Source organism: Nicotiana tabacum, chromosome 5 (genome assembly GCF_000715075.1).
Source record: "Nicotiana tabacum cultivar K326 chromosome 5, ASM71507v2, whole genome shotgun sequence".
Classification (NCBI taxonomy): Eukaryota; Viridiplantae; Streptophyta; class Magnoliopsida; order Solanales; family Solanaceae; genus Nicotiana; species Nicotiana tabacum.
This window is the reverse complement of record NC_134084.1, coordinates 94055144-94199322: the sequence shown is the minus strand read 5'-3', so window position 1 is coordinate 94199322 and position 144179 is coordinate 94055144. Positions and strand designations below refer to the sequence as shown.

The following is a 144179-nucleotide window of genomic DNA, read 5'->3' as shown; positions in this document are numbered from 1 at the left end:
TGATCCTACTGTACGGTAAATGTACCACTCTAATGTCTAGGGGCATAGCATCGAAGATTGTCGTGCTTTGAAAAGGGAAATAGAAAGAATGATTCAAGAAGGGATAATTGTGGTCAAGGACAGTGACAAGGGGTATGTGAATCCTCTTGGGAACTTGCTGACTGAAGTTAATGATATTGAAATTGGTAATGGTCTTGATAATATTGATAAGGAACTGAAGTTAATGATATTGAAGTTGGTAATGGTCTTGATTATATTGATATGGAACTCAGTGGCTAAGATGTCGAGCTTGGTAATTGGAAAGACGCTCCTTCCTTGGCTAGTCGGGGATGAGTCTTGGTGGTTTATTTTGTTGTCATTTCTGTTGTCCGGGTTATTTCAGGCTTGTAATCCGGATTGTCTTGTGACTCAAACCCTTCTATCCTTTTATTTTGCCTAGTTCCTTTAGTCGCAGTAAACCATTTAGTGTTATCTAGGTTTGTTCCACGGTTGTAACCTAGTTCATTTTGCTTGTTTTGTTGTTCAAACCCTTTCACCATCTGTCTAATGCAATTTTGCTGTTTTATGTTATTTCTAGTCACTTTTTTTTGTTTGGTTTTCTTTTTCTTTTATAGTTCTTTTCATGCTGGCTCTAGTGACATGACAGGCACATATAATTCTAGGCCTGGTCTTAAAAGTTAATTTAATCATGAAGCAATGAAATAATTTTGAAGATGATAGGGACATTTGAGGGAAATAAGTACATATTTGGACATTTTGAGATCATTTAAAGCCCGAACTGTGTGAAACTGGGGCAGATAATTTGGAAAGTTAATGGGATGAGAAGAATTCGTTAAAAAATAGTGCATCCCAGACAATTTGAAGCGAGCAGTTTTGAGTTCAAGTGCACCTCAATTTATAAGATAAAGTCAAGAAAGTTTTCTCCGAATTGACGGAGGATATCCATCGTGAAGAAGAAATCACCCGACGAGGGTTCTGTACTTGACAAGGCACTAAAAAAAATGGAAGGCATATCAGTGATATCAATGCCGAAGCTGTAAAAGAAATGTTGTGCATGATCTTCCTTTTTCATTCTCAAGTTACATGTGTTGTACTTGGCATTTTCAGAGATTGGGAGACCCTCTTTCATCTACCCAAACACTTTATACCATTCGGTACCCTTTTGAGCATGTGCTAATTTTCTTGACCTCCAGTCTTTTGAAATCAAATCAAAGTCATTAAAAGAAAAGGAAAAAATTCATGTCCCCATAGGTTTGTTTTAGAAAGTTCATTCTAAATAAAAGTCAAAAGGGGAAAAAATCAAAAAAGAAAATAGGAAAAGAAGAAAAAGAAAAAGAAAAAAAAAGAAAAAAGAAGAAGAATAGCAACGAAAAGAAAGCATCCCTTTGAACTACGTTCGACTTGATTCTTGTCACCACAAGATACGTAGGCAGCCTTACGATTCGGTTGCACAAAATAAAATATTTTATAATCCCACGAAATCGAGTATGGGGCAGTCTTTCTTAGAAATTTCATCTCTAAAAGAAAAAATAAAAAGAGAGAATCAAATTCCCTTGTTTTAGAAATTGGGGCAAAGTTTTTATAATAGATTCCAAAAGTTGTAGATAAATTAACCCTGTTGTCTTAGTTATTTTGAACCTTTATGATATCCCTTTTTTCTAACCCTGTCCAAAAGCCACATTACAGTTCAAAAGACCTCCCAGATAATCTTTGCGAGTGTCGAGTCATACATGCCAGGAGCATATGATATTTCTATCGTGGTTAATGCCTTGTCATCTGCTGAATTAGAGGAAAGAAGAAGAAGAAAAGAAAAATGAGAGTCTTATCGGTGAAAACCTTCACAGGCACCATAAGGCGATGGTAAGTTGAGAGAAAGAAGGAAATGAGAGAGGCTTGATGGTGAAAATCCTTCGGGTACTACAAGTCGAATAAGGACCATGAATTAGATAGGATAATTGGAGCATTGAACCTAGTTTCATGAATCAGAGGTACAACAAGAGTTGAACATTAGACTTGCTTGACAGATTAGGCCATTTAATCCAAAAGCCCATGTCATGGTCATTAGAGTTGGTATCCACATCTGATATTTCTACTTTGTAATTTTCTTGTTAGGTATCATCTCTTTCCATTGTCCCTTACTATGTTCCCTTTGTTTTGTTTACTCCTTCTTCTTGAGTCCGTTTGGTCCGAACAAGTTAGACATGACTTCAAAATTTGCTACCAACCGTCCAATTGCACAAAATAAAATCTAGCTAGCACATCAAAGCGGCATAAGTTAGGAAAGAACAATATGTGCACTGAGTGAGTGGCAATTGATGTGCTTTGGGATTCATGTGAAATACAAAGGTTCGGTATATGTCAATTCATGAGCACAATGCAACAAATAGAGGGTGTTGGGTTTGAACGGATCAGAGGTAGTTTTTGTGATAGGGGTGACAGAGAAAGTGGTTAGTCAATAAACAAGCAAAGTCTTTCGAGTTGAAATCAAAGTTATCGCGGGAAATGAAGGAGCAATCGCCCTCAAAGTCAAGGCCTCAAACCAACTACCATGTTTGAACTCACAAGTTTTCTTTGTTTGAAACAGGGACGAAGACTATGTCCAAATCAAGGCTTGGAAACTTGAATTTTTCAATTGCCATGCCCACATTTTGTCAGCACAAAGGCTGTTTGAGGAGGTTTTACTTGCTAGGCATTCTCCTAGTTAAGAAGGTTTTTACCTCCTACACATTTTCCCTAGTCGAGAAGAATCGTGCCTCCTAGGCATTCTCCCTAGTCAGAAGAGTTTTAGCTTTCCTTAAGTTCAAGGCCCTCCTGGATAATGGAATTTAAGTTCAAGTGTTCAGGACCCTCCTAGATAATGGGATGCAGTTTTAAGTTATCAGGACCCTCCTGGATAATGGGATGCCGTTTTAAGATATCAGGACCCTCCTGGATAATGGAATTTAGTTTTAAGTTTTTAGGACCCTCATAGATAATGAGATTTAGCATAAGTTTTACCTTTAGGAAATAGAATTTAGCTTTCAAGTTTTCACTCTTAAGATGAAATTTAATTTTAGTTTTCAGGGCCCTCCTGGATAATAGGATTTAGCTTTTAAATTCTTAGAGCTCTTTTGGATAACAAGATTCAATTAACACTCACAGATGTTCCCGGTACCAAACTGGGGCAGAATTTGTTTTTTATTTTGTCCGTTTTGTTGTAATGACAGGCGCCCACCTGAAGAACGAGGAAAGTCATTTCAAGTCTTTGGCAGGCACCCACCTGGAGAATGAGGGAATTCATACCAGTTTTAAATCAAAAGCAGGCGCCCACCTGAAGAATGGGGGAATTTATTTCAAGTTTAAGTTGCAGGCGCCCACCTAGAGAACAAGGGAATTTATTTCAAATTTTAAATTGGCATCAGGCGCCCACCTGGAGAACAAAGGAATTCATTTCAAGTTTAAGTTGCAGGCGCCCACCTGGAGAACAAGGGAATTTATTTTAAATTTTAAGTTGCAGATGGCCATCTAGAGAACAAGGGAATTTATTTCAAATTTTAAGTCAGCATCAGCGCCCACCTGGAGAATAAGGGAATTCATTTCAAGTTTAAGTTGTAGGCGCCCACCGGAGAACAAGGGAATTTATTTCAAATTTAAGTCAGCATCAGGCGCTCACATGGAGAACAAGGGAATTTATTTCAAATTTTAAGTCGGCATCAGCGCCCACCTGGAGAACAAGGGAATTTATTTCATATTTTAAGTCAGCATCAGGCGCTCACCTGGAGAATAAGAGAATTCATTTCAAGTTTAAGTTGCAGGCGCCCACCTGGAGAACAAGAAAATTTATTTCAAATTTTAAGTCAGCTTCAGGCACCCACCTGGAGAACAAGGGAATTTATTTCAAATTTTAAGTCGGCATCATACGCCCACCTGGAGAACAAGGGAATTTATTTCAAGTTTAAGTTTCAGGCACCCACCTGGAGAATAAGGGAATTCATTTTAAGTTTAATTTGCAGGCACCCACCTGGAGAACAAAGAAATTCATTTCAAGTTTAAGTTGCAGAAGCCCACCTGGAGAATAAAGGAATTTATTTCAAATTTTAAGTCAACATCAGGCGCCCACCTGGAGAACAAAGGAATTTATTTCAAATTTTAAGTCGACATCAGGCGCCCACCTGGAGAACAAGGGAATTTATTTCAAGTTTAAGTTGCAGGCGCCCACCTGGAGAACAAGGGAATTTATTTCAAATTTTAAGTTACAGACGTCCACCTGGAGAACAAGGGAATTCCTTCGAGTTTTAAGTCACTTGCAGGCACCCACCTGGAGAACAGGGAAATTCATTTCTAGTTTTAAATCATTAGCAGGCGCCCCGCCTGGAGAAGGAGGGAAGTCATTTCAGAATTTAATTCAGAGTCATTTTAAGTTTCATGTCAGTGACAAGCGCCTACCTGGAGAATGAGGGAATTTATTTCATGTTTCTAGTCAGTAGCAGGCACCCACCTGGAGAATGGGGGAAGTCATTTCAGAATTAAGTTTCAAACTGGAGGTAGCATGAGTTGCCTAAAGAATAAGGTTTTTACCTCGAGGCATGAGGGTTTGAGATGACCAAAGAAGAAGTCTCAATCCAAGAAAAAAGAAAGAAAAAAAAAGGGAAGTGAATCCAAATGTAGAAGCAGATAAAAGATGTGAGCTACTCAAGACATGGCTGAAGTCACGACCACTGCATGTCCGGTCTTGATCCGAAGAAGTCGTGGAAGAATTAAGTAACACCTGCAGCTAACAAGTATCAAGGTTCAGATCAGAGTCCGCATGAAGAACCAACCAAGACTCAAGATCAAGCTTCAGAAGACTCATAGAGAGGAATCTTGTAACGCGTAACTGATAGGCTTAGTTAGTCTTTTTAATCTTGATTCTTGATGTAATGACAAGACCACGGACTGGAACCTCGATGGAACGAAACCTCAATCGGCTCTCCACCTCGGTATACTCCATCACTGTTCCTACTTCTGAACTACATATGACCTAATTCTTTTATAGCCAAGGATATGTAGGCAGCTCGGATACTAGGGATCAATCACATTCTCCTTTATTTTAGCTTTTGGTCTCTCTTAATAAGGGTCGGGTCAAAAAACATGTCTCGTCATTCTTTGTCTGAAAACTCTTCGCGATTCCAGTCAAAGAGGGGCAGTTGTAGACATGTAATTTTTGACCCTCCCCAAGATTTTACACATTTTTAGCGTAAAATATTTAGTTTAGGTTTAGTATCACTATTCTAAATAGTTTTGACTCTTTTACTTTATTTTATCACAAAAATGATAATTACAAAAATATTTTCTTTTATTTAGCTAATTAATATTTTATCTAGTTACTTTTAATTTATCTACCTTACATAAAATTCAAAAATACAAAAATAGTTCCACTTTATTTTCAGGAATATTATTTTAATTTTACAATGATTTTTCCATTTTTATCTTTTAGTATGATATTTGAAAAATACCAAAAAAATAGGTTTGTTTTAACAGTTAATTTTATTTTAATAGTTATTTTACTTAAGTAGGATTATTAGTAAATAATGTAGTATTTTTAGTCTTGTTTTAAAAGAAAGAGTATGAAATTTGAGGCTAATATTGTTTGGTCTTAATTGAAGAGGTCCAAAGAGATGGCCCAATTTTAAAGCCCAAACCCTAAGACCCACTTCCCCTTCTTCTTATACACCTTAACACACATTTTCAAGACCTAGACATTAAAAAAAACCTAGACTATACACAAAAAAAGCTTCAGCCGTTTTTCAGAATTTTAAACCCTAGGACCCCTTCTTCTTCTTCCTTAAGACTTAACCCTAGATAATCTCCCAAAGAAGAACCAAGCCGCACCCTCGCAGCTATCCGCCAAGGTCTCCGGGAAGATTCACATTTCTGTCAAGTTGTCGTTGTTTAAGTTTTCCGGTGTTGCATTTTCAGATTTCATTTGGCAAAAATATACCTAAGGTTCGTTCCTAAACTTATTCTGGATTAATATAAATTTTGATGTTTTGTGCATGTATATGTGAATGAATTAAGTTCTGTTTATATCACATACTAAAATTGTTGTTTAATGTAGGCTGTTGCATTGGTTAATTAAGAAGAATTTAGGTTTAAGTTGATTATAAACATAAATGGTTTGTTTTGACAATTTCGTCTGTAATTAGAAGTTAATAATGAATTGGGGTCAGGTTGATAAAACTAGAAAAGGTTTTTGTCGAGGAAGTTGATTTGGAGTTTTTTTTAAAAATAAAAAAAAATGGGGCTCGAGAGCATTTTCCATTATTTTACTTATGTTGTTGTCTAATTGTGTCGATAGAATGTATGTTTAGGCCCTCCACATCTAGATGTACATTTCATGTGACCTGACTTCTTTCCAATAATGTTAAACAAAATAAACATGTCATGAATTGCAGGTGCATTTAATATAGTGTGTTTTATGATGTGTTTTCCAAAACGACAAGTGTACGACAATCGTGACTTGTTCCAGAAATAACTCCATAAATACTAAAAACGGTTAAAAAGTTAAAACATGCACAAATAGGTTCTAAATACGTAATGAATCATATAATTAGGCCAATTATTAATAGTTGAGCGACCGTGCTAAAACCACAAAATTCGGGAATGCCTAATACCTTTTCCCGAGTTAACAAAATTTCTTACCCAGATTTCTGTGTCCGCAGACCATAAATAAGAGTCAAACTTCCTTGATTCGGGATTTTAAATCGGTGACTTGGGATACCATAAATTATCCCTAGTGGCGACTCTGAATTTGATATAAATAATCCCATTTCGATTTTGTCACTTTAATTGGAAAACTCCCTTATACCCTTTCGCGTAGAAAAAGGAGGTGTAACAAGTTTTTGTTAGATTCCGTGGCATTCATCTATTGCAACACCTATGACTAGGCTGACCTAGAAAGGGTGCTCTATTCCAGTGGACGGAAGAGTGTGAAGTGAGCTTCCAGAAGCTTAATATAGCTTTGACTACAGCCCCAGTTTTGATATTGCCTACAGGTTCAGGGTCTTATACTGTCTATTGTGATGCCTCGAGGATTAGCCTTGGAACGGTATTGATGTAGGATGGTAGGGTGATTGCCTACGCGTCCAGACAGTTGAAGGTACATGAGAAGAATTATCTTATCCATGATCTCGAGTTAGCTAGTATTGTTCATGCATTGAAGATCTGGCATCATTATTTGTACGGTGTTCCTTGTGAGATCTATACTGATCACCAGAGTTTGCAGCATTTGTTCAAGTAGAAGGACCTTAATTTGCACCAGAGGAGATGGTTAGAGCTGCTAAAGGACTATGATATCACTATCTTGTATCACCTAGGCAAGACCAATGTGGTGGCTGATACTTTGAGTCGCTGGGCGGAGAGTCTAGGGAGTTTTGCTTATCTACCAGCAGCGAGAGGCCCTTGGCGATGGATGTTTAGGCCTTAGCCAACCAGGTTGTGAGATTGGATCTTTCCGAGCCCAGTCGGATTCTAGCTTGTATGATTTCTCAGTCTTCCTTATTTGATCGTATCAGAGAGCGTTAGTATGATGACCCTCATTTACGCGTCCTCAAGGATAAGGTCCTGCATGGCGATGCTAGAGATGTGAATATTAGTGATAATGGGGTATTGAGGATGTAGAGTCAGATATGTGTACCCAATGTTGATGGGCTTCGGGAGTCGATTCTAGAGGAGGCCCATAGTTCGCGGTATTCCATCCATTCGGGTGCTGCGAAGATGTACCAGGATTTGAGTCAGGACTATTGGTGGAGGCGAATGAAGAAAAATATAGTTGGGTTTGTAGCTCGGTGCCTCAATTGTCAGCAGGTGAAATATGAGCACCATAGACCGGGTGGGTTGCTTCAGCAGATAGAGATTCCAGAGTGGAAGTGGAAGCGGATCACCATGGACTTCGTAGTTGAACTCCTACGGACTTTGAAGAAGTTTGATGCCATTTGGGTGATTGTGGATTGGCTGACCAAGTCCACGCACTTCATTCCTGTGTGTACTACCTATTCTTTAGAGTGGTTGGTAGATATTTATATCCGGGAGATTGTTCGTCTACATGGTATTCCAATTTCCATCATTTCATACAGAGGTACTCAGTTCACATCACGGTTCTGGTGGGCCGTATAGCATGAGTTGGGTACTCGGGTGGAGTTGAGCACATCATTTCACCCCCAGATGGACGGACAGTCCAAACACACTATTCAGATTCTTGAAAATATGCTCCGTGCGTGTGTGATGGAGTTTGGAGGTTCTTCGGATCAGTACTTGCCACTGACGGAGTTTGCCTACAACAATAGTTATCAGTCCAACATTTAGATGGCACCGTATGAGGCCTTGTATGGTAGGCGGTGTAGACCCCCGATGGGTTGGTTTGAGCCGGGTGAGGCAAGATTATTGGGTAAAGACTTGGTACAGGATGCCTTAAATAAGGTTAAGGTGATTTAGGATAGACTCCGTACAGCCAAGTCTAGATAGAAGAGTTACGCAGAATGGAAGGTTCGTGATGTTTCCTATATGGTTGGAGAGCGGGTCTTGCTTCGGGTTTCGCCTATGAAGGGGGTTATGAGATTGGGAAGAAAGGAAAATTGAGTCCGAGGTTTATTGGTCCTTTTGAGATATTGCGACATGTTAGGGAGGCTGCTTATGAGCTTGCCTTACCTCCAAGCTTGGCAGGAGTTCATCCGGTATTTCATGTTTCGATGCTCAGGAAGTATCACGATGATCCGTCGTACGTGTTAGATTTCAGTTCAGTCTAGTTGGAAAAGGATCTATCTTATGTTGAGGAGCCAGTGGCGATATTGGACAGGCAGGTTCGAAAGCTGAGGTCAAAGAATGCATCAGTGAAGGTTCAGTGGCGGGGTCAGCCGGTCGAGGAGGCGACTTGGTAGACCGAGCAGGATATGTGCAGTCGTTACACTCATCTTTTCACTACTTCAGGTATGTCTCTATGCTCGTTAGTGGATGAACGAATATTTTAAGAGGGGAAAGAGGTAACGACCCGGCTGGTCATTTTAAGAATTTACACTATGATCCTCTATTAACTGCTTTTCCCATGTTTGTTTCTGCTATTTTGATTTGTCGGGATAATTCGTTGTGAGTTTCGGAGTGTTTTGGGACACTTAGTCCCTCAATGAGAGCTTAAGCTTTAGAATTTGGACCGTAGTCGGAGTAGTGTGAAGACGGTCTCGGAATGGAATTCCGTCGATTCTGTTAGCTCCATTGAGTGATTTTGGGTTTAGGGGCGTGTTCGGATTGTATTTTGGAGGTTCGTAGCTTATTTAGGCTTGAAATGCCGAAAGTTGAATTTTTAAAGTTTCCAGATCGATAGTGAGATTTTAATTTCGGGGTTGGAATCCGATTTCGAGAGTTGGAATAGCTCCGTAGGGTTGAATGTGACTTGTGTGCAAATTTTGGGGTCAATCGGATTTGGTTTGGTTGGTTTTATCATCGGGTGTAGGATTCTTGAGATTTCTAGTTCATAAGGCTTAGATTGGAGGGTGATTCGTGGTTTTAGCTTAGTTTGATGAGATTCGAGGGTTGGAATAAGTTCGTATGATGTTTTAAGATTGGTTGGCATATTTGGTTGAGGTCTCGGGGGCCTCGAGTGAGTTTCAGATGTCTAACTTATTTTCATGCATTAGAATTGATTCATTTAGCATTCATTGATATAGTTAAGTAACTTGTGAATAGATATAAGCAAATTGGTGGTGGAATCAAGGGGTAAAGCTATAGTTGAGACGTGAATTGTGTTCGTGGCATCGAGGTAAGTGTTTGGTCTAACCTTAGCTTGAGGGATTAGGAATTGTGTCCTATTTGCTATGTGTTATTTGTTGAGTACGATGTATAGGCATGGTGACGAGTATCTATACGTTGGTGTCAAGCATGCCCGTGAGTCTTATACTATGATTAATGTGACTCCATTTCATATTGTTCATGCTTTATATAGTGATTTCTATTAATGAACAAGACTTGTGAAAGTATCCTTGGTAATTGAACATTGTAGAGCATTGGCTCAAGTTGAGAATCGAGTAGTTGAATATTGTAGAGTATTGGCTCAAGTTGAGAAATTGAGTTGTGAAGTAAATGTGGAAAAGAGAAGAGGTTTATGACATTATCTCCCTTGTCGGGATGTTTTTGCTTCGATATTATTTTTCTTGCCGGGACGTTATTATTCATGATATTGCTTTCCCTTGCCGGCATATTGTTGTTGTGTTATTATTCCCTTGCCAGGATTTAATTGTAATTTTATTGATACCCTTGCCCTTATTGCTTTGTGATTGTTGTTTGGGTAAGGAAGAGTGTTAAAGCACGAAAGGTGATGCCATGCATGATATTTGTGAGAGAGTGTAAAGCACGAAGGGTGATGCCGTATATGATTTTGAGATCCCGGTGCAGCACGAACTGTTTGTAGATCCCGGTGCAGCAGCTTTTGGACCGCAGTGAAGATGCTGTCTTCAGTCCATTCAGGCGACCTGGGGTAGTCCTGCATGCGTCCGCAGGCCTTGGCATCTCCTCCTATCATTTCCTTTCTGTTTTTACTTATTCAGAGACAGATTCGTGTATTTCTATTCAAACTGTATTTGTAGTATTCATAGATGGTCCGTGACATTATGGAACCAAATTCTAGGTAGAGTTATACTTAGACTTCTACAGTTTGTATTAATTTAAATTATCACATTTCGTCTTCCGCATTACTTTGTTATTATTATTTCTGTTGTTTTGTTATGTTGTTTGGAATTGTTAAGGGATTAAAAATGAAAATGGTTAAAAATTGGAATAATTGGCTTGCCTAACTATCACTAGTAGGTGCCATCACGACTCCCGATGGTGGGAAGTCCGGGTCGTGACAAGTTGGTATCAGAGCTCTAGGTTACATAGGTTTCACAATTCACGACAAGCTTAGTAGAGTCTGAGGGATCGGTACGGAGACGTCTGTATTTATCCCCCAGAGGCTACAGAGTTAGGAAAAACTTCACATCTATTCTTTCCTGTCATGCGGTTTGGTTTCTCAATGCTAATTGAATTTCCACTCTATTCTTTCGCAGATGACGAGAACACACGCTTCCTCATCCACTGATCAGCAGCCCGAGCCCCTAGTAGCAGCTCCCACGAGGGGCAGAGGGCAAGGGCGAGGCCATGCTAGAGGCCGAGGCAGGGGCAGAGCTCAGCCCAGAGCAGCAGCACCAGTGGCAGAGCCTCAGGTTGAGTTTGATGATGAGGTTCCGGCCCAGGCAGTTCCGGTGGGCCCAGCTCAGGTCCCAGAGGGGTTCATTGCTACCCCAGTACTCCAAGATTCTCTAGTACGTCTAGTGGGCCTTATGGAGAGTGTCACCCGGGCAAGCTTACTTCCGGTAGCACCAGCCGTCTCTCAGGCCAGGGGAGGAGCATAGACTCCAACAACCCGCACTCCGAAGTAGATGGCTCCTCAGTTTCAGACTCCAGCAGCTCAACCAGTTGGAGTGGTTCAGCCGGGTGTGGTAGCTCAGACCAGTGATGGAGCAGTTATGTTTGTTGATGCCTTGTGGAGATTGGACAGGTTTACCAAGATCTTTACTACCACTTTCAGTGGTGCATCTTCTGAGGATCCCCAGGATTATTTATACAATTGTCATGAGGTTCTTTGGAACATGGGGATAGTGGAGACCAATGGAGTCTACTTTGCTGCTTTTCGCTTATCTGGATCCGCCAAAACTTGGTGGAGAGATTATTGTTTGGCTAGACCAGTTCGATCACCAGTTTCGACTTGGGAGCAGTTTTCTCAGCTATTTCTAGAGAAGTTTCTTCGTGTCACTCAGAGGGAGAACTATCGGAGGCAATTTGAGCATCTCCAGCAGGTCTTATGACTGTTACTCAGTAGAGACCAGGTTTATTGATTTGGCCTATCATGCTCTTCTTATACTTCCCACTGAGAGAGAGAGAGAGAGGAGGAGGAGGAGGATGAGGTTCATTGAGGGACTCATTTAGCCTATTCGACTTCAGATGTCTAAGGAGACGGGGAGCGAGATTTCCTTTCGGGATGTGGTCAATGTGGCCAGAAGGGTTGAGATGGTTCTATCATAGGGGGTGGTCAGGGGTCTGACAAGAGGCCTTGTCATTCGGGCAGGTTTAGTGGTGCCTCATCTGGAGGCAAAGATTCTTTTTGTGGGGGCCATCCTCCTAGGCCGTTTCATTCAGCACTTCAGGCTTCTCACAATGCTCCAGGTGGTCGTGGTTCTCATATGCAGTATTCCAATCAGTAGTCCTATAGTGCACCACCAGCTCCTATCAGTGCACCGCCGCTCCAGAGTTTTCGGGGTGGTCATTCAGGTCGTCAGGGTCAGCAGTCTCAACAGCCGAGGGCTTGTTATACTTGTGGCGATATGGAACATATTGTTAGATTTTTCCCTCAAGTATCAAGCAGCTCTCAGAATCAGGGTTCTCGTGCCATGTTTTAGTCATCGAGTGTTCCACAGCCCGCTCAGCCAGCTAAAGGTGGGGGTAGAGGTGCTAGAGGTGGAGGTAGAGGTATTAGAGGTGGAGGCCAGCTAGCAGCAGGCCATCCCAAAGATGTAGTTCAGAGTGGTGGGGACCAACCCCGATGTTATGCTCTTTCAGCCAGGCTTGAGGTTGAGGCTTCCAATGTAGTTATCACAGGTACTATTCTGGTTTGTAGTAAAGATGCTTCAGTTCTATTTGATCCAGGATCTACATACTCCTATGTGTCATCTTATTTTGCACCGTATCTGGTCATGCCTAGTGATTCTTTGAGTGCTCCTGTATATGTGTCTACACCGGTGGGTGATTCTATTGTGGTAGATCATGTCTATCGTTCATGTATAGTTGTGATCGGGGGTCTTGAGACTTGAGTAGATTTGTTACTGTTGGACATGGTTGATTTTGATGTCATATTGGGGATGGACTGGTTATCACCTTACCACGCTATCTTGGTCTGTCATGCCAAGACTGTGACCTTAGCCTTGACAGGGTTGCCTCGTTTAGAGTGGAGAGGGACTCCGGGTCATTCTACCCGTAGTGTTATCTCATATATGAAGGCTCGACGTATGGTCGAGAAGGGGTGTTTGGCCTATTTTGCATATGTTCGTGATTCTAGTGCTAAGGTTCCTTCTATGGATTCTGTGCTTGTGGTACGTGAGTTTCCTGAGATATTTCCTTTAGACCTACCGGGTATGCTACCCGACAGGGATATCGACTTCTGCATTGATTTGGCTCCGGGCACTCAGCCCATTTCTATTTCGTTGTATCGTATGGCCCCACTTGAGTTGAAAGAGTTGAAGGAGCAGTTGCAAGAATTGCTTCATAAAGGCTTTATTAGACCTAGTGTCTCGCCTTAGGGTGTGCTGATATTGTTTATTAAGAAGAAGGACGGATCAATGAGGATGTGTATAGATTACCGTCAGTTGAACAAGGTTACAATCAATAATAAGTATCCATTGCCGAGGATTGATAATTTGTTTGATCAGCTTCAGGGTGCCAAGGTATTTTCGAAGATTGACTTGAGATCTAGGTACCATCAGTTGAGGATTAGGGCATATGATGTCCCTAAGACAGCTTTCCGCATTTGGTATGGGCATTATGAGTTCTTGGTGATGTCATTTGGGTTGACAAATGCCCTAGCAACTTTTATGGATTTGATGAACTGAGTGTTCAAGCCTTACTTGGATTCGTTCATAATAGTCTTCATTGATGATATTTTGATCTAATGAGCAGCATTTGAGAGTGGTTCTTTAGACCTTGAGAGATAGTCAGTTGTATGCTAAGTTTCGAAGTGTGAGTTCTGGTTGAGTTCAGTTGCATTCTTGGGTCATGTTGTATCAGTAGAGGGTATTTAGGTGGATCCGAAGAAGATAGAGGCAGTCAAGAATTGGCCTAGACCTGAGTCAGCTATAGAGATTCGGAGTTTCTTAGATTTGGCAGGCTATTACTATCGGTTTGTGGAGGGGTTTTCATCTATTGCAGCCCCGATGACCAGGTTGACCCAGAAGGGTGCCCAGTTCAGGTGGCCAGACGAGTGTGAGGCGAGCTTTCAGAAGCTCAAGATAATTTTGACTATGGCGCCGGTGTTGGTTTTGTCCATAAGTTTAGGGCCATATATAGTTTATTATGATACATCTCGTATTGGACTTGGTGCGGTGTTAATGCAGGATGACAAGGTCATTACTTATGTTTCACGTCAATTGAAGATTTATGAGAAGAACTATCTAGTTCATAAATTTGGAGTTAGCATCCATTGTTCACGCGTTAAAGGTTTGGAGGCACTATCTGTATGGGGTGTCATGTGAGGTGTTCACGGATCATAAGACTTTGCAATACTTGTTCAAGCAGAAGGAGCTAAATTTGAGGCAGAGAAGGTGGTTGGAGCTATTGAAAGACTATGATATCACCATCTTATATCATCCGGGAAAGACCAATGTGGTGGCCGATGCTTTGAGTAGGAAGTCAGCCAGTATGGGCAGCCTTGCTTATATTCTGGTCGGTGAGAGACTGCTTGCTTTGGATGTTTAGGCTTTGGCCAATCAGTTCGTGAGGTTGGATGTTTCTGAGCCCAACTGTGTGTTATCCTGGACAGTCGCTCATTCTTCTTTATTGGAGAGTATCCGAGATCGGCAGTAAGATGATCCTCATTTGTGTGTCCTTAGGGACACGGTGCAGCATGGTGGTGCGAAGTATGTTACATTAGGAGATGATGGAGTTTTGAGGCTGCAGGGTCGAGTGTACCTAATGTGGATGGGCTTCGAGAGTTGATTTTAGAGGAGGCCCATAGCTCCCGGTACTCTATTCATCCGGGCGCCGCTAAGATGTATCAGAATTTGCAGTAACATCATTGGTGGAGGAGGATGAAGAAGGATATTGTTGCATATGTGCCATAGTGTTTGAATTGTCAGCAGGTAAAGTACGAGCATCAAAGACCTAGTGGTTTGTTCCAGAAGATTGAGATTCCTGAGTGGAGGTGGGAGCGTATCACTATGGACTTCGTTGTTGGACTCTTATGGATTCAGAGGAAGTTTGATGCAGTGTGGGTTATTGTTGATAGGCTGACCAAGTCAGCACATTTCATTCATGTGGTAGTCTTATATTCTTCCGATAGGTGTCACACCTTCTTTTTTGCTACATCCGAAAAGGGTATAAGGGAGTTTTTTCAATTTAAGTGACAATCGAAATGGGATTATTTATATTAAAATCAGAGTCGCCATTTGGGAAAATTTATAGTGTCCCAAGTCACCGATTTAAATCCCGAATCAAGGAAAGATTGACTCTGTTTTACAGTCAGCGAACACAGAAATCTGGGTAAGGAATTCTGTTAACCCGAGAGAAGGTGTTAGGCATTCTCGGGTTCCGTGGTTCTAGCACGGTCGCTTAAACTATTAAAATTGGCCTATTATCTGATTTACTACATATTTTAAACCTATTGTGCATTTTTAACTTTATAACTGCTTTTAATTATTTTAAACCGTTTTTAGGAAGATTCAACGTTATTTAAAACATGCTTTGAACCACGCCATATGAAATGCATCCACGGTTTGCGACACGTTCTATTTAACGTTGTTAAGAATTAAAATTGGGTCACATGAAATGTACACCCAAACTTAGTAGTTAAAAGAAAATCAGTTTAAAGTATGCGCCTAAATCAACTACGAAAGTTCAAATTATTAACAAAGTTTGCGAGGGCCATGGAAAATTCAATGATGGCACACCCCGATTTTAAAGAGTTAGTATTAATTATATGAGGGCCATGAACTTAGGAGTTTTATTTGACATGGCACGCCTCAAATTATTCTATAAGATTTCTTGATCTAATCTTTGAGGGCCATAAATTATAGCTTGCTTAATATGGCACGCCTCAACCTACAAGGCACTTAATGAAATCTAAGGGACATAATATAGCTAACAAAGAAATTACGGGCAAGTGTTGGGAATCTGGGCTGAACTTAGCCCAAGAGAATGAGCGGGTAAGAGCAGCCCAAACGAATTGGTCATTTCCTCAACTGGGACAGCATGGAGCCCAGCTCCCAGACTTTCAAGAAAGTCCATGCAAATCGTGTTACACATATTAACTACAGGTTTAAAGAAATTGGAGCTGAGTGAAAATTTCCAGTTGAACTTTTGCCAAAATCCTTTTATTATCGAATGAAGAAACAGTTAATAAACCCAGAAATATTGTATGTTATTGAACCCTGAATCGAGTCCACAACGGGGTGATACCACACAACCATGGGCTGACTGCTTTGGGGCCTGCGTCAGGCCCAACACCCTTAGAAGAAAAAACTCTTCAATTATAAGCCTATTGAACCACAAGCATTTAACACATGGTCATCTAAATCATGTAATCTACCTCTAATGAAGACAATAAGAGCATGATTCTCCTTTTCTTAAAAAAAATCGTTAAGCTCACATATGCAAACTACCAACTGCATACTAACTATGAACTAATCACACACTATTCTGACTCTAGATAACAATGAATTCCAACCAAAGATTCTCATTCAAACCCATGTATATGACTTAACAGTTCAAACAAAATCCCAAGCACCATGCTTATTTCCACAGTCTTAAACAGATAAAAAATTATTTAATCCAACTTAACCCTATGTTGTAGTAGATCCAACAGTCTTACATATAAATACAACACTTCAATAGATTTACAAACCAACATGCTGAATTTAAACACCTATCCAAACTTACAAACCAGATTTAAGCTAATAACATAAATAAACAAGTAAACACATGAAGAGGAACTAAACTACTACAGGATTGAATGAGTTTAAGAACATAAGAATGGCATTTGATAAACAAATATGCCATAGATTTCCAACTTAATCACACATCTGCAAATCCTCTCATTTCACATGTCAACGAGGTCTATTAAGTACCTTGGTTACAGCAACAAAACAACAAGAAAATGAGCCTGAGATTAGGAGGAGAGCAGCAGCATTATATCAGCAACAAACAGCACAACCCACAATCAGCTTTTACACCATTTTGAACCCAGATGAACACAGTTCTTTCGAGTTTTCAAAAATTTTGACTAACAGTGGAAATCAAAGAGCAAAAAACCAGCAAGTTTCTACCACAAAATGCAAGTAATTTTTAGTATTTTCAGAGGCTAGAAGTCTCAGTCGTTTCTAAGTTTTTTAGTATGTGTCATCTCTACTTCTAAATGAAAAGAAATAACCTTATCTAGAAGGTCCTTGGGCAGCAGAACCGATTTCCCTATTTTATCAATTCACCTTTCCCCCAATTTTTAATTTTCACTTTTAACCCTGAATTTTAGAACCAATTACTGAAACTACCCAATCCCCTCTTTCCTGGAAGCTTTCCAATCAGTTTTTAAAAGATTTCCTTAAATAAATTCCCCCAAATACCCTTTAGTCCCCTGTTATTTACTTCAAGCAAATAAGACCCTGAACCAAGCTGCCCAAATGCCTTTGGGCCCCCTGCCCCACCGAACTTCAAGCAGCTATCTGGGCTTCTTGCATTTAGCAAGCCCAAGTTCAAATTTAAACAAATGAATTCCCAAGTAAAAATAAGAAAAACAAAATAATCTAATTCTGGACTTTAGTAACATGAAATCTCTTTAACGAAGCAAACTAAGAATAATAAAAGAAGTAGAAAGAAAAGGGGAAATTAACATATATTAACAAAGAAATTAACCTAAACTTTATCAACTAAACATGACTCGATCCTAATCATGCAACAGAAACAATTTAAAAACAGAAAATGAGAAAGAGAAAGAAGGATCAGAAGAAGAAGACGAGGACTGGAATAAAACAAAAATGAAAACGAAAAAATGACGAAAATACCAAGCATAGGCAGACGAAAAATGGGCTTGAACAAACCTCCAACACTTTCTATTTTGAGCCAAAATTGACATTAGTCACGTGTTCTCGTTGAGAATAGACGAACAATACCAGTTTCAACCCTTAATCGTTCATTGAAACTTGAAAAGTTTAGGAGATTTTCTTTTTCTTCTGCTTTTCTTTTAGATCCGAAATTGGTCCGATTTGGTGAAGATTTGAGGAGATATGGTGGTAGATTGGGAATCAGGTGTGGGTGGTGGTTGTGTGGTAAAGGTTTAGGGTTAATTGGAGGCCAGTCGCCAGTGGAAAATGGCGGAGGTTTTGAGGGCGGCGGGCTAGGGTTAGAGGTCTGAGAGATAGGGAGATGAAGTGAAGAGTGTACTAGGTTTTTTGAAGGTATTCTGACACTTTTATTTAATATGGGGGAAGTGTTCACGGTCGTTGGATGAGATGAAACGGAAGGTCAGGATTGGCTTAAAAGCCTTGAACTTAAAACGATGTAGTTTTGTTCCCATACTACGTCGTTTCAAGTTGTCTAAATGACTGAATGGTTGGACCGGGTTAGGGGCGTGGTTTGGGCCGGATCTTGAACAGGTCTGGGGGGAATTACTTGGGTTGTGCCGAATTGGCCCAAAATCACAGCCTTTTCTGATTATCTTTTCTTTTCTTTTCAATTTCCAATTTTCCTTCCCCTTTCAAATTAGTTTAATCCTAAATTAACTCTTAAACTAAATTAACTTACAAAATTAAGCTAACAATCCATCATAATAATTATAAAAATTAATTAACTCCTAAATTAAAAGAAGAACTACAAATTTAAAATTTAAAAGGTTAAAAATGCAAAGTAAGCCATTTTTGTGATTTTTTATTTTTATAAAACAACTTATTTACTAATTAACCAAAAATGTAAAAATAAACCCCAAATGCCATGGAAAGTATTTTTGTATTTTTTTGTGATTTAAATAAAATAAACGTGCACAGACAAATGCAAACAATTAACAAGATTCAATGGAAAATCTATAAAAATTGCAAATAATGGGAAAATATTATATTTTTAGAGTTTATGGGAGTAATTCCTATAGGGCAAAAATCACGTGCTCACAGCTGCCCCTCTTTGCTCGGAAACACGAAGAGTTTTCGTGCAAAGATAAAGTGAGCGGATATGAGCGATTTTTGCCCATTTGAATACTCTGTGGGAAGCACTTTTTGAAATATTTGACCGCGCCCTGCTTCCGAGGTTGCCTACATATCCTTTGCTATAAAGGAATCAGGTCAGTGTAGTTTGGAAGGTTTCGGTAGCTGGGACTACCAGAAAGCTATTATTTCACTGTTGTTGCTGCTGATACTGCTTGTTGAACTCCTTATTACACCAAAACAAAATAAAGAAGCTAGACTAAACTATGATCTATGAATTACAAGAATCTTATCTATATGTTCAAACTTGATCTTGCAGTTTCTGTTGTTCTATTGACTTGTATTCCCCAGGTGAAATTCCTTTATTGCTGACTTGAGTTGTATTCTGAGGTGTTTTCCCTCTGTTTTCCAGGCAGGCACCTGATTACCAACATTTGAATTATCTTCCTTTCCCCCGAAACTTGAATTGTTTTCCCTTTGTTTTCCAGGTGGGTACCTGATTGCCGAACTCGCACTGTCTTCCTTTGAACATTGTTGCTTTCCCTTTGTTCTCCAGGTGGGCTCCTGATTGCCAACACTTACACGGTTTTTCCTCGAAACTTAAACTGCTTCCCTTTGTTCTTCAGGTGGGCTCCTGATTACCAAAACTCAAATTGATTTTCCCTTTGTTCTCCAGGTGGGCTCCTGATTACCAATACTTGAATTGCTTTTCCCTTTGTTCTCCAAGTTGGCTCCTGAATACCAACACTTAATTGTTTTTTCCTTTGTTCTTCAGGTGGGCTCTTGATTACCAACACTTTAATTACTTTTCCTTTTGTTCTCCAGGTGGGCTCCTGATTGCCAACACTTACACAGTTTTTCCTCGAAACTTGAACTGCTTCCCTTTGTTCTTCAGGTGGGCTCCTGATTACCAACACTCGAATTGTTTTTCCCGTTGTTCTCCAGGTGGGCTCCTGATTACCACCACTCAAATTTCTTTTCCCTTTGTTCTCCAGGTGGACTCCTGATTACCAATACTCGAATTGTTTTTCCATTTGTTTTCCAGGTAGGCTCCTAATTACCAACACTTGAATTGCTTTCCCTTTGTTCTCCAGGTGGACTCCTGATTACCAAAACTCCAACCGTATTCCCTTGCTCTCCAGGTGGGCGCCTGATTTCCAAAACATTAATAGCTCTTCCTCGGAACTTGCTTTGTTTTCCCTTTGTTCTCCAGGTAGGATTCTGATTGCTGAACTTGAACCACTTGCTCTTGTAACTGCTTTTCCTTTGAACTGTCTTCCCTTGTTTCTCCAGGTGGGTGCTTATTGCTTGACCCTGGACCGCTGTTTATGCTCGAAACTCATGTTGTTTTCCCTTGCTCTCTAGATGGGACAAAACAAAGAAGATTTTCTGCCCCAGTTTGGTAGCTGGGCACATCTATGAGTGTTAACTGAATTGTGTTACCCAATATTTCTAAGAATTTAAAAGCTATATCCCATTATCCTGGAGGGTCCTGAAAGTTAAAATCAAATCTTATCTTAAGAGTGACAATTTTAAGGCTAAGTTATATTTCCCTACGGTAGAACTTACGCTAAATCTTGTTATCTAATGGAGTTTTAAATCTAAGTTCCATTATTTAGGAGGGTCCTGAAAATTTCGAATTGAATCCTATCCTAAGAATGAAAACTTCAAAGCAAACTTATATTTCCTCAAGATAAAGCTTATGTTAGATCTCGTTACTCATGAATGTTTTGAATTTTAAACTAGGTTCCATTGTCCAGGAGGGTCCTGAGAACTTCAAATTAAATCCTATTATCCATGCGGGTCCTGAGAATTTACGATCGAACCTATCTGGTACATTTCTTTCTTTACGGAAGGTTTCTCTGAAACAAACGGAATTTTCTGCCCATGTTTCAATCAAAGAAAAATCTTGTCAGTTTTAAATATGGTGTTAGTTTGCGACATTCTTGTTGATGATGATCCTCTCGTTGTCGTGCCTTGCTTTGACTGGCTGCCTTGAACTGGCCAAGAACCGTTTGACTTTCTGACTGACTCTCAACCGTACAAGATTATTCCATTGTGGAGCAGTTGAGAAATATGCCTACTCAGATTTTATTGTTGTCATTGTTAATCCACTTAGATGAGCATCGTCGGGCCCTGATGAAAATTCTGAACGAAACTTACGTTCCCCACAAAATTTCAGTAAACCATCTGGAAAAGAGCACCAACAAAATATTTAAGGTGAATAGGGTTACCTTCTCTAATGATGAGTTGCATGTAGAAGGTACTAAACACAACAGAGCTCTCTATCTTATGGTAAAATGTGAAGATTCTGTGGTTACCAGGGTATTAGTTGACAATGGGTCAAGTGCAAACATCTGCCCTCTCTCTACTCTGAACAAGTTGAAAGTGGATGATGAGAGGATTCACAATAACAGCATCTGCGTTCGGGGATTTGACGGTAGAGGGAAAGATTCAGTTGGTGATATAGTGCTTGAGTTGACAATAGGACCGGTGGAATTCACCATGGAGTTCCAGGTGCTGGACGTAGCCGTCTCTTACAATTTGCTGTTAGGTCGACCTTGGATTCATGCTGCCAAAGCAGTCCCGTCCACTCTGCACCAGATGGTCAAGTTCGAATGGGATAGACAAGAGATCGTCGTGCATGGTGAAGATAACTTGTATACTCACAGCGATGCCTTTGTCCCGTTCATTGAGGTTGAAGATAACAAAGGGTCTTGGGTCTATTAAGTTTTTGAAACAGTGTTGGTAGAGAAGGTTCCAGAAGGGAAATGTGTTCCAACCCCAAAGATAACCTCTGCATCAGTCATGGTGGCCTTTGAAATGCTGAAAAATGGCTTTGTGCCCGGTAATGGTCTGGGTGCATCTCTATAGGGTATCGTACAGCCGATGTCCCTCCCTAAGAATTTGGGTACGTTTGGTCTTGGATTCAAACCTACAGCGACAGATGTGAGAAGAGTTAAAAGGTTGAAACAGAAGGCATGGGCACTTCCAAAGCCTGTTCCGCGTCTCTCTAGGTCTTTTGTCAAGCCTGGTGCCAGGAAACGCCCAGTGACGACAGTTTCAAGTTCTGTGGTTGACATTGATGAGGAGTTAATTGAAAGGTTCCAGAGGTTTTTTGATAATGTGAACATGGTGGAAGTTGGAGAAGGTTCTAGCAAAGCGGACGTGCAGTTCGTCGGGCCGAATGCAAAGCTTAACAATTGGAAGGCTACTCCTCTCCCTACCCGGAAGGAGTCTTGGTAGTTTGTTTTGTTTTCCTTTCTATTTGAGTTATTCCAGGGTTGTGACTCAGACTTTATTTTCCGCTTGTTGAAGTACAAACCTTGTTATCCTTCATTTTCAATGAAATGCAATTTCCCTTTTTTCCATCATTCCTAATAGTTTTATTTTTATTTGTCTTTTCTTCTCTGTACAGTTCTTTTTATGCTTGTCTCAATGGCATGACATGCATGAGAAATCTTCGGCCCAGTCTTAAATGTCAATTTAATTTTGAAATAATAATCCAAGAAATAGAGTGTGATAATAAATCAGAATATGATGAGGATGAGGCTTTTGAAAAGGTTAGTAAGGAACTAAGTCATTTTGAAGAAAAACCCAAGTCTAACCTGAATGATACAAAAGCAATCAATCTAGGAGACCCAGATAATGTCAGAGAAACTAAGATAAGTGTCCATCTTGAACCACAAATTAGGGAAGAAATAATTAAAGCATTGTTCGAGTATAAAGATATTTTCGCATGGTCGTACGATGACATGCCAGGCTTAAGTACCAATTTAGTGGTCCATAAATTTCCAATTAATCCAGCATTCCCTCCCGTCAAGAGAAGTTGAGAAAATTCAAAACTGACATGAGTGTGAAGATTAAAGAAGAGTTCACAAAGCATCTTGATGCAAAGGTCATTCAGGTCATGCGGTATCCCACGTGGTTAGCCAATGTTGTGCATGTGCCAAAGAATTGAAAGGTTCCAGAGATTGTTTGATGATGTGAACATGGTGAAAGTTGGAGAAGGTTCTAGCAAAGCGGACGTGCAGTTCGTCGGGCCGAATGCAAAGCTTAACAATTGGAAGGCTACTCATTTCCCTACCCGAAAGGAGTCTTGGCAGTTTGTTTTGTTTTCCTTTCTATTTGAGTTATTCCAGGGTTGTGACTAAGACTTTATTTTCCGTTTGTTGATGTACAAACCCTGTTATCCTTCATTTTCAATAAAATGAAATTTCCCTTTTTCCATCATTCCTAATAGTTTTATTTTTGTTTGTCTTTTCTTCTCTGTACAGTTCTTTTTATGCTGGTTTCAATGGCATGACATGCATGAGAAATCTTCGGCTCAGTCTTAAATGTCAATCTAATTCTGAAATAATAATCCAAGAAATAGAGTGTGATAATGAATCAGAATATGATGAGGATGAGGCCTTTGAAGAGATTAGTAAGGAACTAAGTCATTTTGAAGAAAAACCCAAGCCTAACCTGAATGATACAAAAGCAATCAATCTAGGAGACCCAGATAATGTCAGAGAAACTAAGATAAGTGTCCATCTTGAACCACAAATTAGGGAAGAAATAATTAAAGCATTGTTCGAGTATAAAGATATTTTCGCATGGTCGTACGATGACATGCCAGGCTTAAGTACCAATTTAGTGGTCCATAAATTGCCAATTAATCCAGCATTCCCTCCCATCAAGCAGAAGTTGAGAAAATTCAAAACTGACATGAGTGTGAAGATTAAAGAAGAGGTCACAAAGCATCTTGATGCAAAGGTCATTCAGGTCACGCGGTATCCCACGTGGTTAGCCGATGTTGTGCATGTGCCAAAGAAGGATGGTAAGACTAGAGTGTGTGTTGATTACCGTGATCTCAACAAGGCAAGTCCAAAGGACAACTTCCCATTGCCAAATATCCACATTTTGATTGATAATTGTGCCAAGCATGAGATTGGGTCTGTTGTGGATTGCTATGCGGGCTATCATCAAATTTTAATGAATGAGGAAGATGCGGAAAGACGGCATTAATCATGCTATGGGGGACATATTGCTACAGGGTCATGCCTTTTGGTTTGAAAAATGTTGGGGCAACTTACATGAGGGAAATGACAACCATATTCCATGACATGATACACAAGGAGATTTAGGTTTACGTGGATGATGTGATCATAAAGTCCAGGAAGCAGTCTAACCACGTCAAAGATTTGAGAAAGTTCTTCCAAAGGCTCCGCAGGTACAATCTTAAACTCAACCCTGCAAAGTGCGCATTTGGTGTTCCATCGGGGAAATTATTGGGATTCATAGTCAGTCGGCGGGGCATTGAATTGGATCCATCAAAGATCAAGGCTATCCAGGAATTACCACTGCCAAAGAACAAGACCGAGGTGATGAGTCTGTTAGGGAGGCTGAACTACATTAGCAGGTTTATTGCTCAACTCACGACAACTTTTGAGCCCGTCTTTAAGCTGCTAAAGAAGTATGTTGCAGTCAAGTGGACTAATGAGTGTCAGGAAGCATTCGATAAGATAAAGGGGTATTTGTCAAACCCACCTATGTTGGTCCCACCGGAATCAGGAAGACCTTTGATTCTTTATTTGATAATCTTGGATAACTCATTTGGTTGTGTGTTGGGTCAGCATGACATCACTAGCAGGAAAGAGCAAGCCATTTATTACCTTAACAAGAAGTTCACATCTTATGAGGTTAAGTACACTCCCCTTGAGAGGACATGTTGCGCCCTGAATTGGGTAGCACAGAAATTGAAACATTATTTGTCATCCTACACCACTTACCTCATTTCTTGCCTGGATCCTCTGAAGTATATCTTCCAGAAGTCTATGCCCACAGGAAGGCTTGCAAAGTAGAAGATCTTGCTCACAGAATTTGACATCGTATATGTGACTCGGACAGTAATGAAAGCCCAAGCTTTAGCCGATCACTTGGCCGAGAACCCGGTGGATGAAGAATATGAACCTTTGAAGACTTATTTTCCTGATGAAGAGGTAATGCACATTGATGAGGTCGAGAAGGATGAAAAGCCCGAATGGAAACTTTTCTTTGATGGGGCTACTAACACGAAAGGCATTGGGATAGGAGTTGTACTCATTTCTGAAACAGGGCATCACTACCTTATTACGGCTCAGCTCCATTTCTATTGCACTAACAACATGGCTAAGTACGAGGCATGCATTTTGGGTTTAAGGCTAGCTGTAGATATGGGAATCCAGGAAGTCTTGGTCTTGGGGGACTCGGACCTTCTGGTGCACCAGATTCAAGGAGAATGGGAGATGCGGGATTTAAAGCTTATACCGTATCAACAATATCTGCATGATCTTTGTCAACGGTTTCGATCTATAGAGTTTAGGCACATTCCAAGGATCCATAATGAGGTTGTCGATGCCTTGGCTACGTTGGCGTCAATGTTTCACCATCCGGACAAAGCTTATGTTGAACCTCTGCATATTCAAGTTCGTGATCAGCATGCCTACTACAATATGATTGAGGAGGAACTTGATGGTGAACCATGGTTCCATGACATCATGGAGTATATCAGGATGGGGTGTATCCAGTACAAGCCACAGGTGCTCAAAAGAGAACAATTCATCGTTTGGCAAGTGGATTTTTCTTCAGTGGAAGAGTTTTGTACAAAAGGACTCCAGATCTTGGGTTGTTAAGATGCATAGATGCTAGACATGCCACGGCTATCATGACCGAAGTACATTTCAGGGTTTGCGGGCCGCACATGAGTGGGTACGTTTTGGCAAAGAAGATTCTTTGAGCAGGTTATTATTGGCTCACCATGGAGCGAGATTGTAACAGTTTTGTGCGCAACTGTTATCAATGCCAAGTACACGAAGATTTGATTCATTCTCCACCATCTGAATTGCACACAATGTCCGCACCATGGCCTTTTGTTACTTGGGGTATGGACGTCATCAGACCAATTGTGCCAGCAGCATCCAATGGACACAGGTTCATTCTGGTGGCCATTGATTATTTCACTAAGTGGGTTGAAGCTAAAACTTTCAAATCTGTGACCAAGAAGGCAGTGGTCAATTTTGTGCATGCAAATATCATTTGTCGGTTCGGGATTCCAAAGGTGATCATCACAGATAACGGTGCTAATCTTAACAGTCATTTGATGAAAGAAGTGTGTCAACAGTTTAAGATTACACATCGAAACTCCACCCCGTACCGCCCCAAGGCAAATGGAGCAGTCGAGGCAGCCAACAAGAACATAAAGAAGATGCTTCAGAAAATAGTGCAAGGTTCCAGGCAATGGCATGAGAAGTTGCACTTTGCGTTGTTGGGTTATTGCACTACTGTTCGTACTTCAGTAGGTGCAACTCCTTATTTGTTGGTATATGGCATCGAAGTAGTGATACCCGCAGAAGTTGAAATTCCATCCCTTCGGATTGTTGCTGAAGCCGAAATTGATGATGATGAGTGGGTTAAAACCCGTCTAGAGCAATTAAGTTTGATTGATGAGAAAAGATTGGCAGCAGTGTGTCATGGCCAGCTATATCAAAAGAGAATGGCGAGAGCATACGACAAGAAGGTGCGTCCCCGGAAATTTGAAGTGGGTCAACAAGTATTGAAATGCATCCTTCCACATCAGGCTGAGGCAAAAGGCAAGTTCACCCCAAATTGGCAGGGGGAGTTCATTGTCACAAGAGTGTTGTCCAATGGTGCTTTATATTTAACAGTCGTAGAAGGCAAATGTGTAGATATGGCTATCAATTCTGATACAGTCAAAAGATATTATGTATGATTTCTTTGGTTTTCTAAATTGTTGTTTGTACTTGGCATATTTTGAAGATTGGAATGACAAAGGCATTTTATTCTGCTATCTAAACATTTTATCCCTTGACACCCCTTTGGGCCTTATTTATTTTCTTTTATATCCCTCTTTTGAAACCAGTAGCGAAATTCTGAAACACGAATGCAACAGGTAAGTAAAGAAGTAAAAAAGGAAAGAGAAGAGAAAAGAAAAGGAAAGAATGGAAAAGAATGAAAAGAAAGAAAAAGAGAAAAGAAAAAAGAAAAAAAAAGAAAGAAGAAAAAAGAAAGAAAAGAAAGGAAAGAAAAAGAAAAATAAAGAGAAAGAAAGGAAAGGAGAAGAGTAACAACCATAATTCCTATCACATGAACTACGTTCGACCTAATTCCTTTTAAGGATACGTAGGCATCCTCACGGTTCGGCCCCATCAAATAGAAATCCAGAAGTCCCCAAGCAAAGAAACTGGGGCAGAAAGTTGTGGTTGTTGTAAGAAATTTGATTCCAAGAGTTGTAATGTTTTTAAACCCATTCAAGTTGTTTTTAGCCTCTTCTGAAAGATGAAAACTGTGGACTACGATGTAATTGACCAACTCCGGAAGTCTCCTTCCCAAGTCTCACTTTTGTCTCTACTCATAAGCTCGAGTGAACATCAAAAAGTGCTGATAAAAACCCTTAATGAGGCATATGTTCCGGTCGAGACCATTGTTGAGCAATTGGAAAGAATGGCAGAATGATTTTTTGAAGTCAATCGGATCTCCTTTAGTCAAAATGACCTGTCTCTAGAAGGGGCTACCCACAACAAAGCTCTTTATTTAACTATTAAATATGAAGGGTACCACGTGAAAAGAGTCATGCTGGATGGCGGGTCTAGGGTTGACATCTGCCCTCTCTCAACTTTGCAAAAAATGGAAATTAGGACTGAGAGAATCAGGCCTAACAATGTTTGTGTACGTGATTTCGATGACGTCAAGAGAGACACAATAGGGGAGATTGATTTAATCTTAACTATTGGTTTTATGGATTTCGAAGTGACATTTCAGGTCTTGGACATGGACACCTCCTACAATTTTCTCCTAGGAAGGCCTTAGATCCATATGGAAGGGGTCGTACCTACTACTCTCTACCAAATGGTGAAGTTTGACCACAAAGATCAGGAAATTATGGTACATAGAGAAGATGAGCAATCAATTACCAAGACTCGTCAGTCTTATGTCTCGAGGCTAAGGAAGGTAGCGAGCACATAATCTATGAAGCTTTTGAGATTGTGGTCGCGGATCAGTGTGAGGAAGGAAGCCCGTGTCCTCAACCCTTTTTGTCAAATGCATCAATCATGGTCACTACTGAAATGATCAAGTACGGGTATAAGCCTGGAAGGGGGTCGGGATAACTTTGCAAGGTATCACGGAACCTATCACTTTAGCTGCTAGTCAGAAATTCTTCGGTGTGGGTTTCCAAGCCATAAAAGCTGATGTAACAGGGGAAAATGACCGAAAAAGTAATGGTTGGGTGTTGCCTCAACCTGTCCCACATCTCTCCAAAACATTTACCAAGCCAAGATACATAGATGAAGAAGATGAGTCCTTCACGCCCGAGGAAATTGAGGACATATGTGGAGCCATGAGGAAAATGTTGTATGAGGCTCACATGGTCCAGCCGGGAGAAGGCTCAAGAACTGCTGAGGTGCAATATATGGGGCCTGACGCCAAGCTTCAGAATTGGAAGGCTACTCCATTCCCAGTCAGGCGGGAATCCCGGTAGTCTAGTCTTGCCACCTTTTCTACATTTCGAGTTATTCTAGGGTGTAACTTGAATGTTTCTTTTAGTTTATTGTCTTTAATATTCAAATGTAAACCCTTCTATCTTCAAATTTAATGAAATGAAATCAATATTTCATCGTTTATGAATCTCTTTCTTTATTCTTTCTGATTTTTTGTTACTTTTCTTATTTCTTCTTTTCAGTTCTAATAATGCGGACTTAAATAACATAACATGCTTGCGGACTTCATGCCCAGATGTTAGCACACTGCCTAACTATGAAATAATGAATCAAGAACCAGAATATGATGAAGATGAGGCTTTTAGGAAAATAAACCGAGAATTGGAACAATTTGAGAATAAGCCTAAGCCAAACCTAAATGAAACTGAGCCAGTTAACATGGGTAGTTCAGAAGAGATTCAGGAAACCATGATAAGCATTCTCACTGATGAAAAAACTATGGATGCATTGATCCAATTTTTGTTCGAGTTTAAAGACGTGTTTGCCTGGTCCTATGATGATATGCCATGACTGAGTATTAATTTAGTGGTGCACAAATTCCAACTTACCCCGATCATCCCCCTGTCCAACAAAAGCAGAGAAAGTTCAAAACTGATATCAGTGACAAGATCAAAGAAGAGGTTACCAAACAGTTGAAAGCAGGTGTGATCCGAGTGGTTCAATACACCACATGGTTGGCTAATGTAGTCTCAGTGCCAAAGAAAGACGAGAAAACCCGAGTGTGTGTTGACTATCGGGATCTGAACAAAGCAAACCCCAAGGACACTTACCGTTACCAAACATCCACATCCTTGTTGACAACTGTGCCAAACATGAGATATAGTTGGATTGTTATGTTGGGTATCATCAGGTCTTGATGGATGAAGACGATGCAGGAAAGACAGCTTTCACCACCCTTTGGGGTACTTACTGCTACAGGGTCATGCCTTTTGGTTTGAAGAATGTTGGGGTAACTTACATGACAGTTATGACTACCATCTTTCACGACATGATGCACCAAGAAATCAAGGTGTACATGGATGATGTGATCATTAAATCAAGAACGCAAGATTACCATGTGCAGGATCTGAGAAAGTTCTTCGAGCGTCTGTATAAGTATGACTTGAATTTAAATCCAGCTAAGTGTGCATTTGGAGTACCATCTGGAAAACTTTTAGGGTTTGTAGTTAGTCGGAGGGGCATTGAGCTAGATCCAACAAAGATAAAGTCTATTCAGGATTTGCCTCCTCCGAGAACCAAGAAAGAGGTTATGAGTCTGCTAGGTAGGTTGAATTACATCAGCAGATTCATTGCTCAATTGACTTCCACATGTGATCCCATTTTTAAGTTGCTGAAAAAAGATGCGGCGATTAGATGGACAGATGAGTGTCAGGAAGCTTTCGACAAAATCAAAGAATATTTGTCGAATCCGCCAATGTTGGCTCCACTTGAGCCGGAAAGGACTTTGTTTTTGTACTTGATAGTGTTGGAGAATTCCTTTGGATGTGTTCTCGGGCAACATGATGTGACTGGGAAGAAGGAACAAGTCATATACTACTTGAGCAAGAAGTTCACTAGTTATGAAGCCAAATACACTTTGTTGGAAAGAACTTGTTGCGCCCTGACCTGGGTCAATCAAAATCTTAGGCATTACTGACCTTGGATGACCCGAGTGCTCTACACCCAAACCATTTTTTTACATTTCTGACCCTTCTACTTGAACCTCTGTATCTCCCACAGGATTACTAAACCATTCGACCAATGGAACTTTCACTGACACCTTATTTTCCACTTTACATCATGCTACCTCTGGTATGCTTTGGCCGTATTTTTCTTTGTGCAATTTGGAAGTTGGTAGTAAGCTTTAAAATCCTTTCTTACTTGCTTAAACAAGGCTGACATTGGAAAATCCTTAAAGAAATAAACCTAAAAGAAATGAAATGCAATGACTTTGAGAGTTAGGAATAAAATGAAGTCCAAAACTGGATGCTGTTTGAGAGGGAAAAAGGAAAAGAGACTTATCTATGTAGAACATTTTGGATCAATAGGGTAATGGTATGCTCGATGTTTTTGGTTCTCATGAGTGGTGAGTCTCTACAGGTGTTTTGTAGTAGTACTCTTGTGTTTTGGTGATCCGCATGGCTTGGTGGAGTTAGAGAGATTCAATTCTGATGGTCTGGTTATGTGCAAATGGATTCCAAAGAATTCTCGATGATTTCAATCACGGTTTGAGGTGTGTCGCGCCCCCTTTTTCTCGCAAAATTTTTGAAAAAAAAGAGTTGGACCCGATGAGGGTTGCCTACGTATCCCACATCCGGTGAGAATCAAACTTGCATAGTTCGGTCAATTTTGACGCAACAGAAAACACAAACTTTTGAAGTAGCTTTTTTTCTTTCTTTTTTTCAAAAATTTCGGCAGAGTTTCGGGGTATTTTGGACACCAGGTTTTTTCACAGGTGGGTAATTTCCTTTATCTCACCTCAATTTGGTTTTTCTCCATTTCTCCCTTATTCTAGAAGTCGGTCAACATGCAATTCGAGTAAAATAAATGCGCAAGTAGCAAGCAAAATGCATCAGGATGGTCTTTTGATTTCAGGTGCGTCTGTCCTAGATGGACCCAACCCCTGTGTTGAGTCCCCAAAGTCAAAATGCACATGATGCAAACAAGCATTCCTACTAGGGATCCGGCATGAGGCTATATTATACTAGGTTTGAAAATCTTTGTTTATTTGTTCTAGACCTGGCTTACCCGAGCGGACAGCTCGAGCCGGGGGGGCAGCGTACCAGGAATACAGAAGCTTCACCGGCTTTGCAACTTGTCCGAACCTCGTTCTAAAATTGGGATATGACACTAACAGAAGAGAAGTCACACGAAATGCACACTTCCTAGATGATTTAGAAGACTTAGAGAGAAAAGGGTTTCGTAACAATTTATATACAGTTCAACAATATCAAAGCGGTAAAAAAATGGCATCTAGCACATTAGGTTCAAACATGTAAAAATCGGATAATAAATAAATCCAATTATAACAGATATACTAAGCTCGAATTCTGAACCCTGAACCAAAGATTCTGGGTTTGATCCCCAGCAGAGTCGCCAGAGCTGTCACACCTCCTTTTTTGCTACACCTGAAAAGGGTATAAGGGAGTTTTTTCTAATTTAAGTGACAATTGAAACGGGATTATTTATATTAAAACCAAAGTCGTCATTTGGGATAATTTATAGTGTCTCAAGTCACCAGTTTAAATCCTGAATCGAGGAAAGATTGACTCTGTTTTACAGTCCGCGAACACAGAAATCCGGGTAAGGAATTCTGTTAACCCGAAAGAAGGTGCTAGGCATTCGCAGGTTCCGTGGTTCTAACACGGTCGCTTAAACTATTAAAATTGGCATATTATCTAATTTACTACATGTTTTAAACCTATTGTGCATTTTTAATTTTATAACCGCTTTTAATTATTTTAAACCGTTTTTAGGAAGATTCAACGTCATTTAAAACATGCTTTGAACCACGCCACATGAAATGCACCCGCGGTTCGCGACACGTTCTATTTAACATTGTTAAGAATTGAAATTGGTTCACATGAAATGTACACCCGAACTTAGTAGTTAAAAGAAAATCAATTTAAAGAATATGCCTAAAGCAACTACGAAAGTTCAAATTAATAACAAAATTTGTGGCCATGGAAAATTCAATGGATGGCACACCCCGATTTTAAAGAGTTAGTATTAATTATACGAGGGCCATGAACTTAGGGGATTTATTTGGCATGGCACGCCTCAAGTTGTTTTATAAGATTTCTTGATCTAATCTTTGAGGGCCATAAATTATAGCTTGCTTAATATGGCACGCCTCAACCTACAAGGCACTTAATGAAATATAAGGGACATAATATTTGCATGGGACGAAGTAATACATAGCTAACAAAGAAATTACGGGCAAACATTGGGAATCTGTGTTGAACTTAGCCCAAGAGAATGAGCGGGTAAGAGCAGCCCAAACGAATTGGTCATTTCCTCAACTGGGCCAGCATTGAGACCAGCTCCGAGACTTTCAAGAAAGGCCATGCAAATCGTGTTACACATATTAACTACAGGTTTAAAGAAATTGGAACTAAGTGAAAATTTCCAGTTGAACTTTTGCCAAAATCCTTTTATTATCGAATCAAGCAACAGTTAATAAACCCAGAAATGTTGTATGCTATTGAACCCTGAATCGAGTCCACAACAGGGTGATACCACACTGCCATGGGCTGACTGCTTTGGGGCCTGCGTCAGGCCCAACACCCCTAGAAGAAAAAACTCTTTAATTATAAACCTATTGAACCATAGGCATTTAACACATGGTCATCTATGTAATCTACCTCTAATGAAGACAATAAGAGCATGATTCTCCTTTTCTTAAAAAAAATCGTTAAGCTCACATATGCAAACTACCAACTGCATACTAACTATGAACTAATCACACACTATTCTGACTCTAGATAACAATGAATTCCAACCAAAGATTCTCATTCAAACCCATGTATATGACTTAACAGTTCAAACAAAATCCCAAGCACCATGCTTATTTCAACGGTCTTAAACATATAAGAAATTATTTAATCCAACTTAACCCTATGTTGCAGTAGGTCCAACAGTCTTACATGTCCGAACAACACTTCAATAGATTTACAAACCAACATGCTGAATTTAAACACCTATCCAAACTTACAAACTGGATTTAAGCTAATAACATAAATAAACAGGTAAACACATGAAGATGAACTAAACCACTACAGAATTGCATGAGTTTAAGAACATAAGAATGGCATTTGATAAACAAATATGCCATAGATTTCCAACTTAATCACACAGCTGCAAATACTTTCATTTCACATGTCAACGAGGTCTAGTAAGTACCCAGTTACAGCAACAAAACAACAATAAAATGAGCCTGAGATTAGGAGGAGAACAACAACAGTATATCAGCAACAAACAGCACAACCCATAGTCAGCTTTTACACCATTTTGAACCCAGATGAACATAGTTCTTTCGAGTTTTCAAAAATTCTGACTAATAGTGGAAATCAAAGAGCAAAAACCAGCAAGTTTCAACCACAAAATGCAAGCAATTTTTAGTTTTTTCAAAGGCTATAAGTCTCAGCCGTTTCTAAGTTTTTTAGTATGTGTCATCTCTACTTCTAAATGAAAAGAAATAACCTTATATAGAAGGTCCTAGGGCAGCAGAACTGATTTCTCTATTTTATCAATTCACCCTTCCCCCAATTTTCAATTTTCACTTTTAACCCTGAATTTTAGAACCAATTACTGAAACTACCCAATCCCCTCTTTCCTGGAAGCTACCAAATCAGTTTTTAAAAGATTTCCTTAATTAAATTCCTCCAAATATCCTTTAGTACCCTGTTATTTACTTCAAGCAAACATGACCCTAAACCAAGATGCCCAAATGCCTTTGGGCCCCCTGCCCCACCGAACTTCAAGCAGCTCTTTTGGGCTTCTTGCATTTAGCAAGCCCAAGTTCAAATTTAAACAAATGAATTCCCAAGTAAAAATAAGAAAAACAAAATAATCTAATTCTGGACTTTAGTAACATGAAATCTCTTTACCGAAGCAAACTAAGAATAATAAAAGTAGAAAGAAAAGGGGAAATTAACAGATGTTAACAAAGAAATTAACCTAAACTTTATAAACTAAACATGACTCAATCCTAATCATGCAACAAAAATAATTTAAAAATATAAAATAAGAAAGAGAAAGAAGGATCAGAAGAAGACGAGGACGAGAATAAAACAAAGACAAAAACGAAAAAAGGACGGAAATACCTAGAATAGGCAGATGGAAAATGGGCTTGAACGGACCTCCGACACTCTCGATTTTGAGCTGAAATTCACATTAGTCGCGTGTTCTCGTTGAGAATAGACGAACAATACCAGTTTCAACCCTTAATCGTTCATTGAAGCTTGAAAAGTTTGGGAGATTTTCTTTTTCTTCTGCTTTTCTTATAGATCCAAAATTGGTCCGATTTGGTGTGAATTTGAGGAGATATGGTGGTAGATTGGGAATCAGGTGTGGGTGGTGGTTGTGTGGTAAAGGTTTGGGGTTAATTGGAGGTCAGTCGCTGGTGGAAAATGGCGGAGGTTTTGAGGGCGGTGGGCTAGGGTTAGAGGTCTGAGAGATAGGGAGATGAAGTGAGGAGTGTACTAGGTTTTCTGAAGGTATTCTGACACTTTTATTTAAGATGGGGGAAGTGTTCACGGCCGTTGGATGAGATGAAACGGAAGGCTAGGATTGACTTAAAACCCCTGAACTTAAAACGACGTTGTTTTGTTCCCATACTATGTCGTTTCAAGTTGTCTAAATGACTGAATGGTTGGACCGGGTTCGGGGCATGGTTTGGGCCGGATCTTGAACAGGTCTGGGGGGAAATTACTTGGGCTGTGCCAAATTGGCCCAAAATCACAGCCTTTTTTGATTATCTTTTCTTTTCTTTTCAGTTTCCAATTTTCCTTCCCCTTTTCAAATTAATTTAAACCTAACTTAACTCTTAAACTAAGTTAACTTACACAATCAAGCTAATAATCCATCATAATAATTATAAAAATTAATTAACTCCTAAATTAAAAAGAAGAACTACAAATTTAAAATTAAAAGGTTAAAAATGCAAAGTGAGCCATTTTTGTGATTTTTCATTTAAACAACTAATTTACTAATTAACCAAAAATGTAAAAATAAACCCCAGATGCCATGCAAAGTATTTTTGTATTTTTTCATGATTTAAATAAATAAACGTGCGCAAACAAATGCAAACAATTAACAAAATCCTATGGAAAATCTACAAAAATTTCAAATAATGGGAAAACATTATTTTCTTAGAGTTTATGGGAGTAATTTCTATAGGGCAAAAATCACGTGCTCACAATAAGTTAGCTGAGATCTACATCCGGGAGATTGTTCATCTTTATGGTGTCCCCGTGTCTATCATTTCGGACCGAGGTACGCAATTTACCTCACATTTCTAGAGAGCAGTTCAGCGTGAGTTGGGCACACGGGTCAAGTTGAGTACAACATTTCATCCTCAGACGGACGAGCAGTCCGAGCGTACTATTTAGATTTTGGAGGATATACTGCGAGCTTATGTCATTGACTTTGGAGGCTCGTGGGATCAGTTCTTGCCTTTAGCGGAGTTTGCCTACAACAACAGCTACAAGTCGAGCATCCAGATGGATCCTTATGAGGCTTTATATGGTAGGCAGTGTCGGTTGGATGGTTTGAGCCGGGACATGCTCGGTTGTTGGGTACGGATCTAGTACATGATGCCTTAGACAAGGTCAGGATTATTCAGGATAGGCTTCGTATAGCTCAGTCTAGGCAAAAGAGTTATGCCGACCGTAACGTTCGTGATGTGGCATTCATGGTCGGTGAGCGGGTGTTGCTTCGGGTGTCGCCTATGAAGGGCGTGATAATATTTGGGAAGAAGGGAAAGCTTAGCCCTAGATTCATTGGCCCGTTTGAGATTCTTGATCGAGTGGGAGAGGTGGCTTACAGACTTGCGTTGCCGCCGAGTTTATCAGCCGTGCATCCAGTGTTTCATGTGTCCATACTTCGGAAGTATCACGGCAATCCATCCCACGTGTTAGATTTTGGTACTGTTCAGTTGGACAAGGACTTGTCCTATGAGGAGGATCCAGTAGCTATTTTAGATTGGTAGGTTCGTCAGTTGAGATCGAAGAGTTTCCCTTCTGTTCGTATTCAGTAGAGAGGTCAGCCTGTTGAGGCATCGACGCGGGAGTCCGAGTCCGATATGTGGAGCCGTTATCCCCATCTTTTCTCTGGCTTAGGTACTTCCTTCTTATGTCCGTTCGAGGACGAACGGTTATTTTAGAGGTAGAGAATGTGATGAGCCAAAAGATCATTACTTGTTTTACAAGTAAATTTTGTGATTCGAGGCCTTAAAAACCTCTTTCTGTCTTACCTCAATTTACATCACAGTCCGGACGCGTATCCAGAAAGCCATTATGTGAAAATCCTGTGAAAAATAATGAATTTTGCTTTTAAAATGAATTTAGGTTGACTCTGGTAAATATTTTGGGTAAACGGACCCAGACCTGTGATTTGATGCTCCCGCAGGGTCTGTAGGAAAATATGGGACTTGGGTGTATGCCCGTAATCAAATACGAGGTCTCAAGCCCGAGAAATGAATTTTTGAAGAAAATTGTTTAACTGAAAATTCTAGAGTTTTTGGAAATTTGAATGTAATTGAATTTAATGGTATCGAGCCTGTATTTTGATTTCGGGGCCGGGTACAGGTCTTATATGTGATATAAGTCGAGCCTGTAAAATTTGGTAAGAAATGGAGGTCATATGACGTGATTTGGAACCTTAGTTGTAAAATTTGAAACTTTGAAAGTTCTTGAGATTTTCTTTGATTTTGATGCTAAATTCATAGTTATTAACGTTATTTTGATGATTTGATCGTGCGAGCAAGTTTGTATGATATTTTTGGACTTGCGTGCTTGTTTGGTTTGGAGCCCCAAGGGCTCGAGTGAGTTTTGGATAGGCCACAAAGTGAAATTTGGACTTAGGAAATTGCTTGTATGTTGCATGTCTGCAGGCTTGGCAATTGTGAAGCCTGGATCGTAAATGCAAGTTCACAAATGCGAAGATTGATCGCAAGTGCAAAGATGGCCTGGGCAGGCCTTGATCGCAAATGCGACCATTTGATTGCAAATGCGAAAGGGGCCAGAGTCGCAAATGCGAATGTTTCTTCACAAATGTGAAGCTTGGTGAATTTTTCCAGTGTCGCAATTGCGACATATCCTTCGCAATTACAAGGATAGCAGGTCCCAAAGGGGTTCGCAATTGCGAACACTGGTCGCAAATGCGACATCAGTGACCAGTTAATTGGGACTTAGACGCATTTTCAGCCATTTTTCAAAGCTTCTCAAAACCTAAACACCTTTGGGCGATTTTTCAAAGACAACTACTCTTCCAAATCATTTGTAAGTCATTTATAACTCATTTCTTTCAATCTAATCCATCATTTTACACGATTTCAACTCAAAATTAAGGGGTTTCATGGGAAAATTGGGTGTTTTGGGTAGAACTTAGGTTATTCAAAATTTGGGGATTTGGACCTCGATTTGAGGTTCGATTTCAAAACAAATTATATATTTGGGTTCATGGGTGAATGGGTAATCAGGTTTTGGTTCGAACCTCGGGTTTTGACCATGTGGGCCCGGGGTCAATTTTTGACTTTTTGGGAAAATCATTGAAAAATTTATTTTCATGCATTAGAATTGATTCATTTAGCATTCATTGATATAGTTAAGTAACTTGTGGCTAGATACAAGCGAATTGGTTGTGGAAACAAGAGGTAAAGCGGTAGTTGATGCTTGAATTGTGTTCGTGGCATCGAGGTAAGTGTTTGGTCTAACCTTAGCTAAAGGGATTAGGAATTGTGTCCTATTTGCTATGTGTTAGTTGTTGAGTACGACGTATAGGCATGGTGACGAGTATCTATACGTTGGTGTCAAGCATGCCCGTGAGTCTTATACTATGGTTTATGTGACTCCGTTTCATATTGTTCATGATTTATATAGTGATTTCTATTAATGAACAAGACTTGTGAAAGTATCCTTGGTAATTGAACATTGTAGAGCATTGGCTCAAGTTGAGAATCAAGTTGTTGAATATTGTAGAGTATTAACTCAAGTTGAGAAATTGAGTTGTGAAGTAAATGTGAAAAAGAGAAGACGTTTATGACATTATCTCCCTTGCCGGGATGTTTTTGCTTCGATATTATTTCCCTTGTCGGGATGTTATTATTCATGATATTGCTTTTCCTTGCCGAGATATTGTTGTTGTGTTATTGTTTCCTTGCCAGGATTTTATTGTAATTTTATTGATACCCTTGCCCTTATTGCTTTGTGATTGTTGTTTGGGGTAAGGAAGAGTGTTAAAGCATGAAGGGTGATGTCATGCATGATATTTGTGAGAGAGTGTAAAGCACGAAGGGTGATGTCGTGTATGATTTTGAGAGTGTTAATGCACGAAGGGTGATGTCGTGCCAATATTGTGAGGTAAAAGCACGAAGGGTAATGCCGTGTCGCACGATGTACAATTTCGTGTCGATTCTATTGATTTTTATAGTGAGGACGAGAGTAAAAGCACGAAGGGTGATGCCGTGCACTTGTCTTATATTTCTGATTCTTGCTGGTAGTTGAAATTTGGTGATCCTTATATTTATCTGTTGTTCCTCTGTTATTATTTGATGCTCCCCGCAGCATGTTTCCCTCTCCCATCCTTAACTGTACATTCCTGCTTAATTTTTCTGTTGTACATGATTTAACTGCACAGGTTTATTTGGTAGTCTAGTCCTAGCCTCGTCACTACTTCACCGAGATTAGGTTAGCCACTTACCAGCACATGTGGTCGGTTGTGCTGATACTACACTCTGCACTGTGTGCAGATCCTGGTGGAGCAGCTTTTGGACCGTAGTGAGGGTGCTGTCTTCAGTCCATTCATGCGACCCGAGGTAGTTCTGCAGGCGTCTGCATGCCTTGGCGTCTCCTCCTATCATTTCCTTTATGTTTTTACTTATTCAGAGACAGATTCGTGTATTTCTATTCAGACTTTATTTGTAGTATTCATAGATGGTCCGTGACATTGTGACATCAAATTCTGGGTAGAGTTGTACTTAGACTTTCGCAGTTTGTATTAAATTTAAATTATCATATTTCGTCTTCCACACTGCTTTGTTATTATTATTTCTGTTGTTTTGTTATGTTGTTTGGAATTTTTAAGGGATTAAAAATGAAAATGGTTAAAAATTAAAATAATTGGCTTGCCTAGCTATTACTAGCAGGCGCCATAACAACTTCCGAGGGTGAGAAGTCCGGGTCGTGACATTTATACACTTAAATGAATAGAAAAGGTGATGCCAAAGGGTATTTAATTCTTCCACTTTGATTTCACTTGGTTTATCTTACCAAACAAATAGTTAGAATATATACACTCTCGTGTGATATATCAAATCTCTAAAACTTGATAAAGGAATGAGTACTTATTTGCATATTATTTCAATTGATTTTGTTTTTATTAATATGATATAATGTTTATGAAATTTTAAGTTTATTCTTTCATCTATATAATAATAAGTTTCTTCTTTTATAAATGTTGAAGGATAAAATTTAAAATTTTGATAATTTTTATTTTATTTCGTATTAAATCTTATTTTATGTACTTTGTAGTTAAAAATCTACTTCCTTTATTCATCTTAAACCACATTATTATCGATTGATGGTTACTTTATGATTGGAACTTCATCACTTTAGAACTGTATGTATTAAACTATACATGACATATTTTTATATTATATTTTTTAATACGTTAGAAAATTACAGACAATAATTTGAAAAAATAAAAAATTAAAATATTTAAAAAATATAAGAGAGAAAGAGAGAGGTGGTTGGCAAAAGTCGATAAAACTAACTATTCGATATACTATATTGAGAATAAGTGATTAAGGTTTGAAATAACTAATGAACAAAAGAATCTAATTCAATTCTTTACCAAATTCATTATATAAGTAAAATTATTTTTTCAAGTTGTATCACTCTTAAGGTATGCAAAATTTGCTTTCATAAGAAGAGCAATGACTGTAAAAAATTTAGCGAAATTAGTTATAGAAAGAGAAGCGATTGGTAAAAGTTAATTAGACTAATAATTAAGCAAACACATAAATTCAAAAGTGAAATATCGATCTTTTTCCTTTACAAACAAAAAAAATAGAATACATATATTTGGAACTCGATGTTTTTACTAATTTATATTTTGTAACGCAAATAAATCTTTTGGATATTATCTATATTTGTTCTATAATTTTTTTTATTCTCATTAGTATAGGGTACACGCGCAACGCGTGTACATATTAATTCGAATTCCCTAATATTTAAAAATAATTATTTAATCATTTCCTTAATATTTAGAACTTTAATTTCAGGTAAAATTTTGGTTAACAATTTTTGCTTATTTGAACTAGAAGTCCTATATTTTTAAAACTTCAAAATCAACATATTTCATAGTATATATTTCACATCCAATATTTATGGTTCATAATTAAGTAGAAACAATCCAATGATACACTTTCAAATTCGTATTTTGATAGTCAATGTTTGTTATTAATTAAACTAAGACACAAAAATATGTAATGAAGTTATCAATTTTTAATTCAACCAAGGATTGATAGTTAACAAACTATCAATTTGATTGATATTAGATGTCTTTCATCATTAAATATAACTCTCTCTTTTTGAGAATTTAAGTTCTCCTAATATTTAGGAGTTTTAAATTAACTAAATTTTATATATTAAATCCTTTCTTATATGTTTGTGCAAATTCTATTTTTGTTTGAATTATGTAACGTAATAATTTACAAAATATAATTATTACAAAAAAAAAAGAGAATTAGTAAAAGTAGTTATTACCTGTTGTAGGTTTGCATTTTTCTTTGTCATAGAATTATAATTAATTCTATTTTAGTAAAAATAAAAAACTAGAGAGAGACTAAGTAAAACTATAATTAAAGTCGATAAAATAGACATCTTCCATTTTTCTTATTCTTACTACTAGATTTACAACCGGTCATAGATTTAAAACCCATATTGTCTTATTAAAAATAAAAAAAAATATGGAAATATTTTTTGTGAAAAGTTATGTTTGATTCTTTTGGAGAGTGAATTTTGGGGATTTGGATGATTAAATGGTGTCGGATTTTGATAAATTTGGTATGGTTAAGCTCGTGAGTGAATGGGTTTTCGGGTTTTGTGACTTTTGTCGGATTTCGAGACGTGGCCCCAGGGGCCGGGGTTTGAGCCGATTTCGGATTTTGGGCTATAATCTCTAATTTTTCTTGTGGAACTGATTCCTTTAGCCCGTATTGATTGTATTGTACTGTTTGTGGTTAGATTCAGGACATTTGGAGGCCGACTCACGAGGCAAAGGCATTTTGGAGTAGCGTCTTGCTCGGATTGAGGTAAGTAACAATTATAGATCTAGTCCTGAGGGTATGAAACCCGGATTTTTGTGTCATGTGATTACTTTGGAGGTGACGCACATGCTAGGTGACGGGCGTGGCGTGTAGGAATTGTGACTTGGTTCGTCCCGTAAAACTGTAAAGTTGAATATCTTGTTGTTAGTTATATGCTCTCTATGTGTTATAGAAGTTTGACTGTAAATCATATTAGAAACCATGTTTAGGCTGGTAGAGGCCGCGTTACATTTTAATTGCTCGTTAAATGCTATCTATACTCAATCGCAGTTTTTACTCACATATCATATCTCAGTCTATGTTATTCTCTTGATATATCATGTTATTGTTGTTTGGGCTGATTTTTCTGATTTCTGGGAGCCCGAGAGATTGGAGAGATTAATGACTGAGTGAGACCGATGTCCTGATTGTGAGGATATTTATGGGATCGGACTGCGCGCACGCAGCATGCTTTACTGATTTATACCATGATTGACCTGATATAGCACTTGGGCTGAAGGAGCTCCTTCGGAGTTTACACACCTCCAGTGAGCGCAGGTACCTATTGAGTACAAGTGTCGAGTGCTGAGTGATCGTAGGAAATGAGTGACTGTGAGGGATGAGTGATTGTGAGGTTGGAGTGAATGGGAGGACTAGCTGTTGGTTGCCCTGAGAGGCTGTATATGATTTCATTGTTGATGGTCGCAGTTGCCCTATATCATTGTTTTGAAAAACTTCTGAAAGATGTTATATTTGTTTTTTACTTGAACTTGACTTAAAAAAATTTATTTGACTTGATTTTGCAGGATCTGGGAAGCATGTCTATTTTCCTTGTTGAGACTATTGAAAATGCATTATAATTGTGTAGCTCGTCACTATCTTTTAGTTCCTTATTTGTTTCTGTTACTTACTGAGTTGGTTGTACTCACGCTACACCAAGCACTTCATGTGCAGATCCAGGAGTTTCTCGACGCGGAGGGTGTCACACCTCCATTTTCCTACACCCCGGAAGGGAGTATATAGGAATTTTTTCCAACTTAAAGTGACAATCGAAACGGGATTATTTATTTAGTTGTTTAGAGTCGCCACTTGGGATAATTTATGGTGTCTCAAGTCACCGGTTTAAATCCCGAATCGAGGAAAAGATTGACTCTGTATTACAGCTTGCGAATACAGAAATCCGGGTAAGGAATTCTGTTAACCCGGGAGAAGGTGTTAGGCATTCCCGAGTTCCGTGGTTCTAGCACGGTCGCTCAACTGTTATAATCAGCTCGAATATCTGATTTTAAAACACTTTTGAACCTATGTGCATGTTAACTTTAAACCGCTTTTAATTATTTTAAGTAAGATTTCAACGTCGTCTAAAACATGTCTTTGGACCACGCCACATGAAATGCACCCCCAGTCCGAAACGCATTTTATTCAACATTGTTGAGATTTAGATTTGGGTCACATGAAATGCACACCCGAGTTTAGGAAGGTAATTTTAAGATTACGCGCTTAAAGCAACTACGCGTTTTTAAATTTGCGAGGGTCATGGAACATTCATTAAATGGCGTGCCTCGAATTCTAAGGATTAAACACATTAGTTACTTGAGGGTCGTGCATTTGAAATTTTGTTTGTCACGGCACACCTCGATTCCAATTTTTAAAGAGGGAATAACTAAATTGAACTATGTGAAGAGCTTCTAATCCTAATGTGAGATTTTCAAACTCAATATTAGAAATCATATGCTAGCAGAACACGACATTAAGCTGAACATATTAGAAGAGCACAGGCAGGTGATGGCCCATCAAAAGGGAGACGACCCAGATCTAATTCGGAGGCACTTTCAGATTTGGGCCTCAGAGCAAGCCCAAATATTGGAGCCTTACAGCCACTGAGCACACGACTCAGTATCGAATCCCCACATTGCGTGAATAACGCTTGGCATTACAAACGGCCCACATAAATTTAAAAGACTAACCATGGGACTAGTACACATACAAGCAAACTTTGGGAATCATCTTCTAGCTTATCAATGGACAATTATATTCCATTCAACAATGATTTGGTTTGCAAGCAGTTGAAAGTCTGATTTAAATAACTAGCAGTAGGCAACTTATTTCCAGACCTCCAAGTTAACTTAAAATAAAGACCTGAAGATTTAAAACAAATCAAACCAATCTCGCATAAGTAAAACCAAACTAACAATTTGTCATTTCCCAGTGAACTCAAACGTACATCTACATTAGAGAATCCCAGTAACTCTCAGCTAAAAACTAACCAAAGTCCTTAACAAACCAGCGTGAAATTAGCAATTACAAACGTAAAGTCTTACTAACACGAATTCGAACTTATTCAAGGCCCAGAGTCCATGATCCACCCAGTATTACAGAGCATGTTTACAGTTAAACAATTAAGGGTGAACATGATAAAAGGGAGATCAGACTACTCTACACATTCTGATGATTTCCAAAAGACATGAGTGACATTTTATGAACAAAACAGAAATACGGCTAAGCTATAAAAGTGAACAAATTTAATGCACTGCTTCAAAGTTCCATGTCCATTTCATTCATCAAATTTGGATTCACATTTTGTAGGTCTTAGAATAAGTACCTGGATATTGAAAGTAAAGAACAAAGTGAGGAGTCAGCAGCAGTACTTAGCAGAATTCAGCACCAGCAACACCAATGCAAACCAGAAAAATGGATACGAAGCAGTACAAGACAGTCTTAATCGAACAATAACTCAAAGCAACCTCAAACCAAACTTCAAACACCCAAAACTCAATTCATTTCAGCACCAGATTAATCAGAAATTCTTCAGAAGTTAAAAGTCTTCAAAATTATAGAAGAAAATGCAATGAAACAGTAATCTCTTTTTTTTTTTAGTGTTTTCAGCCCTTTGTCTTTTTCTCTCAGAACTTTTAGCTCTTGAAGTCTATGAAAGTAGTAAATTTATGCAACTTCTGTATTTTCTGGATTTCCAGCTCTCAAAAATCTCTGACTTGAGCTCTAAGTAACAATGCCTTTATAGGCAAGCTACTAGAGCAGCCTCAAAGAGTTCAAAATTGCACTTAAAACCGTCTGAAATTTTCGTTATAGCTTAGAAATCCCTTGTGTAAACCTCAGAATTTCAGAATAGCCCCCCACCCCAACTTCAAGGAAGCTTCCTAGTTCAGTTATATAAGATTCCCAAGCCTAGACTACCCAAATTACCCCTTAATGACCCTGTTATTACCTGAAGGAACCGGACAGAGCATGGGTCGATTCGACCCAATTGAATTTATTCAAGTTCGACCCAAACCAGTAAATTAAAGATCAAAGGCATAAACCTAAACCCAACCCAAGTCGAATTGATTGAAACAAAATGTTCAAAATAGAACGAGTCTGAACAACAAAAATCAAGTACTGAACTAAGATTAAAGAGATTACCAGATAAAACCAACCTAAGTACATTTTTTAAAATAACATGTATAATAGACAACCATAAGAGAACACAAAAGACCTAACGGGACAACAAAAAATAGTAGAAACGAAGAAGTAGAGGAGGAAAAGAACTAAGGAGAAGAAAAGAAACATACCCAAGAGGACCCGGACAAAAGGGCCTAAGTGACAGCCTTCAACTCATCGATTTCGGCCCAATCCGAAGTTAATCGTATGTTCTTAATATCAAGAACACACGAGTAACATCGATTTAGGCCTAAATCTTCTAAACCTCGTTGATTCTGACCTTTGGACTTTTAGGCTTGTTCATTCAAATCCAGATTCGAGGAGCTTAACCAATATTCGAGGGAAATCGACCCGGGATTTGGGAAAAGGGGGTCAGGGTGGTTCTATGGTGTGATTTTGGGGCTGATTTGATGAGTTAGGGTTTTGGTCGTCCTCTTCGATTCAAGATTCGAAGAGTTCTGATAAGATTCGAGGGAGGAGTTTTGGAGATTTGGGAAGAGGAGAAGGAGGGCAGTCTATGGAGTTAATTTGGGGTCGATTGGAGTACCGTTGCCGGCGGAGACAATTTTCGGCAGGCGGTTCTGGCGGAGGTGATGAGGGTTTGATGAAGGAGATGAGAGGGGGTAGGGGCTGTTTGGACACTTATATATCAAGATGAGGTTAGTTCTGGACCGTCAGATCAACTAACCTCGACGGTCGAGATTAAAGGATATCAAAACGACGTCGTTTCGGATGAAGGGGTGACCGGACCGGGTTGAGACGCGGGTTTGGGCCAGGTTTTGGTGCTTAACAATTGGGCATGTGGTTGGTTTTAGCCCAACAGATTTTTAAGAGCAAATTCCTTTTCTCTTTTCTTTTTCTATTATTCCTCTTTTTCTTTTTTTTCTATAATTAATTGAAATCCCAAATTAACCCCTAAATTGATCTAATCTTTAAAATTAGGCTAATTATCTACTATGATATTTACAGAAATTAATTACTCCTAAATTAAAAGAGGAAATTACTAATTTAAAGCTAAAAGGCTAAAAATGCAAAAGTAAGCCAATTTTTGTAATTTTTCCATTTTATAAAACAACTAATTTGCTAATTAATCCTAGAATATAGAGTTAAATCCTACATGCAAATGCCACGTATTTTTGTGTTTTCCATTAGTTAAAATAAAATAAATACGCACAGCCGAATGCAAACAATTAACAGAAAATGTCACAAAAATCCACAAAATTGCCAACACTGAAGAAATTATTTTGTTTTGAATTTATGGGAGTAATTCATATAGGGGGAAAATCACGTGCTTACAGCTGCCCCTCTTTGCCCGGAAACACGAAGAGTTTTCGTGCAAAGATAAGTGAGCGGATACGAGCGATTTTTGCCCGTTTGAATACTCCGTATGAAGCATTTTTGAAAGATTTGACCGCACCCTGCTTCTGAGGTTGCCTACATATCCTTGGCTAAAAAGGAATCAGGTCAGTGTAGTTCGGGAAGTTTTGGTAGCTGGGACTACCATGAAGCTGTGATTTCACTATTGCTGCTGTTGCTGCTACTGCTTACTGTATCCCCTTATTACACCAAGATAAATGAAAAGAAGCTAGACTATACTATGATCTATGCATTACAAAATCCTATTTATAACTTCAACCTTGCTCTAGTGGTTCTTGTTGCCTTGTTGACTTGTATTCTCCCGATGGAATCCCCTTGTTGTCGCTTTGAATTGTAATTTGAGATGTTTTCCGCTTCTCCAGGTGGATGCCTGACTGCCAACTACACTTTGATGATGTTTTTCCTTTCTCCGATTGGACGCTTGAATGCTGAACTTGAATGTATTCCCTGCTCTCCAGGCAGGCTCCTGATTGCTGAACTTGAAATGCATTCCCTGCTCTCCAGGCGGGCTCCTGACTTCAAAAATAGACAAAGCAAAGAATTTGAAAGCTAAAACTTGAATTGTACTCCCTTGTTCTCCAGGCGGGCTCCTGACTTCAACTTGAAATGTATCCCCTGCTCTCCAGGTGGGCTCCTGACTTCAATTTGAAACGTATTCCCTGCTCTCCAGGCGGGCTCTTGACTTCAACTTGAAACGCATTCCCTGCTCTCCAGGAAGGCTCCTGATTGCTAAACTTGAATGTATTCCCTGCTCTCCAGGCAGGCTCTTGACTTCAACTTGAAACGTATTCCCTGCTCTCCAGGCGGGTTCCTGATTGCTAAACTTGAATGTATTCCCTGCTCTCCAGGCGGGCTCCTGATTTCAAAAATAGACAAAACAGAGGATTTGAATGCTAAACTTAAATTGTACTCCCTTGTTCTCCAGGCAGGCTTCTGACTGTTGCGCTTGAAAGTATTCCCTGCTCTCCAGGCAGGCTCCTGATTTCAAAATAGACAAAGCAAAGAATTTGAAAGCTAAAACTTGAATTGTGCTCCCTTGTTCTCCAGGCGGGCTCCTGACTTCAACTTGAAATGTATCCCCTGCTCTCCAGGCGGGCTCGACTTCAATTTGAAACTTATTCCCTACTCTCCAGGCAGGCTCCTGACTTCAACTTGAAACGTATTCCCTACTCTCCAGGCGGGCTCCTGATTGCTAAACTTGAATGTATTCCCTGCTCTCCAGGCGGGCTCCTGATTTCAGAAATAGACAAAACAGAGGATTTGAAGGCTAAACTTAAATTGTACTCCCTTGTTCTCCAGGCGGGCTCCTGACTGCTGCGCTTGAAAGTATTCCGTGCTCTCCAGGCGGGCTCCTGATTTCAAAATAGACAAAACAGATAAAACAAAAAAAAATTTCTACCCCAGTTTGGTAGCTGCGCACATGGGTGAGTGTTAAACTGAATCATTCTATCAATTATTACTAAGAATTTGAAAGCTAAGTCCTATTATCCAGGGAGGTCCTGCCAACTGACAATTATAGATCTAAGCTATATCTTCTAAAGGTATTGCTTCCGCTAAGTCCTGTTATCTAAGAGGGTTTTAAACTACATCCTATTATCCAGGAAGGCCTTGAAAATCAAAATCAAATCTTGTCCTAAAATGACACTTTTATGACTGAATTATACTACCTTATGACAGGATTTTATGCTACATCTTGTGATCCAATGGAAATCTTTTAAACTAGGTCCCATTATTCAGGAGGGTCCTGAAAACTCCTAATTGAATCCTATTCTAAACATGCAGACCAACTTATATTCCTCTGGGGATACATTTGTGCTAAATTATGTGACTCATGATTGTTTTGAACTTTAAACTAGGTCTCATTTTTCAGGAGGGTCCTGAAACTTACTGTCAAACCTGTTTGATGCTTGTCTTTCCTTGCGGAGAGTTCCTCCGAAACAAATGAACTTTTCTACCCCTGTTTCAATCAAAGAACATTTTTTCAGTTTAAAATGGTGGTTAGTTGATGGCATTCGTGCTGAAGATCCTTCCACTGCATTGTTTTGTTTTCACTATCTTCCCCGTACTGGCCCTGAACCGCCTGACTTTCTGATTGACTTTCAAACCCCTGACCTTTGACGACCCAAGTGTTATATACCCATACTATTGTTTTACACCTCTAACCCCTTTATCTGAACCTTTGCATTTCCATGACATTACCAAATCATTCCCCCGATGAAATTTCCGGTGATTCCTTGTACCCCCCCTTTACATCATGTTATCCTTAGTATGCCCTGACCACGCTGTGCGTTGCAATTTTGGAAGTTGGTAGTGAACTTTGAAATTCCTTCTTATTTGCTTAAATATAACTGACATTGGGGAACGTCTTAAAGAAATAAACCCAAGAGAAATGAAATGCAATGACTTTCAGAGTTAAAGATAAAGAAATCCAAAACTGGAAGACTATGAAGAGAAAAAGAAAAGAGACTTATCTGAGTGGAACAGCTAGTACCAATGATCATGACATGCATTTTGGATTAATCAGTCCAATCTGTCCAAACAATCAACATCCAGTTGCCACACTTTGTTGACCCGTAATTCCCGCAACCTGATTTCTTCACCCAAATCCCGACCTTGTTCATCCTGCGGTGCCTTTTGAAAGGTTTTTACCAGCAGACCTCTCTCATTCGTTCATCTATCAACTCACTTTTTCCTTAAAGTGCCCGTGAGGCTTTTCACCAATAAGACTCTCTCATTTTTATTTTTTCTCTACTCACGTCGCCTTACGGTGCCCGCGAGGGTTTTCACCAATAAGTCTCTCTCATTTTTTATTTCTTTTCCCTGTTTGGAACAGAGTGTTGCCCCTGACATGAATCACCTCTACCTGCTTGACTTGGCATTTCTCGAAGACTGATCGGAAGGTCTTTCTTTGGACCATAATGTGGCTTTTAGATGGGTTTAGAAAGGAAGGGTATAAAAAGCTCAAAACAATTTGATTGGGTTCCAACTTACAACCTTCGGAATCAGATTTCTGATAACAACCACAACTTCTGCCCCAGTTTCTTGTTTGGGGACTTTTGGATTTTTACTTTGATGGGACCGAACCGTGAGGCTGCCTACATATCCTTAAAAGGAATCAGGTCGAACGTAGTTCATGACATAGGAATTACTTTGTTTGTTGTGATTTTTCTTCTCTTTTTCTTTCTCTTCTTTTCTACTTTTGTTTTTCCTTTTGTTGTTTTTTTCTTTTTTTTTTCTTTTTCTTTTCTTTTTCCTTTCATTCTTTTCTTTCTCTTTCCATTCTTTTCTTTCTCTTTTCATTCTTTCTTTTTCTTTTCTTTTTCTTTTCTCTTTTTCTCTCCTTCCTTTACTTATCTTTACGCTTGTGTTTGCGATATTTGCTATTGATTCCGAAGGAGGGGTATGAAATAAAATAAATGAGGCTCAAAGGGGTAACGAGGGATAAAGTCTTTAGATAGCAGAACAAAATGCCTTCGTCATTTCAATATTCGAGACATGCCAAATACAAACAAGTACAATCAAAGAAAGAAATCGTACATAATATCTCTTGACTGCATCAGAATTGATAGCCATTTCTACACATTTGCCTTCTACATCTGTCAAATACAATGCACCATTGGACAACACTCTAGTCACAACGAACGACCCCTGCCAATTTGGGGCGAATTTTTCTTTTGCTTCAACCTGATGAGGAAGAATGTGTTTCAATACTAACTGCCCCACTTCAAACTTCCGTGGACGCACCTTCTTGTTGTATGCTCTTGCCATTCTCTGTTGATACAACTAGCCATGACACACTGCTGCCAGTCTCTTCTCATTGATCAAACTCAATTGTTCCAAGCGGGTTTTGACCCACTCCTCATCATCGATCTCAGCCTCCGCGACAATTCGAAGGGATGGAATTTCCACTTCGGCGGGTATCATTGCTTCGTGCCATACACCAACAAATAAGGAGTTGCCCCTACTGAAGTACTGACAGTAATGTGGTAACCTAACAATGCAAACGACAGCTTTTCATGCCACTGTCTAGAACCTTCCACCATTTTCCGAAGTATTTTCTTTATGTTCTTGTTGGCCGCCTCAACTGCTCTGTTTGCCTTAGGGCGGTATGGGGTAGAATTGCGATGTGTAATCTTGAACTGCTGACATACCTCTTTCATCAGATGACTATTGAGATTAGCCCCATTGTCTGTAATGATCACCTTCGGTATCCCAAACCGGCAAATGATATTTGAATGCACAAAATCAACCACCATCTTCTTGGTTACAGACTTGAATATTTTAGCCTCTACCCACTTGGTGAAATAATCGATGGCCACCAAAATAAACATGTGCCTGTTGGACGCTGCTGGCTCGATTGGTCCAATGACATCCATTCCTCAAGCAACAAAAGGCCATGGTGCAGACATTGTATGTAATTCAGATGGTGGAGAATGAATCAAATCTCCATGCACTTGGCACTGATGACATTTACGCACGAAACTGATACAATCTTGCTCCATAGTGAGCCAATAATAACCTGCCCGGAAAATCTTCTTTTCCAGCATATACCCACTCATGTGCGGTCCAAAGACTCTAGAATGTACTTCGGTCATGATAGCCACAGCCTGTCTGGCATCTACACATCTTAATAACCCAAGATCTGGAGTTCTTTTGTACAAAACTCCTCCACTGAAGAAAAATCCACTTGCCAAGCGACGAATTATTCTCGTTTGATCACCTGTGGCTTGTACCGGATATAATCCCCTTCGGATGTATTCCTTGATATCGTGAAACCAAGGTTCGCCATCGAGCTCTTTTTCCACCACGTTACAATAAGCATGCTGATCGCGGACCTGAATATGAAACAGGTCTACATAAGCCTTATCTAGATGATGTAACATTGATGCTAGAGTAGCCAAAGCATCGACGACCTCATTGTGGATCCTCGGAATATGCTTGAACTCTATTGATTGAAATCGTTGACAAAGATCATGCAAGCATTGCCGGTACGGTATGAGTTTTAAATCCTGTGTTTCCCATTCTCTCTGAATCTGGTGTACCAGAAGGTCCGAATCACCCAAGACCAAGACTTCCTGGACACCCATGTCCACAGCCATCCTCAAACCCAAAATGCATGCCTCGTATTCTGCTAAGTTGTTAGTACAGTAGAACCGAAGTTGTGCTGTAACAGGGTAATGATGCCCTGTTTCTGAAACAAGTACCGCTCATATTCCAACGCCATTCATGTTAGCAACACCATCAAAGAAAAGCTTCTATCCTAGCCTTTCAACCTGTTCCGACTCATCAATGTGCATTACCTCTTCATCAGGGAAGTAAGTCTTCAAAGGTTCGTATTCTTCATCCATAGGATTCTCAGCCAAATGGTCGGCCAATGCTTGTGCTTTCATTGCGGTCCTAGTCACATAGATAATGTCAAATTCTGTGAGCAATATCTGCCACTTTGCGAGCCTTCCCGTGGGCATAGGCTTCTGGAAGATATACTTCAACGGATCCAATCGAGAGATGAGGTAAGTAGTGTAAGATGACAAATAATGTTTCAGCTTTTGGGCTACCCAAGTTAGGGCGCAACACGTCCTCTCAAGCTGAGTGTACTTAACCTCATAAGATGTGAACTTCTTGCTGAGATAATATATGGCCTGCTCCTTCTTGCCAGTGATGTCATGTTGTCCTAACACGCATCCAAATGAATTGTCCAAGACTGTCAAATATAAAATCAAAGGTCTCCCTGGTTCTGGCGGGACCAACACAGGTGGGTTTGACAAGTACCCCTTTATCTTATCAAATGCTTCCTGACATTCATCTGTCCACTTGACTGCAACATCTTTCTTTAACAATTTGAAGATAAGCTCACAAGTTGTCGTGAGCTGAGCAATAAACCGGCTGATGTAATTCAATCTTCCCAACAGACTCATCACCTCAGTCTTGTTCTTTGGAGGTGGCAATTCATGGATGGCTTTTGATTTTTGACGGGTCTAATTCAATACCTCCTCGGCTGACTATGAATCCCAACAACTTTCCAAACGGAACACCGAACACGTATTTTGCAGGATTGAGCTTGAGATTGTACCTGCGAAGCCTTTAGAAGAACTTTCTCAAATCTCTAACATGGTCCGACTGCTTTCTAGACTTTACAATCACATCATCCACATAAACCTCGATCTCCCTGTGTATCATGTCGTGGAATATGGTCGTTATTGCCCTCATGTAGGTTGCCCCAGCATTTTTCAAACCAAATGGCATGACCCGATAACAGTACGTTCCCCAGGGCGTGATGAATGTTATCTTTTCCGCGTCTTTTTCATCCATTAAGATTTGGTGGTAGCCCACATAACAATCCATAAAAGAACCAATCTCATGTTTGTCACAATTATCGATCAATATATGGATGTTCGGCAATGGGAAGTTATCTTTGGGACTTGCCTTGTTGAGATCTCGATAATCAACACACACCCTGGTCTTGCCATCCTTCTTTGGCACAGAAACTACATTGGCTAACCAAGTGGGATACCGAGTGACCCGAATGACCTTGGCCTCAAACTGTTTGGTGACCTCTTCCTTGATTTTCACACTCATATCAGTTTTAAATTTCCTCAGCTTCTGCTTGACAGGGGGGAATGCCGGATCGGTGGGCAATTTGTGAACCACCAAGCTAGTGCTTAGACCTGGCATGTCATTATAGGACCATGCAAAAACATCTTTATACTCAAATAGTGTTTTAATTATCTCCTCTCTGAGTTGTGGTTCAAGATGGACACTTATTTTAGTTTCCCGGACATTATCTTGGTCCCCTAAATTGATTGCTTCTGTATCACTCAGGTTAGGCTTGGATTTTTCTTCAAAATGGCTTAATTCTTTACTAATCTCTTCAAAGGCTTCATCCTCGTCATATTCCGATTCAACATCACATTCTATTTCTTGAATTACTATTTCAGAACTAGATTGGCTTTTAAGACTGGGCCGGAGATTCCGCATGCATGTCATATCATTGAGGCCAGCATAAAAAGAACTATACAAGGAAGAAAGGAAAAAAAATAAAACTATCAGGAAGAAAGGAAAAGAGAAATTGCATCTCATTGAAATTAAAGATAATGGGGTTTATACATCCAAATGGATGGAACATAGAATCTGAATTATAACCCTAGAATAATCCAGATAAATTGAAAGAAAATCAAAGCAAACTACCAAAACTCCCTCCTGGTGGGGAGAGGAGTAGCTTCCCAATTGTTAATCTTTGCACTGGGCCCAACAAATTGCATATCCGCCTTGCTAGAACCCTCTCCAGCTTCCAACACGTTCACATCGGCGAATATCCTCTCGAACCTTTCTATCAAATCTCCATCCACATCAACCACCGAACTGGGGACCGTCGTCACTGAGCGCTTTTGGGTACCAGGCTTGACAAATGATCGGGAAAGATGCGGGACTGGCTTTGGAAGGGCCCATGCTCTCTGTTTCATTTTTCTGGCTCTTCTCACGTCTGCGACTGTGGGTTGAACCCCATACCAAATGTATCCAAGTTCTTAGGAAGAGAAACCGGTTGTACAATACCTTGCAGAGATGCACAAACCCTTTCCCGGCACAAAACCATTTTTCAACATTTCAACGGCTACCATGACTGATGAATCAGATACCCTTGGAGTCGGCACGCACTTCCCTTCAGGAATTTTCTCTACCGATACCGTGTCAAAAACCTGATAAACCCACGGCCCCTTGTCGTCTTCAAACTCCATGAATGGAATAATGACATCACTGGAAACACACAAATTGTCTTCGCCATATACAACAATTTTCTGTCTATCCCATTCAAACTTAACCATTTGATGCAGAGTGGACGGGACCACTTTGGCAGCATGAATCTAGGGTCGACCTAATAATATATTGTAAGAAACAGCTACATCGAGCACCTGGAATTCCATAGTAAATTCAACTGGCCCTATTGTAAGCTCGAGCACTATATCCCCGACCGAATCTTTCCCTCCACCGTCGAATCCCCGAACGTAGATACTGTTTTTGTGAATTCTTTCATCATCCACCTTCAACTTGTTCAGAGTGGAAAGAGGGAAAATATTTGCACTGGAACCGTTGTCAACCAGTACCTGAGTAACCACGGAATCTTCACATTTCAGCGTCAGATAGAGTGCTCTATTGTGCTCGATACCCTCCACGGGCAACTCATCATCAGAACGTGGGCTTCGTTCAAGATCTTCATCAAAGCCCGACGGTGCTCGTCTGAATGGATCAATAATGACAAGAGCGAGATCCGAGCCGGTGTCTTCCTTAACTGCTCCACAATAGAATAGTCCTGTACTTTCATCTTTCTCAGAAATTCTTCTGCTTCTTCCTCGGTCACCGCTTTCTTCACTAACACTAGGTTATCCTTTGAGGTCTTAGCTTTTCTCAACTCTTCGGGGGCAAAGCATCTCCCCGATCGAGTCAAACCATGGGTCTCACACATTTCTTCTTTAACCTCTTTCCCCTTGTAAGTCATTGTCACTCGTTCATAACTCCATGGGACTACCTTGCTGTCGACTATGGGTAATTGAGTTACTGGTTTGATGATGACAGGATCTGTGCAGGCGCCCTTCACAATTACCAAAGGCTTGTTCGTCACTCCTGGCACAACCACTTTTGCTCTTTCATGTTTTCCTGCAACGTCACTTGAGGACCCCTTCTTGACCTCCACAGATGGTTCATTATTTGCCCCGTTCAACTTGATCACAGACTTCTCACTTGTTGACTTTTCAAACAGCTTTTCTTCACTAGCCTGAATCATCATGACGGTTTGCGAAGGCTTCTTAAGCTCCCCTCCCTTATGCACTATCTCAATCATATTAGTCTCATGATGGGCCAGCAACGGGTTCTGGTTGATGTTGGGTTCCTCCGGGGCTTGGACCTCAATCCGATTAGTATCAATGAGCTCTTGAATAGCTGTTTTCAATTTCCAGCATTTCTCTGTGTCGTGACCTGGGGTCCCTGAATTATACTCACAACTCACCGAGCGGACAAGATTTTTGGGAGGGGGATTCGGTAGTTTAGCCTCGATCGGATTCAACATACCCAACTGTCTCAGTCGGTGTAATAGACTAGCATATGATTCTCCCAATGGAGTGAAAGTCTTCTGCTTTTGCAACCTCTCATTCTTAAAGGCTTGATTTGGCCGAAAACTTGTTCCAGGGGGATTTTTGTAGGCTTTTGGGGGTGGATGGGCATTTTGTGGAGCTAGGTATGGACTTTGTGGAGTCGGCGCACGCTATTGTGCGTGAGCAGAAGGTTGGGTATAGGTTTGTGCGTGATGGACAGAAAAATGGGGATCTGATGGTGGGTAGTAGTATTGCGGTGGGCTATATGGAGTGTGGGGGTAAGTTTGGTGGTAGGGTCGAGGCGGGTTGTAGTAACGTGGAAGGTTATTGGAACCGACCCAAGCTCCCGACTCAATTGTCACAACGTCCTCTTTCTTCTTTTTCTCGAGTACACCTCCAGTACCATTTTGAATGGCCTGGGTGGTCGCTTTGATTGTTGAATAACTCATGATCTTGTTGGACTTGAGTCCATCCTCAACCATGCCTCCCATTTTTACAACTTCATTAAAGGACTTGCCCACTGCTGACACCAAGTGACCAAAATAAGTGGGTTCCAAAACCTGCAAGAAATAATCAACCATCTCACTTTCTTTCATCGGAGGGTCAACCCTCGCTGCTTGCTCTCTCCACCAGAATCCATATTCCCTGAAACTCTCATCGGGCTTCTTCTCAATCTTTGTTAATGATAGACGGTTTGGAATAATTTCGAGATTGTACTGAAAATGGCAGGCAAAGGCTTGGGCCAAATCGTCCCATGTGTACCACCTGTTGTGATCTTGTCTGGTATACCATTCTAATGCCGATCCACTCAAACTTTGGCTGAAATATGCCATCAACAATTCATCTCTTCCACCTGCTCCTCTCATCTTGCTACAAAATCCTCTTAAGTGTGTTACTGGGTCACCATGCCCGTCGTACAGACCAAACTTGGGCATTTTGAACCCTGCTGGTAACTGAACATCTGGGAACAGACATAAATCTTTATAGGCCACACTTACTTGACCTCCCAACCCCCTCATATCTCCGAACGATTGTTCTAAGCTTTTGACCTTTCTGATCATCTCTACATGCTCGGGATTTTTGGGTGGCTTCTCGGTCTCTGCCGGGAGATCAAGATGAGGGGTGTAAGAATATGGTTCTGGAACTTTGAAGGTGGGTTCAGGGGGATAGTACTGATTATCGTGAGTTTGGAACAGAGGTACACTGGAAGATCGATGTAATGTAGCAGGTGGGGGTGCCACAAAAATGGATATAATTGATGGGGGAGGGTATGGGACTTGTTTGGGTGGTGGAGCTTGAGAAGTATGGGAAGTGGCGCCATAGCATTGTTGGTAGAGGGGAAAGGCTGGAGATGAGTTCACAGTTGGAGGCTCCTAAGGTTGGGCCGATGGTGGGATATAAGTAGGGTTGGCAGGATAAACCGGTGGTGGATGCCCTTTTGCCCATGCTTGGTACATTTTAGCCATCTACTGCTTTAACTTATACATTTCTTCCTTCATTGCATTAACATCCAGTTCTTCCACCTCTTTTGACGGGTCAATAATACTTGTCTCCGTTTCTTGGTTGGCCATATTCAGCCTGTCTTTTGATCGGGTGTTGTATGAGTGAGTTACCAGAATTCCAATCAACTAACCACCTGCCTGGACTCAATACATCAACAACAACCTTGTTAGCGATTAGGATTTACACAGATTGGTAAGCACATTTTGAGGAATGAATGAACCTAAGCAGTTAATCGTTTCTATTATGCATTTGATCGGCTGCTTGCGTCATCCCGGTTTTTCCATTGGAAACTTCCTTCTCTTTCTTCTCTTTTTCCATTCTGGCCTTTGCTTTTCTTTGTTTTTATCCTCTCATTTCTCTCTTGTTTTGTCATTGCTTCTTCCTCTTATTTTCTCTCTTTTCTTCTTCTTTTTTCTTCTTTTCTTTTCTCTCTTGTTTTCCTCTCTTTTTTTCTTCTTCTTTCTTTTTTCTCTTTTGGTTATGGTCGAATCCTATGAAGATTGCCTATGTATCATGACCCCGCATGAATCAGACCGAGCGTAGTTCTGGAAGATAAGTACGAAAGTAAACAATAAAACAATTTTTGGGATTTTCAATTTCATGAAAACAAACGCTTTGATTACGAAGACTCAACACTAACAGACTCCGAGAAAAACTAACAGACACTGATGAAAAGATGAAATACAGACTCCAAAATAAACTATCATACTCCAACAAAAGAAAATACGGACTCAAACACAATTGACAGACACCAGCAAAAGAAAATACAAACTCAACACAACTGACGAACTCTAACAGAAAAGGAAATACATACTCAAATGAAAAATCATGAATACATCAATGCTCCTGGTGCCCGAGGGACATCATTCGGTCTCGCCGCGGTCCTATATGCAAGATTCCTTTGAAGTCGGTCAAAGTCACTCATTATCTGCTTAACGAATGTCATTACTGCCGCGAAGAAGGTAGTGTGAGTCATATCCTCACAGATTTGGCACTTCATAACGATGTAATCGGCGATGTTTCTGATTCTCTCTCTTATGACACCTTTTTCTTGTAACAAACGCCCAATCTGCTGGGCTCTGGCCCCCAAAGTTTGCTCAGCCACTTGATTTTGCTCCTAAAATTGTTGCAAATCTATTTATAATTGTGCCAATGCCGTATAACAATGTTCTCTTTCAAACTTGAAGTCTTTCGCCTGTTTGATCATTTTGTTTTCCGTGGCGATAGCCCTTTTCTTTAATCCCGCAACCTCATCATCATACTTTTCTTTCAACTGCTTAACCAGGCATGCTCGTTCATCTGCATTTTTAGCCAAGTTTTCGAGCCTTGGCTAGTTCACTTTCTGCTTTGTTCAAATCAAAACTATAGTCGCTCACTTTCTGCCTCAAGTTAGCTATGAGTTTCTCATCTTTGGCACTTCGGGCTGGGTTTTCTGCCGCTATTTTCATTTTCTGAATCTGGGCTCGAAGGGCCTCATTTTCTATGGCTAGCTTTTTCTTTTCTCCTTCGTCCACCACGGCTTGCAAGCTATTTTTAAACTGAAGGTCCCTGACTTGTTTCTCCAATTTGCTTATGGTAGCCCCATACCCGTTTTCTTTGGCCAACCAGTCCCGTTGCACTTGTGCTCCGTCAGTGAACTGTTGGACATGGGGTCTCTTTGCGGGCCTTTCGGGCTCATGTTGCACGCGAGATCTTTTACCATACCAAGCAATATAACTGGGCTCCACCTCGCCTCTGAATAGATCTCGTACTTGAGTATTAGTCCCTAAGAATCTGCACTGATGCCAAATCCGACGCACTTTTTCTTCTGGGAAGGCAGCTTTTGGCTCTAACTCAATGAACTGACGACTCAAATCTTCATCGTGTGGGATGGTCTGGTATTAGCCTAATTGACGTAGGACTCTGTGCGGAGCATAATACTGGATACTCCAAAGACCCATCAGCAGTAAAAAACACACCTCGGCCGACATATAGATCACTTCATTGATCGAGAGCCACCCGATCGTCCATTCGATCTTGTTTGCAGTCAAAGATCTCAGATGAACATGCCATGCTTCTGTACCATCCGGGAACTCATAACCCTCTACCTACTTTTCATGTTTTTCGATGCATTCAAGGCCAGTCATACCACAATTCAAGTATCCGGGACGGTGGCAAAGGTGTTCCTCCATCCATAGTTGTAACAACATATTTTACCCTTCAAAGAACTTCCCTCCTTCTCAACAATGGGTCAGTGCTCGGTAAATTTCCGCCAAGATCAACGGCACTATAGTCCCATTTGCCTTTTGCATCATAAAGTCGGCTATCCCTACAAGTCCCAGCTCTATGTTTTCGTCTTTTCTAGGGCAAACCAAAATACCCAGGAACGCCGCTATGAAAGCTAATCCTCTCCGAGGTTCCCACTTGTTTTGGTTTCCCGCGTGAGTAAGACCGGTATCTGGCATTTCAAAGCCACGGGGATTCCCGTAACGTCGATATAGAAAGTAGAAGGTACAGAATCCTTTGGCCAAATTTCCGTCTCGGATGTCACGACTGATACTTAACAAGTCCAAAAATTTATGAGGGGTTACTGTTCTTGGTGCCACCGGGTATCGACTTTTAAGATTCCCTTCGAAATCGGCATAGCCTGCTATCTCTTCCAGTGTAGGAGTTAAACTCGAAATCAGCGAAGTGAAATACATTATGCGCTAGGTCCCAGAATGGTATCAAGGCCTCAACGTCTTTTCTTGGCTTAACCTTCAAGAGCCCGATAAGACCGCCCAATGATTTTGTCACAGCCTTTCTGCTATCTTCCCCCAAATCGTGCCACCACATATGTAGCTCCAAAGGGATCTCTTTACGGACTGAGAAAGGTTCATTTTGAATTGTGCTCATCCTGCACATTTATTAAGGTGATTTTAATTAAAAGGAAACTATGACTCGTTTTGACTCAAGAAAAATGACCATCTTTTTTTTCCAAAATTTTCACACAAATATTCGGCTTTGCCAATACGGCCTTTCAGCACTTCGAAAACAAAGATTTTAAGGTTGTGTTGGCTAGCCAGCCAAAACCTTTAAAAGTGACTAAAAGTGGTTGTTCTTGCAAAAACAACCTTTCGGCGCCCTTTTAGGGACATTTGGCTATTTCTAACAAGAATGACATCACCTTAATTATTTTTAAATTAAAGTAAAATTTTTGTTCTTTTGTGTTATTTTTGCAAAAAGGAAGTTGGACCCGATGGGGGTTGCCTACGTATCTCACACCCTGTGAGAGTCAAACTGGCATAGTTCGGGAAATGTTTTTTTAAGAAAATAAACCCAACTTCTTTTTTCTTTTCCCAAAAACACCAAGATATTTTTCCTATTTTTCTTTAAAATTCACAAAATTCTCCTTTTGTTTTCAAAATTTCGGCAGAGTTTCAATATACTTTTAGGGACATTGATTTTCACCGCAGGTAATTACCTTACACTGCTGTTTTCTTTTCCCAAATTCTCTCCCTTTTATTCAAAAGCCGGTCAGCATGCAAATCCGAAGCAAATAAATGCACAATTAGCAAGTAAGATGCATCAGGATGATCTTTTTTTTTATTTCGGGTGCACCTGTCCTAGACAGACCCAACCCCTGTGTTGAGTCTCCAAAGTCAAAATGCACATGATGCAAACAAACGTTCCTACTAGGGATCTGGCATGAGGTATTGTTATACTAGGTTTAAAAACCTGGGTTTATTTGTTCTAGACCTGGCTTACCCGAGCGGACAGCTCGAGCCGAGGGGGGGCAGCGTACCGGGAATACAGAAGCTTCATCGGCTTTGCAACTTGTCCGAACCTCGTTCTAAATTTGGAATATGACTCTAACAGAAAAGAAGTCACACGAAGTGCACACTTCTTCATGATTTAGAAGACTCAGAGAGGAGGGATTTCGCAACAGTTTATATACAGTTCACGGAATATCAAAGCGGTAAAAGCAATCAATTAGCACCTTAGGCCCAAATCATGTAACAAAATCAAATAATGGATAAAGCCAATTATAAAAATTATTCTCAGCTCGAATTCTTGAACCCTGAACCAGAGATTCTGGGTTCGATCTCCAGCAGAGTCGCCAGAGCTGTCACACCTCCATTTTCCTACACCCCGGAAGGGAGTATATAGGAATTTTTTCCAACTTAAAGTGACAATCGAAACGGGATTATTTATTTAGTTATTCAGTGTCGCCACTTGGGATAATTTATGGTGTCCCAAGTCACCGTTTTAAATCCGGAATCGAGGAAAAGATTGACTCTGTATTATAGCCTGCGAACATAGAAATCCGGGTAAGAAATTCTGTTAACTTGGGAGAAGGAGTTAGGCATTCCCGAGTTCCGTGGTTCTAGCACGGTCGCTCAACTGTTATAATCGGCTCGAATATCTGATTTTAAAACACTTTTGAACCTATGTGCATTTTAACTTTAAACCGCTTTTAATTATTTTAAGGAAGATTTCAACGTTGTCTAAAACATGTCTTTGGACCACACCACATGAAATGCACCCGCAGTCCGAAACGCATTTTATTCAACGTTGTTGAGATTTGGATTTGGGTCACATGAAATGCACACCCGAGTTTAGGAAGGTAATTTTAAGATTATGCGCTTAAAGCAACTAAGCATTTTTAAATTTGCGAGGGCCATGGAACATTCATTAAATGACGCGCCTCAAATTCTAAGGATTAAACACATTAGTTAACTGAGGGTTGTGCATTTGAAATTTTGTTTGTCACGGTACACCTCGATTCCAATTTTTAAAGAGGGAATAACTAAATTGAACTATGTGAAGAGCTTCTAATCCTAATGTGAGAGTTTCAAACTCAATATTAGAAATCATATGCTAGCAGAACACGACATTAAGCTGAACATATTAGACGAGCACACGCAGGTGATGGCCCATCGAAAGGGAGACGGCCCAGATCTAATTCGGAGGCACTTTCAGATTTGGGCCTCAGAGCGAGCCCAAATTTCGGAGCCTTACAGCCACTGAGCACACAACTCAGTATCGAATCCCCACATTGCGTGAATAACGCTTGGCATTACAAACGGCCCACATAAATTCAAAAGACTAACCATGGGACCAATACACATACAAACAAACTTTGGGAATCATCTTCTAGCTTATCAATGGACAATTATATTCCATTCAACAATGATTTAGTTTGCAAGCAGTTGAAAGTCTGATTTAAATAACTAGCAGTAGGCAACTTATTTCCAGACCTCCAAGTTAACTTAAAATAAAAACCTGAAGACTTAAAACAAATCAAACTAATCTCGCATAAGTAAAACCAAACTAACAATTTGTCATTTCCCAGTGAACTCAAACGTACATCTACATTAGAGAATCCCAGTAACTCTCAGCTAAAAACTAACCAAAGTCCTTAACAAACCAGCGTGAAATTAGCAATTACAAACGTAAAGTCTTACTAACATGAATTCGAACTTATTCAAGGGCCAGAGTCCATGATCCACCCAGTATTACAGAGCATGTTTGCAGCTAAACAATTAAGGGTGAACATGATAAAGGGGAGATCAGACTACTCTACACATTCTGATGATTTTCAAAAGACATGAGTGACATTTTATGAACAAAACAGAAATACGGCTAAGCTATAAAAGTGAACAAATTTAATGCACTGCTTCAAAGTTCCCTGTCCATTTCATTCATCAAATTTGGATTCACATTCTGCAGGTCTTAGAATAAGTACCTGGATATTGAAAGCAAAGAACAAAGTGAGGAGTCAGCAGCAGTACTTAGCAGAATTCAGCACCAGCAACACCAATGCAAACCAGCAAAATGGATACGAAGCAGTACAAGACAATCTTAATCGAACAATAACCTAAAGCAACCTCAAACCAAACTTCAAACACCCAAAACTCAATTCATTTCAGCACTAGATTAATCAAAAATTCTTCAGAAGTTAAAAGTCTTCAAAATTATAGAAGAAAATGCAATGGAACAGTAATCTCTTTTTTCTTTTAGTGTTTTCAGCCCTTTGTTTTTTCTCTCAGAACTTTTAGCTCTTGAAGTCTATGAAAGTAGTAAATTTATGCAGCTTCTGTATTTTCTGGATTTCTAGCTCTCAAAAATTTCTGACTTGAGCTCTAAGTAACAATGCCTTTATAGGCAAGCTACTAGGGCAGCCTCAAAGAGTTCAAAATTGCACTTAAAACCTTCTGAAATTTTCATTTTAGCTTAGAAATCCCTAGTGTAAACCTTAGAATTTCAGAATAGGCCCCACCCCAGCTTCTAGGAAGCTTCCTAGTTCAGTTATATAAGATTCTCAAGCCTAGACTACCCAAATTACCCCTTAATGACCCTGTTATTACCTGAAGGAACCGGACAGAGCATGGGTCGATTCGACCCAATTGAATTTATTCAGGTCCGGCCCAAACCAGTAAATCAAAGATCAGAGGCATAAACCCAAACCCAACCCAAGTCGAATTGATTGAAACAAAATGTTCAAAACAGAGACGAGTCTGAACAACAGAAATCAAGTACTGGACTAAGATTAAAGATATTACCAGATAAAACTAACCTAACTAATCAAGCTAAGTGACCTCACATTTTTTAAAATAACATGCAAAATAGACAACCATAAACGAACACAAAAGACCTAACGGGACAACAAATAATAGAAGAAACGAAGAAGTAGAGGAGGAAAAGAACTGAGGAGAAGAAAAGAAACATACCCAAGAGGACTCGGACAAAAGGGCCTAAGTGACAGCCTTCAACTCATCGATTCCGGCCCAATCCGAAGTTAATCGTATGTTCTTAATATCAAGAACACACGAGTAACATCGATTTAGGCCTAAATCTTCTAAACCTCGCTGATTCTGACCTCTGGACTTTTAGGGTTGTTCATTCAAATCCAGATTCGAGGAGCTTCACCAATATTCGAGGGAAATCAACCCGGGATTTGGGAAGAGGGGGTCAGGGTGGTTCTGTGGTGTGATTTTGGGGCCGATTGAACGAGTTAGGGTTTTGGTCGTCCTCTTCGATTTAAGATTCGAAGAGTTCTGATAAGATTCGAGAGAGGGGTTTTGGAGATTTGGGAAGAGGAGAAGGAGGGGAGTCTATGGCGTTAATTTGGGGTCGATTGGAGTACCGCCGCTGGCGGAGACAATTTCCGACAGGCGGTTCCGGCGGAGGTGATGAGGGTCTGGTGAAGGAGATGAGAGGGGGTAGGGGGCTGTTTGGACACTTATATATCAAGATGAGGTTAGTTCTAAACCGTCAGATCAACTAACCTCCACGGTCGAGATTAAAGGATATCAAAACGACGTCGTTTCGGATGAAGGGATGACCGGACCGGGTTGAGACGCGGGTTTGGGCCAGGTTTCGGTGCTTAACAATTAGGCCTGCAGTTGGATTTAGCCCAATAGATTTTTAAGAGCAAATTCCTTTTCTCTTTTCCTTTTCTATTATTCCTCTTTTTCTTTTCTTTTTTTCTTTTTTTTCTATAATTAATTGAAATCCCAAATTAACCCCTAAATTGATCTAATCTTTAAAATTAGGCTAATTATCTACTATGATATTTACAGAAATTAATTACTCCTAAATTAAAAGAGGAAATTACTAATTTAAAGTTAAAAGGCTAAAAATGCAAAAGTAAGCCAATTTTTGTAATTTTTTCATTTTTATAAAACAACTAATTTATTAATTAATCCTAGAATATAGAGTTAAATCCTACATGCAAATGCCACGTATTTTTGTGTTTTCCATTAGTTAAAATAAAATAAACACGCACAGCCGAATGCAAACAATTAATAGAAAATGTCACAAAAATCCACAAAATTGCCAACACTGAAGAAATTATTTTGTTTTGAATTTATGGGAGTAATTCATATAGGGCAAAAATTACGTGCTCATAGAGGGTGTTGATAGTTTCTCGCAGCTGATCATTGGAGATAGCGAGGTAGTTGTCTGGCGTTCGTAGACCTTGCTTTATCTTCTTTATCTCTCCTTTTCGTTGTATTTGGTTTCTGTCACAACCCGGATTTTCTACCCTCGGGAGTTGTGATGGCGCCTACTAGTGAAAGCTAGGCAAGCCAACCATTTGCATTATTTACCCTTTTCCCATTTTAATCCTTCAACAATTAAGAACCAGCATTACGTAAACAGCGGAATTAATAAGCGGAAGACCATAATATAACTATTTAAATGTTACCAATACAAATCCTTAAACATAAACTACCCAGAACTGGTGTCACAATTTCACAGACGGTCTAGGAATACTACAAATAAGGGTCCGAAAAATAAATACAATGTTGTCTCTGAAATACATAAATGAAACGGGATGAAAAGATAGAAGGAGATGTCAAGGCTTGCGGACGCTTGCAGGACTACCTCGAATCTCCGAATGGACTGAAGACAGCAACCCAAAGCTAAAATCCGTATCCAGTACCGGGATCTGCACATAGTGGAGATTGTAGTATTAGCACAACTGACCCCATGTACTGGTAAGTGCCTAGCCTAACCTCGGGGAAGTAGTGATGAGGCTAGGACCAGACTACCAAGTAAATATGTGCAGTTAAATCATATACAGTGGAAAATAAAAGCAAAACTTTACAATTAAAGATAGGAAGGGGAATCATGCTACGGGAAAACAACAAGTAGCAACCGAAACCAATAGTTAAATGTAAAGAATACCATAACTCAATTATCAATAGATATCAGGAAAATCAAAGACAAGTGCACGGCATCACCCTTCGTGCTTTTACTCTCGTCCTCACCATGAAATCAGTATAATTGGCACGACATCACCCTTCGTGCTTTTACCTCACGTAATCATGACATGGAATGATCATTCGTGCATTTTCACTCATATAAAGGCACTGAATTGTACATCGTGAGGCACAGCATCACCCTTCGTGCATTAACACTCTCTCACAAATATCATACATGGCATCACCCTTTATGCTTTAGCACTCTTTCACAAAAATCGTGCACGACATCACCCTTCGTGCTTTAACACTCTTCATTACCCAAACAACAATCACTAGTAATAAGGGCAAGGGAATCAATAGTACAACAATCATATCCCGGCAAGGGAAACAATAACATCCCGGCAAGGGATATAACATTAAAACAACAACATTCCGACAAGGGAGACAATATCATAATTCTCTTTTCTTTTTCACATTTACTTCACAACTCAATTCACAATTTGAGCCAATGCTCTATAATGTTCAATTACCAATTATACTTTCACAAATCATTTTATAACTTGAGCCAATGCTCTTCAATGTTCAAATATCAATATTACTTCCACAAGCCTTGCTCAACAATAGAAATCATCACATAAGGCATGAACAATACAAACGGAGTCACATTAATCATAGTATAAGGCTCACGAGCATGCTTGACACCAACGTATAGATATTGGTCACCATGCCTATACATCGTACTCAACAACTAACACATAGCAAATAGGACACAACTCCTAATCCATCAAACTAAGGTTAGACTAAACACTTACCTCGATGCCATGAACACAATTTAAGCCTCAACTACTGCTTTACCTCTTGATTCCACCACCAATTCACTTGTATCTAGCCACAAGTTACTTAACTATATCAATAAATGCTAAATGAATCGTTTCTAATGCATGAAACTAAGTTTTTCAATGATTTCCCCCAAAAGTCAAAAATCGTCCCCGGGCCCACATGGTCAAAACTCGAGGTTCGAACCAAAACCCGATTACCCATTCACCCACAAACTCAAATATATAATTTGTTTTGAAATCGTACCTCAAATCGAGGTCAAAATCCCCAAAATTTAAAAATCCTAAGTTCTACCCAAAACACCCGATTTTTCCCATGAAAACCCTTGATTTTGAGTTGAAATCATGAGAAAAGATGTTAAAGATTAATAAAAACGATTTAGAAATGGCTTACAATCGATTTGGAAGAGTACTTGTCTTTGAAAAATCGCCCAAAGGTGTTTAGGTTTTGAAAAGGTTTGAAAAATGACTGAAAATGCGTCTAAGTTATGATTTAGCAGGTTGCAGATGTCGCAATTGCGACCAGGGTTCGCAATTACGAACCCTTAAGGAACCTGCTGACTTCCCAAATGCGAAGAATATGTCGCATTTGCGATACATGGGTCGCATTTGCGACTTCTAGCATTAACTGAAGACTTCGTATTTGCGAAGTGTACCTCACAAATGCGAGATAAGGCCGGGCCGGGGTTCTTCACATTTGCGACAAAAACCTTGCATTTGCGAACCCTGCTTACATCGCAATTGCGATGCCTGATCTCGAAATTGCGAGATTAGAGGCCTGCTACAAACCTGCAACACACCAGCAATTCTTCTAAGTCCAATTTCACTCTGTGGCCTATCTAATACTCATCCGAGCCCTCGGGGCTCCAAAACAAACATGCACGCAAGTCTAAAAACATCATACGGACTTTCTCGTGCGATCAAATCATCAAAATAACACCAATAACTATGAATTTAGCATCAAAATCAAAGAAAAATATCATGAACTCTTCAAATTTTAACAACCGAAGGTCCGATTCACATCATTTCAAGTCCGTTTCCTACCAAATTTTATATGCTCGACTTAAATCACATATAAAACCTGTACCGGGCTCCGGAACTAAAATACGGCCCGATACCATCAAATTCAATTACATTCAAATTTTCCATAAACTCTACAATTTCAGTTAAACAATTTTCTTCAAAAATTCATTTCTCGGGCTTGGGACCTCGAAATTCGATTCCGGACATATGCCCAAGTCCCAAATTTTACTATGGACCCTACGAGACCATCGGATGGGTTCGGATCCGTTTACCAAGAATGTTGACCAAAGTGAACTTAAATTCATTTTAAAAGCAAAATTTATTATTTTTCATAGATTTTCACATAATAGCTTTCCAGATACACGTTCGGACTACGCACGTAAATTAAGGTGAGACAAAAAAGAGGTTTTAAGGCCTCGGAACATAGAATTTATTTCTAAAACAAGTGATGATCCAAACCGGTTATGTTTAGAAGCTCATGACTCAGTGCACCCCGATGTTGGCTATCTTTCCGCACTTATATTTTGAGTTTAAACCCTGCTTTCGAAACTCTGCTTTAATTACTGTAAGCACGTAATTTTTGACACACACATTAAAATTACCTTTAATAGTCCTAGTATTTTTAAAATATTTATCTGAGTTTATTTTTATATGATTTTACTTTATTATTAATTTTAATTCTATTTTAAAGCACAAAAATTGAAAAATACAAAAATAGTTTTATTTTTTCTATTTAATTCAGGTATTATGTATTTTAGAAAGATATTATTTTTAACCCATTTTTATTTTAGTATAATCATTGAAAATACCAAAAAAATAGTTTCATGTTATAATATAGTTGTTTTATCTAATTAGGATTGATTTTACATTTTTATGATATGATATTTTAGGAAAAGAAATTAATATTTTAGCTTTGTAGAATTATAGGGCCACTTTTAAAGGCAAATTTGGCTCAAACTTGAACCCAAATTCTGACAGCCCACTCCTCCCTCCAGCCCAATCCCTTAACCCTATGCCCATTCCCATAAATACATACACAAAGCTACAAAAAAGGGGGAAAAATCCCCCCTTCCCCCCAAAAAAGCTGAAAATGGCGGAGGAAGTCTGCAAGACCTTGGACCACCATTTTCCTAACACTATGTTTGGATCATTGTTATCCATCGTTTTATAATGTATTGTGGATACAACGTTTGAATAGATTGTATCATTTGCTGTTTTTAAATAATATTTTGTTGTTTGGTTTGACTGTATCGTACTGTACTGTAACTGATAAGTTCACTAAAATACCCCCAATTATTTTAAATAAAATTTATCAAGAATTATACATAAAAATAATTTAAGACAACCTCTTTCTACTAATTTATGATTAATTATGTAGCTTGAAAACAAGAGCAAAAACCTGAAAAAAAGGTTAACTAATATTAGCAACAAAAAAAAAATTAAAACGATAGAAAGAGACAAAGAATTGAACAGAGACTTGGATAAAAAGAATGGGGCAAACCAACTCTAGAAGAGATGAAAGAAGACAAAGTAGGTCAATAGGTTGGAGATTTGCAGTTAAAAGAAAAATAAATAAAATAACATAGAATTATAGAGTAATAAGTAAGGGCACAATTGAAAAAGAAAATGGAAAACGATGCCACCATACCAAATTGATTGTTTCATAAAATAGGGCTTTTGGTTGTTCCGAAACAATAGATTTAATAATAAGATATAATTAATTTTAAATAAACAATCAAAACAAACATTATTTTGGATAACAATACAATACACGCTACAATACAATGTGTAACAAACACACTCAAAATCAAGGAGACAAACACACACACAATTACAACAAAAGAGAAAGGGATGAACAAACAAGAAAAGGGAAATAGAGCTAAAAGAAACCTAGCTGCTCTTCATCTTCAATCGCCGTTGCTCCTTCTGTTTTAGCCAAAAACGCACCAAACAGCACTTTCGTGCATATTTTCGGCGAGTTTGGAGGTCCGTTGATTTCATCCGAGTTCGAGTGCTGTTTCGAATTTCACTTGTAGTGCGCCATTCCGTCTATCCTAGTTGCTGGATTTTTGTTTTGTCAATTGAAGGCTTTTGAGGTCAATCTCTTTACCTTTTTCTCTTATATTGCTATTTATATGGTGGTTTAAACTACAGTATAAGCACATTTAAGAATAGTTTTGTAGCAGGAATCTGTCTTCTTTTGTTTTATCAACTACGAGCCGAGATTTTCAGATTTTACTTAATCCTTAGTTCTCTTCATAGATTTTTCTTGATATTTATTGACTTCTCTTTGGTTAATTTTAATCTAGTGTAGAGTTTCTTGTTTTCTTTAAAAGGAAAATGAACAGTGTGTTCTCATATGTATATGTTTAGATTGAAAGCTTCTGTATAGTTTAGGTTCATCTTAATAAAATTTGTCTGCATCTTATCATGGAAATTCTAATTGAATCATGAAGGGATTAGTGATAATGGGCCATGTGTTGTTTGCTAGCAATAATCTCAAAGATTAGGAACATAATTCAAATGCGTTAGTTGCTTTAGGCGCGAGTAATAATAAATCATCGTGACTATGGGTATGGTTCCCGTGGCATGGTCACGATACATAAATCCCAATTCGGGTGTGCATTTCATGTGATCCGACCATAACTTCAAATTTATAATAAAATAAATATTTTGTAGATCGCGGGTACGATTCACGTGATGTGATTTGCAATGTGTACAAAAACAAACGAGTGCGCGACATCACGACTTGTTCAAACAAATTCCATAAATGTTAAAAGCAGTTAAAAGGTTAAAATGCACAATAGGTTTTAAATATGTATTAAATCAGATAATTAGGCCAATTATTAATAGTTGAGCGACCATGCTAAAACCACGTAACCCGGGAATGCCTAACACATTTTTTCCGAGTTAACAAAATTCCTTACCCGGTCTTCTGGTTTTGTAGACTCTAAAACAGAGTCAAAATTTCCTCGATTTGGGATTTAAAATAAACCGGTAACTTGGGACACCATAAATTATTCCAAGTGGCAATTCTGAAATAAATAAATAATCCCATTTCGATTAACGTCACTTTAATTGGAAAAACTCCCTATCCCCTTGGGAAAAATGAGGCGTGACAATTACGAACCTTTGATTTATCTTCTTTTTTTTTTGCACAATATTGGAAGTATTTTGAAAAGGTCGGCTTGCCTAGTACCTGTTAGATATGTACATAATGTAGTCTTGTCCCACATTGGAATATGAGTAGTATGTCCTTGTATAGTATAGCTATAAATAAGGACCTCTTGTATTGTATTGAACACACAATATCAATATATCATATTTTCTCCCGTGCCTTCTCACATGGTATCAGAGCTATCGTGAGAGATTTATCCATGTGCATAAATTCCAGTGATTCCGGGAAGTGAAATCAGTCATCGGAACCCTTTTTTCCGGCGACTTTTCAAAGTTGTTTTGTGTCTGCTTTGTCTCGGTTAGTGTTGTGCAAAATCCAACACTTCCACAAGAGTAGTCACTGTCCGGCAACCAAACCCCAGTGAAAATCTCCGGCGGTAGTGTAGCGGTCGGAAGAAAAATTTCCGGCGAAGTTCTGACGTCACGTGGGCTACCTTGCGGCCATTTTTGGCGACGATTCTTCAGGACAGATTGTTCCCCTTGCAATTCCGAGCCAACCCATCCAGGTTATACCAAATTCCGACCACTTTTATATTTTTTCCGGCATGAACAGTAATTTCAGAAGTGGACTTCCGGCCATTTTTTGAAAAAGTTTCTTCAGAACAGTTGGGTCGTCTGGTAATTCCGATCCTACCCCTACTGTTTTTATTTCATTCTGACCACTTTGAATTTTTCCAGTTGCTACAGTAATATTCCGAGAGCTACAGTATTTCTGGCGTGAACAGTGTTTTCTGGCGTAGAACAATGTTCTGTTTTCCTGCTGTAAATAGTGTTTTCTCAGCGATTTCTTTAGTTTTCCCAAAGGAGTTACTAATTTTTACTATTTCAAGTTAACCCTACTACTATTAATTGTAGCGACATGGCAACCGATACTTCGAATTCTTTAGTGGATTATTTTGAGTTTCTTCAGTACAAAGCAGGTAAGCAGACATCTTCTGAGATAGCTTCCGTTGTTCAAACAGGTAATAGCGTGACTTGTGTCTCTCAATCTTCATCCTCTGAGTCTTGGGTCATTGATTCAGGTGCATCGGATCATATTTCTGGTAACAAATCTCTTTTCACTACTTTTCGTATTCTCAATCTCTTCCAAGAGTCACAATGGCCAATAAGTCTTAAACCATGACAACTGCAGTAGGTCAAGCAAGCCCAATTCCTTCCTTACCTTTAGATTTAGTTCTTTATGTCCCTAATAGTCCTTTTAATCTCATAGCTGTTAGTCGCCTAGCCAAATCACTTAAATGTGCCGTTTTATTTCTTGATGACCATGTTTTTGTACAGGAACGCAGTACAGGGCGGATCATTGGTACCGAGCGTGAATCAAATGGACTTTATTACCTTATCCTTGCTAAATCACATGGACTCACATCTTGTCTCCCTTCAACAACTTGTCCTGTTACTGATTCACCAGATTTATTACATAAATGGTTGGGACATCCTAGTTTGTCAAAACTTCAGAAAATGGTACCTAGTTTATCTCACTTATCAGCTCGGTAAACATACTCGCTCTCATTTTCCTCGACGTATTAATAATCGAGCAGAGTCACCTTTTACTTTAGTCCATTCAGATGTTTGGGGTCCTAGTCGGGTCAGTTCTACCTTAGGATTCCGCTACTTTGTTAGTTTCATTGATGACTATTCTAGGTGCACCTGGATATTTTTGATAAAAAATCGATCTGAGTTGTTTTCTATTTTCCAGACCTTTCACGTTGAAAGTCAAAATCAATTTGGGGTTTCTATTCACACATTTCGTAGTGATAATGCCCGAGAGTATTTGTCTTTCCCATTTCAGCAGTTTATGAAATCTCATGGGATTATTCGTCAAACATCTTGTCCGTACACATCTCAACAAAATGGGGTAGTTGAAAGAAAGAATAGACATCTTATTGAAACTGCTTGTACCCTACTCATACAATCTCATGCTCCGTTGCGTTTTTGGGGGGATGCAGTTCTTACATCTTGCTATCTTATTAATCGTATGCGATGTTCAGCTATCCAGAACCAAGTTCCATTCTCTGTTATGTTTCCCCACTTACCTTTGTTCTCTCTTCCACCCCGTGTCTTTGGAAGCACTTGTTTTGTCCATAACCTTACTCCAGGAACAGATAAGTTAGCTCCCCGTGCTCTTAAGTGCGTATTTCTTGGTTTCTCGAGAACGCAAAAGGGGTATCGATGCTATTCTCTTGACCTCCAGCGGTACCTTATGTCCGCTGATGTTACCTTTTTTGAAACCCAATCATACTTCACAGGTCCAGGTAATCACATAGATATTTCTGAGGTACTACCAGTCTCTTCTTTTGGAGATTCAATCACAATCTCCATCCATCTTCCTCTACATCTCCAGCTCCACCACTTATAGTTCCCGTTCCACCATTTATAGCTCCAGTTCCACCACTTATAAGTCCAATTCCTCCAATAATCCAGTTCAACATTCTGCAGCTCCGCCACTCTTGACTTATCATCTGTGTCCACATCCAGCATCAGGCCCAGGTGATTCACGCCCTGCATCAGATTCTACACCTACTGCAGACTTGTCTCCTCTTAGTTAACTAATTGCACTCCGCAAAGGTGTACGGTCCACACTTAATCCTAATCTCCACTATGTTGGTCTAAGTTATCATCGTCTATCGTCACCTCATTATGCTTTTATATCTTCTTTGTTCACTGTTTCTATTCCTAAGTCTACAGGTGAGACACTATCTCATCCTGGATGGCGACAGGCTATGATTGACGAGATGTTTGCTTTACATCGAGTGGCACTTGGGAACTTGTTCCTTTTCCTGCAGGTAAGTCTACTATTGGTTGTCGTTGGGTTTATGCAGTCAAAGTCGGCCCGGATGGCCAAGTTGATTGGCTTAAGGCTCGTCTTGTTGCAAAAGAATATACTCAGATTTTTGGGCTTGATTATAGTGATACTTTCTCTCCCGTGGCTAAAGTAGCATCTGTTCGTCTTTTTTTGTCCATGACTGCTATACGTCATTGGCCTCTTTATCAGTTAGACATTAAGAATGTTTTTCTCCACGGTGATCTTGACGAGGAAGTTTATATGGAGCAACCTCCTGATTTTGTTGCTAGGGGAGTTTAGTGGTTGTGTATGCCGATTGCACAGGTCACTATATGGTTTGAAACAGTCCCCTCGAGCCTGGTTTGGCAAGTTCAGCACAATTATTTAGGAGTTCGGCATGACTCGTAGTGAGGCTGATCACTCTGTGTTTTATCAGCATTCTGCTTCGAATCTGTGTATTTATCTGGTGGTTTATGTTGATGATATTGTTATTACTGGCAGCGATCAGGATGGTATTACTAATCTGAAATAACATCTCTTTCAGCACTTCCAAACTAAGGATCTGGGCAGACTAAAGTATTTTCTAGGTATTGAGGTCGCTCAGTCTAGCTCAGGTATTGTTATTTTACAGCGGAAATATGCCTTAGACATTCTTGAGGAGACTGAAATGATGGGTTGCAGACCTATTGACTCTTCTATGGATCCGAATGCTAAGCTTCTGCCTGGACAGGGGGAGCCTCTTAGAGACCCTACGAGATATAGGAGGTTGGTTGGAAAATTGAATTACCTCACAGTGACTATACCTGACATTTCTTTTCCGGTGAGTGTTGTAAGTCAGTTTATGGATTCTCCCTGTGATAGTCACTGGGATGTAGTTGTTCGTATTCGAGGATCGAGGCCACGAGCAGATTATTTGGTACACAGATGCTGATTGGGCAGGATCACCTTCTGATAGACGATCTACATCTGGATATTGTGTTCTAGTAGGAGGTAATTTGGTCTCGTGGAAGAGCAAGAAACAAAATGTAGTTTCTCGATCCAGCACCGAAGTGGAATATCGGGCTATGGCTATGGCAACGTGTGAGTTAGTTTGGGTCAAGCAGTTGCTCAAGGAGTTAAAGCTCGGAGAAATCAACAGGATGGAACTAGTGTGTGATAACCAAGCTGCTCTTCATATTGCGCCAAATCCGGTGTTCCATGAGAGGACTAAGCACATTGAGATCGACTGTCACTTTGTCAGAGAAAAAATACTGTCTAGAGATATTGTTACAAAGTTTGTAAAGTCGAATGATCAACTAACAGATATTTTCACTAAGTTTCTTATTGGTTCTCGTATTAGTTACATGTGGAACAAGCTCGGTACATATGATGTGTATGCACCGGCTTGAGGGGGAGTGTTAGATATGTACATAATGTAGTCTTGTCCCACATTGGAATAGGAGTAGTATGTCCTTGTATAGTATAGCTATAAATAAGGACCTCTTGTATTGTATTGAACACACAATATCAATATATCATATTTTCTCCCGTGCCTTCTCACACCATTGATAGGCGCCATCACGATAGGTTAGGATCTGGGTCGTGACATAAATGAAGTACAATAAGTATGACATTTCAAAAAGCAATAAGCATTAGAAGTATTTTCATGTAACCTCTAAAGCATTTTAAAATTTTAAATTATTTCTAAACACCGAATACATTTCGATAAACTATAAATCTTTTGATGAGGAGTTACAATAGTTATAACTGTAACAATAATCAATGATTGTATGTTGATCATTCCCTGGTCAACCTAGGTGTCTCACACTAAGGATATTGATGATAGTAACCATTGCATGGTCACGAGGCCGCCTCACCATTGCTATAGGATTTACGATAGTGCTAGCACGGTAAGGTTTCTCTATGAGCACTATATGGCATTGGCACGCATAAGCAATATTAGCTATGGTCCTCTCAAGATATTTTTCTTTAACTTATGTGACCCGTAAGTCCTATAAATATTCGATAAATCGACAACTTTTGAAATTAAAAATTAAAAGATAACGAGTTTCAACATTTGCTATAACCATTTGATCCAAGTCCAGAGAAAAAATATGATTTAAAGTGATATCATTCAATAAAAGTCATAAAATGACAAACAATACAAGTTATGACCATCTGATACTAAAAGATATAATGTTAAAAATATGGATAGTAAGGTTGGATCACTCCAACGAATCCAAACCAACATTTAAATCAACATTAGCAAACTTTAGAATTTTTGGAATTCGTCAATAAATTTTTAAGGGAAGGTACATCTTAAATTATATCGTCTTAGCTTTTCGAACTAGTCCAAACTTTTCCAACAAGCTCAACTCGTTCAACGATGGCAATCTACAATATTTACATCTGAACTTTATCAACTCAAGTTCAAAGAGTTCATCATAACTCATTTTCAGGCTCACAATCGGCATCAAACCATCTAATAACTTTTTTCCTGATTACCCCATAATTTGGGTAGTCCAACATGCCATTACAAATTATAAATCAACTCAATGGAATTATTGAAGTTATTAATTAACTCAATCCTCAATCCCAAGTTATTGTTCTATCTTTCTTCTTCTTCCTTTAGCTCCTTAATGTCAAGAACACCATTTTGGTGTTACATAAATACTAAGTTCCAATTCCTTTTTCGTACTCAAATACACCCAATAACATCATTTGAACTTCATGATTAAAGCGGGAGTGGTGGAATTATCTTGTAGTAGCAAAACCTATTCCTCTTTTGTGTCTTGAGTACTTTCTTGACAAATCTATATTTCAATGGTAAACAAGGCCTTGAATGTGACCTCTCCTTGTAGAAATAGAGATGCCAAAGGCAGCCACTGTTGCTGCATTTCTCTTTCAGTCTTCAGGAACGAAAGCAAATGCTTGGTATTTTCTTTCTTTAATAAAGCTAATCCCCATGTGTCCCACTCTTTATTTTATCTCCACATATATCATGTTTCAAGTGTTAAACTTGGTTATTCAAAAAATCTTTAAACGAAGGAACAAAAAGAAAAAAAAACATAGGCCCATTCACCCTCAACGACCACAGCCCCTTCCCTTTGCCGGTCAGGTAAGTATGCTCCTCTTTTTATCTTTTATTTCTTCTCTCTTCTTTGTTGTTTGAGGCTTGAGTTCATAGGAATTTTTGTGAAAATTGGGCATCTCGTGAGTCGTGACTGAGTTATGATTGAATATGAGGTGCTAAACTACAATTCTCATTACCTAGTTGTATAGACTGAGTGAATAAAATATTGAAAAGTTCCTAAGTTAAATTATATTGGTCGTGAAAATGGGATATAACTAAATTTAGTTTTAGTAAATGGGATTCCATATATAATTCACCCGATTTAATATTTTCTTACTAGAAAATCTCTCCATAAACTCTTCTTAAAATTGCTAAGTGACTTATTAATAATTTACCTTGGGTTAACCATATTACAAACTTTATTCTTTATATTTAGATATAGATTTATGCGATGGGGCGAAAAATGAATTTCATTGATTTATATGAAAGTATATCCATTTGTTTTTGGCTAAAGTATGGTGTCGAAGAATTTCTTTCCAAAAAAAAGAAAGGTAAAATGTACTAATATTGAAGAAGAAAATGTATTTTGGTCCTTTTTATATTATTTCTTGTGAGTCTTGGTTAATTTATAATGTAATCAAAATAGTCTAACTAAGAAAGTGGATCTTCACATGGGCTTTGATTTCGACCCGCCCGCATCACACACACTGCCCCATTGCCATCCAAATCCCTTCGCTGCCTCAATGCATTTTGAAGTTTTTGTGATTTGTCAACCCAAGTTTGACTGTTTTGTGATTTTTCAACCAAAATTTGACTGTCATTTTTGTTGAGCGTAGAACTTCTGTGAGTACAAGGAACTGTAATGGATGCTTACATGACTGGGATTCCTCTTCATCATTTGCCGAGGGAGGAAGCTAAAGAGTGTACGCTGTTGATTCGGCATCTTCCAGAAGCAGTTCCTCATGAAACCCTTTCTAGATTGCTCTCCAATTACGGCGCATCTTCTATTCGTCCTTGTACTAGTGGCAGGTATTCCAAAGAATGATTCCTTAATTATCAATTTCACTGCTACATTTTTGTTTTGTTTTTTCTAATACCCAGCATAGAAGGTTTGCTTTCTTATGTTCTTAAAACTGTTTATGTGCTCATTTGTCTGGTGTAATTTGTATTATTTAAAAATCAACAAGAATATGTCTACTGTATTTACGCACCATTGACAGGAGGAAATCGGCTCTTTCTAGAACAAACTAGTAGAATGAGCATAATATGAGTTGGATGCATATTCACACCTAGATGGGTTTTAAGCTTGAGGGTTGTAGTCTTAAGCACCTCAACATTAACCACTAGACTAAGGCCTCCATTTATCAATGAAAGCTGCTTTTTCCTATTACTCTCCCCAATCCAAAATGATGGCAAGCTGTTCTTTTGTTTGAGGATATGAATTAGCGGTACTAGGCTCGATAAAGAATTGACCTCCGTTGTTGCTTCTAAAGTTAATACAACTAGAAAAAGTATGTTCTCACAGCAACATACTGTTTTGGACAAATGGTTTCAAGGAACCTCTTCTATACTAATGTTTTCTAACTTGTATTGCTTTTCTAAAAAGTAGATTTAGGTGATTTAATGAGATTGTGATGCTTCCTGAAACGATGATGCGTTTCTGATCCCCCTTTTTGGTGCTTGTCAACTTCTTTTTCCTTTATAGCGAATCAACTAGTTGTCATCTTATACTCAAATTGTTTAGATACTCTTGTCTTTAATATTACTTTCTAAAGAATAGTTAGCTTACGCACCCAAGGGTGTAGCAAAGTGGTCAATGAAGTGGGTGGAAAACCATGAGGTCTCAGGTTCAAACCCTAGCTGAGACAAAAAATACTAGGCTATTTCTTCCCATCTGTCTAAGCCTTGGTGGCATAATTACCTGGTACCTGTTGCTGGTAGGAGGTGGCAGGTATCCCGTGGAATTATTTGAGGTACGCGCATGCTGGGGTGGACTCCTCGGTTACCAAAAAAAAGAAGAATAGTTAGCTTACCTGATTTCGCAATCCATTACTTTACATGAAATTTTCCAATTTTATGTCTTGAGTTCTATGTTGCACGGACTTTCCAAAATGTAACCGCACCCGTGTCGGATCCTTCAAAAATGCACTACTATTGGAGGATCCGACACGTATCCTGCCACATTTTCGAAGAGTCCGAGCAACATAGCTTGAGTTTACCAATGCACAAATTATACTCTGGATTGATGTTGCTAGGCATTGGGTAGTAATGACCTTTAAAAGGATGTGTAACAGTGTCAAACTGTATATGGTTAATTCTACATCTTAAAAGCTTAGACGAGCATATTTTGCTTTTCCCTGCTGAAGGATAACCAAACAGTAGATTTTCTGCATCCCCGTACATTGCTATGGGAGCTGCGAATTATTTTATCATGTATATATCTCTTGAGCGGAATCTATATTTTGGAGTGCTACCTGTTCAATAAATTCTTTGTGTGCACAGGCCCTGCTCTTTTTGATCTTGATACTGCGTCTTTGGTTGAAATTTCCAGTGCCCTAGGGTAAAGGTCCTGCCGTCCCGGTAAAATAAACTTTGTTCCGACTCACGAGAGCTTGAGTGTCTGATCCAGACATACATTTCTGTATATATCAATGTGCTTGTGATTAGTCCTTAAAAAGACTTTTTTAGGAACTCGCCTTACTGCAAGGCGTTCGCCAAACAAACCTGAGGCATATATGGAAGGCTCTTGTCTCATAAAGCTTATGCTCTAAGCGTCTGACTAAGCCCCCCCCCCTCTTCCCAAACAACAAGCGCTCACGATTATCCCCACCAATTTTTGCGCAAGTCATGGGGAAAATTCCTTGATTAGCATTAACTAAAAAAAGGGCAGCCCGGAGCACTAAGCTCCCGCAAGAGGGTATTTTCAGGGCTCGAACCCGTGACCTCCTGGTCACATGACAACAATTTTACCAGTTATACCAGCAACTTAATTAGCATTAATTGACGCTCAGAATTCTTTAGGTAACACCTAACTCTTCAAAAATGCTCTTTGGCCATCTTAGATATGAAGTTAATGCTACTGTATAGGGGGTTCTTGACTTTGAGTGTGTTTTGATTGACTTTTAAAAAGCAGCTTATAAGCTAAAAGCCATAAGTTGGTAATACCCAACTTTTGGCTTTTGGCTTATTTTTGTACTTTTCATGTCTAAAAGTAAGTGCTTTTAAGCTCTTTTTATCATTGCCAAACATCACAAAAGCTAGAAAAGCGCTTAAAAGCCAACTAGCACTTAAAATAAGCCAATCCAACAACAACATACTCATTATTATCCCACACCGTGGGGTCTTGGGAAGGTAGTGTGTACCTTACCCCTACCTTGTGAGGATAGAGAGGCTGTTTTCAATAACCCTCGGCCCAAGAAAGCATAAGCACCACATTAATGAAAATATAGACAAGAACGGACAACACCAAAAAGCCATATAAAAGCAGAATAAAAACAACAAAATATTAAGGTGATCATCACTAAAAGGGAATAATGGAAAATAAGCCAATCCAAACACCCTATTTATGATGTTTAAGCGCTAACTTTGTGCTTGACTGCTTATTAGTAGTTCTTATTTACCTGTTAAAAAAATGAAATGAATGCTACTCGAGTCTTGAGCTCTAGTGTCACATATTTTATGATTTAAACCTAAATAGGTTTGAATCTGGATCTTATGTTTTCCTGGACAGAGTGAGGAATTATGTGTTTGTGGATTTCAAGGATGAAAGTCTGGCACATCAAGCGCAACAGCATTTGAATGGGTATTTTTCTTTAGAATCTTCTGAGTATCCTGTTTGTGATCATCTTAGATAAAATATATTCAAATGAGCTCCTCTTTATTTTTATTTATCTTTGGAGATTAAGCAAGACTGATTGCCAAGTTTTGTGGGTGTTAGGGTACGGTTTCTTGGTAAAACATTAGCAGTTGAACGGGCTAATAAAAGCATAGAGAGAGATAAATATCGACAAAGTGAACCTCGGATTGTAGAAGACTCTGTCTCTTTGATCAACGATGCTACTGCTAAAGAATTCGGTGGAGGATCTAGAAGAGATCCTCATCCTGGCAGCGAACCCATTGCTGAAAGACTTGGGGTGGATTATCCATTTCCTCCTCACCTCGAGTATGTTTTCAGCTACTTCATGATTTTTTTAAACCATCTTTTTAAATTTCTATCCAGATTTGGTGGATAAGTGTCTAGAAGTAGCTCCTCATTCTCTATATCCTGAGCATCCCCTGACCTAAACGTTACAACATTTCTCATGATTTTCCTTTACATCACAGCTGATTTGCATCATCCCTGTATGCCAGATATTTCTCATGTCTTTAGGCATGCCAGCTTTGTTTGACGTGTAAATTGTAGACTCTCTTCTTGGTCTGTTTGGTATATGCATAGAAAACTAGAAAAGAAGAAGAAGCTAAAGTATTAAGAGGATTTAGACAGTCATTCTGCTTGATCTAGCACTTGATAGTTCTTTATATAGTTTCATATGTACTCATAAACAGTAACAGCTTCTGCTTATTCTTCATAATGCTGACTATCCTGCTTGTGATTCAGATATGTTTACCCCCCACCTGATGGGCATATACTTACAAATATTGTAAATGCTCTCATTGCTGTTCCTCGGTTCTACACACAGGTTATCTATACTATATCCATTCTGCTTCTCAAATTCATATTTCTCATTCCCTTGCTATTCGTCTGTGTTGTCTTTGTCTATCTAACATCTTTTTATACCTATATTGTGTCATGGTATAGGTCTTACACTTGATGAACAAGATGAATATTCCAGCTCCATTTCGGATGGCTCTGCCGACTCCACCTCTACCAACTTCCTTATCTGTTCCACCTCCACCCCCTCCCCCACCTCCTCCAACAGTTTCTGAGAGTAGACTGGAAAATTTATCAAGTAGTGAATCAGAAATGGAGTCTTCAGATGAGGTAATATTTCCTATGCTGTTTGGCATCCGTTTACTCTTGAATTGAGTTTGATAAATGCAGTTAACTGGGACTTTAAATATGATGTATAAAACCTCAACGATACTGGGGAGATGACTTAAATTTTAATGATCTATGCAGTGTATCTCAGGATTAAAGTTTCTATCTTTATGTTCCTTGTGTTTTCATTTTTCACCCTAAACTATTTCCTTTTGCTATTAGAGTAATGTTGGCGGGCCTAAACAAAAGCGTGCCAGACGTGAAGCTATCTTAGGCCCTGCAGTTGACAAGGATGTTGCTCATGAAGCTGTTGGATTGAGAGCTGCTGCCTTGGTTCCTAAAGAGATGCCAGTAGTTAAGAAAAAGAACCCAATAATTCAGGTGATAGCCTTGCATCTCCAAAAGCCTCCTTCCCCCTTTGTTCTTCATTGAAGTTTGTGATACTATGTTGTTGATCGCTGTACTTGCAGATTAAAGTAGCACCTAAGCAGGTACAGAATGAAGAGAAGGGTGACATGAGGGAAATATCATTGCCGGTGGAAGATAAAGAGAATGATAATAAAACTTTTGCGACCCTTGAAGAATTAAAAAGTGGAAGATTGCCCCCAGAAGAGATTCTGTCGCTTCCTATGTTTAAGGTACTGGAAGTTTGGGCACTTTACTTTTTCCCATGGACCGCTTGTGTGCAGATTGGATTTGCAGTTAGTCTTTTAAGTTTTATCTGTGGTCCTGTTACTTGGTAGTTCATGTTTCTTATGATATTCATTAGTCAATTTATTAAGAGCTAAAGGAAGTGGATCTAGGGCAAAGTCTTGTAATGGAATGACTTAGGCCTCATTTTAAAAAAAAAGATTAAGACGTCTGAATGCACATTTGAATATCAAGATATATATTAAGATTAAGATGTCTGAATCTGAATACACATTTGAATGTTAAGATGTGTATTAAGATCTGAATACTGAATAATTAAGACTGTTTGTTTTTCAACATCTGAATTAATAAAATTTATCTTTATATAAGAATTGATGAATTTAAATTAATATATGGTAGTTGATGGCTAACGGTGGTATTTGTGGATTACTAGAGGTGCTCGTTAGTAGTGGTTTTGGTTGATAGTGGTGGTTCGAGGTAGTAGCTAGTAGTGATGGGTAGTGGAGAATATGGTTGCTAATGGTGGGTGGTGGTTGAGGAAAGTGGTGGTAGTTCATAACGGTGGGTACTAGTTGTTATGGTTAATAATAGTGGTGGTAGTTAACGGTGGGTAGGTCATAGGTGGATGGTTGTGGTTGAGGATGATGGTGGTAATGGCGGTGGTAGTTTATAATTGTGGGGGTGGTGAGACGTGGTGGTAGTCAATAATGGTGAGGTGGTCGGTGGTGGTAGTCAATAATGATGGCGGTGACGATTATACTTGAGGATGGTGGTGGTCGGTGGTGGTGGTTGAGTATGGAGGTAGTGGGTGGTGCATGGTGGTAGTTGATAATGGTGGGCAATGGCGGTAATTAATTGTAAATGTGGATAGAAACATTTTAATGAAATTAAGTCTCTGTTATAGATCTTAATCGTTCAGACCTATTCAGACCCATTAAGTGGTTGTGAAATTAAAAAAAAGCACACACTTAATGATCAAGATTTGAATGAGACTTTAAAAAACAAACACACTTAATATGTGAGATCTGAATGATTAAGATTCAGACCTCCATTAAGTGCAAAGAAATGAGGCCTTAGTTCCTTTAGGGATAGGACGATCCTTGGAACCTTATCCATAGAAGATAGTAAATGGCTGCAAAGGGCATTCACGTTGGAGGAACTTGATGCTGTGATCAAGATGTTCGATGGTGACAAAGCGCCTGGCCCGATGATTTCAATACGGCCTTCTGTCAAAACTGTTGGTACATCTTGAGAGATGATATCTTTAAGACTTTGGAGCAATTTTACAATGAAGACTTTCTGGAGGAAAGTCCCACTGCAACTTTTTCTGGAATATCCGGCAGGAGAGAAATAACAAGGAATAACATATGTTTTAATTATAGTAAAGAAAACATAGTTAATGTTAAAAATAGATGTTTGAAGAGTCTATACTTATGGTATAGGAAAAAATTGTATCGGATATGAGCTCTATGTTAGATCTTTTGCATTCCTTCAACATATACAACAAAAGAATGACTCCTTTTCAATTTTGGAAACAATTTTGTTTGAACTTTCTATTTTATCTTAATGAGAACCTTTTATAGCAATGTGATGGCATGTCTAAGACCATAAAATTTCAAAAGTCTTCTAACCACTCAAATGTTATGATATGTTTAAGATCACAAGTTCCAAAAGTCTTCCTTCTTTTCTTAAATTTCGCGTCCAGTTAAATACGTTCACATAAATTGAAACATTTTTTCATCAAAAATCTAATTACCCCAGGCATAGGCGAAGCCATATGTCTGAAAGGGTGGTCACTTGACCACCCTTCGTCGGAAAATAGCACCGGGTATATAGGTAAAATATTAGGTTGTATAGGTATATAACATATATTGAACACTCTTTGTTGGAGAATATTTTCACTTCTTTCAAGTTTGAACACCCTTGAAAAAATTCCTGGCTTCGCCACTGCCCCCAGGATTTTGCCTCGTGGTAAGAGCACATCATGTGATGTGTGGATTAAGCGCATGTCACGGGTTTAAACCTGCCACAAACAATAGCTGGGTAATTAAGTTGAGCATAACAGCCGAGCCCATTATCAGCGACTTTCGAACCATGCGCTAGTGGCCTTCAGGGATTTCTCAGTTAAGAAAAGAATCTATCCAATCCTACCCCATGAAGGATTTCTTTTTCGCCATGAAGGATTAATAAACCAACAACTAGGAAATGAATTCTTCTGGTTGTTTATTTCAGTAAATTCAAGTCACCAAAACATAATTGGCACCTAAGGTAAATTAAATGAGGTTTATCAATTCAGGCTCTTCTAAAGGATTTTGTGGGTTATGTGGACACTGTGAATCTTTATATTTTTTTTATTTAGTAAGGTAGAGTATGTGAACTGTGAATCATATAACACCTTGCAGCAAAAGTTTTCAGAAACCAACAACTATGATAAAATAATCTGACACTAAATCAGACTGTAACTCCCTTTTTGTTTGTATTCAGGAATCAACCATTCTTAAATTATGCTTTCATTACATATAGTTTCTTCAGCTGTTCTTCTTGGACTGCATCATTAGAGGGGCAACAGGCCTAGGGCACGGCACACTTAAATAATACCAGCTTATCATATCTCATTAATAATTCTAATACATTATACTCCCTTTGTTCCATTTAGGTAGCACACTTTCCTTTTTAGTTTGTCTTAAAAAGAATGACGCCTTTCTATATTTAGCAACAATTTAACTTCCCATTTTATACTTTTTGAGATTATCTACCGCCACACATATATCTATAGCTTGCTTCTGACCACAAAGTTCAAAGTCTTTCTTAACGTCCTTACCCAGTCAAACTATGTCACATAATATGGGACAGAGGGAGTAGTTATTTTTTAATTTTCTTAAGTATGCCTCTAGGGGTATCATTACCCGCCTAGTCTTGTTGATGATGACTGACTTGATGAATGTTGGTCTGTATCAGACGAATAGATTAATTTAAGATAGAAGTGTGGAATTTGCATGAAAATGGGGTACGAACTACCACTTTTGAAAATTAGGTATAACAGAAATAAAATACTAAAAATCATGGAAAAAGAGTCCTATCTGTTTAACTTCTAAATACTAACTAGGTCACTAGGGAAATATGTATATTAGGGATCCGAGCATATTGAGCAAACACCTGCTTTCCTATTTGAATTCCTTTTAAGATTCTTAAGTGTAGAGGCTCTTGGCTAATTACTTTGAATTGCTTGAAGTTATGTATGTGGAAACCAAAAATGATGTCCAGAAAGTTTATCTTTTTTTTTTTTTTTTGATAAAGTAAGAGATATTATAAATGGCATCAAGAAGATGCAGAAATATAGATACAAAAGATTTGCTAGCTCCAGTACAATGAGTCCGATACTAGGGTTAAAGAGTTAACAAAGTCCAAAAAGTTGTCTGGGGAGTTCACAGGTGTTAGGTACTCCAACGGTACAAAAGTAAAAGACATTTAGCCTTGTGGAAGTGGTTTGGAGTTGCTATTCCATCAAAACATCTCTTATTCTTCTCATTCCAAATACACCAAAAAATACAGAAAGGAATTAGTTTCCAGATTTTCTTGATGGTTCTACCAACTTTCCAGCTGTTCCAGTTCAAAAAGGCTTCCATTAAACTCCCAGGCATTATCCAGTCCATTCCAAAAAGAGACAAAAACATGTTCTATAGATCTGCTGAAACTGGGCAGTGAAGTAAAAGATGCCTGGTTATTTCTGCATTTACTTCTATAGATGGCTAATCATCTCCATGAAATGTTCTTGATTTTGGAGAAATGGCAGGAAAAGGAATAGAACTAAACTGGTTGCTGAAAATTTGTTTATGAGCTTATGAGATTGTTCATGCTAAATACAGCAGACTTTTTCTAATAGTTTTTAGCTGCTTAGTCTCCTTTGTGAGAAGAAGTGACTTTTTTGTTGATAAGTAGGGTTTCTGTTTAGTTTACTTAAGCTGACAAGTAGTTGCTATTAGGAATTCATTAAGATTGTATCTTTCCAGTCTATAAATTGTGCTATACTAATTCATTTTTTGTTATCAGTAAATCAAAAGTTTTTTTTATGAGCAAAGCCAAGCATTAAGTTGGTTCTTGGACATCCCCAGCAAAGGGCTGATGGATATTTAACTCATGGGCTTTCCTTTATGCAGAATTATTGTGCTGGTAATCCTTCTCCTATCTTGTACTTGAAGAACTTAGCAAAAGAAGTGATTGTTGATGATTTTTACTTCATATTTGGTAAGCATTAATGTACATATCCATTAACAAGCTAAAACACGTTTTTCCGACTTTTTCCTTAAGAGTTCCTTGTAGTTCAATACCTCGACAACTTTTTCTTTTCCCCTTCAAAAAAATGGATAACAAGAAGTTAGTTCAATGGATTTGTTACTTACTAGAAACTCATGTTTTGTCACTAGAACCATTATATCAGCTATAATGTTTGCAGGATCTTTATTTGGAAGCATCGATGAAGCTAAATCCAGACTGGCAGTGAAGCTAATGCAGGTGAGGTTCATCTGTATTTATCTACCTTTAATAATACGTGAAAACTTGAAGCTTTATATATCCACTATTTGATATAACTCCAAGTTCTTTTGGGAGTTTATGCTGGAAAAATATAAGGAACACTATCTAAATTACCCTATCTGATCATCCAATGTGAGGTCTTGGCTCCACTTTTGTGACACGTGGCTCCTCTGTAGGTTTGGTTGATATGTGATATGTCATACATGGGCCCATTGAGAATATGTGTGCTTCTTAAAATTGTAAAGTCTTCTGTTACATAAAGAAAACTGTCAATCTGGCAAGCTGGTTACAGTGCCAGTCAACTTCTTAATGCCACCCATTAGGCTCTATTGGCATTGGCTGACAATAAATTGGGACTCTAAGCACTCAGGAGTTGAGTTAGAATGATAATAGTTTGGTGAAAGAGAGTGATAAACCCAGTTAAAGGAAGGTTGAAAGAAAGTTTATAATGTTCTTCTATATATACAAAGGGGAGAATGACCTCTCTTCGTGTGAAGCATCTGGAAATATTTCCATTCTTAGATGAAGCTTCAATAGCTGCTAGGTCTAGAGGGAAGTAATGAGCAGTACGTTCAAGTATAACTTCCATGCCGAGGCTAGCGCGGTTAATGATATCACTGAATATCTTCGTTACAAGGCTTGAAAGGTTGTGTTACTGATATTCTTATCACATTTCTTCCGTTTGATGTTTCTCCTTTTTCCTTAGTTGCTTCTTGATAACAAAAATCATGACACTCGTATTGAACCAAACCCTGGTCTCTATATTTCTTCTGGAACAATTGAGGAAGATTTAACTGAATTGATGACTTAAAAGGCATGATGCACTTTGTACAATTAGCATAAACTCCCTGCTTGGTGAAGGGTATGATGTCAGGGGACTGGTTAAACATTATCTAACTCAGCAAAAGCTCATTATATCTTAAGCTAATTTAGGGCCAATTTCATCAACTTGGTGAGAAAATCAATTGGTAATCTACTTCTCTATTTAACTATAAGTTTCACTTTCTTCATTCCAGTGCCATTTTGTTGGTCTGTTTCTTACCTGATCCAGACCACAAAATTGACGTACTCCTTTCTAGTTCCATATGTTTTGTTGCCAAGAGATAGATTGTCCTGTGGCATAAAAATAGCATTCTCATGTAGAAGGGTGAGATAGTAATCAGTACTCCCTTTCCATTGTTAATTTGCTGTTTATTCATGACTTAAATGCTGATGATTATCTGATTTTCATTTCCAGGAAGGGAGAATGCGTGGACAAGCTTTTGTTACATTTCCCTCTGTTGAACTTGCTCAAGATGCTTTAGTATGTTACATTTCCCTCTTTTGTTACATTTCCCTCTTTATTATGCTTTAGTTAGCTCAAGATGTTTCTTGTCTTCATTTCATTTCCTTTGATGGTCTATACGTAGTAAAATTTTCAGTTGATGTATTTCTTAAAGTTACTGGTATGAGCCTGATTTTGGAATGACTGCTTATATAGGTTATCCTTCCACTGGAAGAAAAATATTTGTTCATGAAATTTGAAAGAACCTGATAAAGTTGGAGCTATTTATCTACAATGGTACAATAGTAATTCCCAATCTAATCTTCTTAATAATAAAATAAAGAAGAATCATGCTTCCATTATTAAAATACTACTCCGAATCAAAGCTATTTCTTCCTCTCTATGATGCTGCAGGCCAGTCATTTCCTTTTCATTGGGGAAAGAAGGGGGGAGGCCAGAAGGAGGTAAAAGGATGGTTTAGAAGATTGAAAAACGAAGAAATCAATATCAAACATTAAAATTTATGATATCCACATTCCTCTTTTAAAGTGGCATTGGATTTATTTTTTGAACTGCTGGATCGTGGAATCATATATCAAAACATAGCAGAATCTGGGGGAAACAAGAGGAAAAGCAGGTAATTTGGTATTTAGTTTTCATCCTGGGCAGCATGATTGTGAAGTAAACACCGCAAAAGTACTTATAGGCTTTTATGAACCTCTTTCAAAAATAAATCTCTTAATCCGAAAGCACCACATACGAGACAATCTTTTGTCTTTCACTGTTAGCATTTTGCAAGTCTCATTAGATGTATTTTAGTAATATGACTTATGCTGACATTTTCAAATTGTTGGCGTCTCTGGTAGCCTATTCAAATTTCACTAAGCTGATAAAATTTGCTGCTCAACTCCAGCAGTTGGTATTAAGGTTTTGTTCTTGGTGTACCTTAAATGGTGCAAGTGCCTACCCCAACAGTTCTCAATCGAATTCTAGCAAAATCTTAGATTTATTTAGAAGGTGAGGAACCTTCTGAATTTAATCATGAACTTGTGTCAAATTTCCTATGGTTATTTAATGCGAGATTATTCATGTATATGGTTAGTTTCCTCAAGTTGCCTAAAAATGTGTTATATAGATTAAAGGAAATCATTTCAGTCATATACTTTAATTTATATCACATCCGTACTATCTAGAAATTAGCTGATGTGTTATGGGTGCTAAACTTAGAGTTATGTGAAGCTGTATACTACACCTGATGATACTTGTAAAAATTTAATACAAAGAAGTGAATGACTGCAGAATCTGGTGAATGGGTATGTTTTTAAAGGCAAACCTATCGTCATTCAGTTCGGTCGTGATCCTGCTAAAGCAAAAACAAGCTAGAGAGAATAGTTGCAACAAGGGTAATTTAAGCCCTCAGCTCAACATTCTAAGTCAGGTATATAAGCACACGATGGATTGCTTAGTTTGCTTTAATTATTGTTTTTTTCCGCGTATATCTTAAATAACCTCAATACTGTACCAAAGTAGTTATTCCTTAATCATAGTATCTATATGCGACTCATCTCTTGTTTGTAATGAATGCAGTACGGTGAGATAATCTTTTGGACAGTGACTTCGGTAAAGCTGTGCTGATAGAGTTTCTTGTATCTTTTACTTTTGGCTGTAATTGCTGCAAACGTCATTTTGGTTACTAGATAGCTTGTGCCCAGGTAACATTAAAGGAGGCGGTCAAGCTAATGAAGATGCTGCTGAGGGAAGCAAGGAAAGTAGGGATTCCTTCCAGGACCGGAGAAGGTCAAAATATGGGCAGGCTGTCAGGTTTTACCTACACAGTGGTTTCACAAGATTTGTATCTGGAGCCAAAAACACACAGAAGTTATTGTGATCAGTACATTGAAGCACAATTGATATGCTGGAGCTCAATGATTGGTTGTTAATTCTTTGTTGTTTATAGTTTATGAGAACAGTGTTGTTTCAGTGGTGAGTCGGTGAAACAGGTGCGAGGACTTATTTAACTAGTGATGGCTTTGGATAGAATTCTTGTATTGATGACAATAGGTATTTGATGCAAATGATATTGAATGCAAATTTCGACTCTCAGAATCTGCAGTAGCATGTTAACTACGAGCTCATTTCACTATGCAGAATCATGTGTGCAATGTAAAATATCTGGAGCTTCGGTTTCTACTAGTTTATGAAAAGAGTGTTGTAAACTAGCTGGCATGAATTATTTAATCCCAAACTCCTGCTCACACTAGAGTAACTAACAAAAAAAATATCCTAGTAAGTACTTGGTCGTCAAACACTTCTAAAAATTGCCGACAATCTTTGAGATGTTGTCTGTCTTTTTTCTTTCTCTTAGGAAAACTAAGAACAACTCTTTGTGGGAGATAAAGCATGAGCATATACAGTCTTCATTCTGTCAATGAGGTTAATATACAAAGAGAAGACAACAAAAGAATTTTCAAAAATTCCATACATAGAAGGTAAAGGCTCAATCGTCGATTAAAGAATTATTTTTTTGAGAATAAAGCTTACTCTGAATTACTTGGAGTACTTTTATTTAAAGTTTAACCTACTTAAGGAAAACTTAGATGTCTGGCTTCTACCAAGAACCCAGGGCTACTTTTTTTCTTGGACAATAAGCTACCTCTCTCTTCATGTGCGTGTACTCATGTATTTAGAGCTACGAGTCAGTCACCATTTAGTTCACTATAACTGAGTTAATATGAATACAAATATTTAATATATGGACAAAGCAGTTTTTACTATAAAAATATTACCCGGTAGGTTATGCACATAAAAAAAAGCACCAGATATGGTGCTTCCCCTCATGGATCAGTAATGACCACAGTTATCTAACCTGCAACACATCCCCCTCTGCTTAAATTTTCAAAAAAAAAATCGTGTAACTAATTCAACCCATCCGCAGCGTAAGAGCTTCTCCGTTCGCACCATTGCCATCAGAGGGAGCAGCTAATTCAACTAGTTCAGAAAGCACTTGTTCACTAGCTTTTAACGCCAAATAGCCAGATAGTAAGAAATCAATGGCCAAAAGTAGTAGTACACCCTTTCCTCCTGGAAGGATGGTTGCCCAGTAAGAAAATTTTCCATTGTATTGGTAAAACATAAAAATAAGGAACTGTTTTAGCAACTATAAGCACACTCCCAACTGCCGGATGGCTAAATTTATGGCTTCATAAGGCTGTTGTGATCCTTTGTCATATATCTTAGTAATAAGAAAGAAGATAAACAGGCACAAACTACCGAGCACAAAATAGAAATTAAAACACATACATACCATAGCCATGTCACCTCCCACACAATACATAGTATTTCCCTTGCTTTCAATTTCTTTTACATTCTTGGAGGGACATTGAATACAATACAAAATGCGTAATAAGCCACACAATAAAAAAAACACCAAGCATCAACTCCATTATTTAAACTCGTCCAGTCATCATTCACGAGCCAACATATCCTGCAATTAAATTATTTAGGGAAAAATTAATTAATATAAATGCATGAAAAATAAAAAACAAAAAGTGTAAAATTATTGGGATGAAAGCTGATGGTAGCATCCCCTATTGCTTGTTAACTGACAAGTAAATGACATCTAGCTTAATTAAAATAGGTTTGGTACTGAATCACTAGGTAATAATAAAGTTTATGAGAATGTATTATAAAGAACACATCTTTCCTACATAATTTTTGGTTTTTTGGTTGCACAAAACAGTAGGGGGTGGTGGTGCTTGGTGATAAGGTACTGTGGGAGGGTAGCTATGTTGATGAAAGAGTATCAGATATAATAAGAGGACAGAAAATTTCCAGTTAAAGCATATTAAGGCTTAAATAGACCTGAGACTACTAAACACCGGAAATATTTCGCTGAGGAATACATTTCATTGAGAAAATAGTTTTCGTGAAAGTAATTTATATCAAACAACATGGAGGCTAAGTGTGAGAATGCAAAAAGAAGACAGATAAAAGAATCAATGGCCTTAAGGGCGAGGATGGCTAAATTTTAAATGGAATATAAACTTGAAGACAAAGAAGAGAGAGGAATTCAGGTTCTAGGCTTTCCAAGCAAAAAAATCATTTTTTACGTTGCAAGACTAACAGTAGGGAACGATCTTCCATTGTTGGTTACGGTTGTCTCCTTTCCACCATTCCCAGAGAGCAACAATGGTCCCGTCACGGACACCTCCATGTTCTTTATCAGCATTCCATGCATCTAGATTGAGGCGAATGTTATTAACCATCCTAACTGCTCGATAACCATCACTCACGTCCCTGCTCTCTGTCCACAAGACTGATGCATCAAGAACATCAGGGTCGTAAGGGGTGAGCTGCACCTGTAGAGGAATTTTAATAGGAATGTAACTCACCTTCCAGTCAAAAGCCATGTAACATCAGGAAGGCAAGGCCCTTGAACATCAGTGTGTTAATTACCTTCAAGCATATGTAAATTCCATACTCATGCATTTGCAACAATCAAGGTGCATGGAGCAAGGGTAATATTAGTTGAAATCACATATAGTACTTAAATAGGCAACATAACAATAGCAATTCACATCACAAAGAATCAAGTTTAAGATGCAAATTCTTCTTGTATAAACCCAAGCCACAAATGCCTATAACAACAACAACAACAACAAACCCAGTGTATCCCACAAATAGTAGCCACAAACGTCTATGTTTCACTAATTTCCTCTTAGCAACTTAAAGGTTTTCTGCAGTTAATGAATTCAAAACTTAAACTCAACATGGCCACGATGCCTCTAGTTCTAATTTCACCATAGCCTCAGTTTATCTCACACCCATTGCACATTATTTCTTAATTGAAGAGAGTGCAGATACTGTAGGAGAAAAAAGTAGATGAACTAAAGCTAGAGCTAGTATGAAAATGCTTCCAACTATTCTCTCTACAACATGGTCAAACTGGTGTAACGATGCAGAATTGCGGGTGTTGCAGTGAATCAGCACACATACTTGGACGAATAAATCATCCATGTACTGGAATCAGCATGGAACAATATTGCTCTGCTTTAGTTCTATTTTGATCCTAATTGCTCGAACTCGGGTGCGGATATACGAGTGCGGATCTAGAGGTCGGCTTCTTCATCATATGAGTTTTAGAATTTGAGGGTATGGATCCAAGTGCGAATACGGGTGCTTAGATACGGCTAATATATGCACGTTACGACATTTATAAGTATATGTTTCTATTAATTAAAGTTAGTGAGCAAAGACTAATGGTAAAGTTTAATTCTTTATAAACACCTAATAAATTCTTCATAATATATATGACATAAACCTACAAAATCAAACTAGATACCCGATCAATCAATACTTCTCGATCATAGATATAGTCAAAGCACCCACGGTAAGTTTTCCAAATCTAGTGTAGATCCGACACCCACACCCATGTAGTGTCGACAATGCGAGGATTTTCAGGAGTCACGCAACATAGCTTTAGATAAAAGTAATGCACACATAATCATCATCACCTTTTTTTCCTTTTTAAAGAGTAAATTCCAATTAATAATAAATGCATATCAATAGTGCTTTAACTTCTAGATATTTGTTTAATTTCTAGCTTATGCTCATTACCAATAGACTATAAGTTATGCAAGTTCAAGATCTCATCTATCTAGCTATGCTATGAATAAATCAAAGAGAAATAGTGAAGCTTATGAAACCTTCTTGGCACCTAAAATCCATACTAGTATTATGTTTGTCATTTACAAACCCCTCCACCTCTTTTTTGTGGATAAAATCAGCCTGTTTTGAATATAGACAACAGTATTGATGCCAAGAATTAAGCTATTTTCAGGGGTTAGCCGTACTTCTAGAGGGCACCTAAAATCCAAAAAACCATGTTCATCATTAAAAAAAAAAAAACTATTCAGTCTACATATTGGGTTAAACTTTCCTTCAGAACATATAAGGTTTCTCTTCCCCCATAGTGTCCAAACAATGCATACTTGAATCATGCTTGAATCCTGTATTTCTAAAAGAAGTCATAACTGAGCCTTCACATAAATTATTAATCCTTTGCAGTCAACATTAAAAATCTCAAAAGATCCATTTCTCTGATTTCTCTAGTCAATCCGTGAAAAATTCATAGTATGCATCATTTGCAAGTCACAGCATTTGTCTTAGGTGGAAATCTCTAATATCCTTTTCCAGGACAAAGTAATGGGTTGGCTATCAAGGTTTAACAATTCATTCAATAACAAACAAATATCTATTTTATTTTTCAGCGCTTATGGTTAACAAGATACAGAACATACAGGGTGAGAGGCGCCAACAGAGTGCTTCATGGCCAGTCCTGCAGCTTTATTAACCAGAGCAAAGCTTGGAAACCCCTCTTCATCCTTCACTTTAGTGCTGTACTTCTCATCTTTATACCAGTGCTGCAAACAAATTCACACAGAAAAAATTACATCATATTCACAGCAAAGAATCAACAAAATTCAAAAAAAGAAGAAAAAGGACCTACTTGAAAAGGATCGGATGGATCAGAAGAGGCAAGAACGACTTTGCCGTCACGGATAGTGAGAGAGTAATTGGGATCAGCCTTTGTATAAACCCTAAATGAAGGCTTATCGATGAGCTCTGGATGTGGTGAGGTCTCATGGTGGAAGAATGAAGGCACATGTGGTTGAAAACGATGATGATCATGCTGACGATGAACGCTCTCACTCTCACTCTCGTGAGACACGTGTTCGACGGAGGAATAACTAGGTGGTTGCGGTGGTGGCGGGCCCTCATAATAAGGCGGTGTACGATTATAAGATCCACCATAGTTCTCCTCCATTCGCGGAGGCGGATAATTAGTCCGACCATAACTATCCTCCATTGACGGAGGAGGATAACTAGTCCGACCATAATCGTCCTCCATAGGTGGCGGTGGAGGATAATGAGGACGGTTATAATTGGGATCCATCGGTGGTGGTCCACCTACATGGGAAGTGTGATAGACATGGGTAACTTCTGACGGTGGTGGTTCGTCGTAGGCTGACGGTGGTGGTCGTCGTCCGGGAGGTGGAAATTCCTCTCCACCGTCGTCGTCGCGACGGTGGTGGTGGTGTCCAAAAGGAAATTCCATTATTTATGACAAAATTAGGGCTGTCTGAACTAAAGACTTTTATTCAGTTCTTTATTTATATTGGCTTTAATTATCCCTGCACTTATTTAGTAATTTGATAGAAGTCTAAACGCTGAAACGTAAACAAAATATATTACACGCCCGTGCTATCGTGTACGTTTGTTTGCCGACCAGAGGGCATTTTAGTAAATACATATGAGCTAGTTTAGTTTGATTGGTCCAAAAAATCAATTATTGTGCAATGCTTTATCAGTTTTTTGGCTGCGTAGACACTTTTGCCCGTGCTATCGTGTATGTTTACAATGGGCTCATTTCACTTAATCATTATGGCTGACAAGTGCACTCTCTCTGTGGGCCCATTTCTATCTGTGATTGTACTGACCGTTGAAAACTCCACTTTTATTTATGGGATATTTACACAAATATTTGTTCATATTTATTGTTTTTTTTTTGTCATATACATTAATTATATATAATTATATATATATAAATTACACATATATTATACTTTCACCAACTTTTTTTAGTTAAGTAATTGGGTGGATGGCTATTTGGATTAATTCTTGTTTATTTATTTCACCCTCTTTTGTTAGAAGTTTTAGTAGGCGTTTGGACATAAAAATTATAATTTAAAAATTTTTATATTAAGTTAAGTTGAAAAATAATATTTGAAATTTGAAATTATGTTTGAACATGCATTTCACTTCAAAAAGTGATGCAATTTTGTGAGTGGGATTTTTTTTTTTGAAAATTATGAAAAAGTGGTTTTGACCACTTGATTTTCTGAATAACTCGTTTCCGAAAAATTTTCAAAACTTGCAAAATTTTATGGACAAACACATTTTTGAATTTTTTTGAAAAAAAACAAATTTTTTTTGGTGGACAAACGGAGTCTTATTTCACTCCGCAAAAAGATGAACATTTTCAAACATCAAATTACGCTTCTGTATTTGTAATAGCAAATTTATAAAAGTTTTCTGGAATTACTTTCGCAAATCATATACTAAAATTATATTATATGATATTGATTTTTACTTGAAATTTAGTGCACTTTAGTTACTATATATGCCACCTTATTTATGTAACTTCTCTTTTCCAGGTTATCAATTATTTACCGAAAAAATTATTAAATTATTTTGTAAACCTTTTTACTATGGTTATTTTGGCTGTAACAACTCTTTAGATAGTAGTTGTACCAAATATATACTCCATAAAACACGTGTATACTATTTCAAGAGCAGCTTGGTTTAACCAGGTAGAAGAACAAGTACTTTGCAAGATCCAACATACCCAAGATGGACCCTTCCTCTTTTTGTACTATACATATTTTAGACTGTTTAGAGAGACAGACTTAATTAGTTAAAAATACAAATGTGAATAACGTGATTTCACTTAATCAATTATGTGTCACTATCACATGACACTAATTATTTAGGAGTAGTGCTTTTTTGGTCGTTCAAAACGGACTCAAGGAAAAAAGTTAGAATATTTATGAGTGAAAATCTTTATTTCAATTGAAATACTTTTTGAACAAATGTATTTTAATGTTAGTGCATAATGTAATGATTATCGATAGTTATTCTCGTGAAAGTTTGTCTAATTCGCTAAAAGAGTTGTCACATGCATGCCAAAGATTATATTTGGTAACTATAGTTGTATCAAAGTTGGATAAATTTGTAGCGAAAGAAATGCTATAAAAAGATCTTCCAAATACAACCTTTATAGCCCGTTGAAATCCCATAGAAATAAAAAAAATTCAATGGAAATGAAAATGATAAGAACGAACCTTGCATGTTAATAAACCTTGCATATAAATTTTTTTAACATCTATTGAGCAGCAATCTGAATAACAAAACTTATTAAATATCATAATTAAATTTGCTATCTAGATAGAATCAAGAATTAGCCCAAAAAATTACAATATTAAATAAGGCATTTTTACCTTTTCAAGATTATTTTAAAAAAAGATTACAATTGAATGTTCTTTAGTGAAGTTTATATTTATTTCATCACCTTTTTAGTTCAATAAATTGACAATATAAAAATACATATATGCTCCCATGATTAATTTTATTGCTCTAGGACTAAAAAGATAAGATTTTTAGCTTTGTTAATTGAATTCGAAATACAACAATAGTTTATATAGAGACCAAATTAATAAGCATAAGATAAACGAATTTTCACGTAAATATAGCATTTTCGGACTGGTCATTCAAAAATAGCCAGCGTTTGCAAAGTCATTGAAAAATAACCATTATTTTGTTGCAATATGGAAAGTTCCAGCATAATACACTGGAGATCGGTGCATCCTGTGTATGAAATTCCAGCATATTATGCTGGAACTCCAACACGCGGAAAGTTCCAGTATATTATACTGGAGTATTTTTTCGGATTTTGAATAGTGTTTTCGTTCAAATTTATCTTTACATGAAAAGTGGCTAAATTCTTCTTCTATCCGAAGGGGAAGATTCCCTTGCTTGTATAAAGAGAGAGTTTCTTCTATAATGGTCTTTATCTTGCTTTCGCGGAGGTCAAAGTGTTTTTGTCGATTATTTTTGAAACTGTGGCTATTTTTGAATGACCACTTGTAAATCTGACTATTTTTGAATTTCTCCCAATCTTCACACAATATAAATTATTGGGCTTGTGCTTAAGCATGGGCAAAGGCAGAGGCGGCCCGACAAATTTTGTGGCCTAAAGCCAAACTTTATGAGGGGCCTTAATATTTTTTTTTATTATTTATTTGAATTCTATTTTTTTTAGCTTTTCTTGGATGCAAAGTTTTAGTAATTTTCTTATAATCAATAACTCCTAATAAATATTTCTCAATTGATAGCATAGCTAATCCGTTTAACTTTTCTTATGACATTATTGATCTTAGGTAAGATTTTATCAATTTTTATTTTGAAAACTTCTTTCCTGTGAAGCAGCGGTAACATGAGTTATTAACATTATTCCATAAGCAATTTATGCATTTGGAAAAGAATTAAATCTTTTTATTTATTAAGTGTATCAATTAAACTGTTATCTTCTAATTGTACTATTTTCCTTAATACTTTTATCAGAAAATAAATTTAAACCATTAAATACCAATTGATTATTATGCTTTACGGAACATTCAAGATTAAGGCAATATTTTTTCGAATTTTCAACATCTAGTGATCTTAGTATTTACCGCCAAATAGAAAACCAAAAATATTTTCATATGTTGCGAATTGTTCAAATCTATTTTGAAGTGAAAAAATGGCCTTGTCTATTATGTATAAAAATAATCAACTCTAAAGTACTTTTCGAAAGATTTTGAGATTTCATTATTAACATTAGCATCAAATTGTTACTTCCTATATATCACAATTTTCTTACGAAATTCGGGCTCGATATTCATTACAAGTGCAATTTTCTTGATAAAGAAATCAAACTTTTTCACTGTACAGAACTTTTTTAAAAAGTTATACATAATTTAATAGGTATAACAAATAATGGGGGTCCCAAAAATATGGGCCTAAATCGATTGTTTCACTTACTTTATGGATCGGCCGCCGCTCGACAAAGGTAATCTAATGAATCATATAAAGGGAATATGTGCGTCCGCCGCACGATCAAACACATGCCAAGGAACTCCGCACCCGGTGTCATCGCATAACAATGTAATAATCTATGCAATTAACATTTCAGCATATAATAACGCAATGACTTCAACATAAATGAACAAGTCATAACATGAGATTATCACAGTAACGCTACCCAAAAATATATATTATCTCCACTATGTTAATTGAGTCGCTAGGTTGTACAAAAAAATAGACAAATGCCGATGACTTAGCCTGGCTATGCAAACATGCAGTAGACAAATTTGGTGGATTACCTATAAATAATTCAAGAGCTAGTAAGTTATTAGATTGTATTAATTATTGTCACTTAACAGACTTAGGATACAAGGGTAGTCGTTACACTTGAACAAATGGTAGGCATAATAGTATTAACATACTAGAACGTATTGATCGTGTTTTAGCTAATTATGGTTGGATCACTACTTATCCTGATGCTTTAGTTACACACCTCCCCCAAACTCACTCCGATCATTGCCCGATTAAAATTGAGCTCCAACACTGTTCAATGCCTAGAAAAAAAATTTAGATTAGAAACTATATGGACTATCCACCCCTCTTTCTCGTTAGTGATCGAACAAGTTTAGCTAGAAAAATTGCACTTACTTCCTGCTATTAATCAATTCACGAAAAAAAATACAAGAATGGAATAAAGCTACTTTTGGAAATATTTTTAAGCGTAAACAAAAATTATTGGCACGACTAGGTGGTATTCAAGCTTCTTTCCACTATCCAACGAGTAATGTTTTACAAAATCTGGAAAAAAAATTAACTTTAGAAATTAATAACATTCTAAAGCTTGAGGAAGAATTTTGGAAGTTAAAATCAAGAATCGATTAGTTAAATAATGGTGATGCTAACACCAAATTTTTCCACCTTACTACATTAAATCGAAGAAGACATAATCGTATAACTGCTCTTCAAGACTTAGGGGGTAATTGGACTACTGACCCTCATCAGATTAAAGATGATATTACACAATACTACCATCATCTTTTTACAACTCAAAAAATTATTTCTACTAAAAGAACTTTTTTATAGCCTTTTAATATATTAACATCAAATGAGCAGTCTTGTTTAACAACTCCTTTACAAGATTATGAAATTCTCACTACCATCCATTCCTTTAAACCTATAAAGGCTCCTGGGCCAGATGGATTACATCCATTATTTTATCAAAAATATTGGCATATCATAGGGAACTCTGTCAAATATTTTTGTCATAAAATTTTCTTGGACCATCAAATTGATCCTTCTATAAATACAACCTTCATTTGTCTAATTCCAAAAAATAAGAATGCATTCACTATATCACAATTCTGACCTATTAGTCTTTGCAATACAATCTATACGATTATTACGAAAATAATTGTTAACAGACTAAAACTAGTTCTGAAACACATCATTCATCCAACTCAATCTAGTTTCCAGAAAAATAGAAGAGCAGATGCCAATGCTATTATCGTACACGAAATCATCACTAGATTCCACAAAATGAAGGGTAACAATTCAAATATGCTTCTAAAGTTAGATCTTGAAAAGGCTTTTGATAAATTGGAATGGTCTTTTATTTACAACACATTATACACTCTAAATTTTCCACCAACTTTTATTAAATTAATAATGTCTTGTATAACAACTACTACTACTGCTATTTTAATTAATGGTACACCTACTGATTATTTTACACCTACACGGGGCATTAGATAAGGGGATCCTCTATTACCTTATCTATTTATTTTATGCTTGGAAATGCTATCAAGGAAAATAAATACTGAAGTTGACTATAACATTTGACAACCAATTTCAATAGGTAGAAAGGGACCTCAATTATCACATCTATTTTTCGCGGATGATATTATTTTGACATCCAAAATTACAAATACCTCATGCCAATCCATAGCTAACACTATCAATCAATTTATACATCAATCTGGGCAAACTATTAACTTTGAGAAATCTAAAATCTTCTTTTCCAAGAATTGTGGTACTAATATAAGAGCTTCAATTCTACAAAATTTTCACATGAGCACGGGCAAAAGTTTTGGGAAATATTCTTTATATTTAACACAAGGCCCACTAAACGAGATTACCAATATTTACTTGACAATTTCAAATCTAAATTGGCAGGTTAGAAAACACATTTTTTAACTAAAGCAGGAAGGACGATCTTAATACGTTCAACTTTAAACAACCTTCCTAATCATCTGATGCAATATATCACACTACCTTCTTATATTATTTCCTCTCTTAATAGATACCAACAAAATTTTCTATGGGGCACCACTCCTCAAAAGAAAAAGTTACATCTTATTAAGTGGTCTATGGTTACACAACCTTTAGAGCGAGGGGGGTTAGGCATACAAAATCTTATTACCAAAAACCAAGATTTGCATGCGAGTCTTGCATGGAGGCTTTTTCAAAACCCTAATCACCTGTGGTCTCAAGTATTACTACATAGTTACCTAAGGCCACCCACTTTTATCAAATATAAAGTTTCATCAACTTGGCATAATATTCTTAAAGGTTGGTCCAACTGTGGATTAGGTTATAAATGGAACCTAACTACTGGACAACACGTAAAATTCTGGAATGATCCTGGGCTAACTCACAATTCTTTGATTCGTAATTATATATCAGGACCCCTCCCCTAAGCTGAAGACAGAAAATTAGTGTCAGATTATTACTTCAATCACAAATGGCACCTAGATAAATTACCTTTCGTAGTACCTCCTTCTTTAGAATATGCAATCACTGATATCTATATACCAATGGGGCCCATAACTTATGACAAATTATATTGGGTAATTACACCAAATGGGATATTCTCTGTGAAATCTATGTACAATACTCTCATAAATGGACTCAATCAACCAACAACAAAAGAGTTTACTAACTATAAGTGGATTTGGAAACTTAACATACCACCCAAAATTTCTTTCTTCTTATGGTTAATCTATCATGAAAGACTCCCTACAGCTTCTTATTTATATAAATTAGGAATTATTAATTCATCCATGTACCATGTCATATGGTCCCTGAAACTATAAACCATATTTTCCTTGAGTGTCATAATGCTCTTGCAATTTGGACTGCTATTAATATATCCACTACACAAACAAATACTCCACCTCAAATTGATCGTACAACTTGGTTACACAACTTTATACATAAGCAGCCATTATCCTCATTTCGTAACATTCCATCTTCCATAATCTTGCCTTTTGCTTTGTGGCAGTTATGGTCCATAAGAAATAAAAACTATTTTGATCATCAAAAACTTAAGTCAAGTATTCCTTTACTATACAAATATGCCACTGAATTTTATTATCTCATAAATCCTAAAAAAAGAAATAACTCATTACTACCTCTATATATAAAATGACATCCACCAAACAGACATTTTTTTAAAGTTAAACATTGATCGATCTTCATCCTACACTCACAACAAATGTGGTATTGGTGGGTTATTTCGTAATCAACATTGCAAATGGATTATAGGATTTGCAGGAAGAGCACAACATGGCTCAAGTGTTCAGACAGAACTGCTGGCACTATTCATGGGGCTAAAAATTGCTATCCAGCATCAACTCACACTACTGACCATCGAAACAGATGCAACTGCAATACTTGGTATGTTAAATACACCTACAATGCAATACACTAATTTAATCAATGATTGCAGGTTATTACTCCTACAACTGGATAATCCAAAGATTCAAAGCATATACAGAGAGCAAAACTTTATTGCAGACTGTCTAGCTAAATATGGAGCAATGTATGTGGAGGATAGTTGTATACTTTTTGGAAGTCCTCCACTTTTTGTCAAGCCTTTTTACCAGCAAGATCAAGATGGAATGCTTAGAAGAAGACTGATGAAATCAACAACTATGATATGTAATAGTAGTTCCCTAACTAGTACTGTGTCTAGTAGTAGTGTTGTAGTAACAAATCCAGGTTTTGTATATGACAATCGTTCCCATAAGGGGGACATAGTATCCAACTCTAGTTCTCTTCAATTGATGCAGCTTATGCATTTTACAAACTCTTGTATACGTTTTTAAGTATCTATATTATGTATATCTTTTTAACCAAAAAAAACCAAGGTTAGTACTAAATATCAATAGTGGGACTCACCAAAAGAAAGAAATATGGAGAAGCCACTAGCCGCTAGAAACATCAAGGTGTCTTGGAAAATAGTCAATTGAATTGGACTACGTGGGATACTAGTCAAATGACAACCATCAAGACTTCAAGTGCTTGTAACAAAGAGGGGGACATTACCTATATTCGACAGGTTCAACATAATTCAATTGTAACGATCCGATCGATCGTTTGGCTTTCTAGAATCCTGTTCCCTTATTTGAGACTTCCTGTATGTGCTTTCCTATTTTGTTTGTGACTTGTGGGGACAATTGATTTGGTTTCGGAATAGTTTTATTTGAATTCGAAATACTTAGTTCTATAGTAGTAGCCTAAGATGGCCAAGTTTGACTTAAGTCAATAATTTGAATAAACGACCTCAGAATCAGAATTTGAAAGTTTCAATATATTCATATGGTGATTTTAGACTTGAGCATATGTTCGGGTGGTCCGTGAATGATTCAGCGCTTTTTTTTGGAAGTTGGCATTTTGAAAGTTTGACTTGGATCAGACTTTGGTATTATCGGATCCCGTTTGGTATTCCAAGCCCTGAAACAGGTTCGTGTTGTCATATTGGACTTGTGGGTGAGATTTGGTTCCATTCCGAGTTGTCTAAATATGATTCGTCGCATTCAAAGTTAGTTTAAAGAAGTTAGAAGTTTGCAAAGTTGATTAGTTTGGTTTCGGATGCAATTCTTGGTTGTGATATTATTTTATGTGTTTTGAGATCTCTAGTAGGTTCGAATTATGTTTATAGACTTATTGGCATGATTGGACAGAGTCGTGAGTGGCTCGGGTGAGTTTCGGACCATCCGAAGCATGTTGAAGTTGGCAGATTTTTGTTGGTGTGCTTCCCAATCGCAAAAAAGGTCACGCGATCGCGCTCCTAAGACCAAAATCTTTCGCCAAAAACCTTCCAATTTCCAACTTTCGCCAAATAATGTCGAAATGACATACGGACCTCTAAATCCACATTCGGACGCGCTCCTAAGACCAAAATCACCATATGGAGCTATTAGAACAAACGAAACTCCATTCCGGAGTCATCTTCACATAGGTCAAACTATGGTCAACTCTTACAACTTCAACTTCAAATTTAAGGACTTGTGTCCCATTCCACTCCGAAACTCTCTCAAAACCGATACCAATCACCCTAGCAAGTCAAATAGCCATAAAATGAAACAGAGGATACAATAAACAGAGGATCATGGATAATACTCTCAAAACGACCGGTCGGGTCATTACACATGGATTGGGTTTCAAGCCATTCGAAGGTGGGTACGCGCGATATGACATTTCTAAAGTATTGTTTGGCTTGCTTAGTATTGGATTTGACTTGTTCGAGGTAAGTAACATTTCTAAACATAGTGCTGAGGGTATGACTCCCTGAATGTACGTGTTATGTGTTTGGCATTGAGATGGAACACATGCTAGGTGACGGGCATGTGGGCGTGCACCGTGCGAATTATGACTCGATTGATTAATTATGCGGTACTGTGTAGTTATCTATCTTGTTTCTATCCATAAAATTCCTACGTGTTAGAGTAAATGAGCTATGAACCATGTTAGAAATCATGTTTAGGCCATGTACTTATTCTATTGGGACCCACTGAAGTCAATTCTATTGTTGATGTTGGCCCTGTCGCGCCCCCTTTTCCCTCCGCGAAAATCGGATTTATGATATTTTGGTATGGGACAACTCTTTTTCTTTTGGGAAAGGGGTTTGCATTTTTGAAGAGTCATCACCTAGCGATTTAAGGTGTGTTAGGACACCTATGGGGGTTCATTTATAACTACGTTTGATAACCAGAGACAAGGTAAGGGCTTGAAATTATCCTAAGGGGAAGGTGTTAGGCACCCCTCAGGATCCACTAGTATGGTTCCCGGCCAAACAGTTTTTTATGAATTTGTACAATTAGCAAATAGACAAGTAGGGCTCACATAATAGGGGATTTAAGTTTTGATACACAGGTGTTTGAGAAGCAATTAATGAAAAGTAAGACTTTTTGAAAAGAATTACAAACTAAGCATAAAAGAGGGAGGGGGGGTCCTAGGTTTGTTTATAATATGGATCACATCAATGAAATACCCAGTATGACACTCCTCAAAGAGGGGCTACACATGGCATTAATGCACCGGTCATCATATCCATATCTACCCTTTCCTGCCCCGTGAAGGTAATTAAAGTGAGGGTTGGTCTCGACCCCCTATTGCATGCTGTTACCCGTCCCTTCCTATCAGTCCCGGAGGAATTTAGGACTTCTATCCTATGAGGTAGGTTCTAGGCAGACCCTTAGGTTTAAAGGCAAAATGCTAGGCGACAAATAAGAACACACAGGACTGCATTTAGAGGGGAAAACACAGAGAAGCAGATAGAAGGCTGAGGTATACCTCCACAAGTAATGCACATAGACAACACGACTCATACACAGATAAGGTCCACATTTTAACTCAGAATCCTAAAGCATGGTATCTAAGTGACAACATCAGAATTAGATTTATCATATGGCTCAGATAAGAAGTCCGAATCAGGTTTGCCTACTGATTTTAACAGTTGATAGTTAAACACTAATCACAGAGACGGTTCTGGTTTTATTTAAATGATTGCCTAAGGCTTGCCTAGGCGTAAAGTAATATGCAGCAGTTACCCAGAATTATTAAAACAGTTTGGAGATTGTTTTTCTTTTTACCTAAAACGTGTTGTTCTAAATATTGCAAACATATGCAGGGATTATTACTAGTTTGTTTAAAGCAGGATGAGACTGTTGATACTCCTTTAGTAGTTAACTAAGCATAGCTGAATGAGGATGAACGAGAACCTAATCATGGTATCTAATGATTTATATGCAGGATTCCTAAAGTAGGATTTCTAAATGCACAGCATGATTGCAGAATTTCCTAAGAGCAGGATTTCTAAATGAAATTTCAAAACATATTTACGTGGGCAGAATCATATAATCGCATGTATGAATCCTAAGCATGGTTTCTATTGCACAATTAGAAATATAAACCTAATAACATGTTTTCTACCCTTAATAACTATAGCATGCATATTTACCCCATACTTTTTCACTAGCCACCCTAATACTTGTTTACAATAGATTATTACAGACCAACATTGAAATGAAATACCTAAGTAGAAATGAAAAATAGGAAGTTACACCATAGGGAGCCTGATTAGGACTTCCTCCCTGAGTTATGTAATAAATCACCTTAAGTGCCAAGATTGTTCCATAGCCTTCTCATATCTGGGTGTGTCAGAGTTCCCTAAGGACCTCAAGGGATCCCGGGCAGTGCTCACACCTAGATTTTATAGCCAAGACAGAGTAATTGCAGTATGAAAAGGCCAGCTTTTATGTGTCTAAGTTCAGAAGGAGCTCAAGGGTCCCAAGGCAAGGCTCACACAAAAGGGGCAGAACCTAGTAGTCTAAGAGTATAGTGAAAGTGCAGGACACATGTTTGAAATGAGTTTTGTTTAAAAAACTGGACTGAGAGGTCCATTTTGAAAGCAATTAGTAACAAAGATGTTTGAAAGAAGTTGTATCAGTAAGACAGGGTTCAAACACTTCAGGGTAAGATCACACACAGCAAGTGAATGAATTCAGTAATCACACATGAGGTAAAAAGGGGTTTGGGGATACATATATATTGACTACAAACACCTGACCCCAATAAGAGTATTAGGACTAGTAGGGACATGCTCAGAGATGGTTGGACACTGGCATAATCACAAACCAGTCATGAACACATAGAGGAGGGATATGGGATTTGGGATTCACAAGATGGTAAGAGCACAAAATACAATCATCCAGGCATGCTTAAGTCGCATGAAATTAAAGGGGATGGGGGGATCATATCAACATGCTTGGATACAAACTTCACAATAAAAACCACAAGTAAAAGCAGGCCATTAAAAAAGAAACCGAAACAGGAATAGAAACATGTTATTGTTGAGGCTTTAACTTAAACTAGGACATACCAGTTAAGGAAGCAAAGTGCAGAAAGTAAAGCAATTAGAGTTCCACAGTCTAGCCTTAGCTTTCAGCCGGCTAGACAAGCAGTTAGCACAAGTAGCAGAGAGAGAGGAGAGAGTTTTTATGTGTGTTTTTTTTCGAACTAATTGTTCGTGTGTTAAGACTGTAGAAGAGAGTCATTTATATAGTAGTTTGACAACTAATTAAAATAAGGCAAGAATCAATTCTTTAGTAATTATAGACCTCAGTATAAAGAATTGGTTCGAATCTCCCTTTGATTAAGGGAGTTAGTGAGAATGGTAAAGAGCAGGTAACAAATAAGGAAAAAAATCATACACAGCTGGAGTATAACAGATAAGGAAAGATTTCAAAAATAATACCAGTATAGAACAAGTAATTAAGGCTAGGTTCAGAAAGTTTTCAAACTAAGGAGACAATCAGTAGCAATGCAGACAAGGCAAGGAGAATTAATTAAGGTAAGCAACTAATCAAATTAAGTGGAAAGGTAGGGGTCGAGATTTAATAGCATAGAGTAGGGCCAAATTCATAAAGCCTTGATTAAGGCCACTAATTAGTAGAAAAAATAAGTATCATAGCAAAATAGGGTAAGGAAATCAGTCAGCTTAACAAACGAGGCAAAGCTTTTAGGGTTTTTGAAAGAAAATTTTCAATCACCATCGATTAAGGAAACTAGACTTGATCAAAAGGGAGTCATGACTCTATACTTTCAACATATAAATAGAGGAGGTCCACAGATGTAGCAAGAAAAACATATTTGAAGCGTAGTCACAGAAAGAAGCAAAAGATGAACAAACAAAGTGAGCATAGTCATACAAAAGCGACATAAGTAGGCTAGGGATTCAGGAAAACATATTCGAAGCAGAGTAATCACAAGACTCAAGTAAGCAGGCTAACACACAGACACGAAGTAGAGAAAGCATGCTAAAACTCAGAGAAGCAAAGTAAGGAAAATTATAGAAACAAAGTAAAGAAAATCTTTAAAAAGGCTTGTAAATGCCTAATTTTTGCCTTATATATATATAATATGTATGTGTGTGTGTGTGTGTGTTTGTTCTTATTTGTGTATGTATAGGTTTTAAGAGTTGAGTAATGGTTTGATAAATGGGGTAGGGTTTGGGCTAGTGTAATTTAATTAAAATTGTGCCAAAATTGGCCCAAAATTTGAGCCCAAAGAGCCCAAACCCGGTCCAAAAGGGGGCTGCCAAGAAGAGCTTAAAACGACGTAGTTTTGTCTTGAAACTACGTCGTTTTGGTTAAGTGACAAGATTCAATCTCATCCACCCATCTTGATTTAATCCAACGGTCCTAGTTTGATCTTCATCCTAGGTATTTAAAGCCTAAAATCCCCAAAAATTTGCCCCATTTCCCCATTATTTCCTCTCTCTTCTTTCCCTCTCATCACTCTCTCTTCTCTCTCCCCCCAAGCCGCTGCCGCCGCCCCACCGCCGCCGGCCGGAAATCGCCGCCGCCGGCGGACCACCTCCAAACACCTCTAAATTCACACCATGTAATCTCCACAACTCCCTCTTTTCATATCTCAAAACCAAATCCTTCAAAAATCCCCCAAACTCCTTGAATCTTAGATCTAGGAAACTTTCCCGTCACTTTTTTGCCCAAATTATTGAAGCTCCAACCACTACAACACCACAATACCTACATCAATGGATAGAGCTCCTCAAGACCTAGCTATTGATGCCAATTTCACCCTGAAAATTCGGCGACCAAAATCCGGCCAAATTCCGGCGACCTCCCCGAGCACCCTCTTTTGGCATACCACCATTTTTTCGACCACTTGATTTGTAAAATGGTAAAATCCTATTCTTTTTCATGGCTGATTTTTTTATTTTATTTTTATTTTTCAGATTTTATTTTTTATTATTAATTATTTTAGCATTAGTTTTTGAAGTTTTGGAATGTTAAATTTTCTGTTTTTGCATTTGTTGAAGTAGTAAAATAGCTTTGTGTTGATTAAAGTGAGGTAGTGAGGAAATGCTTGAGAGTATATGGTAAAATCGTAATCCTGCCCCGTTATTAATTTTTTGATTTTTTAGTTAAAGTTAGTTTCTATCTTGTTTCTTCATTTAATCCATTTTTTATTATCTTTGTCTAGTTGGTTTTATTAAATTGCTCCAGTGATAGCGTGCGTTTCGTTTGGCTTTAATAGTTAATTTTTGTTTGCTTACGATTGGTTCGTAACACATGTGTGAAGTTTAATTACATATTTTAATACTTGGTTTAGTTTGAATCAACAGGGTGATATTGATGTTGTTAAAATCTGAAGTTTATGTTATTTTATCATAAAATAGGGTGCTAGTAGCCTACTTTTACTAGTTAGGGTGGTTGAAATGATATTTTTTTTCTCTTTGTTTCTGACATAGTAGATTTCCTTTGACCTTTGGACAGATTTTAAACAGTGTTTAGCACACAATGTCAATTTTTGTCGGACAGACATTTGGTGAACCAAAATCTATCCAAATTTGCCTATTTAAGGGCTGCCCTTTCCTCACTTTGGGGGGACTCCATCACACTTCCAGGGGGCATTTTTTATAATTACTTTGTCACACAAAAAAAAAAATTCAGCAGTTGAACACATGAAAAGTAAGCTGAAATGGTGAGCTTTGGGAGTGAATCTTAGAGTGCAAACTTTTAGAAAGGTATAAGTCCTCTTTAGAGTTCGTTTTTGGGTTCCCTTTCTAAGTTTTCGGGTTGTTTTAACACGAATTTGCTGCTGGTTTTGCTGCTGTTTTTATACTGCTTTAGTTGCTGAACTACTGTTTATTCTTTTGCTACCAGGTAATCCTTTAAGACTCGTAATGTACGTATTTTCAGTAATGGGAACAACTTGAACATGCTGCACCATTTAAATGTGTTTGAAATGATGAATAGTTTGACAACAAAAGAGCTTGTATGTTATTGTTATGTATCAAGCATGTGATAATGTGAATATAGTCCTTCATAATACTTGAATGTGATATGTAAGTCGTTTATGGATTTTTTAAGCATGTTTTCAAGCTATTATATCTGAGTAACAATGCTAAGTATGTCATAAATGACTTTAGGTGTATAACACATAGCATGAGTTCATTTTAGTTGCTGAAATTTCACTGCCAACATATGCTTCTAGGAATGCTGTGATAATATCTTTGTGAATCTGGCCATTTTGCCGGATTTGCAAAAATGGCTATTTTTATAAAGTGGGCGTTTATACAATTGTGACTATGTAGTTAATGGTCAAGAACTCAAACTAAGTAAAGAGCTAAGATTGTATCAACTTTGGGCCTTATTGAATCAAAGATAAAAGTTGGCCCATTTACCTTTGAACAACAAAATTTCCCCTTTTCTTCTATATAGCATTGGACCAATTGAAATTCATTTTTTGGCCCATTTTAATAATAAATTCCAGCAGCCCAAAGTCTACATACAAGCTGGCCCATTTTTCTTTTTAATAAGAAGTTGGCTCATTTCCTTTAAAATAGGTAAAGTTGGTCCAACATTTATTTGCATAATTTTTCCCAACTTTAAAGCTCGAAAAAATAATAATAATATCAGATTTTTCTACTATTTTAATTAACTAGTTTCCCTTTAATTAATTTAAACGTTAGGCAAATAGTAGGTGCACTTTAACTTCACAGACTCACTTGTGTAGCGTGACGCTTAACTTTTAATAAGTTAATTCATCAATTTCATGTCATATTCAATAGTTTTAATTAATTTATAAATCTTTTGTCATAATCACGGATTCACTTGCATAGCGTGGTAGTGACATTTATTAAATTTTTTGAAAAAAAGAGGGTTAATATTTCCTCCAACACAATTGCAGCAATTTTTCAAAAATAAATAACGTGCTAACAATCGTCTGTCATGACTGCGGATTCGCTTGCGTAGCGCCGTTATGACTAAATAATAAATTTTGTCGATCACGCATTCGCTTGCGTAGTGTGGTTATGACATCTTATTATTCAAAAATATTCTTTTATTTTTTCTAATAATCAAGAGATAAAAGAGGATAGGTAAAACATGAAAATAATATAAATCACAGTTTGTCCAAAATTAATTCAAGCCAAGTTTAAGTCAATAAAGCGACTGTGCTAGAACCACGGGACTCGGAGAATGCCTTATACCTTCTCCCCGGTCAACAGAATTCCTTACTCGAACTTTGTTTTCGCGGACCGATTAAAATAGAGTCAAACCTTCCTTTGACTAGGGATCCAAATAAATGGTGACTTGGAACACCGAAAAAATCAATTCTAAGTGGCGACTCTGAACAATAAAATAATCCCTATTCAAATTTTGTCACTTTAATTGGAAAAACTCTTTGGCCCATACACCATATTATTATTATTTTGAAGGGTACATATAAACTGTTTTCTCACGCACCCCTCTGAGTCTTTTTGAAATTAAAAATTTGGCATTTGCTTGACATAACCCGCTTTCTTTGAGATAGCCGAGGTGTTCGTCACCCGGTGAAGGATTTTAGTCACACCTGTTTTAGGCGGGGAGCACCACCAGTTAAGCCGGAAAGCAATGCTACCGGTACACTGACCCTCCTCGGCTCGAGTTGTCCGCTCGAGCAAGTCAGTCTAGATACCTTCTCCAATAGGATCTAAACCTAGAAGAACAAGCCTCATGCCGGATATCCCTAGTAGGTTCGCTTTATTTGCATCACATGCATTTGACTTAGCGAAACTCGGCACAGGGACCGGGTCCGTATAAGACAGGTATCCTATTTGAGACCATCATGTTCACGTATGTGCTACTTGATACATCATTTGGAAGACTTACTTGCATTGTCGACCGACTTTAGAAAATTGGCGCAGCGGAATCATTAAAAAAAGAAAAAAAAGGAGTAATTCTCCTAGTTTAGTGCAAATAAACCTTTTTTTAAAAAAAATATATATTTTGTAGTAGTCTGGTGTGAGTTGTAAAGATTAATTTTCATTAAAAAAAAAACAAAAGGGGAGAGTACCCTGTTTTACTAAACTACGCGGGTTTGATTTTCACCGGATGTGAGATATGTAGGCAGCCTCCATCGGGTTCAGCCCACATGTTTCAAAAAAAAAAAAGGGAGCATAAAATTTTCAAAAAAAAAAGGCCTATTTTGGTCACCTTTTACTGTCTGGCCCTCATGTTCCAGCTGTTTTGCCAAGGCAGCCTTAAAATCTTTCTGGGAAGTGCTGAAGGGCCATTTTTGTAAAAATAGTTACTTTATCTATATTTATTCACCTTTTACCATTTTGCCCTTACCATTTTTGTCGAAGCAACTTTAAACCTTTTCGGAAAGATTGTTTTTGCAAAACGTAGCTATTTTTATCTGGTTGTACTCATATTGCAAAGGGTCATTTTCGTAAAAATAGTTTTTTTATTTATTATTTTGTCTATTTTTATTGTTTTGTTCCTGTGTTTGGCTGTTTTTGCCGAGACATCCTTTATGCCTTCTATGGAAGTATTAAAGGGCCGTTTTTGTAATAATAGCCATTTTTTCGCTTTTATCATCTCAACTTTTGTGTCCGGTAATTTCAAAATATATATTGTAATTAAAAAAAATAGATCGAGTCCTAAATTGACCAAAAAATAAAATAAAATAATGAATGATCATAATTTGCATATAGTTTAGGTAAGTCCTAACCCTTTTTTATCTTATTCTTAGGATCACCATGAGTTCTCCACAAAGAAGCAGTCAGAAAAGGGTAAGGGACGAGACACCTCCTATGTTCTTGATCAGAGATAAGACCCCGAGTAGTCTCTGTAATTGGTGGGCTAGTTTTGCTACATGGGAACAGAATCGAGTATTTAAGCACCTCAAGTTCCTCACCAACCTCATGGGAATTAAGCCTAACAGAGATTTAATCGAGGCTCTAGTAGGTTTTTGGGACCCCGCGAACAATGTCTTCAAGTTCAAAGATTGTGAAATGACACCCACATTAGAAGAATTAGGTGGGTTCACCGGATTGGGGAGAGACCTTCGTGGGAAAAGGCCTGCTGCTCCGAGAAAAGTTGGTGTGAACAACTTTTTAAAGAAGTTATGCCTTCGTCGAATTCCAATGGTTTGCTTAAACGAAGGTTGGGTTCCGTCGGAATATTTTTATGACAGATTTGGGGACGAGAAAGGGTTTGAGAACTTCTCGGGCACAGAATTCGTCAACCAGTTGAGTTACGATGCTTGGAGGGAGTTGAGAATCTTCGCGTTCATGATATCATTTCTAGGGATCATGGTCTTTCCGGAGCGTGGTGGGTGCATCAGAATTCGATTGGTTGCGGTAGTCTCGTATTTGCAAAGTAGCGAGGATCATACCATTCTTCCCATGATTTTGGGAGATATTTTTCGGGCTTTGACCCGTTGTCAAGAAGGTGAAGATTACTTTGAGGGATGCAATATTCTGCTGTAGATGTGGTTCATAGAGCACCTTTATCATCATCCAATAGTAGTAAATTTCAATGATGATTGGCTGAATTATATTGGATGTCACCCGGACAGAGCTGCGAGTTGTAATCTTTCAGAGGGGGTGAGGGCTTGACGGACATTACTTGGTTCATTGAGTGCCGATAGAATCACTTGGAACTATTACTGGTTCCCTTCTGCTAGGGTCATGCATATGTCGACGTATCGCCCATTCTTTATACTCATGGGTTTTAGGGGTTTCCAACCCTACGCGCCTTTATGCGTCATGCGCCAGTTAGGGAGAGAGCAAAAGAGGCCCCCGATTGAGGACATGCGCCCGTTCATGTGGGAATTCAAGGGAGAGGAACCTCTAAGGGAGTCATATGCACAAAAGATTTGGTTTGGTAGTTGATTTTCCGATTTAGACAAGATGGTAGCTGATCGTGAACGTGGGGAGGTAAGCCTCGCATACCTTGAGTGGTTTTACAACCAGGCTATCCCCGAGCAAAGGACAGAGAGATCCATACGACACGTAGTTGATTGGGAGAGAGAGATCGAGGTCAGAGTTAGAGAAACCAGAAGGGAAGTGGCGCAAGAGTTCCAATCTCGTATTGACACTTTACAAGAAGATAAGAGCATTCTGGAGACAGCCATTGACGTACAACAAGCTGATTTTGAGCAGGAAAAGGCTCAGTGGGCACAAGAGAAGCAAGCACTCAAAGCCCAAATTTGAAAGAAGAACATAGTCACAACCGCTCAGCAGCAAGAAGAGAAATAAGCCCAGTTCAGGGTAGTCCGTGATCATGAACGTAGAGGTTTCGCTCCATTAATCCAAGGTCTGAGGGATCAGATAGGGGGAGTTGAGTCAAGCAAAGAGAGCCAGATCGCGGAGTTTGAAATAGAAAGACACCACTACCAAAAGGTGATCAATCAATTAGAAGCGGAGTCGCTAGAAGTTCGGCGCCAGAAAGATATGGCCTTGGACCGCGAGCGTGATGCGCTGGATCTAGCTGAGACCCGTGGTCGGCAGAATCAAGAGCTGCACGTGGCTCAGGAATACATTAAGGGAAAGATCCTCGAGGTAGCCACATATACCTCAAGAGCATGCAAGAGTTGCCAGGGTATGATGCCCGAGCGGTTTGCAGAAGTATCATTGAACGTTGCTCGTCATATATCTGCAGACTTGGAGAGGATATACCGTAATGTTGGGGGTCAGCCGCAGGAACAAGAGCCTTGATTATAGTAATACTGGTGGATTCTACTGTAGAGATCAAAATCTTCTTTTAGTTATCAGTCCTTTTCATTATGCTTTTGTTGTTTCTAAGTCTATAAGAGTCTTTTGGTGTTGTTTTGACTTTTATTCTAAAAAGACTATTTGAGTCAGGTTTGGTCTCGTTTATCTTTATGTAACTCTTGATTTTTGAGTCTTGTATCAAAATATTATATTGAAAATCAATGAAAAAGTTTTTGATGTTTGTTTTGTAAAAAAAATAAAAACAAAATCAAGTGTCTTGCATATCTGAACTACGTAATGATCTGATTCATGCAGTGACATGATATGTAGGCAACCCACAAAAGGCTCGATCAAGTATTCATTTTAAAATGGCTCTAAAGTAAGGGATCAAATAAAGAGAGTGAAAAAAATAATAAAAAAAGAAAAAAAAGAAGAAGGAAATAACAGTGTCAATAAGCAACAAGTTGATAGGCCGGAATGAAACATTGAAGCCTTCCAAAAGCATTTTAGAAATGGTGGCGATGTTAGGAGCATGACATATTACGTGTAATTCATATCTATAAAATGCCTAACCCTAACATGTTTGTTGTCTATTAAACCAGTAAGTTTAAGGTGGTTGGTTTGTGGTAAATCTGGCAGCACATCATTACTTCACAAGATCTAAGGGACCAGTAGTAATGGATAACAGTGATGAAATCAAGTTGGTCAGTGACAATCCGCAGGGTCAGTCAGTTGAGTAAGAGTCTGAGGAGATAAGAAAATTGAGACAACAACTGTCAGATGTATATCAAGCTTGGGTTTCCGGTTGACCTCCACCCCAGAGTCCCTCAGAGGGAACTTACACCATACCCCAGGCTACTCAACCACCGCTCCATGCAACGAGCGAACCCATTCTACCACCAGGGTATGTGCCGAACTACAGCCTCCATGCTGCCCCCAGTACCTCTAATATGAGACCTCCAGTCGCACCAGTCAGGAACACCCCTCTCATCGTGTCTGGCGCACCGGTATATACAATCCCGCCACCACCTCCTGTGACGAGGCCAAATAATGAGCCATCATCTCATGCTTATGATGGACAATACTATTCTTCGAATATGGCTTTTGGGGTCTCGGCTCCATATAATCAGACTCCTCGATACGAATCACCAGTGGAAAATGAAATGCCTGCCACGACGATTGAGCCAGATGAGATAACCAAGAAAATGAAAAGTCTTGAACAGAATATAAAAAACACACAGGGACTAGGTGGTCACAAAAGTGTTTCATTCAGTGATCTATGCATGTTCCCTTATATCTATTTGCCACGAGGGTTCAAAACCCCAAAATTTGAGAAATATGATGGACACGACGACCCTATCGCCCACTTGAAAAGGTAGTGCAACCAGCTGAGGGGTGCAGGAGGAAAGGAAGAGCTGCTGATGGCTTACTTTGGGGAAAGCCTTGTGGGGGTAGCTTTCGAATGGTTCATTGACCAAGACATCTCTCACTGGCATGTTTGGGATGACATGTCCCAGGCCTTCGTCAGGCAATTCCAATACAACATTGATATTGCACCAGACCGCAATTCCCTATCCAATATGAAGAAAAAGCCGATGGAAAGCTTTAGGGAGTACGCCATCAAGTGGAGGGAGCAAGCGACCAGAGTTAAGCCGCCCATGGATAATCACGAGTTGATCACTGTCTTTTTGGAGGCTCAGGAGCCTGATTATTTCCAAAACATGATGTCTGCAATGGGTAGGCCTTTTGCTGAAGCAATCAAGATAGGGGAAATGGTCAAAAATGGACTAAAGACTGGCAGAATTGTAAGTCAGGCTGCTCTCAAAGCCACCACCCAAGCGATCCAAAATGGGTCGGGAAGTTTTGCAAATAGGAAAAAGAGAGATGAAGGTTCTATGATGACCTCGGGATCTAGGGAAGTCCAAAGAGGGGCATCGCACCCTTATGTGCAAGTTCAGCAGGGGCGATCCAGCTACCCTCAACATTACTATCCCCCGCCAATTCCTCAATACTCTGTGGGCCCACCACAATATACAGTATTCAATGCTCAATCATATGCTCGGCCTTCCAATCAGCAAGTACGGGCACCAGCTCCAAGGGGCCCCCGACCTCAGCAACAAAATTTTCGGGCACCCTACAATGCTTGTCCCAAGCAGGATTATGGTCGAGAGCAGAGGCCGACAGAAATATTCACTCCATTGGCTGAATCATACTCTAGTCTATTCCAGAAGCTGAAGCAAATGGGCGTGATTGGACCCATCGCTCCCCACCACATGCATCCGAATTCACATGGATTTCAAGCAAATGCTAGATGTGAATATCATTCAGGTGCCCCGGGGCATAGCACCGATGACTGTTGGACTATGAAAGGAGCCATAAAAAGACTCATTTCTGAAAAATTAATTGTAGTAACGAATGGCGAGGACCCTCCTAATGTGATAAACAACCCGTTGCCGGAACACAACGATGTTCATTTCATGGGAATGATTGGCCGAGATCAGGAATACAAGCCGGTTGACCAAACAGAAATGACAGTGGGAGAAATTCAAGAAGGAACAAATCTGGAAGTAAGACCAAGCCGAGATGTGCCGTTGATTGTGAAAGGTTCCCTGAACTCAGAAAAGGTAACTTTATTTGTGCCCAAGGTCTCGAGGTTAGAGGTTCGCTCCAATATTCCAAGCCCAAGGTTGTATGTCCTTGGAGGCCACCCCGTCACAAGGCAGAATCGGGGCGGTACGAATGGCATAACAGAGCCGATCATAATCAAACCTGCCGTGCAACCCCATGTGACAAACAGAAAAACTGTTCCTTGGAACTACAACAAAACTGTGATGACCTACAAAGGCAAGGAAATCATAGATGAAGTGGGGGAAACTGGAGGTTTGACTCGATCGGGGAGGTGTTATTCTCCAGAAGAGTTGATGAAGTCCAAGCAAATCAGAGGAGGCCAATTGCCAATAAAGTTTTGAAGAAAATGAAAGCTCAGGATTACTCAATCATTGACCAGCTAAGAAAGACTCCTGCCCAAATCTCTCTACTATCTCTGCTCATACATTCCAAAGAGCATGCCCGTGTACTAATCAAGGTCATGAACGAGGCATATATCTCAGAGGAGACCACAGTGAATCAGTTAAAGAAGATGGCCAATAGATTTTTTGAGGTAAACAGAATCTCATTTATCGATGATGAACTTCCCGAGGAAGGAGCCGGGCAAAATAGGGCTTTGAACTTGATGATAAAATGTGAGGGGCATTATGTAAAGAGAGTCATGGTTGATGGAGGCTCAAGTGTAGATGTATGCCCTCTCTCTACTTTGCAAAGCATGAAGATCAATACGGACAGAATCCAACCCAGCAATGTTCGCATCCGGGCTTTCGATGGCTCAGCGAGAGATACCATGGGGGAAATCAACCTCACCATGACGATTGGGCCGGTGGACTTTGAGATTGTTTTCCAAGTAGTGGACATGGTCACTTCTTATAACTTTCTTCTTGGAAGGCCATGGATCCATACAGCCCGAGCTGTGCCATCCACCTTGCACCAGATGCTCCAATTCGAACATGACGGGCAAGAAATTATTGTTCACGGAGAAGACGAGTCTTCCGTTTATAAAGACCCATTAATCCCCTGTATTGAGGCCAAGGAAGGGTCTGAGTCCATTGTCTATCAGGCTTTTGAAGTGGTTGTTGTAGACCATGTCGAGGAAGGAAAGCCTATTGCATCCTCGTCTTTCCGCCACACCTGTAATGGTGGCTACGGTTATGATGAGACAAGGTTATGAGCCAGGAAAAGGTTCGGGGGCATCATTGCAAGGAATTTCAGAGCCTATTTCTCCATTAGGCAACCGGGGTACTTTTGGCTTAGGCTTCAGGCCAACACAAGCAGACAAAAACAAATCCAAACACCGCAAAAAGAGTGGATGGGTCTTGCAACAGCCTATCCCTCATATTTTCTACACTTTTGTCAAGTCATGACTCCGAGAGGGTCAAAATTCCTCGGCGCATGCAAACATTGATGAAATTTGCCATGGCCTCAGCGAGATGTTTTCTGAAGTGAATATGATCCAGGCTGGTGAAGGCACTAGTCGTGCCGATGTGCAACTAATTGACCCAGACACCATGCTCACCAACTGGGAAGCAACTCCTCTCCCCACAAGGAAGGAGTCTTGGTAGTCTACTTTTGTAGCTTCTTTTTTGTATTTTGGGTTACTTTCAGGGTTGTAATCCAAATATCTCAGGATGATTGTTTTGTTTAGATGTTAACCCTTCTATCCTTTCGAATTCAATAAAATGCAGTTCAGTTTCCTATCTTTTCCTTTTCCTAATTCCTCTCATTTTATTTTCATTTCAGTTTTGTTAATGCCAGCTTTAATAACATGACATGCATGCGGAATTCATGCCCAGATCTTGAAAAGCTGTCTAATATCGAAATAACGCATCAAAAGGTTGAATATGAGGAAGATGAGATTGTTGAGGAAATAAAAAGAGAGTTGGAACAATTTGAAAACAAGCCTAAGACAAACCTCAATGAAACTGAGACGATTAATATCGGAAGTCCTGAAGAAGTTAGAGAAACGAAGATAAGCATTCACACTGAACAAAAAACCAGAGATATCTTGATTCAACTTTTATTTGAATACAGAGATGTGTTTGCTTGGTCTTACGATGATATGCCGGGTTTAAGTGTTGATCTGGTTGTTCATAAGCTTCCTACATATCCTGGTTTTCCACCAGTCCAACAAAATCAACGAAAATTTAAAACAGACATGAGCGACAAAATCAAAGAAGAAATAATGAAGCAACTAAGCGCCAATGTGGTCAGAGCTGTCCGATACACCACCTGGGTGGCAAATGTTGTCCCCGTGCTAAAGAAGGATGGAAAAACCAAAGTTTGTGTCGACTATAGGGACCTGAACAAAGCAAGTCCAAAGGATAATTTTCCTTTGCCAAACATCCACACTCTTGTAGATAATTGCGCAAAGCATGGGATCCAATCATTTGTGGATTACTATGCTGGGTACCACCAAATTCTAATGGATAAGGATGATGTAGAAAAGACCGCTTTCACCACGCCATGAGGTACTTATTGTTACAGGGTCATGCCATTCGGTTTAAAGAATGCAGGGGCAACTTACATGAGGGCCATGACTACCATTTTTCACGACATGATGCACAAAGAGATTGAAGTATATGTCGACGATGTCATCATAAAATCAAAGACACACGCCGATCACGTGTGTGATTTGAAAAAGTTTTTCGAACGGCTTCGTAGGTATGACCTTAAGCTTAATCCAGCCAAGTGTGCATTTGGGGTCCCATCTGGGAAACTCCTCAGTTTTATAGTCAGCCAGAGAGGCATCGAATTGGATCCATCTAAGATAAAGTCCATTCGAGATATGCCACTCCCGAAGAATAAAAAAGAGGTCATGAGTTTGCTCGAGAGGTTGAACTACATCAGTAGGTTCATTGCTCATCTCACAACCACGTGCGAGCCCATCTTTAAGTTGCTGAAAAAGGATGCCGCTGTCAGATGGACAGACGATTGCCAAAAAGCTTTTGACAGGATCAAAGATAATCTGTCAAAACCCTCTGTACTGGTCCCACCTGAACCTGGTAGTCCTTTGTTTTTATATCTATCAGTGATGGATAATTCCTTTGGATGCGTTCTGGGGCAACATGATGCAACAGGAAGAAAGGAACATGCAATATATTATTTGAGCAAGAAGTTCACTGATTATGAGGTTAAGTACACCCTTTTAGAAAGGACATATTGTGCCTTGACTTGGGTCGCTCAAAAGTTGAGACATTATCTTTTGGCCTACACTACTTACCTCATATCCAGAATGGATCCCTTGAAGTACATCTTCCAAAAGCCAATGCCCACTGGCAGGCTCGCAAAATGGCAAATCTTGTTCACAGAGTTTGACATCGTCTATGTCACTCGTACCGCGATGAAAGCACAGGCTTTGGCAGATCATTTGGCAGAGAATCCAGTTGATAATGAGTACATGCCACTTAGCACATACTTCCCGGACAAAGAGGTCAACTCGATAGAGGAAGTGGTTCCAGACGATCACCCTGTATGGAAAATGTATTTTGATAGGGCTGTCAATATCAAAGGAGTTGGGATCGGGGCAATCCTCATCTCACCTATTGGACACCATTACCCTATGACGGCCCGACTTCGGATCTTCTGTACTAATAATACGGCAGAATATGAAGCTTGTATCATGGGTTTGAAAATGGCCATCGATCTGGATGTGCGTGAACTATTAGTTATGGGAAATTCTGACTTGCTTATCAGGCAAGCCCAAGGCAAATGGGAGACTCGAGACATCAAACTTATTCCGTACAGACAATGTGTGCGAGACTTGAGCAAAAGATTCAAATCTATCGAGTTCGGGTACATTCCCCGGTTTCACAACGAGCTAGGCGATGCATTGGCTACTCTAGCCTCGATGCTCCCTTATCCAGGCAACACTCATATTGATCCACTAGAAATCCAAGTTTGGAATCAACACGGTTACTGTAATACAATCGAGACAGAACCAGATGGTGAACCATGGTATCATGACATATAACGATTCCTGAAAACAAGAGAATATCCAGAGCATGCCAAAGGAGATCAAAAAAGAACTATAAGGCAACTCACCAGTGGTTTCTTCCTGAATGGGGAAATTCTATACAAGAGGACCCCAGATTTAAACTTGTTGAGATGCATAGATGCTACAGAAGCAGAGCGGATCATGAGTGAAGTGCATTCAGGGGTATGCGGACCTCACATGAATGGATATGTTTTGGCGAAGAAGATTCTACGGGTAGGGTATTACTGGCTTACCATGGAGCGAGATTGCTTTAGATTTGTTCGCAAATGTCACTAGTGCCAGATTTACAGTGACCTGATTCACTTGCCTCCTTCGGAGTTGCATCCCATGTCCTCTCCTTGGCCTTTCATTGCTTGGGGAATGGATGTTATTGGGCCGATCGAGCCAAAGGCTTCAAATGGCATAGATTCATTTTAGTTGCAATTGATTACTTCACCAAGTAGGTGGAAGCCGTCAATTTCAAAGCAGTCACCAAGAAAGCAGTGGTAGACTTTGTTCACTCCAACATCATTTGTCACTTTGGTATCCCAAAGACCATTATCACTGACAATGCAGCCAATCTAAATAGTCATTTGATGAAGGAGGTATGGGAACAATTTAAAATCATGCATCGCCATTCTACCCCTTACCGGCCAAAAGCCAATGGAGCAGTTGAAGCAGCAAACAAGAACATCAAGAAGATTCTTAGGAAGATGATCCAAGGTTCCAGGCAATGGCATGAAAAGTTGCCTTTTGCTATTTTGGGATACCGTACGACTATTCGCACATCTGTTGGCGTAACTCCGTTTTTTCTTGTATACGGAACTGAAGCTGTAATATCCGCTGAAGTCGAAATTCCCTCTCTCCGAATTATTATGGAATCAGAGATTGAAGACACTGAGTAGGTCAAGACCCGATTAGAACAACTAATGTTGATCGATGAAAAATGGCTAGCAGCAGTGTGTTTTGTCTAGTTATACCAACAAAGAATGGCACGCGCTTATAATAAGAAAGTGCGCCCAAGGCAGTTTGAGGTAGGCCAGCTGGTTTTGAAATGCATCCTTCCGCACCAGGTAAAAGCTAAAGGAAAGTTCGCCCCGAACTAGCAAGGACCCTACATCATCAAGAAAGTGTTACCAAAAGGGGCCTTGCACTTGGTAGATGTAGAAGGACGGGTACCAGACATGACTATTAACGCAGATGCAGTCAAAAGATATTATGTCTGATATATACCCATTGTAGAATTTTCACGCATTGATTTTCTCAGATTGAAGTGGCGAAGGCTATCATTTGCTCGCTATTCCAAATAGGTGTTACCCTTTTTGTTAATCCTTTTGAGTCGTATTTGTCTTCCTTATTTCTCACTTCTTGGAACTTGTGTACTTGTAAAAAAAAACAAACAACAACAACAAATCTCTGAGTCATTGAACTACGTCCGACCTGATTCCGAAAGGATACGTAGGCAGCCTTACCCTGGGTTCGGTCCCATCAGAACAAAAAATCCATATTCCCAATACTCCAAAACTGGGGTAGAAGTTTGTTTTATTTCACGGTTTTTTCTGTAAAAATGATTCCAAAAGTTATAATTCAGTTCAAAGTTCATTTCGCCTTTTTAAGAATGATTGAAGTCCCCATGCTAAAGGCATTTGATAACCTCCCTCATACAGTATCTTAGTCAAAAAAAAAATGAGAGAATCTTATCAGTGAAAACCCATACGAGCACTATAAGGCAATAGTGAGCAGAGAAATGAGAGAGTCTTATTGGTGAAAACTCAGATGGGCACCATAAGGTGACAGTTAGTAGAGAAATGAGAGAGGTTAGTTAGCGAAAACCTACAATGGGCGCTACTAGCCGAATAAGGGTCTTTGATTCTCTGGCATGAGCACAACCAAGACAAATTCAAGATGAACATTTGCGGCGGATTTTGAGAATTAGACAGCTCAGACAGATCAGGCATCCAATCCAAAATGCATGTCATGATTCATTAAAGTCGGCACATACCTCCAGATAAGTCTCCCTATTCCTTTTCCCGAAAGGGACACCTTTTGTTTAAGCACAATTCTTTTTTGCTTCCAATTATTATTCTATTTTTTACCAATAATTTTTCTTTGAGTCCCCTTCGGTCTAATCCTGCATCAAAATCAAAGCAAAGAAAGGGCTGCAAAACTGGCTACAGCTTCCCCGTAATGTCGAGCACAATTTGGGGCATATATGGCATTGACGAAGGCACGAATTCATCTCTGATCTCATTCGATAAGACAAACAAAGTGTCTAAAAAAAGAGCTAAAAAGGTCGCCTAAGCAAGACCTGCTTTATGAGAAAAGTTGATAAGCACTACGAACACAAACTGATACTGGGGTAAGACAACTGAGTTTGATTTTAGAGAAAAATGCATTGCCTTAGAGACAAGGGTAGCGGTACCATGGACATCTGGGTATGAAATAGTTGGGGGAAATATTGTGAAGCCAAGGTCTCTAGAAAATGATATAGAGCAGCATAACATCTCGGTACCACGCTGACAGAATCGGTTCTTCGACATCAGTGGTCGTGAATCAAGCTACTCAGGGCATCAAGGCCACAAACCAACCACCACTTTAAAAACTCACAAGTTTTTCTTTGTTTAAAGCAGGAACAAAGTAGTGCAGAATGTCGGTCCTAAGTGAACGAAAGTCACCAAATGTAAGATCCTTAAAATCTCCATTTTATTTTATTTTCAGCATGCATCACTATTGTTCACACCTCCTATTTCTGAAGCTTAACTCAGGTAGAACCGTTTCGCCTAGGGGGATCCAGCTCATAGTTTCCGGGTAGAAGTACTCTTCACTCAGGGTGTTTTACGTAGCTTAACCCAGGTAGAACCATTTCTCCTATGGGGATTCAGCTCATAGTTTCCGGGTAGAAGTACTTTTCGCTCAGGGTGTTTTACGTAGCTTAACCCAGGTAGAACTGTTTCGCTTAGGGGGATCTAGCTCATAGTTTCTGGGTAGAAGTACTCTTCACTCAGGGTGTTTTACGGAGCTTAACCCAGGTAGAACCATTTCTCCTATGGGGATTCAGCTCATAGTTTCCGGGTAGAAGTACTCTTCGCTCAGGGTGTTTTACGTAGCTTAACCCAGGTAGAACCGTTTCGCCTAGGGGGATCTAGCTCATAGTTTCCGGGTAGAAATACTCTTCGCTCAGGGTGTTTTACGTAGCTTAACCCAGGTAGAACCGTTTCGCCTAGGGGGATCTAGTTCGTAGTTCCGGGTAGAAGTAATCTTCGCTCAGGTTGTTTAAATACAGTTTAACTCAGATCGAACCGTTTCGCCTAGAGGGATTCAACACTTTATCGATAATACATGGTGCTAACACCCGATTCTATTTCCTTCCAGTAAGAGAGGGTACCAGCCTATGATTACATTTCCTTTCAGTTGCACAAGGTACCGATCCCTGGTTAAACTATCCTTCGTTACCAAATTTTATCTCTTTCAGCTAGTTTATACTACTGTTTCTATCTGCCTTTTCAATAAATTAGATAATTTACAGATTTCTCTAATAACTCACAGAATTTTCCTAGTGCCAGACTGGGGCAGAAAAAATTTGTTCGTTTTTGTTTGTCTTTGATGGCTTTGTAGGCTCTGCCGTATAGCACAAGTGACGATTAAAGCTTGCAGTTTCAGTTTCTCATCAGAAGAAAGAAATCCTTCGATCACAAGATAGTCGGAGTTTAGCTTTGATAATGTGTCAGCAGCCCAGCTTCTCAAGATTCATCTTCTCAAATTCTAATCCAGAAAGCAAGCCATCGAGATTGAGTCATAATCTTTTCTGCAAAAGAATTAAGATCCAATCTAAGGTCAACACAAGCGAGCAGGTCAAGAATCAAGATTTGACTCTAGAAGGCACGTGGATAGGAATTTTTGTACTCTTAGTTTGCAGACAAATGTAGTGCTCTTCTCTTTTTCTTTTGATGTAAGAAGCAGTAACAGCAACAGCAGCAGCAGCAGCAACAACAGTCTTAACTCCAGTGTCTGGTAGTCCCACCTACCAAATTTTCCCAGAACTACACTGACCTGATTCCTTTATAGCCAAGGATATGTAGGCAACCTCAGAAGCAAGGTTCGGTCACCACCTTTTTCCAAATGCTTCCACTAGAGTGAATGTGAGCAAAAAATTATCCATGGCATTTATTTGTCTTTGCACGAAAATTCTTCATGTTCTCGAGCAAAGAGGAGCACTGTAAATGCCTAATTTTTGCCTTATATATATATAATATATGTATGTGTGTGTGTGTTTTTTTGTTCTTATTTGTGTATGTATAGGTTTTAAGAGTTGAGTAATGGTTTGATAAATGGGGTAGGGTTTGGGCTAGTGTAATTTAATTAAAATTGTGCCAAAATTGGCCCAAAATTTGAGCCCAAAGAGCCCAAACCCGGTCCAAAAGGGGGCTGCCAAGAAGAGCTTAAAACGACGTAGTTTTGTCTTGAAACTACGTCGTTTTGGTTAAGTGACAAGATTCAATCTCATCCACCCATCTTGATTTAATCCAACGGTCCTAGTTTGATCTTCATCCTAGGTATTTAAAGCCTAAAATCCCCAAAAATTTGCCCCATTTCCCCATTATTTCCTCTCTCTTCTTTCCCTCTCATCACTCTCTCTTCTCTCTCCTCCCAAGCCGCTGCCACCTCCCCACCGCCGCCGGCCGGAAATCGCTGCCGCCGGCGGACCACCTCCAAACACCTCCAAATTCACACCATGTAATCTCCACAACTTCCTCTTTTCATATCTCAAAACCAAATCCTTCAAAAATCCCTCAAACTCCTTGAATCTTAGATCTAGGAAACTTTCCCGTCACTTTTTTGCCCAAATTATTGAAGCTCCAACCACTACCACACCACAATACCTACATCAATGGATAGAGCTCCTCAAGACCTAGCTATTGATGCCAATTTCACCCTGAAAATTTGGCGACCAAAATCCGGCCAAATTCCGGCGACCTCCCCGAGCACCCTCTTTTGGCATACCACCATTTTTTCGGCCACTTGAATTGTAAAATGGTAAAATCCTATTCTTTTTCATGGCTGATTTTTTTATTTTATTTTTATTTTTCAGATTTTATTTTTTATTATTAATTATTTTAGCATTAATTTTTGAAGTTTTGGAATGTTAAATTTTTTGTTTTTGCACTTGTTGAAGTAGTAAAATAGCTTTGTGTTGATTAAAGTGAGGTAGTGAGGAAATGCTTGAGAGTATATGGTAAAATCGTAATCCTGCCCCGTTATTAATTTTTTGATTTTTTTAGTTAAAGTTAGTTTCTATCTTGTTTCTTCATTTAAACCATTTTTGATTATGTTTGTCTAGTTGGTTTTATTAAATCGCTCCAGTGATAGCGTGCGCTTCGTTTGGCTTTAATAGGTAATTTTTATTTGCTTACGATTGGTTCGTAACACATGTGTGAAGTTTAATTACAAGTTTTAATACTTGGTTTAGTTTGAATCAACATGGTGATATTGATGTTGTTAAAATCTGAAGTTTATGTTATTTTATCACAAAATAGGGTGCTAGTAGCCTACTTTTACTAGTTAGGGTGGCTGAAATGATATTTTTTTTCTCTTTGTTTCTGACATAGTAGATTTCCTTTGACCTTTGGACAGATTTTGAGCAGTGTTTAGCACACAATGTCAATTTTTGTCGGACAGACATTTGGTGAACCAAAATCTGTCCAAATTTGCCTATTTAAGGGCTGCCCTTTCCTCACTTTGGGGGGATTCCATCACACTTCCAGGGGACATTTTTTATAATTGTTTTGTCACGAAAACAAAAAAAAAATTCAGCAGTTGAACACATGAAAAGTAAGCTGAAATGGTGAGCTTTGGGAGTGAATCTTAGAGTGCAAACTTTTAGAAAAGTATAAGTCCTCTTTAGAGTTCGTTTCTGGGTTCCCTCTCTAAGTTTTCGAGTTGTTTTAACACGGATATGTTGTTGGTTTTGCTGTTGTTTTGCTGTTGTTTTTATGCTGCTTTAGTTGCTGAACTACTGTTTATTCTTTTGCTACCAGGTAATCCTTTAAGACTCGTAATGTACGTATTTTCAGCAATGGGAACAACTTGAACATGCTGCACCATTTAAATGTGTTTGATGTGATGAATAGTTTGACAACAAAAGAGCTTGTATGTTATTGTTATGTATCAAGCATGTGATAATGTGAATATAGTCCTTCATAATACTTGAATATTGAGTTGTAAGTTTTTGAATGTGATATGTAAGTCATTTATGGATTTTTTAAGCATGTTTTCAAGCTATTATATCCGAGTAACAATGCTAAGTATGCCATGAATGACTTTAGGTGTATAACACATAGCATGAGTTCGTTTTAGTTGCTGAAATTTCACTGCCAACATATGCTTCTAGGAATGCTGTGATAATATCTTTGTCAATCTGGCTATTTTGCCGGATTTGCAAAAATGGCTATTTTTGTAAAGTAGGCGTTTATACAATTGTGACTATGTAGTTAATGGTCATGAACTCAAACTAAGTAAAGAGCTAAGATTGTATCAACTTTGGGCCTTATTGAATCAAAGATAAAAGTTGACCCATTTACCTTTGAACAACAAAATTACCCCTTTTCTTCTATATAGCATTGGGCCAATTGAAATTCATTTTTTGGCCCATTTTAATAATAAATTCCAGCAGCCCAAAGGCTCCATACAAGCTGGCCCATTTTTTTTAACAAGAAGTTGGCTCATTTCTTTTAAAATAGGTAAAGTTGGTCCAACATTTATTTGCATAATTTTTCCCAACTATAAAGCTCGAAATAATAATAATAATATCAGATTTTTCTACTATTTTAATTAACTAGTTTCCCTTTAATTAATTTAAACGTTAGGCAAATAGTAGGTGCGCTTTAACTTCACGGACTCACTTATGTAGCGTGACGCTTAACTTTTAATAAGTTAATTCATCAATTTCTTGTCATATTCAATAGTTTTAATTAATTTATAAATCTTTTATCATAATCACGGATTCGCTTGCGTAGCGTGGTAGTGACATTTAATAAATTTTCTGAAAAAAAGAGGGTTAATGTTTCCTCCAACACAATTGCAGCAATTTTTCAAAAATAAATAACGTGCTAACAATCGTCTGTCATGACTGTGGATTCGCTTGCGTAGCACCGTTATGACTAAATAATAAATTTCGTCGATCACGCATTCGCTTGCGTAGTGTGGTTATGACATCTTATTATTCAAAAATATTCTTTAATTTTTTCTATTAATCAAGAAATAAAAGAGGATAGATAAAACATGAAAATAATATAAATCACAGTTTGTCCAAAATTAATTCAAGCCAAGTTTAAGTCAATAAAGCGACCGTGCTAGAACCACGGGACTCAGAGAATGCCTTATACCTTCTCCCCGGTCAATAGAATTCCTTACTCGAACTTTGTTTTCGCGGACCGATTAAAATAGAGTCAAACCTTCCTTTGACTAGGGATCCAAATAAATGGTGACTTGGAACACCGAAAAAATCAATTCTAAGTGGCGACTCTAAACAATAAAATAATCCCTATTCAAATTTTGTCACTTTAATTGGAAAAACTCTTTGGCCCATACACCATATTATTATTATTTTGAGGGGTAGAAAAGGGGTGTGACAAGGCTTTTAAACATAGTCAAGTTAAAAGTAGTAAGAGCACAAAATCGATCAAAAGAAACAAGGGAAAAGGTTTAATCATAACGAAATCAGTCAGAACATGCGTAAAAGAACTCCGAGAAACCCTAGTTTTAGAAAAAGAATGATTAAAATTGAAATAGTTAGTTAAAACCGGAGATTTTTAGAGGAAAATGCTTAATAATACTTGAATCATCTCAAATCTATAAAGATCTGAGAAGAATCAAGCAGTAGCACACTAGGGTTTCAAAAAAAAAAGTAGAGATAAAGAGAATCGGTTAAAAACTCATGGATATACCTTGATCTAAGACAAATCTAAAGAAAAGTGAAAAATCTTAAGAGTTAGGGTTTCAGAGAACCCAGAGAAGATGAGAAAACCTTAGAACGTTACCGGTTTTAGCCGGAAAAGTCATGGATCTGACTCGAACAGCCATGGATGGCCGAAAAATGGCATGAAAGACCATGGATAGGCTCTTGGGGGGTTTTGAACAAGATCTGGACTAGATCTCTTCGAGATCCCTCCATGAAATCACAAAAACAAGCAATCGGGAGACGTAAAAGATAAGTATATGTCTCGAACAGCCATGGGAGTCCATGGATCGAGTGAGGATCGAAGGGATTAAGGCTAGTTTTGGGTGGCGGCGGCTAGGGTTAGGACTAGGTCTCAGAGAAACGGAGAGGATTTGGGGATTCTAGGGCAGCTGCTTGGTAAGAATGAATTAGGTTAGGGGGTCGTTCAGGTTAAAAATGGTAGGAAGTAACGTGGACCGTTGATTTGGGAGATCAACGGTCGAGATTAGAAAGGGTAGGTGGGATTCTGGGTTTGGGTATGGGTTAAAATAGTGTGGGTCGGGTTTTAATTGTAAAATTAGGCTGGGGATTGGGGTCCTCATTTGGCTATAATTGAAAGTCAATTTTGGTATGATTTAAATAGCCAGTTTTTCCCTATTTAATTTATACAAATAGTAAATAATTTCTGAAAAATATTTTAAAATTCTAAAATGATTTACAATACATAGTTGGCAATTTAAAAATACAGGATCCAATTTTTATGCATATAAAACACAATTAAACCTTTAAAGGGATAATATTGCGATTATGTGCAATTTAGCTTTGAAAATACTAAATGTAATTATAAAATATGTAAAAATTATATTTGCTATATTTTGGCATAAATATAGAAATACAATAGATGAATTATCAAATTAATAATTTTGGAAATAATTATTGGGGATTTTATGGATAAAAAAGGAGAAAGTAAATCAATTTTAAAATCTTAAAATTATGGAAAAAATAATAAAACCCTTGGACATGCTTATATATGCATATATATGCTATTTGTGAAGGTATTTTATATATTAAAAATATATAGGGAAAAATTGGGTATCAACAGCTGCCCCTCTTTACCCAGGAAGAATGAAAGAGTTTCCGGGTAAAGAAATGATGGCCAATTTTGATCGAGCGAAAAGGTTTGAAGAGGTTAGGCCGCACCCTGGATTCTGAGCTACCTACATATCCCTTGTTACACAGGAATCAGGCTGTATGTTGTTCATGATTCACCCGTGGAGTATGCCGATGAAGACATTTCAAGAACGGACGCAATATCCAAGGCCAGATGAGTTAAAGGTTTACGGGAATGGTTAGGTTTGATATGGCTGCGGGAACTGGAGTGGGATCGCTCCTGTCGGGATGGACATTGCTCGCCAGTTTACCTGCAATTAGAAACAATACAAGCATACACTGTGCATAAATTTAAACATGATGCAAATTCCCGTTGGACCATGAATGTTATCTTTGGACGGTGGGAATGATATCCTTAGAACATGATGTCCTGGGCCATGAAGCATATGATAAGGGATTCACAGGCCATGAAATGATGTTCTCGGGCTATGAGGATGATGCCTACGAACCATGACGCCTTTGAATAATGATATGCAAAAGATTGAAAGAGATCCTCAGGCCATGACATGGTGTTCTCGGGCTATGAAGACGATGCCTCCGACGATGACTCCTTTGGATTAGTTGGCGATATTTCAGCCCATGAGGGATGCAGTAGTATGATGCGGACAAGATAGAGCTTAGTCTTGCGAATTGAAGGGCAGAGCTTAGCCCGTAAGAAAAGCGAGATAAATAGTGCTTGGGATAACGCTTAGTTTTGAAGAAAATTGGAGGCAGAGCTTAGCTTCGAAAGGCAGAATGATAGCCTTATGCAAAGATATGAATGCAGATGGAGGTAGAGCTTAACCTCAGAAGGAAGAATGGTAGCCTTATGCAAATTGGAAGGCAGAATAGTAGCCTTATGAAATGCAAATGCAGATGGAGGTAGAGCTTAACCTCAGAAGGCAGAGTGGTAGCCTTATGCAAGTTAGAAGGCAGAATAGTAGCCTTATGCAATGCAGATACAGATGGAGACAACGTTTAGTCTCGAAAGGTAGAATAGTAGCCTTATGCATTACAGATGCAGGTGGAGGTAGAGCTTAACCTCGGAAGGAAGAATGGTAGCCTTATGCAAGTTGGAAGGCAGAATAGTAGCCTTATGCAATGCAGATGCAGATAGAGACATCGTTTAGTCTCGAAAGGCAGAATAGTAGCCTATGCAATGCAGATGCAGGTAGAGGTAGAGCTTAATCTCGGAAGGCATAATGGTAGCCTTATGCAAGAATACAGATGGAGACAGCGTTTAGTCTCGGAAGGCAAAATAGTAGCCTTATGCAATGCAGATGCAGGTGGAGACATAGTTTAGTCTTGGAAGGCAGAATGGTAGCCTTATGCAATGCAGATGCAGATGGAGGTAGAGCTTAACCTCGGAAGGCAGAATGGTAGCCTTATGCAGATTGGAAGGTAGCATGGTAGCCTTATGCAAGAAATAAAATAACAAATGACAGTAGAGTTTTCTTAGCTGATAGCAGATTGCAGCGTTGTGATTACTGGGAGCATCGTGACATAGGGACATCACTGGTGTGTGCTGACAACAAATATTGGCAAGTGCAACAGTTCGGAGAGTCGTATTCTTGAAAAATGTTTGTCCCATAGGCGTACAGTATGTTTTATGATTTCGCAATCCTAGTGCCTGCATCCAAAGAAAAATCGTGAGTTTTGTAAGGGGGAGGTCAGTTCGTATCCCTGCTGACTTTGCTTGACTTGTTCGGCTTTGATTTGGTGATACTGTCTGTATTATTGGGGTAGCATTGCTAAACAAAGCAGTTTCAACAATAATCATGCATGATTTTGTAAAGGTATGACATAAATGTATAATTAAAAATAACTTTTAGATGAACCGCCGACTGTGACGTAGCTCGGGACATTGCAACTTCTCCGCTACAAAATTTTGAGTCCTCAAAATTCTGCCCCAGTTTGATGGGTTGACGTTTCTGGCTTTTGCTCGTGCGACGATCGGCTGAAATTACTTCAGAATTTTGAGGGTCCTCCTCGAAATTCTGCCCCAGTTTCCAATTGCGGGGTGAAATGAAATTTTTATTGAATTGTGACCAAACCTATAGGGCTGCCTACGTATCCCCTCTTAAACGGGAATTAGGTCAGGCGTAGTTCAATTTACATCATATAAGGAAAGCATAAAGATTACACATAGTAACGCTTGACTGCATCTGAATTGATCGGCTATGGCCAGACTTCTCTATCCATCTCTACAAGTATGAGGGCTCCTCCTGTCAAAACCCGATGAACTATGTATGGACCTTGCTAGTTGGGAGAGAACTTCCCTTTGGCTTCATCTTGATGTGGAAAAATTTTCTTTAACACTAGCTGCCCCGATGTGAACTGTCTTGGCTTGACTCTTTTGTTGAAGGCTCTAGACATTCTATTCTGGTAGAGTTGACCATGGCAGACTGCATTCATTCTCTTTCCATCTATAAGGGCTAGTTGCTCATAACAACTTTTCACCCACTCTGCGTTGTCGAGCTTAGCTTCTTGTATGATCCTTAGGGAAGGAATTTCTACCTCAGCGGGAATGACAGCCTCTGTACCATAAACCAGCATATAGGGGGTTGCCCCGGTTGATGTGCGGACTGTGGTACGATACCCCAGAAGAGCAAATGATAACTTCTTGTGCCACATTTTATATTTCTCTATTATTTTCCTCAATACCTTCTTGATATTCTTGTTGGCGGCTTCTACAGCTCCATTCATCTGAGGCTTGTAGGCTGTGGAATTCTTGTGTTTGATCTTGAAAGTTTCGCACATAGCTTTCATCAAGTCGCTATTGAGGTTAGAGCCATTATCAGTAATGATTAATTCTGGAATTCCGAATCGACAAACAATGCGATCGCGAACAAAGTCTGCCATAACTTTCTTAGTCACTGCTTTGTAAGATGATGCTTTGACCCATTTGGTGAAATAGTCGATGGCCACCACGATAAACCTATGTCCATTGGAAGCGGTAGGCTCAACTGGTCCAATAACGTCCATTCCCCAGGCGGCGAATGACCACAGTGAGCTTATTGTGTGAAGCTCGCTTAGAGGTACCTTTATCATGTCTGCATGTATCTGATAGCGGTGGCATTTTCGGACATACTAGATGCAGTTCGTTTCCATAGTCATCCAAAAGTAACAGCCCGGAATACCTTCTTTTCTAAGACAAAGCCGTTCATATGTGGGCCGCAGGTCCCAGCATGAATTTCCTCTAGTAGCCTGGATGCTTCCTTTGCATTGACACATCTTAATAATCCCAAATCGGGAGTTCCCCTATACAGGATTCCTCCGCTGTGAAAGAAGTTATTGGACAATCTCCAAAGTGTGCATTTCTGAGTAGGATTAGCAAGCTTCGGGTACTCTCCTTTTGCCAAATATTCCTTGATATCATGAAACCATGGCTTTCCGTCTTCTTCCTATTCAACATGGGCACAATAAGCTGGATGATTGTGGACTTTCACCGGAATGGGATCAATGAAATTCTTGTCGGGATATTGTATCATAGATGATAGGGTAGCTAATGCATCATCAAACTCATTCTGGATTCTGGGGACATGCTGGAATTTCGTCTTCGTGAACCTCTTTCTCAATTCCTGTACATGATGCAGATATGGGAGTATCTTGGAGTTCTTGGTTGTCCATTCTCCTCATACCTGATGTATAAGTAAGTCTGAATCTCCAATTACTAGCAGCTCTTGAGCGTTCATGTCAATGGTTATTTTGAGCCCTAAGATGCAGGCTTCATACTCGGCCATATTGTTGGTGCAGGGGAACCTGAGTTTGGCAGACACCGAATAATGCTGACCAGTTTCTGATATTAGGACTGCTCCTATACTAACTCCTTTGAAGTTTGCTGCTCCATCGAAGAACATTCTCCAACCGTCATAGGATTCTGCAATGTCTTCTCCTATGAATGGTACCTCTTCATCAGGAAAATACGTTTTCAGGGGTTTATATCCTCCATCCACGGGGTTTTCAGCAAGGTGGTCTGCCAGTGCCTATCCCTTGACCACTTTCTGAGTTACACAAACAATGTCGAACTCACTCAACATGATTTTCCACTTGGCTAGCTTGCCAGTGGGCATGGGCTTTTGAAAGATGTACTTCAAAGGATTCATCCTTGATATGAGATATGTAGTATAGGCGCAGAAGTAATGTCTCAACTTATGCGCTACCCAAGTCAAAGCACGACAGGTGCGTTCCAATAGAGAATACCGGTCCTCGTACATGGTGAACTTCTTACTGAGATAATAAATGGCTTACTCCTTCCTCCCCGTTTCATCGTGCTGCCCTAGAACGCAACCGAAAGCTCCATATAACACTGCAAGGTAGAGTAATAAGGGTCTACCTGGCTCGGGCGGGATAAGACTGGTGGTATTGATAGGTACTCCTTGATTTTGTCGAAGGCCTTTTGGCAATCATCAGTCCATTTGGTGGCGGCGTCCTTCTTCAACATCTTAAAGATTGGTTCACAGATAACTGTAGACTGTGCTATGAATCGACTGATGTAGTTAAGCCTTCCCAAGAAACTCATCACATTCTTCTCGTTCTTTGGCGGTGGTAGCTCTTGAATGATATTGACTTTCGATGGGTCCAGTTCTATTCTTCGGCGACTCACAATAAACCCAAGCAATTTTCCAGCAGGAACCCCAAATGCGCACTTTATGGGGTTTAATTTCAAGTTGTATCTCCACAGTCAATTGAAGAACCTCCTCAAATATTCTACGTGGTCAGCGGCCTTCTTGGATTTGATAATAACATCATCCACATATACCTCTATCTCCTTGTGTATCATATCATAGAAAATGGTAGTCATGGCCCTCATGTAGGTGGACCCTACATTCTTCAGGCCGAATTGCATTATCTTGTAATAGTATACTCCCCACGGCGTAATGAAAGCCGTTTTCTCAGCATCTTCCTCAACCATCCAGATCTGATGATAACCAGCAAAGCAATCTATGAATGACTGTAGCTCATGCTTGGTGCAATTGCCAATTAGGATGTGTATATTTGGCAAAGGGAAGTTGTCTTTTGGACTGGCTCGGTTGAGATCCCGGTAGTCGACACAGACTTTGACCTTCCCTTTCTTATTTGGTGCTGGAACAATGTTGGCCAACCATGTCGGGTATTCTACTACCCTGAGAACCTTAGCTTTGATCTGCTTGGTGACTTCTTCCTTGATTTTCAAACTCATATCAGGCTTGAATTTTCTGAGCTTTTGCTTTACCGGCAGACACATTGGATCGGTTGGTAGTTTGTGAGCCACAATAGACGTGCTCAAACCAGTCATGTCATCATACGACCAGGCGAATATGTCCTCATACTCCTTTAGAAATTTTGTGTATTCTTTCTTCTTTGATGGAGATAGGTGAATGCTGATTCGTGTTTCCTTGATATTTTCTGCATCTGCTAGGTTGACAATCTCGATCTCGTCCAGGTTGGACTTAGGTCTGTTCTCAAAGTTCTCAACTTCTTTGACAAATTCGTCAGGTATGTCATCTTCCTCTGAATCAATGTCTGTTTATTGCATTGTCTCATTGCATGTCACACTCATTGGTTCATTAAGACAAGTAATAGTAATGTTGTATTGGTAAAGCAAGGAGAGAAAACGATAGCAATAAATATTGATTCATAAGAGAAATCAAAAATGCTTTTGATAAACTAGATACTATTTTGAACATCGAAGATTTTATTGCAGGAATTGAAAAATTCGAAAAGAAAATCATTTAGTAAAAAAAATAGTGGATAATGCTTGTTTTAGCGTTGCTACCCCTAGGATCGTCGGGCTTTGGTTGTTCTGATGGTCCAATTTTTGAGACGTGCCCCTCTGCTCACAGCCTGTATAGAAAGGCCTTTAGATCTTGTGAAATAAGATGATGATGCTAGAGTGTACGGACTAACCTTTGGGGAGGGGAATAATAAAACAAAAAAAAATAGTGAGGATTATAAAAAGTATTGCAATATTTAAACACATAGTGCGGGAATGTAAAACGCGTCCTAATTTGGGAACCTTTTTGTGCCCGAGGTAGGCCTAGCAACAAATTGATTTGGAGAACTTAGAATGCTAAATGCCTCATTTTATTGATAGAAATAGACGAATCTCAAAATGACACTAAATAAACAAGAAATAAAAGTCACTAATGGCCATTGGCCTTATTACATCCATAAAGCGAAAAAGATAAACTCCTATCTACTTGGTCCCAGAAGGACCTTCCCCAGACTTGGCATCTCTGGCTCCTTCGAACAACTTCCCCAATTCACGAAGTCCTAGCAATAGGTATGCTCTGGCTAGATGTCCACCTTCGGTCCCTTCAGCCTTTCGACAATCTTCAACCCTATTGAGAAATTTCTCCTCTAGTTCTACTATGCCTCACTCCAAGTATCCTAGTCTTTTGTTGGCACTGATAGCCATATCTTTCCACTCCTCAATCAGCTTCTTGTTGGACTCTTGTATCTCGTGGTGTTCGCTCTCGCATTCACAGATCCTTTTGCGCAACTGGTTGTACTTGACTTGCGCCTCAGCCTTTTCAGCTATAATCCTGTGACCTCGAACGAACCCTGGCTGGCCCAGACCATCCTGATTGTCTTCCAACTAACCAAAATAGAAAAGGGTACAACCGACATGATATCTGTCTGGCTCGATGGTGTCTTTCGCCATTACGATCTTGTAGTACCACATGTGCTGGGCTTGGCACTTGTGGGGACTATCATCATTTTGGAAGTCACCTCGAAAATGGCTTATCTTGTCGACCCTAGGTATGACTTGCTTCCTACCTGCTTGCCTTATAACTCGAAGAGGGACATAAGGGTATGTTCCTCTTAGACCAATTATTATCAGGAAAGGTGAATCTTTGGATCGGGTGATGAACTCCTCTGTCGGAAACCACTCAAACATCCATTAAACCTGCTCTTCAGTCAGATTATCAAAGATCTCAACCCATTCTTTTGCATTCTCATGCTGAGCGAACATGTCGGGGATGTAATTCATTCGCTTTGGATGGTGGAAAGCGATGTGGTCATCCCAGGCTCTTCGCTGAATTTCTTCTCGGTATTCGCCCTTTTGGAGATATTCCATGAGCCAAAGCTGAAGTAGTAGATTGCAGCCTTCGAAGTGTCTCGCTCCTCGTTTACACTTCTCTAAGGCTCGGTATATGTCTGTGATGATCATGGGTACAATGCTAAACGTTTGCCCACCAATCCCCTCCATTAGGGTCTTGGTTACCATAGCCAGCCTAGTATGGATTCTCCCTTTCTTCATTGGAAACATGATCAGACCCAGGAAGCAAAACATGAAGACAAACACCCTACGATGAATATGTCCCAAGGACGTGATGGCAAACTCGTCAGGGTAGGTACAATATGATTTGCTGTGATCGTACCTTTCATACAGGTAGTCAAAAGGGACGTACGATTCCTTTAGGCATACCAATTCTGCATTCTTATTCAAACCCATCATTTTTAGGAAACCCTTGCCTATGCAGTTCTCAGGCATTAGCAAACCCGAAGTTTCCCACACTAGACCGGTCAGTCCTCCTATCTCCTCTAACAAAGGCGTCATCTCGATGTCCCCAAAGCGGAACACGGCCCTTTCACAATCCCAAAATAGGGTAGCAACTTCTATTATCATGTTGTTAGGCTGGACCTCCAGGAGAGATGGTAGATTACCCAGATATTTTTTGACGATGGTTTTGTCACTAGAATGTAAATCTTTCCATCAGCTTAGCAATCTTGGGTGGATATTGGTGACCATGCCGAATCTGGGGACTTTGTGCCTCATATTTTTGCAAGACAAACAAGGTTAGGCCCCTACCCCCACCAGACTCGACTATTTAATATCAACAATTAGCATGAAACATTTAGTTCTCCAAATAAATGCACAGAACGTGATGATGTTTGTTTGGGTTTAGGGAAACCCAGTGGACTTTTGGACAAGGCTATCTTAAAGGATCATTATGTGGAAAACATAACTGACCAGGCTAGGTTTGACCATGATGCAAGCGCAATTTAAATAGAGTAAGGTTTCTATGAGGTTTTAGACTGGTACCCTTGAGTGGATAACTCAAGGGGGAAGGCACGGAACTGTCGACTACACCGCTGATCAACTAGTTTTACCGCAAATATACCTTTCCAAATTTAGGGGTAATGATATAGGAAGGGTGCAACAACTCATCAAGCGTTGCTATAGTATTTGTTTGGCACGAGTGGAGTATGATGGTGAGTATGATTATGCAATAATTAAAAGCATGTTGACATGTATTTGCACGTTAAGAAAGCGATAAATACAACAGTTTCATAATTTAAAGAAGTTATAAAGGAAGGAAACAAGAAAGATATGTCAGTTTTGCTTTTGAAAAAGAAATTAAACGCTTAAAGGAATTAAACAAATAATTGCACTTAGGGAGGGGTACAAATTCACAAAAAACGGTATGAAATGGTAAAAGCCTAAATTTTCCCAGCAGAGTCGCCATGCCGTCGCGCCCCCATTTCTCTTCGCGGAAATCGGATTTATGACATTTTGGTATGGGACAACTTTTTTCCTTTTGGGAAAGGGGTTTGCATTTTTGAAGAGTCGCCACCTAACGATTTAAGGTGCGTTAGGACACCTATGGGGGTTCATTTATAACTACGTTTGATAACCAGAGACAAGGTAATGGCTTGAAATTATCCTAAGGGGAAGGTGTTAGGCACCCCTCAGGATCCACTAGTATGGTTCCCGGCCAAACAGTTTTTTGTGAATTGATACAATTAGCAAATAGATAAGTAGGGCTCACATAATAGGGAATTTAAGTTTTGATACACATGTGTTTGAGAAATAATTAATGAAAAGCAAGACTTTTTGAAAACAATTATACTTAAGAATGTAAAAGGGAGGGGGGATCCTAGGTTTGTTTATAATATGGATCACATCAATGAAATACCCGGTATGACACTCCTCAAAGAAGGGCTATAGGTGGCATTAATGCACCAGTCATCATATCCATATCTACCTTTTCTCGCCCCATGAAGGTAATTAAAGCGAGGGTTGGTCTCGACCCCCTATTACATGTTGTTACCCATCCCTTCCTATCAATCCCGGAGGAATTTAGGACTTCTATCTTATGAGGGAGGTTCTAGGCAGACCCTTAGATTTAAAGGAAAAATGTTAGGCGAAAAATAAGAACACATAGGACTGCATTTAGAGGGGAAAACACAGAGAAGCAGATAGAAGGCTCAGGTATACCTTCACAAGTAATGTACATAGACAGCACGACTCATACACAGATAAGGTCCATATTTTAACCCACAATCCTAAAGCATGGTATCTAAGTGACAACAACAGAATTAGATTTATCACATGATTCAGATAAAAAGTCCGAATCAGGCATGCCTACTGATTTTAACAGTTGATAGTTAAACATTAATCACAGAGACGGTTATGGTTTTATTTAAATGATTTTCTAAGGCTTGCCTAGGCGTAAAGTAATCTGCAGCAGTTACTCAGAATTACTAAAATAGTTTAGAGATTATATTTTTTACCTAAAATGTGATGTTATAAATATTGCAAAGATATGCAGGGATTATTACCTGTTTGTTTAAAGCAGGATGAGACCGTTGATACTCCTTTTCATGCATAAGTAGTTTAACTAAGCGTAGCTGAGTGAGTATGAACGAGAACATAATCATGGTATCTAACGATTTATATGTAGGATTCTTAAAGCAGGATTTCTAAATGCATATCATGATTGCAGAATTTCCTAAAAGCAGGATTTCTAAATGCACAGCATGATTGTAGAATTTCTAAATGCACATCATGATTGCAGAATTTTCTAAGAGCAGGATTTTAAATGATTGCAGAATTTCTTAAGAGCAGGATTTCTAATGCATGTATGAATCCTAAGCATGGTTTCTATTGCGCAATTAGAAATATAAACCTAATAGCATATTTTCTATCCTTAATAACTATAGCATGCATATTTACCCCATCCCTTTTCACTAGCCACCCCAATACTTGTTTACAATAGATTATTTCAGACCAACATTGAAATGAAATACATAAGTAGAAATAAAAAATAGGAAGTTACACCATAGGGAGCCTGATTAGGACTTCCTCCCTAAGTTATGCAATAAATCACCTTAAGTGCCAAGATTGTTCCATAGCCTTCTCATATTTGGGTGTGTCAGAGTTCCCTAAGGACCTCAAGGGATCCCGGGTAGTGCTCACACCCAGATTTCATAGCCAAGACAGAGTAAGTGCAGTGTGGAAAGGCCAGCTTTTATATGTCCAAGTTCAGAGGGAGCTCAAGGGTCCCAAAGCAAGGCTCACACAAAAGGGGCAGAACCTAGTGGTCTAAGAGTATAGTGAAAGTGCAGGACACATGTTTGAAATGAGTTTTGTTTAAAAAACTGGACTGAGAGGTCCATTTTGAAAGCAATTAGTAACAAAGATGTTTGAAAGAAGTTGTATCAGTAAGACAGGGTTCAAACACTTCAGGGTAAGATCACACACAGCAAGTGAATGAATTCAGTAATCACACATGAGGTAAAAAGGGGTTTGGGGATACATATATATTGACTACAAACACCTGACCCCAATAGAAGTATTAGGACTGGTAGGGACATGCTCAGAGATGGTTGGACACTGGCATAATCACAAACCAGTCATGAACACATAGAAGAGGGATAGGGGATTTGGGATTCACAAGATGGTAAGAGTATAGAATACAATCGTCCAGGCATGCTTAAGTCGCATGAATTTAAAGGGGAGGGGGGATCATATCAGCGTGCTTGGATACAAACTTCACAACAAAAACCACAAATAAAAGCAGGCCATTAATAAAAGAAACCGAAACAGGAATAGAAACATGTTGTTATTGATGCTTAACTTAAACTAGGACATACCAGTTAAGGAAGCAAAGTGTAGAAAGTAAAGCAAGTAGAGTTCCACAATCTAGCCTTGGCTTTCAGCTGGCTAGACAAGCAATTAGCACAAGTAGCAGAGAGAGGAGAGTTTTTATGTATGTGTGTGTGTGTGTGTGTGTGTTTTTGAACTAATTGTTCGTGTGTTAAGACTGTAGAAGAGAGTCGTTTATATAATAGTTTGAAAACTGGTTAAAATAAGGCAAGAATCAATTCTTCAGTAATTATAGAACTTAGTATAAAGAATTGGTTCGGATCTCCCTTTGATTAAAGGAGTCAGTGGGAATGGTAAAGAGCAGGCGACAAATAAGGAAAGAAATCATACACGGTTGGAGTATAACAGATAAGGAAAGATTTCAAAAATAATACCAGTATAGAACAGGTAATTAAGGCTAGGTTCAGAAAGTTTTCAAACCAATGAACAATCAATAGCAATGCAGACAAGGTAAAATGAATTAATTAAGGTAAGCAACTAATCAAATTAAGTGAAAAGGTAAGGGCCGAGATTCAATAGCATAGAGTAGGGTCAAATTCATAAAGCCTTGATTAAGGCCACAACTTAGTAGAAAAATAAGTATCATAGCAAAATAGGGTAAGGAAATCAGTCAGCTTAACAGACGGGGCAAAGCTTTTAGGGTTTTTGAAAGAAAATTTTCAATCACCATCGATTAAGGAAACTAGACTTGATCAAAAGGGAGTCATGACTCTATACTTTCAACATATAAATAGAGGAGGTCCACAGATGCAGCAAGAAAAACATATTTGAAGCATAGTCACAGAAAGAAGCAAAAGATGAACAAACAAAGCGAGCATATTCATACAAAAGCGACATAAGTAGGCTAGGGATTGAGGAAAACATATTTAAAGTAGAATAATCACAAGACTCAAGTAAGCAGGCTAACACACAAACACGAAGTAGAGAAAGCATGCTAACACTAAGAGAAGCAAAGTAAGGAAAATTATAGAAACAAAGTAAAGAAAATCTTAAAAAAAGCTTTTTAACAGAGTCAAGTTAAAAGCAATAAGAGCACAAAATCGGTCAAAACAAACAAGGGAAAGGGTTTAATCATAACGAAATCAGTCATAACATGCGTAAAAGAACTCCGAGAAACCTTAGTTTTAGAAAAAGAATGATTAAAATTGAAATAGTTAGTTGAAACCGGAGATTTTTAGAGGAAAATTCTTAATAATACTTGAATCATCTCGGATCTATAAAGATATGAGATGAATCGAGTAGTAGCAAACTAGGGTTTTAAAAAATAGTAGAGATAAAGAGAATCGGTTAAAAACTCATGGATATACCTATATCTAAGACAAATCTAAAGAAAAGTGAATTTTTTAAGAGTTAGGGTTTCAAAGAACCCAGAGAAGATGAGAAAACCTTAGAACGTTATCGGTTTTAGCTGGAAAAGTTGTGGATCTGACTCGAACATCCATGGATGGCCGGAAAATGGCATGAAAGACCATGGATAGGCTCTTGGAGGGTTTTGAACAAGATCTGGACTAGATCTCTTCAAGATACCTCCATGAAATCACAAAAACAAGCAACCAGGAGACATAAGAGGCAAGTATATGTCTCAAACAGCCATGGGAGTCCATGGATCGAGTGAGGATCGAAGAGATTAAGGCTAGTTTTGGGTGGCGGCGGCTAGGGTTAGGACTAGGTCTCAGAGAGATGGAGAGGACTTAGGGATTCTAGGGTGACTGTTTAGTAAGAATGAATTAGGTTAGGGGGTCGTTCAGGTTAAAAATGGTAAAAGTAATGTGCCACATCAACGGTCGAGACTAGAAAGGGTAGGTGGGGTTCCGGGTTTGGGTATGGGTTAAAAGGGTATGGGTCGGGTCTTAATTGTAAAATTGGCCTGGGGATTGGGGTCCTGATTTGGCTATAATTGAAAGCCAATTTGGCTATGATTTAAATAGCCAGTTTTTCCCTATTTAATTTATAATAATAGTAAATTATTTCTGAAAAATATTTTAAAATGCTAAAATGATTTACAATACATAGTTGGCAATTTAAAAATACACGATCCAATTTTTATGCATATAAAACGCAATTAAACCTTAAAAGGGCTAATATTGCGATTATATGCAATTTAGCTTTAAAAATATTAAATGTAATTATAAAAATATGTAAAAATTACCTTAGCCATTTTTGGTATAAATATAGAAATCTAATAGATGAATTATTAAAATAATAATTTTGGAAATAATTATTGGGTATTTTATGGATAAAAAAGGAGAAAATAAATTAATTTTAAAATCTTAAAATTATGGAAAAAATAATAAAACCCTTGGATATGATTATATATGCATATATATGATATTTTGAATATTAAAAATATATAGGGAAAAATTGGGTATTTGTTAGCCCAAGAATAGGTGAAGTTTTGAAGATTGACAAAAGAACTCAGACATGGACCAGGTCCATCTTGTGAAGCACAATTATGATCACCTTTGCATGTGAGATGCACGTGAAGGAGAAGCAATATCTCCTGATCTGATCAAAAAGGTTGCATATTGGATTGAAAAGATTGCATATTAGATAAGGAGAGAAAGTCTCCTTACATGAAGAGAACACAGTTTAGGAAGAAGATAGTGTTAGAGTTTGAGATCACCATGAACTCTTCTACGATAGAAGAGTAGCAATTGAATCCCAGTCAAACTCTGATTACTAACCTATTAAATGTCAGTGTTGTTCTCTTATACTGGTAATGCACATAAGCATAAGTTAAACATAAATTGAAAGCAAAAGAGCAAGGCAATTTGGCAAACAATTTATGAGTAATTTGGGTGTGCAAACCTGAAGCTACTTGAACGAGATAGAAGAACCGGTTCCATGTGTCTATCTTTTATTCTAGTTCAATTGTAGTAGGTGATTTTACATTGTACCTTTCAGCTTTCATAGAAGCAATTGTATTAGGTACCTAGAGTGTTCAAGTTAAGAGTTAACCTGAAGTTGTCGCAACAGTTGAGGATGTGTGCTACAACGAGATTAGAGTTAATCCTTAGTTTTACAAAGAGTTTTTGTAAGTGCTGTTTTGGCTCAGTGATTTTAGTGGAAGTTTGGGAAAATCCTACTGAGTAGTAGGTCGTGGTTTTTTCACCTTTTGAGCCAGGTGTTTTCCATGTAAAAATCTCTGTGTTCTTTATTTAATGTATTTATTATTCTGCAAATAGTAGTAGTTGGAACACCTAGAAGGACCAGGTCCTTCTATAGTTCAGTTAAGCAAAAATTGGGTACCACACAAATCACTTCCCTCTTCTGTGGTATTGACGCTTAAAACATCAATCGGTATCAG

The 144179-nt window shown here is 38.7% G+C and overlaps 2 protein-coding genes and 1 long non-coding RNA gene across 29 annotated transcripts; 2 read left to right on the top strand and 1 right to left on the bottom strand.

Moving 5' to 3' along the window:
* Window positions 1–69220: 69220 nt before the first annotated feature.
* Window positions 69221–89952, top strand: LOC107777363 (U11/U12 small nuclear ribonucleoprotein 65 kDa protein-like). 23 transcript variants are annotated; one of them, XM_075253822.1, is made up of 15 exons: window positions 69221–69508; window positions 77260–77452; window positions 80154–80225; window positions 80361–80585; window positions 81021–81102; window positions 81222–81404; window positions 81624–81782; window positions 81872–82039; window positions 86210–86297; window positions 86506–86564; window positions 87823–87888; window positions 88264–88486; window positions 89149–89287; window positions 89437–89469; window positions 89562–89952. In XM_075253822.1, the coding sequence occupies exons 2-12, from the start codon at window positions 77286–77288 to the stop codon at window positions 88315–88317; spliced, it is 1323 nt and encodes a 440-aa protein (XP_075109923.1). In that variant the 5' UTR covers window positions 69221–69508; window positions 77260–77285; the 3' UTR covers window positions 88318–88486; window positions 89149–89287; window positions 89437–89469; window positions 89562–89952. The 23 variants fall into 23 exon arrangements, with proteins under 23 accessions (XP_075109923.1, XP_075109921.1, XP_075109922.1 ...); XM_075253816.1 differs by having other exon boundaries at window positions 69222–69508; window positions 80121–80225; XM_075253820.1 differs by lacking the exon at window positions 88264–88486.
* A 1088-nt stretch (window positions 89953–91040) lies between these two features.
* On the bottom strand, window positions 91041–95059 carry LOC107759431 (ricin B-like lectin R40G2). Of its 5 annotated transcripts, none has more exons than XR_012709650.1 (5): window positions 94358–95059; window positions 94149–94271; window positions 92241–92304; window positions 91959–92164; window positions 91041–91333 (listed from the first exon to the last, which is right to left on the bottom strand). XR_012709650.1 is itself a non-coding variant. In XM_016577373.2 (4 exons), exons 1-3 carry the CDS (start codon window positions 94964–94966, stop codon window positions 91968–91970), a joined length of 972 nt encoding a protein of 323 aa, XP_016432859.1. In that variant the 5' UTR covers window positions 94967–95057; the 3' UTR covers window positions 91041–91333; window positions 91959–91967. The 5 variants fall into 5 exon arrangements, 3 of the variants coding, with proteins under 3 accessions (XP_016432859.1, XP_016432860.1, XP_016432861.1); XR_001642192.2 differs by having other exon boundaries at window positions 91973–92164; XM_016577373.2 differs by lacking the exon at window positions 92241–92304 and having other exon boundaries at window positions 91959–92207; window positions 94358–95057.
* A 30458-nt stretch (window positions 95060–125517) lies between these two features.
* Window positions 125518–127117, top strand: LOC107778465 (uncharacterized). The gene is made up of 2 exons (XR_001646386.2): window positions 125518–125942; window positions 126944–127117. It is a non-coding gene; the product is annotated as an uncharacterized LOC107778465 (long non-coding RNA).
* The last annotated feature ends 17062 nt before the right edge of the window (window positions 127118–144179 follow it).

What these genes read in the sequence shown, in the direction of transcription:
- LOC107777363 (XM_075253808.1), top strand. Translation starts at nt 77,286, where the DNA reads ATGGATGCTTACATGACTGGGATTCCTCTTCATCATTTGCCGAGGGAG. An exon ending in AAATGGAGTCTTCAGATGAG is followed by an intron (nt 81,405 to 81,623) that starts GTAATATTTCCT and finishes TTTTGCTATTAG; the next exon opens with AGTAATGTTGGCGGGCCTAA. An exon ending in TGGCAGTGAAGCTAATGCAG is followed by an intron (nt 86,565 to 87,822) that starts GTGAGGTTCATC and finishes TTTCATTTCCAG; the next exon opens with GAAGGGAGAATGCGTGGACA.
- LOC107759431 (XM_016577373.2), bottom strand. Translation starts at nt 94,966, where the DNA reads ATGGAATTTCCTTTTGGACACCACCACCACCGTCGCGACGACGACGGT. An exon ending in ATCCATCCGATCCTTTTCAA is followed by an intron (nt 94,272 to 94,357) that starts GTAGGTCCTTTT and finishes ATTTGTTTGCAG; the next exon opens with CACTGGTATAAAGATGAGAA. An exon ending in CTGTTGGCGCCTCTCACCCT is followed by an intron (nt 92,208 to 94,148) that starts GTATGTTCTGTA and finishes ATTCCTCTACAG; the next exon opens with GTGCAGCTCACCCCTTACGA.